Source organism: Monodelphis domestica, chromosome 5 (genome assembly GCF_027887165.1).
Source record: "Monodelphis domestica isolate mMonDom1 chromosome 5, mMonDom1.pri, whole genome shotgun sequence".
Lineage (NCBI taxonomy): Eukaryota > Metazoa > Chordata > Mammalia > Didelphimorphia > Didelphidae > Monodelphis > Monodelphis domestica.
Window position 1 is genome coordinate 38677838 of NC_077231.1, and position 124993 is coordinate 38802830.

Below are 124993 nucleotides of genomic sequence, written 5' to 3' on the forward strand. Positions count from 1 at the left end.
AAATAATCTATGTTCTCAGATTTAATAAACAGTTGGTTATTGAGTTCAGTTGTGTCTGATTCTTCCTAATCTAGTTTATTCTACTGACTTTTCGCGTCACTACCAAATAAAAAATAAGTTCTATTGATGTCTTTTTTTTTGTATCATCACAGTTTTTCCCAGTATCCCTTCTTTTCCTCCTTCCAGAGAGCCATCCCACATAACACTAAAGACACAAAATAAAAAAAATGGGACAATTGATTAACACATTGAAAAAAGCCTAAAAAACAAGTATAAGAAGACGCCCTATGGACCTCCTATCTCCCAAAATGGGTGCGTTAGGAGCATCCTCTCCCGTATTTTCTTTTAAGCCATGCTTAATATTCACTTTTGATGGTTAGATCATTATTTCCTTAGAGATTCTAGGCCTTTTGTTTCTCCAAATGAATTGTTATTTTATCCATGTCTAGAAATTACCCCCTTCTTAGTCTGATTGGTAGAGTACCAAATCTGTAAATAATTTCACATAGCATTATCATGCTTATTATTCTTTTAAAACTCACCTTCTGTCTTTTAAACAAAACATTGTGTATTGGTTCCAAGGCAGAAGTGTGGTAAGGACTAGGCAATGGGGCTAAGTGACTTGCCCAGGGTCACACAGCTAGGAAGTGTCTGAGGCCATATTTGAACCCAGGACCTCCCTCTGATCTCAAGGTCAGGCTCTCAATCCACTGAGCATCCTAGTTGCCCCCATCTTTATTCTTTTGGCATGGCTCAATCATGATTATCTCCCAAATATTTACCATTCTTTATTTAAAGAATATTTTGTAATTATATTATCATGAGTGTACATTTGTAGATAAACCCCCTGATGTTTTATGCATTTTGTAGCAATTTGAAACAACGTTTTCTGTCTCATTTCCTCCTGGATTCTGCCATTTGCAATGCAGAAATGCTATTAATTTTTTTTGTAGACATATATCCAGCTACTTTACTAAAGCTTTTAATTTTCTCAATTGCTTCAATTGTATCTTTTTTTCTGGAGCTTTCTAATTATAACCTCTTGTTACTCTAAGATTTAAATTAATATCCAATGCTCCAAGTATTATATTTTACTTGAAGTAAAGGAATAAAAAGGTAATTATCTAACAAAACATAAAACCATGTGAGTAGATTCTCCTGCCACTCACCTCATACTACCTCTACCAAATGGGTCCACAGTAAGAGAGCAAGAGGCAGGGTTACACAAAATTTATATCCTCCCTACATCAGCACGTAATGTGAGAGGAAAGTGGGGTGCTAGGAATTGTAGTTCTAGGGTTCAAATTGTAATTACACAATTCCCCTGTGATTCCCATGGGAAATGAGCATGTAGAAATCTCCCAGGTTCACATGCCTACTTTCCTGATGGAATCAGTACACATAACCAACTTAATTCTCTAAAGATCTTTAACTAGAGGTACATACAATATTGCACTTACTAAGGGAAAATTACAATAATTTGGGGATAAGAGGGAAATAAAAGAGAAAGAGAACAAAACTAATGATTGCTAGGGGGCAGTCCTCTTGGTCATGAGTATACATTCAAAATAAATGTGTTCAACTCCCCACGGTTCAATTTCACTACATCTCAAAGTTCATTCGGGATCTCTTGGTGCAGTGTGAGGTTTCTGCAGGCATTTCCATGGCGCCTTCTCCAAACAGTGCATTTTCTTGATTAGGGGAGGTAGCAAGTTTCTTATCCTAAAATTACTCTCAAATAAGAAAAATTTTATAAATGTAGAATTATATTCCAATTGTACAATCCCCCCCCCCCCACCTCAAGGAGGGTGTTGACAAACACACAGATCTCCAGGGATACGTGGTTGAGTTATGAGGTATGTGAGTCAATTGTAAAAAGGAAGTAAAAAAAAAAAAACAAATAAAAGAAAAGAAAAAAATCAAAATTAAATAGTATATAAAAATACTAAGTAAGCAAGAGAGAGTAAGCCCATAAGAGGTTCTGGAATCAGGTCCCAATAAAGTGATTTATGTCCCACAAGCTTGTAGGACCTTTGCAAGTCCTCTATATGTACTTACCCAATCAACAGCCAGGACTACAGAAAATTGCCACATTTATGAAAGACAGAAAAGAGACTAGATTTTTTTGAAGCAAATGGGAAATATTCTCTGATCTGATTTTACCTTCACTCTAAGGGATAGGGGAGTGAGAGTTACAGCCAAACTGAGGTACTTTGTCTGAGCCAGGCACAGGAAAATCCTATGTCTGACATTGTCAAACAGCCACTTCCTCAAATCCCAAAACAAGTCCTCTGTCTTGATGTAGATTCTCATCAATCCCATTGGGATTGGTTGGTCTCCTTGGCCTTGTTCTTCTTGGCACTGTATAATGGCTCTTTTGTGATACCTTCTCCTGGAATCAGACACAATCATAAATCAAAGTCCCATAATATTTAACAATCAATGGTAGGTTTCCATAGTCTAAAGCTTTTGGATATGCATTGATATTAGGGCTAATGGATATTGTAAACTTATATTAGTACAAAATAAAAAAAAAACATTAATACTGTTAATGTGTTTCAAGTACAAAAAAATGAAAGAAAAAAGAAAACTCAAATACTCTATTACACATACAAAGAAAAACAATATTAAAAATTTTTTAAATCAAAAATATATAGTTCACAATCAGTGGCACACTATGTTTGTCAAGGAGAGGTGCAATACAAAGACTTCTCACCCAAAAATGAGATCCATTTCCCTTTTAACTTGGCCATAATCCACAGTGTGAGTGCAAGTGATTTTTACCAAGTAACAGTTTAATAAAACAGTACTATAACAGGTAATGCACATTCAAAGAAATACCAAAATCCCCCAAATCACAAGAGCCCATTTAATGACAATAGAAAATTAACCCTCTATTATTAGGATTCACATGAGTTGTTGTGTGTCATTAAAAATAAATTTAAAAAAAAACCTTTGAAGCTCATGGATACTTGTCACAAATTCTCCAGATCAAGTCAATCTTTCAACTTTGGCTGAGATATTTTTAACAAAGCCTATTATTGCCATCATTCCAAAATTTGGCAGAGGAGCTCAGAAAACCACAAACCTCTGTACTGCTGATGAAAACTTTTTGGGTCTAAATTGTCACCAAGAATCTAGATTATTCTGGTAGAAGGGTAGAGTAAGCTGAAGAGTTACAAATATATGAACCATTTAGAAGCCACTAAGCTAACTGGGTAATGCTCCCTCTCAAGAGCCAACCAGAGGTACCATGCCCCCTAGGAAAACCTTCATACCTCCCAGATGAGACTATATCATTCATAAAATGCATGTCTTTATACGTTTCATCCATTGTCTTTATACGTTTCATTCATTATTTTTTTTAAATAAATGTGGAGGTGGGTAATATAACAGTGCTATAGCACTTCACTTCAACTACTAAATGGACCCTTTACCTCTTGTTACAAATAACTCAAAGGTAGGCAAATGATCAATTAGAGGTACTGGTGCTCATAGATATCTAAAAAATCACTTCTGAAGACCCCTTAAAATTAATTTAAAATTTTAAGTCATTAAATCCTCCAAGGGTTATAGGTTGTAACCAGTTTGTGTCCTTCACTCATACTTTTTTCTTCTTTTCATTTTGCTTTTCCAAATTAATTTTGTAGTTTTGTTTAGTTCTAAAATTTATCTTCTTGCTAATTTAAAAACTTTTTAAAGCATTTAGAAAATATTTCCCACAAAATTACTTGATTTCTTGTAATGAACTTTATCTTCATTCAATAATTTTGTGGGGTTTGCCATTTGGAGTCATATACATGGAACTTTTGAAAGTTATTAGAGTAATTTGGAAGAATAAAATGGAAAGAAGAAGAAAAAGTATGAGTGAAGGAAGCAAATTGTATTGTAAAGCATAAATCATCAAAGTTATTTGGGTAAAAAAACAGAACAATAAACAAGTGAGAGAGTCTGGATAAACAAGAACTAGAAATAACAACAAAAAAGGTAGTTCAATATCCAATAAACTAATACCATAAGTTACAGAAAGGACTCCTATTTTGACAGAAATTGCTGGGAAACTTAAAAATAATTTGGTGAAACATCTTACACCATATGCCACTATAAACCCCAAATGTAACCTGAATATAAAAGGTCACACCATTTTAAAAAATGAGAAGAAAATCAAATCAGATGCCTTTTGAAACTATGGCTAAGTTAAACTAAGCCAAATGAGACATAGAAGAGGCCATAAAAATAAAACAAATAGTTTAGACTGCAATTTTTTAAAGCTTCTGTACAAATAAAAGCAGCAAAAATGAAATTAGAAGAGAAATGGTAGAAGAAAAATGTATTTGATCAAATATCACCTAAAAAGTCTAATATCCAAAATATAAAAGGAACTGATATGAATATATAATAACAAGAGCTGTTCCCTGATAGATAAGTGATCAAAAGATATGAACCGATGGTTTTCAAGAGATATAAGAACTTTAAAGGACCACATGAAAACACTCTCCAACTCACTAATAGTAGGAGAAATGCAAATTAAAACAACTCTGAGGTTTTTGTCTGAGTTCTTGCAAATGGATGAATATAAAAAAAGAGAAAACAGTCAATGTTGGAGGGATTTGGGGAAGAAAGGTACATTGATGAACTGTGGTGGAACTATGAATAAGTTCAATTGTTCTGTATTTCAATACGGAGTTATGCAAGAAAAATGACTAAACTTTTCCACCCAATAATCCCAATACAGAGCATATACCTCAAGGAAGGAAGTAAAAAACAAAGACAAAGACAAAGGTGTACTATGTGCCACAATATTCATAGTATCACTTTTTGTGACAGCTAAGATCTGGGAGCCCATTAGTTGGGGATGGCTAAAAAACTATGTTAGATGATATCATAAAATTATGAATATCAGAAAATCAGAGAAATTATGGAAAATTTGTATGAATTGAGACAGAGCAAAATAAGTAGAGCCAAGACAACAATGTTAATGAGTAAAGTGATGTAGAATTTTAAATTATCATAAAAATTCTAATGGAAAAAATTAATGAAGTTTCCAAAGGAAAGAAAATAAAACCTGCCTTTCCTCATGATGGGAGCTGGGGCAGGGGAGAGGACTAGGTTGTGGTCTCTGTATCATATATATACTTATTTATTTGGGGGTGGGAGGAGTTTTACAAGGAAGGGTGTACGATCTGGTCAGAGGTAGGAGGGAAATGATTATAATGTAAAGACAAATGGAATCAATGCACTTTTTTAAAGGCAATTTTCAACACATATTCATGTGACTTCAGGGGAAACACCCTTTATGTGCATACAAGGCTTTAGATACAATAAAACATAAGGCTAGTCATGCCACCTTGATTTCTTCATCTGTAAAATAGGGATAATAATAACTTCCATCTCTTGCTTTTAAGAGATAAGGTAGAAAATGGGTTGGGACATTTTTGAATTAGGAGTAAAGCACAAATAGAGTACAAAGTACTATTATTCTAACTAACTGCCTCCTTCTCATCCGGAAACTTGGTTGCTCTTCCTTGGGTGGCCCAGGTACAAACAATACTTGTCTTTGGGTTTACTTCTCATGCCAGGGAACATTGGAGGCTAGACTTTTGAAGAGTAGCTTTCTGGGCTGGTGGAGGTTGAGAAGCATATCTACATCATACGCCTCATTAACTAGGCAGTTCTGCTTACTTTGTCTTTTTCCAGGAATAATAACAAAGTAGATTTGTCTCATTCTCCTTATTTCTCACTTTTTTAGAAAGTAACTCTCCAATAGCTGCCCATCACTCAGACAGAAAATAGCAAAGTCAAGATCCAATAAAAATGCTGGAACTTCAGCCTGTTGGTTAGTTTCAGCCAAAAAAATCTTGTTACCGCATCCAGAGTTCCCAGGCATTAGCAGAAAAAAAATCGGGCAGAGGGAAGAAGAAATAAAATCTTGGCCCTAAAATAGCACCTATATCTAAAAGAGATAGTGGGAACAATAGGATATGTTAAAAAAAAAAAAGTAAGATTTTGTGCACTGATGTCAACTTTTGTTGATTGAGTGATTTTTTTTCAAATTAATGAAAAGATGTTTTTAACATATTTATAAAGACTGAGTAAGATGACTTTGAGAAGCTAAAAACAATCTAAATCATTCCTTTGGATTTGTTTAGTTATTTTCAGTTGTATCTGACTCTTTTCAGGTTTTCTTGGCAAAGATGCTAGAATGCCATTTCCTTTTCCAACTCATGAGGAAATTGAGGCAAACAGGGTAAAATGATGTGCCAAGGGTCACACCCCTAGTAAGAGTCTGAGGCTGGATTTGAACTTCCTTACTCTATCCATTGTGTCATCTAGCTGCCCATTCTTCTTGTTCTGTTTACCACAAAACAAAAATCAAATTCCTGATTTGATATCCCCAATATCTATCTATGAGTTGCTAGATGATTTGGAAAATAGGTAGGTGGTATCTGTCTTTCTACCATTTCCATTCTTCTTTATGTATTCTTCAGAAGAGAGCAAGTAATGGTCCTCTACTGGCAAGAATGTAGTGCCATTCCAGATTCCTGCAAGTATTTAGATCTAGAACTTGGCTGCTTTGAAATGGAAACAATCAAGGTCTAGATCCTAGGCTAAAAGCAAATTCTCTGTATATTGTTCTAGATCCCAGAAAGTAGCTATTACTAGTGGGAAACCTGCTAAGAAGAATAGAATGTAATGTAACCAACTCTTCTCCTCTTTCCCAAGATCTTTCCTCCTTTTATCCTGGTAAAAGAAGGAAGATGTTATATAGTGTAATGAAAAGAACATCGGATTGTGAGTCAAAGGATCTAGATTCTAGTCTTGACTTTGTGACAAATTGGTTGTGTAATTTTGTCGAGTCTCAAACTCTCAAGTCTTCAATTTGGACATTTCTAAATGGAGAGTTGGATAATCTGGCTAGTAAAGTCCCTTCCAATTCTACCACCATTTCCTTTGCCCTTTAGGGCCGAAAGAGTAAAAAATGCACTCTGGATGACATCTACGAATATTCTTATAAAAGCAACAGCTTCATCTAGGATTATGTGTTACTTTACTTTTTTGCTGGGCAACCCATCACTACTATAATTTGGTCAAGCATAAAACCTGATGACAGGAACTGGACACCGGAAACAGCAGTTTTAATAACAGCAGTTATTAAATTTTGATTGTGAAGACTGATGAGATAAATATAAACAAAAAGGAATAACCATGCTTTGTAGTATGTTTATCCTGGGAAAGAGGGCGAAGGTGAGGGAGATGTTAACAGCACCATATTTCTAGAGATGGGGAAAGTGCATTCTGGGGCTGCTTCTGGAATATCCTCCCTGTTCTTCTAAAGATGTACCCTGGATAAGACCCCCTCACTTGTACAAATTAAAGAAGCAAACAGCACAATTACCTCTGTGGCAAGGGGGTCCTTGTGAGAAACAGAAGACCAACCCTTCTTTCCTCAACCTCTACATGTCACAAACTAGACTCTCACCTACCCCAAATCACAGAAGCCATTCCATCTATTCCTCATCATCACAAAGTTCCCAATCATGGAATCAGATGTCTGCTGCTCTTTATTTTCCAGAGAAACTCAGTGAGGGGTCTCTAGAGGAATTCAAGACCAGGTATTGTCTTAGAGTCATAATAATCAGAGCAACGAATAACTTAGATGGTACTAGATGGTAAAGAACCCCCCACGCTCTGTACTTTGTAATGCTGGCCTCAACAGGATTGGAGATTGGGGAAGAGTCATCACTGTCTGCTAGGATTTGGATTGTGGCCCAGCAAATACCTAGAAGGCTGGGAGTGCTCTGGAGGTGTCTCAGCTTGGAGATAGAGGTGGAAGTCTGCCCCTACCTTTGTCTTGCCCCTTACTTCTAACTGTTTCCAGTGCCAGCAGATGCTGTGTGTGGCCAGCAGCCAGCCTGAGGCTGGGGGTTGTGGGAGAGAACAGAACAGAAGTGCCAAAAATCCTGAGGATGGAGACATGAGCTGGGCTACTGGGAATGGAGCCCTGGAGCCAAACGCATTTGGAATTGAAAAAGAGTCAGAATATTGCTGCTTCTAGAGAGTCAGCACCAGATACTCCACTGCACTGAGCCAGGCACAGCTGCCCCTCGTGAGGCTTGCTGTAGCAACAGCAGGACATCTAGGATGCTTCAAAGGGAACAAACACCCAACGGTGAAGCTTCATTGGAAGAGTTAAGCAAAGACCACAAAGTTACTGAGGATCTGGATCCCCAAAGTATTGAACAATGGGGCTCTAAGGGGGGATTCCATGTTTGATTCTTTAAAATTTTCCGTTCTAAATTCTCTCTCTCCCTCACCTATTAAAAAGGCAGGAAATGCAATAACCAATCTACATATGACATCATGCAGAACATATTTCCACATCAGCCAAAGGAGTTCCAAGGAAGCATTATAGATATCTGTACTTTCCTTGTGCCTAGACTTTTGCAATAGCCTGCTGTTTGGGCAGCCTGCCACAAGTCTTTTCTCCCTGCAGTCCATCCACTGTTCAACCACCAAAAAGGGTTCTTTAAGCACAGATCTGGCCATGTTACCCCCCCACCCCCACCCCCACCCCACTCTTTACTCAATAAATTCCAGTGGCTCCCCATCACCTCCAGGAACAAACACAAAATCCTCTGGCATTTGTAGCCTACCTTTCTAGCCTTACACCTTACACTGCTCACCAACCTCACCTGCCCACACCCTCTGTGTTCCAGCAATACTGGTCTCCTTGCAAGATTTCAAGCCTAGGTGACTGGGAAGATGGTTTGGTGGCATTAAGAGCAATGGGAAAGGAAGGGGCAGCTAGGTGGCTCAGTGGCCTGGAGACAGAATGTCCTGGGTTCAAATCTGGCCTCAGGCACTTCCTAACTGTGTGACATTGGCCAATTCCTTTTATCTCAGCTGGCTAACCCTTACCACTTTGGAAATAATACTTTAGGAGGGGATTTTTAAAAATTAAATTAACAAAAGAATTACAGAGAGTAGCAAGGGAGGCAGATTTGGGGGGAAGGTTGATGAATTCCATTTTGAATATATTGAGTTTGATGTGTTAGAATGGAGTTACCTAGATGACATATCTCACAAGTTGCAAGTGTGGAGTTCAGGATAGAAGGGAGGACTGGATATCTATATTTGGGAGACGTCTACATAGAGACTAATTACATACATGGCAACAGAAAAATGTGGATAGAGAATTGAAATGGACAAGACAGTCCCTCATCCCGATCTTCCTCTAAGATTCAGTTCAGATCCCACTTCCCCTATGAAGCCTTCTCAGATTTCCTTCCACCCCAACTTGAAAGTCTTTCCTACATTCTCCAATTTTCCCCAAACCAGTGAAAGAGACCAATAAAGTCCAGCAGGTCATAGAAGCAAGGGAGCAGAGTGTTCAGAACTAGAGGGCGATAAGCAGTCTTCAAAGCTGCAGCAAAACTGAGGAGGGCTCTGAATACCTTGTGCCCCATCCTTATAAATTACAACCTCCAAAGGTAACCTATAAAAGAAAGTGGTTGGAATAGATCGGTGATCTCTGAGATCTTTCCAAAATCCTATGATTTTACCTAGGAATCTATTTTCTATCTCAGAATTGATGAATGTGGTCTTTGGAGAAGACAGTCCAGGATACCAGTGGAGCTAGAAATGTATTTCCGAATCGCCACTGAAATTGAGAGGCGTTCACTCCCCCCAGCTCCATTCATAGCCATAAAATATTTAAAGGAAAAAGAAGAGCCCTAAAAAGGGGAAAAACAAACAGTCACAGTGGAGTGCTCCAGGGAGAGCTCAAAGGACATCTCTTTACCTGGAGTAGTCTCTGAACCATCTAAATATTTTGGTCCATTAAAAGCTCCTTTCAAGAGCCCCTGAAGGGACAGTTGCTTGATTTACCTCCGGTACTTTGACGTTTAGAGACTGCCAGGCAGCTTTGGTGACAGTGTCCCAGACCCCAGGAGGGAGGAGGTTCACATGCCTGGAACAGATGGTCCTGCTGTGGCCCCACTGCAGCCTGAGCTAAACTGGCCACAGGAAGCTGGCACGGATTGTTGAAAGGCTGAGTTGGCCACCCCTCTTCCGTTCCCTGACTTCTATGAAATGCAGCATTCAAGGGTGGTCTTTTTCCAGCAGAGTGGATATTATGCCCTCGCAGAGCTTCTCCTTTCCAACTGGTTCCCCTAAAAAGAAAATATGTGGGCATTCCTTTTGCTTCTTTGCAAAAAGATGGCAAGATAATATTTTACCTTCAAATAACAGAATCTCTCTCTGAATAGTTGATGTTTTTATATACACCCATTTATATACAAGCATTGAATATGATTACACACACATATACTTATGACATATTACCGTGTATATCCCATATAATGATAGCTGGTGACGTTTATGTTGTTGTTCAATCACAGAGGTCTTTCTGACGCTGTGGACCACATCACACCAATACAGTCCATGGGGTTTTCTTAGCAAAGATATTGGAGTGGTCCCTCGTTTCCTCCTCTAGTGCCAACAGAGATTAAGTGACTTGTCCAAAGTCACACAGCTAGAAAATGTCCAAGGGCAGATTTCAACTCAGGTCTTCCTGATTTGAGACACTGTGATGGCTCCTAACATTGAAATAGTGCTTACTTTGTGCCAAGTACTGTGCTGAGTGCTAATAATCATCCCCAAGATCGCATTGGTTCTCTTCTCTTCGGCTGTAGGTTTATTTTAGATATAAGTTCTGAATCTAGTCAAAATTAATTGGAGCCTCCATGTTCCTAACAATTTAGATAATAAAACAACAAACATTTATTTAGTACCTTTTACATGCCAGGCGCTGCTTTCAAGAAATTCATACTCTAATGGTAACAATTATTAGCAAATTACCAATTATTATTTCATTTGATCCTTACAACAACCCTGGGAGAGAGGTGAAAATATTGTTCCCATTTTACAGATGAGGAAACTGAGAGAGGCAGGCAGAGGTAAAATGACTTGCCCAGGATTATATAGCTAAAGTATCTGAGACTGAATTTGAATTCAGATCTTCCTGACTCCAGGTCTGGCACTCTATCTACCTCACCACCTAGCTCTGGCACACAGACACACAAAAACACATATGTATTTGCTACTATCTGTGTTCTCTGCATGATAAATACTTAAGAAGCTCAGAAATTCAGTTGCTTAATAGAAAGAATACTAGTTTAGGAACCACAAGGTCTAGGATCTAATCCTACTTCTGCCACTTATTAGCCATTGAATTTACCCAAGTCTTAGTTGCTTCATCTGTAAAATGGCAGTAGCAGTATCTACCTTGCTTAAGTCACCGGGTTTATGCCAGATGGAAATAATATCATATATGTGGAAGCATGTTGAAAAAACCTAAAGTGAGGGAATTCTGACCAGAGCCAAGTACTTTGGGATGACTGGAAACAGAATGAGTAGACAATCAAGTGTTAAAATCTGTATTAGAAACAATAAATACCCCAGAAAGTTGATCATTATGGCCAAGAATAGTTGAAGAAAGCTTAGTTGAACTGATGGGACTTGACTTGGACCTTGAAAAATCGACAGGATCTGGAGAGGCAGAGAAAAATGAGAGTGTTTGTGGTGGGGCGAGGGGAGGGGGCAGAGAGTAACAGAAGCAAAGGCATGGGAGTGGAACTGAGCAGGACAGTGAAAATACCTCCCTAGCTGGCTCCTTCCTAGCTGTGTGACCTTGGGCAAGTCACTTAACCCCAAGTGTCTAGCCCTTACCACTTTTCTGCCTTGGAACTGATACTCAGTATTGATTCTAGGACAGAGGGTAAGGGTTTTTAGAAAAAGATACCCACAATGCCTATGATGCTGGTTCCTGTGGGCTACGATTAGACAACTTAAATCAAAGGATGATCCATTAGAGTTTAGCGTGTGCTTTTACTGCCTTTTTATTGCTACAACCAGGAACTTCAAAACAGTTTGAAAAATAGGTATATACTGGCAATTGCACTAGACCTTTGTTGGCTTTATGGCACTTCTTGCAAAGATGTGATATGCAAAATTTCCAATAGGCTAGTTCTCTCCAAATGGCAGCATAACTGAAAGATACCAGTGAGAGAGATATTAACCTCCTCAGAATACCCAAGGCTAGAAGTTTCTTCTTTTACATTTCTTCCCAGGGGATAGTTCCCCCTGATTTGTTGAATTTGACCAAATGATGTTTTACATGTATTATGCACTGTTTCATTGGTTCATGGACAATAGTACTGATCATAGACTCATCGATTTCATAGATTTAGAACTGGAAGTGCCCTTACAATCTATCTAGTTCACTTAACCCACTCCCCCATGTTATAGATGGGGAAACTGAGGCCCAGAGAAATTAGCTGACATGACATGTCCAAGGATTATAAGTAGCAGAGCTTAGATTCAAGCCTGCTACTCGGATTCAAAATCCAGTCTTGCATCCCAAACTGAATGATTCTCTTAGAAGGTAAGTACAACACAGGACACCTTGTTGCAGAATCCTTGAGTACTCCTTAGCTCAAGGGCCTCTACTTAAGTGACTCAGAGCTCACATGTCTCCAGGTTCATCCTTTGGGGACTTTACCTCCAAAAGGCTTAGCTTATATCTATTGCCTTTGCATGAGCTGCTGTCCCTCCTGGCTCCCTAGACAGATAAAATCCAGCCTTGTATAGGAAGCCTTGCTCCACACCCTATACTACTAGTCCCTTCCCTCTGCCGATTATTTTCAATTTATCTTATATATAACTTGTTTTCATTTTGTCTTTCTCATTAGAATTATGAGCTCCATACGAGTAAGAACTATTTTTGCCTTTCTTTTTTTCCCCTCGGTGTTTAGTACAGTGCCTGAATACAGTGGGTGCTTAATAATGGTTTAGTAGGAGCAGTTGGGGGGCTCAGTGGATAGAGAGCCTGACATGGAGACGGGAGGTCCTGGATTCAAAACTAGCCTCAGGTATTTCCTAACTGTGACTCTGTGCAAGTCACTTAACTCCAGTTACTCAGCCCTTACTGCCTTGCTGTCTTGGAATGGGTACTCAATATTGATTCTAAGACAGGTGCTAAGATCTTTTGTAATGGTTTATTGACTGGTTCTGCTGCCACACCATAGCAAAGCTTGACAAGGGTTCACATCAATGTCTCCTGAAAAGTAGGTAACAGGTTTTCAGCCTACAGAGGTCCCCAAAGTCCAGAGTGGATACTGGCTATGGACAGTTTTTATTTCCTTCTCCACAGAAACTTTGTAAGTGACAAAGGACTCATAGGGATGCGTGGGCAAATGCAAAGGACGTAAAATGCTTTGAAAGCCCATTCCCTTCGTTATGTCTGCCCTGGAAGATTTTTTTTTCCTGTTTAAATATGTAAGATTCCTGAATAGATATTTTGCATTCACCTTGGACTTATACAGTCCACGTAATTCATCATAATTATCATGGAGGGCTGGCAAGGTCCAGATCTCCAGGCCAGACTTTATGGCTTCTGGTTTTCAGCTATAGGATTTTCTTCCTATTGATGGTCCCCTTCTCATCCAAAAACCACATTAAGGGACCAACCCTCTGTTTGGCTGATACCAGAATCCTGACTCGGGAATTCCCTACCCATGAGGTAATGCCCAGTGCTAGAAACATTCATTTCTGAGCATTGATAGTCACTGACATGCTTATTTTTTCAAAATCAGAAACGTGAAATGCAATAAGAAACAAAGGTTTGTCTGTAAAGTGGCATATTACAACAATTCACTCATCTAAGCTTGGGGGAAAATATAATCATTCCGAGGTCCACTTGACTCTCTTCTTTCAACTTTAGGAAGATTTATTTTAGATGCAAGTTCCAAGTTTAGTCACAATCAATTATAGCCTCTACTTGGGAAAAATTCCTAACTGGGCATTAAATAATTATTGAACAACTATCACAGGTTACAAAGAAAGACAAAAGCAATTCCTGCTTTCAGGAAGTTCACAGTTTAATGAAGAACATGAAATGTTTTTGTACAAAAAAGATATGTACAAGATAAACTGGAGATCAGCTTAGAGGGAAAGCACTGGCATCAAGGGGCTTTGATTCATCTTACATTCATATCTATCTAGACTTAACCCAACCTTTGTGGTTGGGGCAAAAGTCAGTTTACTGGAAATCTTTGGGTAATGAAACAGCAGATTACTGCTGAAATGTCTAAATACAGAGAGAGGTATCAGGAGGGGAAGTTAGGGAAAGGGCTTGTCTCCTCTTGGGATTTCCCTCCATTTGGGTCCCACTCTCTAAAATAAAATAAAATTAAAATTCTCTAAAATAAAGGCAGTGATTATCTTTCTTCTCTGTCATAGCTCAGGCTTTCCTTGCTCCATGCGTATGCCAGTGTCTCAAATCTATACACTAAGATGCTCAGAATCATTTCTTCCCCTTTCTGGGATTGCTTCTCCCTTTTATAAAAATTGCTTAGGCTATGACCTAGTCTCTAACACATTGGCTTTGATTCAGAGAGGTGTACAGGCCCTATTCATATTCAGTTCTGATTGAGTCAATCAGAAAGTTTTCTAGTCAAATACCAGAACCAAAGGAGGATGTCCCAGCCCCATCCTTATATAAACTTGCCTGGATAAGCATATATCTTTTACTGCCATGTGCCTCTGTAAATTGTCTTCATCATAGAGAGTTGGGAGCTATCTTATAGAGAGGAAGAAAGGCTTCAAAAGAAAGTAGAGTCATTTCCATAAAAACAGAAAGAAGAGGTTTCTCTAATTAGAGTTTCTCCTTCCTTTTCTCTATCGATCATTATCTAACCAGTTCTAATCACTGAGGACCAAGCTGCTAAGTTGGACTTGCTCCACAGGGTTTACCCTTTCTAACAAAGATCTCCATATGGTAAACTCTTTGAATCTCTTTGAATAGATTTCTGGGTGAAGGAGGAAAGACTCATGAGATTGAGGAATTCTTCTGATCATATCTGCTACATTTGAATCTTGAGAAAATTAGAGCACTTCATAAGATCATTTGCTCTCTTGCCTTTTGCAGTCCCTTTCACAGACTAAATGATCTATCCTATACAAATTCATGCTTCAGATTAAGCTAGATGAGACTGATTCCAATGCTGAGAATCTATGATTTTCTGGAATGAATGTTTCTCCTATTTTTAAAATCAGTCCACCAAGGAAGATCCAATATAGCTCCCATAATAAACTGTTCTAATATCTTCATAACATTCACCAAAAGCCCTGCCTTATATTTATGCTCAGGCCCTGTTGCTGAAGTTTTGGTCCATTTCTTCTTGATCCCACCTCAAAGAAGTTGGAGCAGAGCTAACTGGAGAGAACAGCTACCCCAACTTCTATATAATTAGCATAGTTGCTAACCACTCCCTCAATTCCCACAGTAAGCCTACTGAGAAAAGACCAAGACACGAAAACACTTGGCTTTGATTTGACATTCTTTAGTTTCCATATTTTTTCAGCTTCTCTGCCAGATCCACAATTTGATTTATCAATCAACAAACATTTATTAAATATCTAATATATGCTTCACGCTATGCCAGACACCTTTACAAAAATTAAACATGTGGCAGGACATAAAACTTCATAAACAAATGCAAAATAGTAGAGATATTGAATATATCCTTTTTGACCACATACAACAAAATTATAATCAATAAAGGTCTTTTGAAGGAAAAATTCAGACTCAAATGAATGCTAATAAAATTAAGCTAAAAGAATTGGTCACTCAAAGAACAAATATTAAAAATGGATAATTTCATCAAAGAAAATTACAACAATGATACAAAATATCAATACTTTTCATAGGCTGCTAAATCACTCTTAAGGAAATTTGTTTTTTCTAAACTTTTTCTTCAACAATAAAAAGAAAAAATAAATGAATCGATGAATTGATGATGAAATGAAATGAAATAAATGAATCCAACGAAAAGAAAAATTATCTCTGACTAAACACAAAGATAAAAATTCTTAAAGTCAAAGAAGAAGAAAAATTGAGGGCCCAAATTCCCATAAATTCCATCAAATTGATAATATATGAGAAAATCAGTTTTTAAAAAGAATAATAAAATAAAGCAAAGTGGACCAAATATCAAAAATCAAAAAGGAAGAAATCATGACAAATGAATAAAGGAAATTATTAGAAAGTATTTTCCCCAATAGTAACTGAATCGGTGGGCAGTTGGTTGGCTCAGTGGATAGAATGGCAGGCCTGGATTCAGAAAGACTCATTTTCCTGAGTTCAATTCTAGTCTCAGACACTTATTAGCTGTGTGAACTTGGTGGTAGTCATTTAATTCTGTTTGCCTCAGTTCCCTGTCTGTAAAATGAGCTGAAAAAGGAAATGTCAGACTACTCCAAGAAACCCCAAATGAAGAGTTGGTCACAACTGAAAGCCAAGTGACAGAAACTGAGTCAGTATTAACTGTAATGGGAAAATGCTAAAGGCTTTTCCAATAAAATCAGAGTTAAGGTAAAAATGTACATTATTACCACTGTCATTTGACTCAGAACTAGAAACAAGAAAAGAAAATTGAAAGAATGAACATAGAAAAAGAGCCAGCACAATAATCACATTTCCCCCCTCATTTTTCACCAGGCTACTCTCCAGACTTCTCTGTCATACCATTGCACCAGTTCCCTTTTCCTTCCTCAAACTCCCTTTTCAGATTTCTTTTATGTGTTGTCTTTTATCATGAGAATGTAAGCTACTTGGAAGCAGGGGCGGCTTCTCTTCTTGGTTTTATTTGTATTCTCTACATTTAGCACAGTCCCTGGCACATGGTAAATGCTTAATCGATGTTTGTTGGCTCTTGAATGAATGGCTGCCCATGCTATGTTAGTTTACTTAGAGAACCTTAAAAATTCAACTAATAATTAATTGAAATAACTTCAGAAAAGCAGGAAATAAAATAAACACAAATTATTGGCATATATATGAATAAAACTCAGAAAAAAGAGAAATTTAATTCATTATACCTATGCATAAGATATCTAGAAGTCTACATATCAATTATACTCATTTATATGAATATAACCACAAAATTCTCTACAGAGAATTCCACGCAGAAATAAAGACAAACTAAAAATCTGAAGTTAGTTGAACAATGCCAATGTAACAAAAATTACAATATTACCGAAATTCATTTACTCATTTAATGTAATACTAATCAAAACTTTTTGTCGATACTTCATGGCCCCATTTGGGGATTTCTTGGCAAAGATACTGAAGTGACTTGCTTCCTCCAGTTCATTTTACAGACAAGAAACTCAGGCAAACTGGGTTAAGTGGCTTCGCCCAGGATCACACAACTAATAAATATCTGAGGACCAGATTTGAACTCAGGAAGGTGAGTCTTCCAGTACTCCAGACATGGCACTCTATCCATCAAGCTACCTTAGAGGCCCCACTAATCAAATTATTGAAAGGTTGCTTAATAGAAGTAGAAAAATTCATCAGGAGGATTGAAAGACAAAGAACCTCAAGGGAAACAAAGAAAAAAGTCAGAAGGAAGGGAGAGTAGCAAAACCAGATCTTAAATAATACTAAAAAGAAATAATTATCAAAACTATTTGTTACTGGTTTGAAAAACAGAAAAGTTGATCCGTCAAACAAGACTGATCACAAAATCTAAAAGCAAACAGAATAGCAGAGTGTTTAAAAACACCAACTACTAGGTTAAGTACTGACTAAGTGACAAAAACTACTGGGAAAACTATAGAGCTATCTGGCAAAAATTAAATGTAGACCAAGTCTCAAAGTGGGCAGCTATGTGATAAATCAAGCACTTCCCTAGTTCAAATCTGATCTCAGACACTTACTACCTATGTTACTCTGGATAAGTCACTTAACCCTATTTAATTGAGTTCCTCATCTGTAAAATGAGCTGAAGAAGGAAATGGCAGGCCACTCTAAATATCTTTGCCTAAAAAATGGGATTGCAAAGAGTCAGAAATGACTGAGCAACAAATATCTCAAATCATATACCACAATTAACTGCAAATGGACACATGATCAAGCATAAAAGTAGCAAATAATTGGAGCAAGGAAAGAGAAGGCTTTTGCCATTATAGATAAGGTAAGAGTTTTTGGATAAATAAAGAATAGAGAAATCACAAAATGAATCATTTTTATCATATAACATTGAAAAGCTTCTACAAAACAATCCATGCCATTAAAATTAGAAAGGAAATAGTTAATGGTTAAAAAAATCTTCACAGAAAATTTCCCTGACAAAGATCTGACATCAAAGGTATATAAGGAGCTGATTCAAATTGAGAAGAAAAAGAACTATTCAACAATAGATAAAGATATAAACAGGCAATTCTCAAAAGCAGCAAATAACCAGAACAAATATTTGATATCTCTTTTCACAGAAAATATAATGGTATATGTGGGAAATCCTTGAGATTCAACTAAAAATTTAGTTGAAATTATCAATAATTTTAATAAAATAGCAAGATATAAAATAAACACATAAATCATCATTATTTTAATATATTATGAACAAAGTCATATAAAAAGAGATGGAGAGAGATAATCCATTTCAAATAACCACAGATAGGATGAAATACCTGGGAGTATAGCTGCCAAAACAAAATCAGGAACTGCATGAACATAATTTTAAAACACTTTTTGCACAAATACTCAGATCTAAGTAATTGGATAAATAATAATTGTTCATGGATAGGCAGAGCCAATATGTCCTACCTAAACTAATGTACTTATTGAATGCCATCTCAATCAAATTACCAAAAAGTTATCTTACTGAGCTAGAAAACATAATAACAAAATTCATTTGGAAGAACAAAAGATCAAGAATATCAAAAGAATTGAGGAAAAATGTAAAGGGAAGAGGTCTAGTAGTACTGGGTTTTAGACTGCATTATAAAGTAATAATTATCCAAACTATCTGGTAATGGCTAAGAAACAGAAAAATAGATGAATGCAACAGAACAGACACACACACACACACACACACACACACACACACACACACACACACACAAAGTGGTAAAAGATTATAGTAATCTTGTATTTGACAAAAGCAAAATCCAGGCTATGGGGATAAGAAATCACTATATGGTAAAAAAAAAATGCTGAACAACTGGAAAGTAGTTTGACAAAAACTAGATATAGACCAATATCTTACACCATTCAAAAAGATAAGATCAAAATGGATACATGATCTAGACATAAAAAGAGACATAATAAGCAAACTGGAAGAACAGGGAAGATATTACCTTTATGGATGCCAAAGGAATTTATGAGTAAAGGAGATAAAGAGCATTGAGAGATGTAAAATGTATAATTTTAAGTACATTAAATTAAAAGGCTTTTGTACAAATACAACAAATAGTTGCCATGACTAGAAGGAAAGAAGAAAATTGGGAGAATTGTTCATAGACAGTCTCTTGGTTAGAGGTCTCATATCTATAATATATAGAGAACTTTGCCAAATTTATATGAATAAGAGCCATCCCCCAATTGATAAATGGGTAAAAGATATGAGATATGAACAGATAGTATTGAGATGAGGAAATCAAAGCCATATATAGGTATACTCTAAAACACTACTGATTAGGGAAATACAAATCAAAACAATTCTAAGGAATCTATCTCACACCCATCAGATTGGCTAAAATAACAAAAAGGCAAAATGACAAATATTGGAGGGGGTGTGGAAAAGTAAAGGCATTAATATGCTGTTGGTAGAATTATGAACTGATGCAACCATTTTGTGGAACAATTTGTAATTATACTCAGAGAGTTATAAAACTATATACTCTTTGACTTCTGTCTATATCCCAAGGAGATGAGGGGAAAAGGAAAAGAACCTGTATGTTTCAAAATGTTTATAGCAGCTCTCTTTATGGTAGCAAAGAACTAGAAATTGAGGGAATATCCATCAATTAGGGAATGGCAGAACAAATCATGGTATATAATTGTGAGGGAATCCTACTGTGCTGTAAAAATGATAAGCAGATTATTATTTTTTTAATTTGGAAAGAGCTACATGAGATGATGGAGTGAAACAAGTAGAACCAAGAGAACATTCTATACAGGTATAGATTTAATATTTGAAAAATAACTTGTGAATGTTCACCTGCAGAGGATAAACTGAGAAGTGAAAACATGAAAGATATAAACTACAAATACATAACTATTTGACAGATGATTCCTTCAACGGTGTGGGCCTAGGAAGTAGGAAGGAAAGGCTGAGATATCTAGAAATAATAAATAAAATTTGAGCAATTAAAAATCTAATAAAACAAAAAATTGATATCACAAATAAAAGAAATATAAATTAAAACAATTCCAGTATTCTACCTTATCATATCCAACAGATTCACGAAGATGGCAAAAATGGAAAATGACAATTTTTGGAGGGGATGTGAAAAGACAGAATCACTAATGCACTATTGGTGGAGCTGTGAATAGACCTAACCATTCTAGAAAGAATTTTGAAACCATGCTCCACACCTCCCCCCTCCCCTCAAAATCGCTAAGATATTTATGCCCTCCGAATACTGGAAATTAAGGGTATAGCCATCAATTTGGGGTAGACGGAAAAAATTAGGAGGGCCAATTAGGTATTTTACATTTGACACTGTCCAAACAACTTCCAAAATATGTCTTTTAGAAATAGAGCCAGGATCAGCCCAACCCATTCTGTAAGTGACGGTCTTCTGCAGCTGCCAGGCAGCTCTAACTGCATGGGACCCAAGGCCTTCAGACCTCTCGAATTTTCAGGGTGATGGATTAGAGGCGCCAAACGGAACGTACAGTTTCATACATTGCTAATGGATTTGTTTTTGACTGGACCGTGCTTGTTACAAGGGAGCGCTTTGGGGAGGGAGAAGAGGAAGAAGATTAGTGATAGAGGGGCCAAAAAAGAAGGTAAGAAAAAGTATGAATAACGTATTTTTAAAAGCACAGAAGAGAACAGAAGGACGTTCTGAGGAGACCTAGATAAATAGACAGCTTTGGAACTAAGGATGAATTTGTTACGTACTTTAAAAAAAGCTATATACATAACAGAGAGTCTTGGCTTCTTGTACAACCCCGCCCCACTCTCCCCTACCCTCTTTCTTTGCGGTTCCGTAGCTGTTTGAAGAGTTCAGAATAACAACAAATTAAATTAAAATCTTTTAGCAAGAGAAACAGCGTGCTTGCGTTAGGACTTGGGCCGAAATCCATAAGACGGTTTATATCATCTCTTGCTTTCCTCTCCAAAGCCAGTGGAAAGAAAAGATTTAACTCCCAGAGTGGGCAGGATAGGCACTAACCACTTTTAGAACCAACCCAGGTGTGGGCGACGCACCTGGAAAATGCGATGGGCTGTACCACTGGGAGGTGTGGGTGTGGAACTTGTCCACAAGCTCAACCATTAAGACCAGAAGGTAAAATCTCCAGTCACAGTGACAGAGATGACATAGATATAGAGGCTAGGGATCCTCCCTGTTCCCCAAACCTCAGGGGCGCGTGGAATAGCTTCGCCCCCCCTCTACAGGCGAGTGGTTGATTCAAACCTCAAGATGGTGTCGGCGCAGATTGCGTTCTGGGGAGGACTGGGACCAAGGAGCGAGAGGGGCCAAAATGATGGGGCGGGTCTGTAGGCAGGGTCAGAGTCAGTGGGCGGGGCCAGGTACGGGGCTGTCTCTTCTTGTCAAAAGGCAACCTCCGAGCTGGAGGCGCTTGGATCTCAGAGCAGGCTGGCGTGTGCGGAGACCAGGTGCCGAGCGCAGAGCAGGGATCAGCACCCCAACCGGGACCAGGTGCGGAGTAGAGGGTAGCCCGGGAGGAGATTGTGTGTGCCTGCGAGTAGTGCGCCCCTGGACCACTCTATAAGACTGAGAGAGTTGAGGACACGGTCTGAGTGCCAGGATGTGGTGCCACGAGTCAGGCTGGACACTGAGCTAGGGGAAAGAATGGATCCTGGGAGTTTGTGTCAAGAGAGGAAGTGGACTGTAGGCTGTGGTCCTAGCCCCTAGTTCAAAAGCGATCCCTTTGAAAGTGAGAAGGGCGGCCCGGCGGCCAGGGTGCCTCTCAGGAGAGGAGTTGAGGAGGCTGGTAACCACGAATAGTTAGAGAGTCCGCCAAGGCTCTGTTTAGCTTTGTCCATTTCTTACCATCACCCCACCCGCCCCGGGGAAGCGTAAGACCCCCCAGAAGGGTCTCTAAGACTTCCTCTACAGTACCGGTCCCGTAGAGTTTCCTAGAGTAGAATTGTCTATAACTCTCATTATTAGAACCGTGTCACTTAATTAAGGAAGTACCTCTGATCTAGAGTGTGTGCGTGTGGCCGCCGGGATGAGAGGCCAGGGGCACGGTTGTAAAGAGGCTCTTTTATGACTGGATGAAAGTACCGTGCCTCCGGGACGATTTCCGAGTGAGGAACAGACTCGGGGGTTGCTTCAGAGTAGGTGAAATGGGTTGGAGAGAGGCATTTCTGTGGGCAAATGAGGGAAAGCCATTTGGGGAGTTTCTGTGAAGGAACAGCATGTGGGGCTTGGGGGAGCCGTGAGAGAGGCTAGCCCTCTAGCTAACTAGAAGGTCAAGGCTGAGGCCCTTGCAAGGTGGGGAATGAGGGGCATGGGGCCGTCGGGGGGGGGCCCAGTCAGGCTGTGTCTGGGCCCTTCCTGAGCCTCCTCCTCCTCCTCCTCCTCTTTTCTCCTCCTCCGTGTGGTGAGTGAGTCAGCCTCCTGTCTGGGCTCAGACACTGCCAGGGGGGCTAGAGCCTGGGTATGTCGAGCTTCTCTGAGCTTTGCAGAAGCACTCCTGGGCAGAGTTCAGTTCTGCCCCCAATTCATTGTTAGATGGCTGTCTTCCATGGGGTGGTTAGTATGGGCTAGTTAGGGCAAAGAAACAGGCATTTCCAAGGAAGCCATAGCCCCATGGGTTCCTTCCTGGGATGTTTCTGAAGGGAGTTGTGAATGACCACCCTACCTGTGACTCCATGCTTTTCCTATTCCTTTCTTAGGATTTGGAGGTGGGTTTTAGCCTTCCAGAGTTGTCACTGAAATGGTCCAGCTTACCACCTCGCCCCTGAGTGATCTCTTCAGCCGATGACCTCTGCTGGTGAGTTCAAGGTGCAAAGAATGATTATGACTTTCACCAAATGAGTTTGGGGAAGGGCAAAAGAGGAGTCATACCTTGAGCTGGAAAAAGGGATCTGATTGGCCAGGCTCCTTCACCCTTCTCAGATTTATCCATGAGAGGAGTAGACCGGTAACCTCTTGCTCAGGTATGAGAAAAGACTGCTTCCTTCTGGAGGAAAAGTTTACCCTAGAGAGAATAGCTAGCCTTCATTCTAGAGAGTAGTGACTTCTAAGGGGATAATAGAGGCATCAGAGTTTCTTCTCTGCCCCCAGACTCTGCTGCTTCCTTCTTTCAGTTCATCTGAGGAGAGGCTTTGACGCCTCATTGGGCTGTGGGGATGACTCAGACTGTAGAAAGTTAGGGAATTTACAATCCATGCTCCAACCAGATCAGACTATGGGTTTGGTGAGTCTTTGGGTCATCAGTGATATTGGTTTGGAGGGAGGAGGGAGAATATTTTGAGCCCTTCCTAGTCTCATATCTGGGAAGAGATTAAAGGTGAGGACAGAGAGGGCTCAGTGAGAAACTAACCTCTTGCCCACTTTACTTGGGATTGGACAGTATTGGTCTTTATTTGTATAGTGTGAAGAGGTCAGGGAATTTATTTCCTAGAATCTTCACTTTATTTTGCCTTAGGATTGATCTCTTCTTGGTACCAAGTTCTAGATAAAATAAATGAGTGAAGTGAAACCCTTGGATTTTCTTGAAGCACACATCCAACACTTCTCTAGGGCTGGCATGTGTCATTTGGAGCATGGTATTGGGCCAGAATGAGATATTTCCTTCCCCCTTCAAGTTAGGCTAGAGGAGTGTCCAGTTCTTTACCTCACTTCATCCTGTCCCATATGGATCCCTGAAGCCAACTACACTGGCCCAGGAAAGCTCTTCTTCCTGGACCACTTCCAACAACCTTCTAGTTTGAGCAGGCTGTTAACTTGGGTCCTGAGCAGAAGGTCAGGTGTTCGGAGGATAGAAGTCTGAGCTGCGACAATAATCTAGCTAAGAACATTTCATCATTTCGTATTTATGTAGTATTCTACATCTGCTATCCCCTTTCTTCCTGTGAGGTAGATAGGGTGCTTACTCCACTTTACAGAAGAGGAGAAGGCTGAGGGGTTCAGTGACATATCAAATTCAGTACTTTTTCCTCATATCTTACATATTTTTGTTCTCCTGACTGCCACAATAGGGGAGAATGATGAGCCTTTATTGGGCCAGAATGAAATTGATTTCTAGAGGCAGCTTAGAGTAGAGGAAAAAAGCCTTGTACTAAGAAACCCAAGTTCAGAATTTGGACATTTAACAGAGGACCTCAGACAAGGCATTTCATCTCTCTGAACCTCAGTTAGAATTTTCATCTATAAATGGGGTTTAAATTATACCAACTATCCTACTGGAAAGATTATCAGGAAGAAAAGGCTTTGAATACATCAATTTATAAATATAAACTGTTATTATTTGTCCTCAGATTTCTTTTCTAGGGAGTCTTCTCATTCATTTCATTGGCCCACTTTCATCCTATTTCCCTCCCTTCACTGACAGAATGTGCTTTTCTCTTTTTAAATGTTCAGGGCTCCCCCCCCCCCCTTTTTAAAATCATTATCACTTCTCAATGCCTTGTAACAAAGTACTATCCCTCTCTTTCCTTCTTTTTTCATGAGATCTGACCCTTTTGTTCACCCAAATAAATATTATATTGTAACTTGTTCTACAAAGTAGCCATTTTGTGGTTTGGGCATGGTATCAAATATATAAATTGATTCAGATAACATCACCATTTTTATTGTATTGGAGTGCCCCAACCTTGAATATTAAGTATCTAATTATTTGTCTCCCTTATTGTCCGAGGTGTAATCCTATAGATACTAAATCTGTTCCAAATTTGTTTTATTTACTTTATGGTTATTTTTGAAGCCAATTGGGGTTTTGACTAGGAACCACAAATGATCAGTCAAACAAATATGCCAACCTCCAACTCTCATTCCAAATGGCTTATTCCTCATTAAATCTGCTAGTCTCTTTCTCTCTCTGTTTGAAAAAACAACCTAGATTATGCTCTGAAATATTACTAAGAGTATCGAAAAACCTTCTCCGTAATCACCTCATTCCCACTCCAGCCTGGCCTGGGGCTTAGATGCCCTTCTCTAGATTTCAAACTGTGAAATTGTATGCTTTAATAGCAGTATCAAAGAGCAGAGAAATGCAGGTATTAAAACAGTTTATAAAGCAGGCTAGAATATTACTTGTAGCTGGAGAATGGAGCTATCTTCTTCTTCCCAAAATTGGAAGGGGGTAAGCAGGAAGAAAAGTATTCAGGCACATTAAAGGAACAGGGTCTCCTAACAGAAGAAGGGAAAACGAAGGAAATGTGGACTGGACTTAAATTTTTCTCATCAACTAAATACATTTGATGCTTTGGTCCTCTGCACGTACATCCACTCCTGGTCCTGAAGCTCTGGTCTGATTGTCATCTCCTTTCCATCCCTGGCCTGCTCTTTTCTGTTACTCCCTACCCTTATCATCAGGGAGGTGATACTCTCCTCCTAATCTTTCCCCTGGGACTGTCAGGAGAAGCATGGAACCAGATTTGGTCACTATCCTTATCTCCATTTCTCTGCATCATTTTTTTACTTGACTTCTCTGTCTCCTCTCTTAGAAGGAAGGTCCTTTAAGATTGAAAGCCATGGAAACATGGAATTCTGTCTGGGCAATGTGTGAGCTAGACATTTCTACACCCACCAAGCCTCCATGGTAATGTTTCTATGGAAGGAACAATTGATCTGTGCTGAGGAATGGAATTTTATTTATCTCTCTCTCCTTGCAGGAAGTTTACTCGTGGTTTCACTTAATTTTTTTTCTTTGATTCTTTAAAGTTTTCAAAACAAATTATCGCATAATTTGCAATATGGCAAAAGTCTGTGTTTATCTCTTCAATTTCATTTTCTTGTCATATCTCTGTAGAAGTTTCTAGAAGTATATAAAATACAGAGGATATCCTTGCTTTACCCTGATTTTATTGGAAAGAATTCTAGAATTTGTTCCCATGCTAGTATTTGGTTTTAGACAGATATTATAATTGGTATATTTTATCAATGGCTTTTTTATGTATTTGCTGATAACAATGTCATGATTTTCATTGTTTTGTTATTAATATAGTCTATTATGCTTGTTCTTATAATTAGCCATCCCTTGCATTCTTGGTATAAGTTCAACTTGGTCACATTAAATAATCTTTGGGATCCCGTGTTCAAATTCTCCCATTGCCACTCATATTTTGTCAAACCTCAATTCTGATTTATTCCCACAATTTGATTCTATTTCTTTTCATGTGCTGCTGAATAGAGCTAAAGAAAGTCATATAAGCATAGACCTTCTACAAATCTATGTGACCTAATTTAACCTGGGCCCTCAAGGCACTCTCTCATGTTTTATTCAGTATTTATAATGCTGTGTTTCCCAACTTCAACGTTCCTCCTGCACTAGGATTCACCAGAATTATGGCTATATATACTAGAGTCACTTTAAACACTTCCTCTCCTCTGGCCTGTGGTTAGAGTGACTATGATTGAGTTCTAAAACATGGTTCTAGGGGCAGAGTGACCACCTCTTCTAGTTTATTTTTTCCCCTCCCAGTTTTACTCCCCCTATGACACACATTATTGCCTGTGATCACTTTCAGACTTTCACCTTCAGATTATTTTCTTCTGCTAGAGAGGTCAGCCCCTGTCCCTTAAGCTGATATGACAGGAAACTGGAACTGACAAGGGTTTTCTCTCCTAACAGAAGGCTCTATGGTTTTAACTACCATCCTGTGATCTAAAGCAAGTTAATGAGGAAAGATGAAGAAGCTAGGTCCTGAGCAAACAAGGGAAAAGGCAAAAAGGATCGCAGGTCTTCTAGTACGTAGTGTACAAGTACCAGGGGAAATGTTGGCAAGGGACAAACAGCTCTCAGGTTGTCAGAGATATTGAGGGACAAAGTGATGAAGAAGTAGAGCAGTTTCCTTGGACACAGAGGTGTGATTGCAGTTGTAGCAGGCTCCTGTGGGAAAAAACCAAAACAAAACTCTTTCTGTCCCAAGGCTGTGGGGCCCCTCGAATAGAGAGACAAAAGTAAGACAGTCCCTACCCTCAGGAAGCTGACATTCTAGAGGGGTTCACAATATACGTGGTACAAAGTGAATACAAGATAGTTGGGGGGAAAGTATGCTAGCAGCTGGAAGGATCAGGAAGGATCTACACAAAGGTGATTCTTGAAGCAAACCAGGGACTCCCAAAGATGGAGATAAGGAGGTGTCACAGAGATGGGATATAAGGTCTGGAGTGAGAGGAACAGCAAGGAGTTCAGTATGGCTGGACCTCAGAGGTCAAAGAGGAGAAGAATGGAGGAGAAGACTAAAAAGGCAGAGAAAGTCCAGGTTGTGAAGGAATTTTACTATCAAATGTGAAAATTTGTATTAAATCCTAGTGCTGCTTCTTTATGAATATTCAGTCAATATTTATTGAGTGGCTTCTGGGTGAACAAAAGCAGTAGACTGGGAGCCATTTGAGTTTAATGAGTAGCAGAGTGACCTGATGAGACTTTAGGAAAATCACTTTGTCAGTTATGTGGAGGATGGATTGAAATGGGGAGAGGCATGAGAATGAGAGGCTCAGATGAGATATGAGAAAAGCTTGAACAAGGGTGGGGTGTCAGCACCAAAGAGGGGATGTAAAGGCAGAATCCATAGGATCTGACTGAGCTGACTTTTGTATAGCACTTTAAGGGTTTCATATGTTAAGTCACTCAGGCTGGATTAAGTTAAGTGACTTGGCCATGGTCATACAGCCAGTAAGTATTTGAGGCAGGATTTTATCTCAAGCCTTCCTGACTCCTAGCCCAGTATTCTTATCCACTAGCCCATGAAGCTTAATGTCATAAGAAAATCAATTCCAGAAGGCTCAGAAGATTGTCTTTGCTCCTCACCTTGAGGATCCAGTTGAAATTAGATAACAGAAATTTGTAGTCAGTTTAGTCAGTATGCTTGTATGAGTAGCACAGGGGAAGGGGGAGAGCAAATAGTGGAAATAATTCAGGGTTGACAAAGAATGAGTGGCAATGGGCAAATGAATTTGGGGTTCAAGAGTAGAATGTAGAGTGGAACTGGTTCACCAAGGGGTCAAGATTGGGAAGTAAAGAGAATGAAGCCAAAGCAGAAGTCTGGCAAAAATGCCTAGGGTAGAGAGACTGCAGGTCACCGTAAGGATGAAGAAGAATTGAGGCATGGGAATTCATGGAGTTTGGGTGTCAGGAGACATGATTTCAATCTCTGAGTCTCCCATTTGTGAAGTGTGTGACCTTAGGCAAGACTCTGAGAGTCAGTTTCCTTTTCTTTCCCAAAAGGCATTGAGGGCTACCCTTGAAGTCCAGTCAGACCTGGTTTAAGTGCTACCTTTGATCCTTTTGTGACCATAAACATCATTTAACCTCTCTGAGCCTTCATTTCCTTATCAGTGATGGTAACGAGGCTCATGTGAGATCATCTATGTAAAGCAGTCTTCAAACTTTGGGAAGTTATAGAAAAGTCAGACAGGGGAAGTAGAGGCTGTGGGAGTTTGCGTACATGCCACACTTAGAGACTCTCACTTGCCATCTGGGGATCTTGCCAGGGAACAAATGAAGCAGTGTTCTTAGAACCAAAGTCATCATTCTGCTTGGGGAAGAGTCCTGGTCACAAGGAAGATGGGGTCAGTTGTGCCAGCAGGAAAATACACAGCCTAGACAGAGTGACGCAGGCCAAGAAAGCTAAGGACGCTTGGCTGACACTTCGATTTCATGCAACTGGTTTACACTCTGAGATATTGTATAAGGTGGGGAATCTCAGTCACTTTGGCTCATTCAGAGCAGCTGGTGACCCATTTGGTATGTGTCGTCTGCTAGCACTTGAGATGTAGGGACAGCTCTATAGTCAAGATGAAAGTGCTGGCTGACTTCACACCTGGTAATTGATTTGATTTGAGTTAGGTTTTAATTAGATTTGAATTGAGTTAGATGTGGCCCTTTGGGGCAGAAAACTTCAAGCAGCCTGGGTCTCTGGTTCAGGACGAAAACATCAAGCTAGGAAAGCAGTCGTTGAGATGGAAATGAATTAAATAAATAAGATGAAGAAAAAGAGAGAGAATTCATGATAATTGGGTTGATTTGAATTTTGAAAGATCTGTTAAGGCAAGTAGTAAGTTTTCCCCTTTTGATTAATCAATAAAGATTAATTATAGTTTCTCCTGAGCTCTGCAAGGCTCTCATAGAATGTGTCTTTGAATCCATGATTACTTTTCGACTGACCAAAAAAATGAAAAGCCCAAAGAGGAATGGGACAAGAGAAGTATTGATTAGAATAAATAACGAATCTCATATATGGAGCAATGGAAAACGACATAGGGAATAGCTTACAACATATGGGCAATGAGGAACTTCCATAAAAGAAAAAAAAGCAGAAGATATCCTCCAGGAGATGTGATAGGAAGAAAAGATGGGTTGGCCATGTGGCAAGGCATGTGATGACAAGTTAATAGACGTTCAGAGTGCCCTTGTTGTGCCCTTTGCAATGTCAACAGAAATTGAGGCAGGCCTTCAATGTGCTGGATGAACCCCATCTTTTGAACTTACAGGAGGACGTAGCCAAAAGTCAAACAGGATGAGCAGTCTTTGCCACTGGAGGGAAGTCCCAAATTGATATGATAACAGATCACTCATGTAAGACTATGTACTTGGCATTGTGGGCGATTCTATGGAAAACAAAAGAATTTTAAGTATAAATGTTATCCCTGCCCACTATAAAATTACAGTCTAGATGTTTATTTTTCTAGCTAGCCTGTGGATTTTTTTCAATAACTCCTTTATCTTTTATATCCTCATAATTCCCTCTCTCCCTAATCCTCCTTTTTCCTATCCTCTAACCAATTATTTCACATCTTATTGAAAGACACAACCAAAAAAAGAGAAATACTCCATCAATCCAGTTGGCAATTTTGGACTCCTGAGAGATTCAAGGAAAGCTTGTTGCCTAAAATAAGGCTTTAGATCATTGGTGGCATAATTTTCCCATCCTTCATGGAGTCATGGAGCCATGATATTGTGTACTTTACACTAATCATTGGTTCAGGTCAAGAAAATAAATTTGATAGATGTACTTTCAAATAACAGTGCAATAAGGCCATTGGCTAAACTACTTCCTTGTGTGTACCTAGAAGTCTCCTCCCCACCCTCTCTCCTTGACTCCTTACCATCTTTTTCCTCATTTCAAACTCTAAAGAATTTTGGACTATATAGAGAAAGAAAGGCAGGAGGCAATCTAAATCCTTCTGGATGACCTTACAGCATAGTTATTAAAATTGCCCTGGGCTTATTATGGTAGCACAAGTAGGGCTGAATTTTCCTCTTTCCTTTGCACCCTTTTCCAAAGGCTATCCTCTTTTTCATATCCACTGTCCTTTTCCAGAATCCTTTGGCCTGAATCAGGAACTGCTAGGTAAGTATCATGAGAAACCTGAGTAGCCCTAGAAAACCCCACTAGAATATAGGAGTTTGTCTGGAAATAGTACCCCAGGATTTTGTGTAAGGAAACCTGCAACTTATTCTAGACATAGTACTGTAGAGAGAAAATTGAATTTGGAGTCAGAGGATCTGGGTTCAAATTCTGATTTTGCATTAGCTCTGTGAATTTGGAAAAGTAAAAGTCTCTATGCTTCAGTTTACTCATCTGCCAAATGAGGATATTGGTCTTTAAGATCATCCTAAAGGTCCCTTCTTGCTCCACATATCATGATATAGGTTTTGCCAAAGAGGAGCTCTATAACTTCACCTTTGCAGACTTCTCCTTTTCTTCATCTCTAAAAAGAATATTGGACTAGAAAACTTGTTTTATTTTTTTAATGACTAACATTAATCTTATTCTTGAAAACTTTTTTTTTTTGGTAACCCCTCTGTGGTGTTTTCTGCACAGCAGTTCGCCATAAATGTTAAGTGCCTGGGAATTGTCTGCAATGGGCACTAAAACCCCTAGAGTCTCCTGTTGTCTCACCCAGGTCAGCTTGATCTTTCTGCCCTAGACTTCAGGTTTAAGCCAAGAGTCCATAAGTCGTGCTAAGTACAAATCTGCCTCTGTCATTCTCCTCTTCCCTACATTCCTGCTCTCCTCTGTCTCCTTCAAGATGAAATGTAAAATCTTCTCTTTGGCATTCAAACCCCTTCCCAAGCTTGCCAGTGTTTTTACACCTTGCTTTCCACTCCCTTCTCATTTCTGGTGATCCAGTGACACTGTTCTCCTTTGCCGTTCCTCCATCTCCTGCTCTGGGCCATTTTCACTGACTGTCCCCATGCCTGGAATGCTCTCGCTCTTCATCGCTTCCTCTTGGCTTCTCCAGCTTTTTTTCCATTCCCAGATAAAATGCTGTCTTTTTTGAGAAGCCTTTTCCTGATCCCCTTTAATGTTAGTACCTGCCCTCTATTGATCATTTCTAATTTATTGATTATTTTCCAATCTATGTAAATTTCCAATTTATTCCTTGTTTATATTAGTTCCATAGTTGTATTCATCGATCATTAGTCTTGAGAGCAGAGGCGGCATTTTACATCTTTTGGTATCCTCTTTGTTATCCCCCTAATAAATGCTCATTGACTGACTAAGCACAAATGCTGGCTCAGTTAACTCTTAGAGAATTGAGTGGGATTTCTTCCAGTATGACCGAGACTAAACTCTTTCTGAGAGATTGACTGAGAGAACCTTAGCTTTGAGAGAAAGATTGCAGGTGTATTCCAGAGAGAATGGTGTGTGGGGAGGTGGGGTAATAAAGAAGGGAAGCTGAGGGCAGAGGTGAGTGGCAGGGAAGGGGAGGACCATTGAGTGCCCTCTGAGCTCCTTAACTACTTCAGGGTTCTGGACAAAATGAGTTGAAGTTTAATAGAATCTAGTGACCAATTACTCAGAAGCTGACATGTGCTCTGGCCTCTGACTCCTGTCTATCCTTAGAACACATGGGGGTGGGGCAGAACTGAGCTTGGAGGGTGGGCAGGAAGAATCAGAGGGCAGGATGTGAATGGGGCAAAATGCCAACAAAGAACAACTTAATCCATTTCTAAGCCATGCAGAGTTGTGCACTGTGCACCTAGGGGTTCTCTGAAAATTGTAGGAAAAGGTATACTGGCTCTCACTGACTTTCCAGTGGCCACACTGTACTTGCCAAAGGCTAGTTAGTCTAGGTTAGGAACTAGAATAGGAATAATTCCAATTGACTTCCACTCCTCAAAATTATTCCCAGTAATGAACAATTCCGTAATTACCAAATAACTCTAGTGTGTATTTCATGGGATCCTATGTTTTGTGCTGGAAAGAAATCTTAATGACTATTTAGTCTAAACCTTTGGTTTTATAAATGAAGAAGAAACTGGAGTGACCCAAGATAGGACCTGGGTTCAAATCTGGCCTCAGACACTTCCTAGCTATATGATCCTGGGCAAGTTACTTAATCCTGTTTGCCTAGATCTTGCCCTTCTGGCTTAGAGTTGTTATTAGGACAGAAAGTAAGGGTTTAAAATACACACACACACACACACACACACACACACACACACACAAATGAAGAAACTGAGACTCAGAGAGGTGAGGAAACTTGCACAAAGTCACCTGGGCAGTAAGTAGCAAAGTTATCACTTGAACCCAGGTCTAGCTCCAGCTCTCTTTCCAGTGGACCACCCTGCTTTCATATCTCCCATGGGTGAGACGTATATATCAGTCATCAGTGGACATGAGCAACAACCTCTACTCTATTCTTTCAGGCTGATCCTTCTCTCTAGACTCCAATTTGAATCCTGTGAATCTTCTCATAAAGTAAACTAGTTATTAAGTCCAGCTAATTTCCCTTCATGGATTTCATGCTTAGGAAATCTCAGGAAGAGGCAGTCCACATTGGTAGAAGTGGGTGGTGCCTGGAGAGAGAGAATGGGGCAGTAGAGATTGGCCAAAGCAATTCAGGAAAACACCTGCAGGGCAGAGTTCTTTATTCCAAATGCTCCTGCCAAGGTTGGGAAGTTATCTTTGCCCTTCCCACCTGGCACATCAACCTCTTAGTTGCCTCAACTTTAAGGGAGAGAATGGGGGACTTTTCTGGATGCCTCGGGCAAAATTCCATTATGATGAACTCTACAAGACTCCAAATTGTTTTGTTGTGATGGGATCTTGTTTAAATGTATACAGTGGAAGAAATCCCATCCCTAGCATGCAGGACTTAGGAATGAATTTGAGCTGCAGCCCAACCTCCCTATAGTAAATCAGCAAGGAAAAAGCAATACTCTGAACTTAGGGCAGTGAGGAAGAAGAGGTTCCATGCACTGCCACCCCCCATTTTCCCTCTGGGATTTTTTTCTGTGGTGTAGTTTGATTGTTTTGTGTAGATGACTAGAATGCCTGAACTGGTGAAGGAGGTAGACCAGAACTTCCCACTGGGAACAAAATAGCTTTAAAGAACTTAACCACAACTGGATCTCTTCATCCATATTCCATATGATAGTTGGAAGGGATGTCATTTTATCCCATTCATCCCTTATTTTAGGAGTAAGGAAATTGAGACTAGAGAAGTCAGCTGGCCAAAATTGGGTCAAGCCTTAAATCTAGTTCTCCTGACCTCTGATATAGCTGTTTCTACTATACCAAGGTACAGATGACTTACTTGTAGGTCATCGAGACTAGCCCCTTCATGGTACAAATGAGGAAAATGAGGTCCACAGACTCTAGGTTGCCTGATCAAATTCACAGAGGCAATAAGCCAGGATTCAGACCCCAATTCTCTGACTCTAAAGCCACAAGACTGTGACAGTACTGTGCCCTGAGAAACCAGACAAGGAACAAAATAACTTGGGATGAAGCTCCATCCATTTGGTAATAACTGGGTAAAGGGAAAAGGATAGTTGGATGGTGCTCTCATTGTGAATAACTTTTGAAAAACCAGGATTTTTCAAAGACTCAATTGGGATGAGTTGTAGTCATCTAGACAATACATTATGGTTTAATAATGGCACATACCTCAATGACTCATCATAGGCATCTTGCTATCAGCCTTTTTGCTGATCAGATGTCCCTGCCAGGTCTCCTACCCATCAGCAAGTTGATCCAATAAGCTCTGCACCTTTCCCTTGATGCAGAGCTGTCCTGAATAGTGAGTGTGCCTAAGATGACATGCTGTATTTTCCCAGCCAACCAGCCATCAGGACAGTGGGGATCTACCAAAGACAGATATAGCTTGCCATCTACTCATCCACCCCTTTCTACATCTTGTCCTTACCCTGGAAATAATTAAATGAATATGACCATTGTTACTGGAAAAGGAGGACATGACAATCTGCTGCCCTGAGGCTCTTCCTGGTCTATAGAGGATGCTGGTGGCATAGTGGATCAGAGCACTGAGCTGGAGTCAGGAAGACCCAATATCAAATCCATCCTCAGATACTTACTAGATGTGTGACCCTGGACAAGTCACTTAACCTCTCTTTGTCTTAGTTTACTCAATGGTAAAATGGGGATTTACATCACAGAGTTATTGTGAAGATTAAATTATTTATTTTAAAATGCTTAGCACAATGTCTGGTACATAGAGGTGTTTATTAACTCTTTCCCTTGCCCTTCCCCTCTAAATGAACTAGTCAAGACACATGTATGCCATTTTTATCTCACCCTCTTGAGATTAAAGGTAGTATCCTAAAAGCTGAGTAACCTTAGTCCCCAGCTTTCTGGAATAGCTCAACTTGGGATGGGAAAGCACTGAATTTGGCCAATGGTACTAGGTCAGCCTCCTGAACTGTCATCCAGATCTGCTATTTTGAAAACTGAGCAAAAAATAGCTCACTATAAGGAATTATTTTTGTTCTTGTTAAATTTCAACCCAGGCTGTTTGAGAGGTTTACCCACGAAGTTGTTTTTTAGTTCTAGGGCATGTCTGAGAAGTACAGGAATTGGATGATTCTTCCCACCCTGTGGCATTGAGGCCATGGAGTGGAGGATGAATCTTTTGGCACCCAACCCAAGTGTTACCTGCCATCCTTTAATCATGCCACATTTATTCTGGGCTCAAACCAGCTTTCTACTTTTCTAAAAGGGGGCCCCTGCCTCAGCTAAGTCTGGCAGTTAAACATTTATTAAGTATCCATTCTGTTCCTGGCACTGTGCTATGCACTAGGGGTACAAAGAAAAACAAAAGACAGTCCCTGACCTCAGAAAGCTGCCAGTCTGATGGACGGACAACATGCCGACAACTCTAGAAAAGTGAGAATTGTACGAGATCAATGGGAGACAGCCAACAGCCAACAGAGGGAAGGATGGCACTTTGGTCTTAAGAGCAAAGGCTTTCTGCAGAACTTAGGAGCAAAGCTTTCACTTGAAGGGAGCCAGGGAAGGCTGAGGGGAGGTAGGGAAGACTTCCATGCATGGGCGACCCACAGAGAAAATGCCCAGAGTCAGGAAATTGTGTGAGGAACAACAAGGAGACCAGTGTCACCGGATGCTAGAATATGTATGTATGTTGGGGAGGGGAAAAGGGAGAGGGGAATAAGAATATATCTATCTATGCACACACGTGTGTATGCCTAGATATGTTTGTGTGTATGTGTAGATTGTATATAGAGTATATATAATCTATTTTCATATATATACAGGAATAAGGTATATATATGTACAAGGTATATGCATCCCGTATACTAAATGTGTACATGTATGTGTATATAACATGTGTTCACATGCACACACATGTAAGATGTAGAGGTATGTATATACCTGTTAAGTCTAAGGCATCTGTGTAGGCATATGTATACACACACACACATGCTCATATCTACAGCTGTAAGGGGTCGGGATATACTACGTGTGCTTCATACCCGCGAGAAGACTGAAAGGGTTGGACAATAACTGAATCCAAGGATAACTGATGAAACAGAAGCTACGGGAGGAGGACAAAGTCCTGGCAGGCATCTGTGATCTTACCTGGATTCTGAAAGCCCCAGGCAGAGGGAGGAGTGTGGTTTCACTCAATTCCTCCGGTTTGGGGCTTTGGATCTGAGGGGTCTACTTGAATGGATGTCGTTCCTTTCCTAGGGCCATGGAGGTTAGCAGAGCAGAGGGAGACACTCTTTAGGGCTTCAGCTCTGAAGTTAGAGGACCTGAGTTAGAATCCTGCCTTTGCTACTTACCACTTGGTATGACTTTGGATGTGTCATAAGATCTCTTTGGTCCTCGGTTTCTTCATCTGTAAAATGGAAGTGTTGGAGCAGACAGTCTCTCCCAGCTCTAAATCTCTCATCCTTTGACTTTAGGCTGGTAAGTAAGGGCAGTGGAGTGGAAGGGAAGGATGCCTTGTTTTGCTCTCCCTGAGCCCCCTAGCACAGGAAGAAGGTGGTTCCTGCATTCCCTCAGATCCCTGTCGGTCTCTGGGTGTAAAGAGAGGCATCTTTGTATGGAGTACCATAGGAAAATGAGGAAAAGGGGAAAAAGGATTCCATGCCAACTTCTTTACTCTACCCCTCCTTTTATACACTCTCTCTCTCTCTCTCTCTCTCTCTCTCTCTCTCTCTCTCTCTCTCTCTCTCTCTCTCTCTCTGTCTCTGTCTCTCTCTGTCTCTTTATCTCTCTGTGTCTCACTCTCTCTCTCTCTCTCTCTCTCTCCCCCTCTCTCTCTTTCTCTGTCTGTCTGTCTGTCTCTGTCTCTGTCTCTGTCTCTGTCTCTCTGTCTCTGTCTCTGTCTCATTCTCTCTCTGTCTCTCTCTGTCTCTTTATCTCTCTGTGTCTCACTCTCTCTCTCTCTCTCTCTCTCTCTCTCTCTCTCTCTCTCTCTCTCTCTCTGTCTCATTCTCTCTTTCTTGAGAAAGTTAATGAACAAGGGCACAGATATCTAGAGAAAATTCCCAGACAAAAGCACTATAAGTGTGAGATGTGTCAGTGGGCACTCTGGATGCCAAATCAGCCAAACATGAGAGCTAAGGAAAACATCCCCATTGCATTTGGGGATGAGTCCAGCCTCTAAAAGGGTCTTTTAGGTTTGAGGACACAGAAAGGTTTGTTGCACTGTTGGCACAAATTGTAGACATGCTATTTCTGGGCATGTATCTGTGTATACATATAGATATCATATTAAAGAGGGAGGGTGCTGCCCACTTGTAAGGAACGTGAGGGAACTGTTTTGTCTCCTCATGTTCCACAGGCAACAGATTTCCTTTCACCCTAAATCTTTTCTGCTCCCGCTGCTTCTGTCTTCTGTCACTGATACTTGACAGTCTCCTAATGACCCAGCCTCTCTGGTCACTCTTCCTAGTACTAGCTATCCCTTTCCTCATTCCCCTCAGCTCATTGCTTAAGGCAGGGGAGTAGGAAGACTCTGGCTCCCCATTGCCACTGCTAGATCTTTCCTCCTCTCCATCACTCCTCTCCTCTTTTGAGGGTCTATCCAATTCATCTCTACTCCCCAGTCAGAATCCTGGTAGCTGTTGTCTTAAGACTTCTAGGTCACTCTTCTTCCTTCCCTTCTTATTGAGTTTGGTACATGGCTTATCATTTTTTTCTCCTCCTCAATTCCTGCCCTTATACTTAAATATACACGTTGACTTTCTTTCAAACACCCGAACCACTCAGTTCCTCATTCAAGCCCACCTTAATCCCATGCAAAGCTGGTAGTATCCTTGATCTTGCCATCCCCCACAAATATACCACCTTTATGTTCAAGAATTCCAAAACCCCATCCAACCATAATCTTTTGACTTTCCACCTCTCCTCTGCCTTCCCTTACTGAACCCACACCATAACCTCTAATCTCTTGACCCTTTGATTCTCTCCCAAGTCATTTCCCCTGTACTAGCCATTCTCTCCACATCTTGACCCCTTGAGGAAGCAGTTCAACTGTGCACCATCCTCTTCTTGAATCTGTAGCTCCCTTATAATTTTCCCAAGGCCTGCCAAGCTTCAGTCTTCACTCCTACATATGGGTTGCTGAACAAAAGTGGAGAAAATCACGTAACTATTCTGTCTAGGTTCACTACAAATTTATGTTATACAACATCAACTGGACCTCACCGCTACTAGGCAATCCTACTATACCTCCCTTATCAACTCACTGTTCCACTCTTCACAGAGGCTCTTCCAAACCTTTTCATTCCTCTTCAAACCTCCCAAGGCTCCTCTTGCCCCCACCTTCTCAGCTGAAAACGTTGCCTCATATTTTACAGAAAAAATTAAAGTCATTCACTGGGAGTTCTCTCTTCTCCCCTCTTCATCTCCTGTCACTCAGGTGCCTTCTGCCACTCTCTTTTACCCTCATCTTACATGAAGAAGTGGCCATAATTATTCTTTATCAAGCTGATCCCACTCTATCTTTTCTTCTCCAACAAGTTACCCCCCTTCAGTCATCTACACCCTCACTTATTTTTAATCTCTTTAACCTCTTTGTCTACTGCCTATAGCCTCTATTCCCTAACTGCCTACAAATATGTCCATGTCTCACCAGTCCTGAAAAAAAGCAACCTCACTACATCCTTCCACTCCCACTATTGTCTTATATCTCTTCTTTACTCTGTGGCTAAACTCCTTGCAATTCTAGTTCACCACCCCACAACCCTACATTCAATCTTCTACCAAACTTGCCCTGTTCATTTCATTTCTGTAACTTATTTTGAATCTGCCCCCTTCTCTCCTCTGACACTGCCACCACTCTAGTGCAGGCCTTTTTCACTTCATACCTTGAATTTTGCAATAGCCTGATGATGAGTCTGCTTCCTTCCTTCAAGTCTCTTGCCACTCCAGTCCATTCTCCATTCCATCTCCACTAAAGTGATTTTCCTAAGATGGAAGTCTGGTCTTTTCACTTCCCTACTTGATACCTTTCCAGTGGCTTTCTGTGGCCTTCAAGAGCAAATACAAAATCCTCCTTTTGGCATTCAAAGTCCTTTATAACCTAAGCACTTCCCTTCCCTTTCTGATCTTCTTATACCTTACATATTCTATTCCACTACATTGGCATCTGATGCCTGCCAAAGACTTTCCCTAGTTTCTTTTAAGTAAACTAAAATTCTACCTTCTAAACAGGAAACTTTCCCCAATCTCTCTTAATTTTAGTGCCCCCCCTCTTATTTATCCTGTATATAACTTGTTTGTCCATTTAGATTATTTGCAAATTGCCAATCCCATTATGAGCTCTTTGAGGGCATGGATTATCTTTGTCTCTTTTTGTATCTCTAGCACTTAGCATAGTGCTTGCCTGGTACACAAAAGGAACTTAATAAATATGTATTGAAACCTATCCATACGTCCCTAAGTTTTTTTTTAAACCCTTGCTCCATAGAGATCCTAATCTCTCTCCAGTATCTACTGGAGCCAGTATTAATAATATCCCATATGAATCTGGTGGCTATTGGATTTTCTCTTGTATAAAAGGGATAAAATGATAGCAATGAAAGGACAATAAATAATAGAGAGGGGATGGAATAATCTGTTGGATAGGGAAAAACTTTTGTCTCATTCTCCTCAATATAGAGGCAAAATGGGCTTCTACTTACTTTCACCTCTCCCTTTTGTGTGAAGAAAAGAGAGATAGAATTTGAATAAACTAGACCATTGATGGAGAGTTACTTTCTCATCTGAAACAGATTTGGGGTTGGATGAGGTAGATAAGGAGATGTTCCAGTGAAGTATGCCATGGTTTCACCAACTGTCATTCTTAGCTTTTGTCAGTTTTCTGGGCTCTACCCAACTCTAATTGCTCCATCCCATAATAGCTGGATTCTCACCAAATTCTCACAAAGAAGGGCCAGAGACTGAACTCACCACTCAAACTTTGACATGGCACCAAAGGGAGAATGAACTCTTCCCTTCCAGCTTCTGGCTCCCCAAATTCTCTAACACACAATCCCAGAGAGCCAGATTAAGTAGACTTCCCAAGCAGGTGAGCTCTGGCATAGTGTCTTAAGTTTCTTGTATCCTAGCAGCATTATTCAGTCTGGAAGCCTGGGAAACCAGGGCTGCACATTTGCTTGGTACTCAGCTTATTTCTAGTTGGCCAGTGTGGACTTTTATGTCCCATTTCCACTGTCACCCCTGGCCACAAGGAAGTGACCTTGTTAAATGGCAGGTAAGAAAGGGTAAAACAGAGGGTATTGTAGAAGAGATTTGGGGAGAGGTGTACTGTAGGTTGATTCTAAACACTTCACTATGTCTCACTCTCAGAAATTATGTTTGAAAGAAGGTAAATCTGGGTTGTGGAGGTTCAGCCTTTCACCGTCTCTCCTTTTTGCCTTATCTTCCACCACATGCAATTTTTAAAATTTTATTTTATTGATTAATTAAGAAATTTTTTACATGGATTCATGTTCTTTCTCTTCCCTCCTTCCTCTCCTCTCCAGTAGCCAACTCACAATTCTAATGGGTTTAACATGTGTCATTGATCAAGACCTATTTCCATATTATTAATATTTGCACTAGGGTGATCTTTTAGAGTCTACATCCCCAGTCATATTCCCTTCAACCCATGTGATCAAGCAATTGTTTTTCTTCTGTGTTTCTTTTCCCACAGTTCTTCCTCTGAGTGTGAATAGTGTTCTTTCTTATAAGTCCCTCCAAATAGTTCTGGATCATTGCATTGCTACTAGTAGAGAAGTCCATTACATTCAATCTTACCACAGTGTATCAGTTTTTGTACAATGTTCTCCTGGTTCTTCTCCTTTCACTCTGCATCAATTCCTGAAAGTCGTTCAAGTTCCCATGGAATTCCTCCACTTTATTATTCCGTTGAGCACAGTAGTATTCCATCACCAACATATACCACAATTTGTTCAGCCATTCCCCAAATGGAGGGCATTCCTTCATTTTCCAATTTTTTGCCACCACAAAGAGCACAGCTATGAATATTCTTGTATATGTCTTTTTCCTTATTATCTCTTTGGGGTATAAACCCAGCAGTGCTATGGCTGGATCAAAGGGAAGACAGTCTTTTAGTGCCCTTTGGGCATAGTTCCAAATTGCCCTCTAGAATGGTTGGATCAATTCATAACTCCACCAGCAATGAATTAATGTCCCAACTTTGCCATATCCCCTCCAGCATTCATTACTTTCCTTTGCTGTCATGTTAGCCAATCTGTTAGGTATGAGGTGATACCTCAGAGTTGTTTTAATTTGCATCTCTCTGATTATAAGAGCTTTAGAATACTTTTTCATGTGCTTATTAATAGTTTTGATTTTTTATCTGAAAATTGCCTATTCATGTCCCTTGCCCATTTATCAATTGGAGAATGGAGATATTTTGTAAAATTGATTTAGCTCTTTATAAATTTAAGTAATTAGACCTTTGTCAGAGGTTTTTGTTATGAAGATCTTTTCCCAATTTGTTGCTTCCCTTCTAATTTTGGTTACATTGGTTTTGTTGTACAAAAACTTTTTAGTTTAATTTAATCAAAATTGTTTATTTTACATTTTGTGATTTTTTCTAACTCTTGCTTGGTCTTAAAATCTTTCCTTTCCCAAAGATCTGACATGTATACTGTAGCTTACTACATTACTATTCTGTGTTCACCTAATTTATTTATAGTTTCCTTCTTTATATTCAAGTCATTCATCCATTCTGAGTTTATCTTGGTGTAGGGTGTGAGATGTTGATCCAAACCCAATCTCTCCCATAATGTCTTCCAGTTTTCCCAACAATTTTTATCAAATAGTGGATTTTTGTCCCCAAAGCTGGGATCTTTGGACTTATCATAGATCGTCTTGCTAAGGTCACTTACCCCTAGTCTATTTCACTGATCCTCCCTTTTGTCTCTTAGCCAGTACCATTTCATTTTGATGACCACTGCTTTACAGTACAGTTTGAGGTCTGGTACTGCTAGGCCACCTTCCTTCGCTTTTTTTCATTATTTCCCTTGATATTCTTGTTCTTTTGTTCTTCCAAATAAACTTTGTTATTGTTTTTTCTAATACAGTAAAAAAGTTTTTTGGTAGTTTGATGGCTTTGGCACTAAATAAGGAAATTAGTTTGGGTAGGATTGTCATTTTTATTATGTTAGCTCATCCTACCCATGAGCAATTAATGTTTTTCCAATTATTTAGATCTAGTTTTAATTGTGTGGAGAATGTTTTATACTTGTGTTCATATAGTTCCTGTGTTTGTCTTGGCAGATAGATTCCTAAGTATTTCATATTGTCTATGGTGATTTTAAAAGGAATTTCTCTTTCTAACTCTTGCTACTGAAATGTGTTGGAAATATATAGAAATGCTGATGACTTATGTGGGTTTATTTTGTATCCTGCAACTTTGCTAAAGTTGTTGATTATTTTGACTAGCTTTTTAGTTGATTCTATAGGATTCTTTAAGTAGACTATCATATCATCTGCAAAGAGTGATAGCTTGGTCTCCTTATTGCCTATTTTAATACCTTCAATTTCTTTTTCTTCTCTAATTGCTACTGCTAGTGTTTCTAGTACAATGCTAAATAATAGAGGTGATAATGGGCATCCTTGTTTCACTTCTAATCTTATTGGGAAGGCTTCTAATTTATCCCCATAGCAGATGATACTTGCTGATGGTTTTAGATATGTATTGTTTATTATTCTTAGGAAAGGCCCTTCTATTCCTATACTTTCTAGTGTTTTCAATAGGAATGAGTGTTGTATTTTGTCAAAGGCATTTTCTGCATATATTGAGATAATCATATGATTTTTGTTGGTTTGCTTGTTGATATAATCAATTATGTGGATGGTTTTCCTAATATTGAACCATCCCTTGCATTCCTGGTATAAATCCTACCTGATCATAATGAATAGCCCTTGTGATCACTTGTTGGAGTCTTTTTGCTAGTATTCTATTTAAGATTTTTGCATCTATGTTCATTAAGGAGATTAGTCTGTAGTTTTCTTTCTCTGTTTTTGATCTACCTGGCTTTGGAATCAGTACCATATTTGTGTCATAAAAGGAATTTAGTACAACTCCTTTGCTTATTATGTCAAATAGTTTGTATAGTTTTTCTTTGAATGTTTGATAGAATTTACTTGTGAATACATCAGGCCTTGGGGATTTTTTTCTTAGGGAGTTCTTTGTTGGCTTATTCAATTTCTTTTTCTGATATGAGGTTATTTAAGTATTCTATTTCTTCTTCTGTTAATCTAGGCAACTAATATTTTTGTAAATATTCATCCATGTCACCTAGATTGCCATATTTATTGCCATTTGATTGAGCATAATAATTTTTAATGGTTGCCTTAATTTCCTCTTCATTAGAGGTGAGGTCTCCCTTTTCATCTTGGATACTGTTAATTTGGTTTTCTTCTTTCCTTTTTTTGTTAGGTTGACCATTACTTTGTTTTATTTGTTTTTTCAAAGTACCAGCTTCTAGTCTTCTTTATTAATTCAATAGTTCTTTCACTTTTGATTTTATTAATTTTTCCTTTAATTTTTAGGATCTCTAATTTAGTTTTCATCTGGGAATTTTTATTTGTTCACTTTCTAGCTTTTTAATTTGCGTGCCAAATTCTTTGACTTCTGCCCTCCCAATTCTTTGACTTTTGCCCTCCCTAATTTGTTAATATATGAACTCAAGGATATGAATTTCCCCCTTAGTACTGCTTTAGCTGTATCCCATAGATTTTGAAAGAATGTTTCATCATTGTCATTTTCTTCAGTAAAATTATTAATTGTTTCTATGATTTGTTCTCTAACTAACTGATTTTGGAGAATCATATTTAATTTCCAATTAATTTTTTATTTGTCTCTCCATGTAACCTTACTAATATTTTATTGCATTATGATCTGAAAAGGTTGTATTAATTATTTCTTCTCTTTTGCACTTATTTGCCATGTTTTTATACCCTGCATTAGGGGGATCATTTAGAGTCTGAATCCTCAATCATATCCCCATCAAACCTTGCACCACATGCATTTTTTAAAAATTTAATTTAATTTTCACCCTAAAGCCCTTACCTTCTGTCTTAGTATCAGTTCTTTTTTTAAATCTCTTACTTTCTATTTTCATATCAATCCTTTAAAAAAAAACAACTTTTCCTTTCTGCCTTGAAATCAATATGAAGTATTGGTTCCAAGGCAGGAGAGCAATAAGGTCTAGGCAATTGGGGCTAGTTACTTGACTTACCCAGAGTCAAACAACTGGGAAGTATCAGATGTAAGATATGAACCCAAGACCTCCTGAATTCAGGCCTGGTGCTCTATCTACTGTGCTACCTAGTCACCCCTACCTTATGTATTTGACTTTCTCCAACAAAATGATTTAATTTGGCCTGCTTGTCTGAATTGTGTTTCTTTTTCTCTTTTTGAATCTCACCCTCTCCTGTCCAGGACATGGGATACTATTCCCATTAGGTCTCTGGAGCTCTTCATGAATTACACAAAGGTTAAATAAACCCTAATGTGAAGCTCTTTGTAAAAAAACCCAGATTTCTCAGGGAGAAATCTAAAGACAGTTCTTACCTGCAACTGAGTTAGGATTCCAACTATTCAAGATTTTTTGTGTTTGGTTTGTGTGTGTGTGTGTGTGTGTGTGCCTGTGTGTGCATTTTAACCACTGGTCTCTCTTAAGAATCAGTAAATAGAAAAGCTTCCATGTTTTTCCTAACACTTATGGTTAATTGAAGTTGAAGGAGATAATTGGGCAATGACTATCTTTTTTTTAAAATCCTTACCTTTTGTCTTGGTAACAACTCTAAGACATAGAGGCAAGGGGTAGGCAAATGGGGTTAAGTGACTCAACCAGGGTCACATAAGAGATGTCTGAGTTCAGATATGAACCCAGGTCTTCCTGACCCCAGTTTGGCACTCTATCCACTGTGTCCACTAGATGCCTAATGACCATGAGGTTTAAAATGAACTGACAATTTTCAAGAGATCATTCATGCACTTTAGATGATGATCTAGTCTAATGATGATGGTTTTTAAACCCCCAGATAGTATTATGTGGATTTCCTTCCTTCAGTTCACTCAGCATATATAACTTAAAGTTTCTAATGTTGGTGAGATTGGCTTACCAAAGGAATAGACTTTCCTTCAAGTATTTAAGTACTTGAAATTAATTGTTGTTCCAAATTAAATACTGTTCCAGATGGTTTCAGTGAAGATCTTATTGGAGATAGAAGAAAGAGAAGATGACCTTTGAAGGGGTCTCTTTCAGCTTTATAGAGCTTTATAGAGCTATGTGCCATATTGTCTTTTCTCATTAGGAAGCATCCAGAGGAGACAATACAATCCCTACTTTCAAAGATAAAGCAGTAGACTAAGATCACTGTTGCAATAGGAGAGAAGTAGAGTCATCGGCAGTTTCCTCCATTGACACTGATTTCACAGGACAGTAGCCCAGAACAGCTCTTGAGGAATTCTTCAAATGTATTAGAGTTTGTAATTTTTGTGACTGATCTTCCCACTATTTAGTCTTTTTGTGGACATATCAGTCCAGGGGATTTTTGGCAGTTTACAAAGAAGCTATCTATTGGGTGTATCAACCGAGTAAGCCCCCCTCCAATCAGTTTAGATCCCATCAATCTCAGACCTCCAGAGTAGGTTTTTTAATTGTTAATTTTTTTTTTTCCTGCATCACAAACTTATTTGAAAATCTAGTAAAGCCTCCATACCCCTTTGGTAATCTGGTGAAGTCTTATAGATCTTCTCTCAAAATAATATATTTTTTTTAAAAAACCCTTACCTTCCATCTTGGAGTCAATACTGTGTATTGGCTCCAAGGCAGAAGAGTGGTAAGGGCTAGGCAATGGGGGTCAAGTGACTTGCCCACGGTCACATACCTGGGAAGTGTCTAAGGCCAGATTTGAACCTTGGATCTCCCATCTCTAGGCCTGGCTCTCCATCCATTGAGCTACCCAGCTGCCCCCTCAGAATAATATTTTTAAAAAATTTTAAGCCTTTACCTCCTGTCTTAGAATTTTAATACTGTGTATTGGTTCCAAGGCAGAAGAGCTGTAAGGGCTAGGCAATGGGAGTTAAACACAGGGTCATATACCTTAGGAGAGTCTGAGACCATATTTCAACCCAGGACCTCCCATTTCTAGGCCTGACTGTCTACCCACTGAGCCATCTAGCTGCCTCCCTCAGAATAACATTTTTTTTAAAACATCTGATAACACCTATTAGACCCTGAGAGGATTGTCCTCCTTGGATAGTCCTTTATTTTTTATTTTTAATACCTTCCATCTTGGATTGACTCCAAGGCAGAAGAGCAGTAAGGGCTAGGCACTAGGGGTTAAGTGACTTGCCCAGGGTCACATAGCTGGGAAGTATCTGAGGCCATATTTGAACCCAGGACCTCCTGTCTCTAGGCCTGGCTCTCAATCCACTGAGCCATCCAGCTGCTCCCAGAATAACATTTTTAAACAATTGAAGGGAAATTAAGTTTAAGGTAGAAGTTAGTGAAAATAAAGATTTTTTCCCCCTACCCAAATTCACAGACCCTCCTGAAACCTCTTCAGGGATCCTTGTTCTAGAGCATGCCATCATTTAATCACAGACGTCATTAGCAGGTTAGGATTGTAGTCCAGAATGGGTTAAGGGGACAGGACATGGTCCTTTTAAAATAGCTTTTGCTATTTTACAAAAAAAGTTTCCCAACTTTCACATCCTTAGATCCAATTAGAATGCAAAGTGGGCTCTCTGGGCGGGCTCTAAGAGAGCCTGTAGTGGGACCTCGCTGACCAGGATTGCTCAAGACTGGTTCTTCAGTGCCAGCTGAGCTCGGAAGGAGATTCTGTAAGCTTGGTGTGGGCAGAAGCCTCAGCGGCATCACCTCCGAGGTCCTCAGGGGTCTCATACAGTTGTCCCTGGCAAATGACAGCGCTGTCAAGCCTTGGAGGCAATCTCCAGGAGTCTTTTCTCACAGCCGGCTAAATGAATGAAAGGGGGCGGGATGGGATGAAACTACAAGTGGAGAGAAACTATTTTGCACCGGATGCATCCTAGGGCGGATAGTGAGGGAGCCCGGGATGCTCCGTCCGTCCGGACTATCTGCCTTGTGGTAAGAAAGTCCAGTTCTTTACCTTTGGCTTTCTGCCAAATAGAGGAGAAGTTAGGAGAGGCTTAGACCTTCCTCCCCCCAAAAAAGCATCCAGATTCCTGGAAGCTGGAGCTTGTGGGCGGAGTGGTCACAGCCTTTTCCCAGTTCAGCAGAACTGCGGCTTTCTGAGCAATGTTTGTTTTGGGTGGGGCAGTTGGGATGGCTCAGGAGGGAGACTTCCTGCCCTCCCCAGCTCGTCTCCAGGACCCAAGGTCCGTTCGCTTTTTTAGGTGCTAAATTCTTCTGCGAGGGGCTTTCCGTGTCGCCGGAGAATGATAGGAAGAGAGAAAAAGGGGGAGGCAAAGGAGAGAGAAGGGGGAAGCAAGTCCTTGAGCTGAGGTTGTGAGGAACCTTGGTCCGACTTCCCACCCAATGTAAGAATCCCTTTTAACGGTGATCACAGAATGAAAAGGCAGCCGAGCAGGTCTGGCATGTGTAGGCTGAGCCGGAAGATCTGAAGTGTTAAAGCAGCCTCCCAGCGTTACCCATCCTGGCACTGGTTAAAGGCAGCATCGAGCAATTGAGATGTTTGATAGGAGGGCCACAGCTCAAGGACCCTTAGCTAGAAAATAGAGAATCCATCGATCATTTATTAAGCGCCTACTGTTTGCCAGACTTTGGGTATACAAAGTGAAATCGTTCATGGCCTCAAGGAGTTTATAAGAGAAGAAAGTGAACTTTCTTACCTTTCACAGCACGAATAAGAGAGCCAAAATCAGGAGGCAGAAGAGACCAAATGGCAGATGTGGCTTGTCGGGACAGGTTATAGGAAAGGAGGCTGGACCCTCTCTTTAACCATATTTACCATATCCTCTCCCCTCAGTGGTCTTACCTTCTTCCCATTGCGGAAGCCACTACTTGTCCCCTCGCTTGGGTCTGCCAACCTTTGGCAGGTAGTCTAGGCAGCAGTAAAATAGAGAGCACTGGATTTGAAGTTGGGAAAAACTTGGTTAAATCTGTCCTAACACATTGGGCAAGGTTGTCTTAAGCCACTTAGCCTTTATTTGCTTCAATTTCCTCATCTTTAAAATGGGGGTGATACTAATATTGCAGGGTTATTAAAAGAATAGAAAGATGTAGTTCTAAAACACTTGGGACAAATTAAAGCACCATCCAGCTATTGTATGTGTTATCCAAAGTCCAAGGAAATCCTAGCCCAGAGAGTACAAGAAGTTTCTTTTTAGTCTCCTGCTGCAGTCAGGTTAAAAAAATGAGCCATGGGGGCAGCTGGGTAGCTCAGTGGATTGAGAGCTAGCCCTAGAGATGGGAGGTCCTAGGTTCAAATCTGGCCTCAGACACTTCCCAGCTGTGTGACCCTGGGCAAGTCACTTGACCCCCATTGCCTAGCCATTACCACTCTTCTGCCTTGGAGCCAATACACAGTATTGACTCCAAGACAGAAGGTAAGGGTTTAAAAAAAATGAGCCAACAATAAAGCCAACAGTGAAGTACAATGAGCTAGTGGTGGACCTTTGGGACATCTCCCAAACTGCTAGACAGAAACTGAAGACTTTGAAGGAATCTTTCTTTTTTTTTCTTTAAACAAACAAACAAACAAAAAAAGCCTTCCCCTTTCACCATAGAATCAATACTATATATTAGTTCCAAGGCAGAAGAGTTATAAGGATTAGGCAATGGAGGTGAAGTGACTAGCCCAAGTTCACACAGCTGGGAAGTGTCTGAGACTATGAAGGAATCTTTCAAGATTATCTAGCCCAACCTTCTCATTTGACAGATGGAGAGGAGCAAATGGCTTATCCAAAGTCATCTATGTAGTCAGTAGTAGAGCTGAGAGCTAAACTTAGTCTTCTAACTCCAAAAAAGTTTCTTTTTTCTCCGTTGTCACACTTCAGCAATCCCTAAATAGAATGGCTAATTCCACCTGCCATTTTCCATCATGTCTTTATTTGTCCCTGTTTATTTGTCTTTGTCTCCCGGGGAGTGAGGTCCCCCTCATACCCTACGTCTATAGGGGAGGATCCCACCTGCTAAGCTCAGCTGATGTCACCTATAATGAAATTCTAATGAGTAAACAAGATGGATGTTCACTCTTTATGAAGAAAACATCTCTCTGGGTCAAGAAGAAATAACTTGATTGGCTGAGCAAACAAATTAGCTCCTGCTGTGGGGACTTTCAATAGTCTGGGCAAACGGCAGAGTTCTGAGCTTTTGCAAGGCAGGAGCTATCTTGTGAAAGAGATTGCCTTCATGGAAAGAAAACAGAATTTCTTTCTCTTTTCCCTACCCAGCATTAGTTGTGTAGCTTTAAAGGGGAGCTACTGAACCAGAAGGGAGAATTGGACACCCATCAGCCACAGATCCATAGAAACAGTCACCCGAGGAAAGAAGCAGCTTTGGGAAGTGATACCCCTTTGGAGAGAAACAGACCTTGGGAGTGCACGTGGAGTGACTAGGGTTAACCCTTAGAACACAAGGTGGTGGGTGAGCCAACCCATACCTATGGGCTGCCATATCACACACATATAATATATTGTGACCTCCTGGAGGTCACTTTGGGACTTGAGCCTCCTGAACTGGAATTGACCAGAGCAGAGCTGGAAATAGGACAGTTGGGCATTTCAACCAGCTCCCTGTCTGTCTGTCTGTCTGTCTCTCTTAAACCTTTACTTTCTGTCTTAGAATCAATACTGTGTTCCAAGGCAGATGAGTGGTGAGGGTTACGCAATGGAGGTGAAATGACTTGCCCTGTCACTAAGTTAGGAAGTGTCTGAGGTCAAATTTGAACCCAGGACCTCCCATTTCTAGGCCTGACTCTCAATCTGTGAGTTACCTAGCTGCTCCACATACACACACACACACACACACACACACACACACACACACACACCCCAACTGTGTTCTCTAGATCTCCATTTCCCCATCTATAAGGTAAAGATTGACTTAAATTATTTTTATTCTTACCTGTCTATGAATGAGTGACTGTGTCCCATGCCTCACTGCTTTTTGTTGCCATCTATTCTTCTAGAAAGTGATGTGGGCAGCAACCTAGACTGTTCCCTAGAGTAAGGTAATCAGCCCAGAAATCTTGTTGTGTAAGCTGAAAGCAGAGTTTCCACTGGAAAAAGCAGCTTTCAGGAACAATCATTGTAGATAAGAAATGTGTGTATGCACACTCCTCCTCCCCCTTCTCACCCATCGCCTGGGAGCTCTTTAATTCTTGCTTCTGGGGCTTACCTAGAGGGCTGGGAGACAACTTGGTCCTCTTAATGATGCCAGAACAGTCAGACAGTGAAAGGTCAGTGGCTTTCTTCAGTGATGTTGCAACACACACAAGAACTACAAGATTAGGGTCCACACTGATTCTTCCCTTATGATTTGTGTGATTTGGGGCAATTTCTGGCTTCCAGTTCTTCAACTATAACATAAGGAGCTGGACTAAATGATCCCTGATGTTCCTTCTATCTTGGAATTCTACGACGTTTTGCCTGTTTGAGGGGTAACTGTTTTGCTGCAGCTGCTCAGCTGACTGACAGCATCCTCCTTCTCTCTTAGGGCCAGTGAGGCTCATCCAAGTCCAGTTTCCTTCTCCTCAAAAGCACCCAGGTTGATGCAGGAGAGGCTCCAGGAACTTCTTGTCTCCCCCTCCTCATCAGGCCCTCTTGGGTAAAATTGATTTGTAACTCGCGTTGTCCTCTGAGTTGGTAAGAATTGAATCCATTGGCTGACTTGAGTGACCTGCCTATAGAACCCATGTACCCTTAGAACACAAGTTAGTATGTGATCCAACCCATTGTATGGGTTGGGATAGTACATATATACACCTGTGTGGGTGATATACATATGATATATATTGATAACATCTGTATAGAATATATCAGTGTTATTCGATATATTATATATTACTCTCCCAATATTATTTTCATGATCAATTAATTAGTTCATGCCTCCTTGATTCATTAATAAGACATTTATGTCAGTTTTTGAGGGAATATTTACTATGGAAGTAGAGAAAAAACAAAATCACAAATATTGGGATAGGAGATTATTGAATTTAGAATCAGAGGACTTGGGTTTGAAGTTCAGCTCTGTTATTTGGCACTTCCTCAATCTTAAGCAAATCATTTAACTAGTCCTGAATTGTCTTTATTTGTAGAATGATGGATTTGAACTTGATCTCCGAGGTCCTTTTTGTGCTGTAAATCTTATAGACTCTGGAAGATCAAAATCCTCAGAGCTCAGCCATGTAACCCTAAAGAGTATAAAAATTAAAATTCATATACAATAACTTCAAATATATTTTATATTTATTAATAATCACTAGAAGTAACAAAATAAAACCACATGTCCACGGCTAATCTACCTGCTCAAGCAGCCAGCTCCACCAAAGCTGTGACCCAGGAAGGAAAGAGTGAAACCAGGAACCCCACCCAATTTATCTCCTGTCTATGTCAGCATGTAATGACAGGAAGTCAGTGGATTCCTGGGAATCGTAGTTTTTAGGGTAACAGATTTCCAATTAGATAAGAGTTGGGGAATCTTCTTATGCTATTGGCTTGAGCCCCTATTCCAGTGTACCACCCTCTCCATAATAATCACCAATGATTCCTGCCCCAATATTACTTGCTGGGTAATTTAAATGATTTATATCCCCTTGTTATCATTAATAAGAAATTAGTATCAATTCATTTTTATGAAGAAATATTTACTACAGATACAGTAAGAACAGGATTATAAAAAGATCCCTCCCTGAAGTGAGACACACTCTTCCCTCTAATATCTGGAGAAAATGAACTCCTCAGACTTAAAGTGATTGCTACAAACATTCCTCTACCAAGTCCATTTCTGAATGTGGCACAGCTAATGGGACAGTTGCTCCCTTGATTGAAAGGCATGGGCTCTCTGCAACCTGATTGATTCATTGCTGAGCTAGGTCATGCTGGTTTCTCTTTGAGTGGGTCTATGCTGGCTTCTCACCTGGCTCAGCTATGGTGACTACAACAGTTTCTACCATGTTATCCCATCACTGGACCTTTCAAAGTTCCTAAGGCTATGACTCGATCCACTCTATCTCAAGACTTCTTCACTCAAAGTCCAGTGATGGGAATCCATGGCTAAGCCATGGTGGGGAAAAAATAAAACCCAAGACCCTTCTTCCATCTGAGTAGTTTTTTCTTGGGTGATAGCTATCAAGAAAAGAAAGTGATATTTTATCTGTTTATGTCCCTTTGGGGAGGGATATGGAGGAGAGAAGGATTGGGACAAATAACTTCTAGTGAAGAAATCCTCTCTATTAAGTCAATGCTTCTTCTGCAATTTCTAGTCTAGTACCTAGAGCATTCAGAGGCTGAGTGACTTGCCCAGGGTCACCCAACCAGAAGGTACCAGAGGCAGGACTTTAAACCTAGGTCCTACTGGCTTCAAGGCTGATTGTATATCCATTACACCACACTGACTTTCTGGTTTGTGCTTTTGGTATGCGCACTCGGTAGTCAATTAACAAATCAACAGGAAAGAGTTACAGCATATTTGCACATGCTTCCATTTCAAATCCCCAGAATCAGGCTCACCACATGGGTGGTAAGCCCCAAAAGTACACTGGACACACATGAAGGATTCAGTCCCTCCTTATATGACCCCAAATGGTTCATTCCTATAATAAAATGGCACCAATCAGAATAGGATGGCTTGGTAAAATGAAGCCCATCACAGCAAACACTGAACCCTGAAGGCTTGAACTTTTGTCCTAGTGATCTTGACCAGCAGAGAAACTTTGAGAGTTTTAGTAGCCAGAGAATTTGCTAGAAGGGATCTACAGGTGTTGAGACTACAGGTGTTCCACACAGCTGTCCCTCAATCCATGATTGTTACTGTGATGGGGTGGAGGACCAATAAGCTTGGGCCTTTCTTTGAGGTTTTATTTTTTCCTTCTTACTCTTTTTTTATCTTTCTGATCCTTTCTGATGGTTTCTCTGCCTGGAGAAGATAACCTGTAAGATGTTCTTTTGATTTCTCCCAGGACATTAGAAACTCAGAAATCGCCCCAAACCTTTCCCATCCAATTGCTGAAATCAAAAGAAAAAAGAAAGCAAGCTAACTGATTTGGGTAGACACAATTAATAGTGTCTGCTTCCTCCTCTCTGGAGTGAGGTTTAAACTGCTCCTGGAAAAGAATTCTGGGAGCATAGAAAGTGAGGGGAGAAAGGGGAAAGAGCAGCAACAACTAAACATGTCAAAATGTTTGGATGAAAAAATTTTAAAACTTCATCATTCAACCAAGGATCCATCCATGCTCAAGTGACATCAACATATTACTTGTTCTGTCTGTCAATTTAAGGCAAGGAGTAAATCTTTCTCCACTTCTTAAAAGAAAGTGCCCTGCTTTCTTTTTATTTATATGAAGAAATCTGCTATTTGTTCATGATTTTCAAGGGATTCTTTTCCTTCGCTCTTCAACTCACCTCACTTTGCCATTTTTCCTACTCTGTTTTTAAATTCTTCATTGAGAGTTCTCAATTTCAACCAAATTTCTCTCCTAAAATTTTCTTCTAACTTGAATTTCTCTTTTCAGCCATTCTGGAGTTTCTTGCTATTGCTCTCTGAATTTGGAGGAGTCAGCAAGATTCTCCCTTTTCAATCAGGTAATTTGGGTTCAATTTTCTTCATAGCAGAATACATATTCAAGAAGCTTGGGCCTCTCTTTGAGGCTTTATTTTTTCTTCTTACTCTTTTTCTATCTTTCTGGTCCTTTCATTGATTTCTCTTCCTGGAGAAGATAACCTAAATGGGAATTCCTCTCTTGAATTTGTGCTCTTTCTCTTGTATTCCCGGTAGTCACTTGCCTCTGGTTTCCTTTCTCCTTCTTTGGTTTCTCTCTCTTCCATTGCTGTGAAGGGCTTCCTCTTCACCCTCCCCTCCTGGTTGGATGGTGCTTATTATTGTAAACCTCCTTGTCTTGGGTGATATAGAGGTGCCCTATTTCCAGGCTAACATAAACATGGTTGGGGAGGACTGACCACAGCTGGGTTTCCCAGTCCCATTTCCCATGGTTGCAAATAAATGTTCTTTACTCCTGTGACTGTGCTGCCTCCATTTTCCTTCCTGCCCTCTCACCTTGCCTTTCCACTGCTCTCATTTTTTCCTTTTTGGGGGCTGGGAAGAATGGCAGTGCCTCCTGCCTCTAGGGAGGTGTGGAGAAGTTCAGTCTGGGTTACTGTAGTGAGAGAGGGATTCCTAGAGGCAGATCCTGAATGATACGCCTGGGAGTTTGAGCTCACTCAGTCCAGGAGGAACTGGGGAATGGGATCATTGGATGGAAACACTCAGTATTCAAGTTCTTCAATATTCTTTCATGAGGTGTTTTTTTTACCTATTGTTTTATTTGTTTTTATTATTGTTTTGTTGTTTTATATCTTATACATAATTTTTTTTCTGAGATTTTTGGGTGGCAAAGAGTTCCCAAAAACAATTCTGGGGGAAGCTAGATGGCCCTGTGGATTGAGAGCCAGGTCTAGAGATGGGAGGTCCTGAGTTCAAATTTAGCCTCAAATACTTTTTAGTCATGTAACCCTGGGCAAATCACAACTCAGCAATTGCCTAGCCCTTCTACAAAATTGATTCTAAGATAGAAGGTAAGAGTTAAAAAAAAAAACCAACCACTCCGCCATTTTGCCTATCAATTTCAATTGATCATTTTTTAAAGCACATCCATATACATTATTTAAACTCAATAAACACTATGTGAAAGACTATGATTTGAGAGGAAGCACATTAGAGATCATCAAGGCCCATTGCTTCATGTTATACAGGAAGAAACTCGAGGTCCAAAGAGGCTGATCTCTGTCAGATAAAAGACCGATATTAGTGAGTCCTTAAGACACATGACATAGGGCCAAAGAGGAGAACCTAGCTCTTCCCAGCTTCTCCTGCAGTTTTTCTACACTACCTTACTACCTAAGATAGAGCTGTCATTTTAGCTGTAGGGAGGCCCAATGGGTTGACCTCAGGCCTACTCTCAGACTGGGGGATTCCAGTGAGTCAACAAGTACCTCATTTGAATTCTCTTTGTCAAGAGCTGACACTTCTGTGACCCAGAGAAGGGAGGAGGAAGTACTCTCCATTCACTAGTCATCTCCTTTGTCTCCCCCATCCCTTTCGGGTCTTTAGCTTGAGTTCTTTCTGCCCTTTCAGCAGGACCATCATTTCCTTGGCCTTATCCACTGCATCATGGATACTTGCACTGCAGTATCTGGATAGGGTTGCTTTGGGGACAGCCCCAGAATTCAGTGGGATGTCTTGTGTACTCAGAATGATAAACGCTGGGGGAAAGGGATTCTGAGGGGTTGGGTGAGGAAATGAGGTAAATGGAGTTTTTTTTTCCACCCATCCTCTTTCTCACCCCACAACTTTGCCCTACTTTCTACTACAAAAATACCCTGATCTACCCACCAAATTTAATCTCCTACTAAATGGGCTATCTGGTCTCCCTTTTCCTCTTAAAACAAAGAGGAAACATCTAAAAAGGCCTCTCTCTCTTTTCTGGTTCCCTTCCCTTTCTTTCTGTTTCTCTTTGTCATAGACCCTTCATAACTTCCATCCTCAACCTGCACCCTATGTGGTGTCCCTTTGCCTTGCCCCTGACCCCATCCATTTCCTCTAGATAACATCTCATGTCCCTTCCAGATTTTAAGTCTTCGAGCAATGGCCACATGCAGATGAACTCCTATGCTTTTTAGGCAGTCTGAGACAGTAGAAGGAGAACTAGAGAAGCCTAGATTTGAATTCTGGCAATTCTATTTACTACCTAGGTGATCTTGGGCAAGTCACTGCACTTTAGGCTTCAATTTCTTCATGTGGGAAAAGAAAGGCTTGGACTGGATGGCCTGTGAGGTCTCTTCTGGTTCTCTGGACAACCCCTAGTTCAAATGAAATCCAGAGATACTCATGGAGACTCTGTGCTTCCATAGGAGCTTAGGTTGTTTCAGGAGGTCTCCCAGAGTTTTTGTCATGTCTCATTCTTCTTGATAGGAACGCATTCTATAAATGGGTGAGGAGCTATTGGAAATAGAATGGACCTTGGGAATTATTCTGCCCTCCATTTGCTGTCTGACCCAGTGAAAGCATGCCAGAAGCAGAATTGAGGGACCAGTTTTGAAGATGGCGCACCCTGGGCTGATTGCCTTGGTCCAGCTGCTCTCTGGAGAGCCGGGGGCACCCAGGGAGCCATCCGAAGGCTGGGCTCTGTGGTCTCTGTGGAGGATGTTACGTTCCAGAGGTGGTAGTATAGCCTGTGGTACTGGGTGTACTAGGGGAAAGGGCTCAGGGGTGGGAATGGGAGAAATAAATCTTTGCTTACAGCTTTGGCTCCCTTGGCTAGGGTTGACCCCAGACTCTGGTCAGCCGAATTGGCCTGGCTGACCCACTTATGGCTCAGTCACAACTCTGGAATGTACTTATCTATTCAGCAGGAGACCAGAGAGAAAGTGTTTATCATTCAGTCTCAGTTTACACACATATAATTATTTCCTTCTATATGAGAGAGAGAGGACCAGCTGCAAAATAGGAGTTGGCAGCACAAAGTGAGGAAAGAAAACGGTTTCGTGTTAGGGGTGGCAAGGAAAGTAGGCATCTTGAGACTTTTGTTCTGGAGGATATAAGTAGTTATGGTTGACTGGAAAGAAAATGGAACTCTTGAGCCAAGGATGCCACGCTTGGGGCTGCCAAGCCCCTGCGTGGGGAGCGCTCTGGGATGGAGCAGTGATGCCTCAGAGGTCCTAGACTAATGTCCCATGGCACTCAGCCTCAAGTGGAGAGCTGCTGCTATCAGCTCTAGAGAACAGCTATGCTTCCTCCCATATTTGGTTCAAGAGGCAGCCAAGCTGACACTGGGGCTGGTTTTGAGTAGTCCATGGACTAGCTGCTACTACGAGGACCTTCTATGTTCCCTCATTCCCCCTCGCCATCCTCAGCCTTATGACAAACACTAGCTGCTGCCCCTGGTCACTAATCCTATAGGGATGGGAGGAACAGCAAGTCCCTGGTCTGCAAGCTCTTCTCAGTCTCCCAGCACTTAAGGCTTTCTCTCTCATGCTATATTCCACATACTTTGTTCCTTTGTTTATGAACCTATTGATACGCAAGTGGTTTTCCTCTTTGGAATGAAAGCTCCTTGAGATCAGGAACTGGTTTTCCCTTTCTTGGTATCCTTATCATGTAGGAGAATTTAAGTGCTTAGTAAATGGTTATTGATTAATTGGTTGCTCCAGAACATCTTGCATAATAGGCATCATGGCATAAGGGGCAGCTAGGTGGATTGAGAGCCAGGCTTAGAGATGGGAAGTCTTGGGTTCAGATCTGCCCTCAAACATTTCCTAGCCATGACAAGTCTCTTAGCCCCCCAACCCTATTCTCCCCAACTGCCTAGCCTTTACCTGTCTTCTGCCTTGGAATCAATACACAGCACTGATTTTAAGAGAAGATAAGGGGTGTGTGTGTGTGTGTGTGTGTGTGTGTGTTTAAGGGATCATGGCATAGTGAAAAGCATGCTTTAATTGGAATCTGGACAGCCCTGGGTTCAATGTCTATTAGCCTCTCTGAGCCTCAGTTCCTTATCTGTTAAATGAGGTCATGATTCTTGTAGAACTGACTTTATGGGATTGTGGGGGAGGTGATTGGAAAAGATAATGTCTAGATGGCATTTCACAAACCTTGAAAACTCTATGTAAATATGAGCCATTACTGTTACTAGAGGGACCTTCAACTACCTAGAAGAACTCCATAAAGATTGGCGTTGTGGGCTGAGGGTGACCCAACTCCAAATGATGGTTTTCTCTTCTCGATTTCAGAATCTTCCCTACTCAAGACATTCCAGAAGAGAGTTCTTGTCCCTCCTCTCTCTACTTCTGCTACCCTGCTCCTCCAGGTAGGTATTTCTCTCTTTCTTCTCACTGGACCCAAGAGGACATATAGCTAGATCAGTGTAGGAGAAAACTTTGACCTAGCATTATGATTCATGCTGCTTCTCACTCATTTCTTGGTTTCTGCTCCTTTTTCTAGTCCAAGGATCTACTCTCCCCAGAGTCATTCATTCAACTCAACAAATAATCATCAAGTAAATCTCTAATTATATCTGCATGAAATATTGGTGATGCATTAAGTATTGTTGACTTGGAGAGAGGGAAGAGATGCTGTTTTCCTGGAACAGGGATTCTTAAACCTGATGTGTTTTTATTTCTTCTTCCCACCCCCACCCCCACCAACTTTCCTAGTTTCTCCACATCCTACCACCAAGGCCAGCAGGTAGACCTAACCAGTGATAGAAGAGACTAGAGATATGACCTGCCATCAGGAATGGACCTGGATATAGCTTTTTATGGCTGTTTAGGTTGAGCCATTTCAACATGTGCTCAGTAGGAAAAAGCTCCTAAGGCATCTTGGCACCTATTTTTTAGGAGAAAACAGAGGCTGAGCCAGTAAGCAGGACATATTGACTTGGGCTAGGGCTAAGGATGTGGCCAGGGATGTCCTGGGATTCATCAAGCAGAGAAAATGGCTGGCCCTCCTTCCCTGACCCAAACCCATAAACCCTGCAAGAGATTATGCGCAGAATTATAAATAGGATGGTCTGCTTAGAGGCATTAAAATTTAGTGAGAAAAATTAAAAGTTATGATTTTACAGAATAGTATTTTATAGGATAGATGCTGATATTGGAGTCAGAAAGACAAGTTCAAATTCTGTCTTGGATATTTTATAAATTTTGGAACCCTGGGCAAGTCATTTAACTTTTCTCTGCCTTAGTTTCAATATCTATAAAAAAGAGAGGATTGGACCAGATGGCCTCTAAGGTCCCTTCCAGCATTATCTCTGTGACCCCATACAGAAGCAGTTTCATCCACAAAAGCACAGTAACCTAGCTAGCAAGATAACTAAATGAGACTAACACTCATAATCTTAAATGTAAATGGACTGAATTCAATACAGTGAAAGAATGAAAGAAAAATGGACAAGAAAATAAAACTTCACAATATTTTATACACAAAAAAATCACACAGCTAGAAAAGTAAAAACACGCACAAAAATAAAATGAGGCTAAAATAAAACCAATTATGCATGAAATGAATTGAAAAAAGCAAGAGTTGTAATTATGCTATTCAGCAAACCAAAAATAGAAATCCACAGCCTCAATAGAAATAAACAAGGAATTGTATTATGATTAAAGGAATTGTAGATGATGAACAATATCAATACTAAAAGTACATGTACAATATGTCATAACATCTAAGTTCATAAAGGAAAAGTTAATTGCATTTCAAACAGCTATAAATAGAACTGCAGTAATAATAGGAGACTTCAATGTTCCTCCCTCAAAGCTAGGCAAATCTAACAAAGAAGAATAAAAGTGAAAAAATATAGAATGAGACAAACTATTAGAAAAGTTAGATACAAAAGGCTTATTGTATATCCTGAATGAGCATTAAATAAGATACACATTTCTTGGCAGTACATGGTACCTTTACAAAAATAGGCCACATGGGTTAAAGTTGTATGGTTTTTTTTTTTTAAGTAGAAATTTTATATACAGCCATTATAGACTATCAAACAAAAATAGCAATTAACATAAGGAGCACAAGCAAAAGATACAAACCTAAAAAGAACCTAATACCAATTTTCTGAATAGGGAGTGGGTCAAAGGACAAAGTATAGAAATAATTATTATGTGGGAAAAATTATGATAATGATGGACTGATATACCAAAATTTCTGTTATCCTGCTAAAGCATTCCTGGGAAGAAAAATTATATTCATTAAAACATGATAACAGACTATGAAAAGAGAAAGGATTAATGAGTTGAATATGCAACTTAAAAAATCAGTAAATCAAGAAATAAGAGGATAGGATGCTGGAGTCAGGAAGACAATTTCAAATTCTGCCCTGGGTGCTTCACTAGCTTTGTGATCCTAGGCAAATTACTTAACTTCTCTCTATCTCAGTTTCTTCATCTATAAAATTAAGTAGTTGGACCATATGACCTTTAATATCCCTTCTGGATCTACATATATGATCTTATAAAGCAGCACAAAAGAAAAAAATTTTAATTAGATGAGAGATATTTGGAAAATTTTATTTAATTAATTTAGAATATTTTTCTATGGTTATAAGATTCATGTTCTTTCCCTCCTCTCCCCTTTCCCCCCTCCCAGAGCATGCAGTTCCACTGGGTTTTACATAGTTAATATTTACACTAGGATGATCATTTAGAGTCTGTATCCCCAATCATATCCCCATCAACCCATGTGATCAAGCAGTTGTTTTTCTTCTGTATTTCTACTCCTACAGTTCTTTCTCTGAATGTGGATAGCATTCTTTCTCATAAGTTCCTCAGAATTGTCCTGGATCATTGCATTACTGCTAGTAGAGAATTCCATTACATTTGATTGTGCCACAGTGTATCAGCCTCTGTGTACAATGTTCTCCTAGTTCTGCTCCTCTCACTCTGCATCACTTCCTGGAGGTCGTTCCAGATCGCATGGAATTCCTCCAGTTCATTATTCCTTTGAGCACAATTAGATGAGAAATAAATATAATTTTAAAAAATACTAAGGAACTGATAGATAAAACTAAAAATTGGTTCCTCAGAAAGACTAAGAATTGATTAATAAGAAGAGAAAGGAAAATAAAAAGAACAAAATGAAAAAGTGAAATCCCAACTAATTGAGAAAGATAAAAAAAAATTATCAGAACCTACCATTAAGTTATATGCCAGCAAAAATGAGAATTCAAAATAGAGAATTACCTACCAAAAAATGAAAAAAATCTCCCCAAAATCTGAATGTCAGATAGAGATCTTAAATAACTCATTTTCAGAAAAGGAAATTGATCTAGCTAAAAAGAAATTTCCAAAGGGGGAAAAGGGATAAAACTCAGCCAAGGTAGATTTATAAGAGGATTCTATCAAACTCTTAAAGAATAATTAATGCTTCTACTACACAAATTATTCTCAACAACTGAGGGGAAAAAACCACTCTACAAAAAACAATTCTTTTTGTAAGGTAAAAGAGAAAACAAATAAAGAAAACTAGAGACCAATATATTAGTAAATAGTAATTAAAATTTTAAAAATAAAATCCTCATTAAAAGACTACATCAATGTATCCTCAAAATTATTCTCTATAATCAAGTTGGCTTTATGTCAGGAATGCAAGAATTGTTCAATATTATGGAAATAATTTACATTATTAATCCTTTTAAAAATGGAAATATCCAAGGATAATTAAACAAGAAAACTATCAGATGACATCCTTCTTCCTGCTCCCTATGTGCCAGTATATTCTCTTCCTTTGGGATGGTATCTTGAGGTCATTCCCTCTTTTCCCTCTCTTGTCCTTTATATATAACCAGTTAATTTGAGACTCTATTTTGAATTTTTTGGATGTGTGTGATTAATCATAGCTAGATCTGGAAGGGAATGCATGACTTTGGCCTCCTTTCTCCTGACTCAAGTTGAAAAGTAACAAGGCTTTGTCTACCGAATATATGAATTAAAATACTGGAGATTCTCCTCCTCTTTAGGACCATTGAACAAGATGGATAAATCTTGAGTAACCCGAGGACTCTACTACTTCCTAGGGATCGTGTGCCTCTACAAAGTTGTGTCAGAAGGAGAAGGACCATAGCAAGGGTATTAGCAATCAAGGCACCAAGAATCTATTCAGAGGGTTCAAGGAACTTGGGTTTGGGGTAAGGGACAAGATGGGCTAGAAACAATCAAGGGAGGAGGGCAGGGAGGAGATGGCATTTCTCTCTTGTTTTACTCTACATCCTGCCTGTAGGTTTAAGAAAGAGAATGGGAAGACCATAGTTAGTTTTGTGTTCGACTCTAGATTGGGCTCTAAACTATGTGTTAATTTTGCAGAAACAGTGAGAATGGCCGCTAGTACTTCCTTTCCTGATCCCAGCTGTGGTGATTTTGACCGAAATGTGCCTCGGATCTGTGGGGTGTGTGGGGACCGAGCTACTGGATTTCACTTCAATGCCATGACCTGTGAAGGCTGCAAGGGCTTCTTCAGGTAAACTACTCCCACAAGCTTCTCTTTAGACAGGGAAAGAAGTAACGAGCTCTTCCTGGTGGCAATCCTCTCTCCAAGCAGGACCCTCCTGACAACTTGGAAACTTGGTGTTCAAGTTCATTTTCCCACATAGCCCACCTTATGGCGGTCCAACAACCCCTTTGAATAGGGGGAAAGTGACAAGCTTTTTGTGTCTCTTGCTGTTGAAGAGTCTTCTCTGACTATGGGCAATTCATGTACCTTCTCTTAAGATGTTTCCTCATCTGTAAAATGAGATGCTGATCTCTAAGACTTCTTCCAACATAACTAGAAAACAATAGGATGCTCTGCTATCAATTGGCAATTATTAATCACTCACTCTATGCCAGACACTCTGCTAGGTACCATGGAAAATAATACTTGTCCTACCCTCCTCCCAGGATTGCTGTGTCAAACTTCAAGCATTTTATAAATGTGAGTTATTATTGCCAGGAGTCCCAGAACCCCCTTCTGCACTCATATCCCTCTTTGCTTCTCTTCCTCCCTATGCCCTAGGAATGTTCAGATAATTAGAGGTAGGTTATCAGTCAAATGAGGGCACTAGACTCATGAGACCCCCTGCCCATACAAGCTCTTGAGTTTCTTCTAAAATTCTATATGTCACTAAATTCTACATGCCTACATCTCTAAAATCCTATAATTTTCTGTCTGCAGAAGCATTGGATCAGGGCCAGCATCTTTAGAAGCTCTCCCCCCCATACTCTTAGGCTTCATGAAGGAGGAGGGAAAGAAGGGTGGTGAGATCCAGTGGAGCCAAGAGAAGGAAGTTGAAAGACAGTAGCTGAGAAGAGAAGGGAGGGAAATTATGGAAGAGTGGTGGTGATGGTGGTGATGGTGGTGATGGCAAAACAGGAAACTAGATAGCAATAGAATTAGAAGCATATTTGTTAGGGGAAAGGCAGGAAGAATCATAGAAACACAAAATTTGAGAGTTAGTATGCATTTTAGGGATAGTATAATCCAAGGCATTCACAAAGAGAATCCCTGCCTTAACGTACCCAATGAGTGTTCAGTAAACTTCTAACTGGAGACCTCCAAAGAAGGGCAGCTCACCACTTCCCCAGGCAGCCCCATTCTACTCTGGGACAGTCTTGTTGGGAATGTCTAATCCTTCCTCCACATGACAGTGTTTTCAGATACTTGAAGACCGTTCTCATGCCCTAGCTCAAGGCTTCTTTCTATTCTTTGGGCTAAACCTTCACAGTTCCTTTAATCGATCCTCCAGTAACATGGGTTTATGGCCTTCCATTATTCTGGCTGCCCTTGACTGGATTTCTCCAGCTTATCAATGAATTGTGGTGCCCCAAACTGAACACAATACTTCAGATAAAGTCTTACAAGAGCAGACTACAGTAGCACTATCACTTCTCTATTCCTGGAAGCTATGTCTCTCTTAATACAGCTTAAGATCAAATTAGCTTTTTTGGCTGCCACATCCTACTGCTGACTCATACCGTACTTCCAGTACACTAACATTTCTAAGCCTTTTTTTTTAACCCTTACTTTCTGGCTTAGAATTGGTTCTAAGTATCTCATGAATCCTGCTGAGCCTATGAACACATGAGATAAAATTGATTCTAAGGGAGAAGAATATTAAGGGATAGGTCATTGGAGTGAAGGTACTTCACAAATCTCTGAAGTCAAATTTGAATCCAGGTACTCCAGACCTGATGTTCTATCTACTAGGCTATCTAACTGCCCCTCTAAGTCTTTTTTTTACCTTCTGTCTTAGAATCAGTACTAAGTATTGGAGTTAAGTGACTTTGCCCCCAAAACTGATTTTTTTTTTGTCCCAAAGCATAAGACTTGTCATTTATCCCCGTTGTGCTTCATCATCTTGTTAGATTCAACCCAATGCATGTCTGTCAAGATTTTTTTGCATCCTGACCTTTTTCCATCCAGTGAGTTAATGGCACATCCCAAATTTTTGTTATTTGCAAAATTGAAGACCATACTAATGAGGTTTTCATCCAACTAAATGGTTAAAAAAAAAAGACTAACCAGTTTAAGATAAAATTCTCTAAAGTACTTTATTGTAAATCTCTTGCCACATTGACATTGAACCAATAATGATAACTCTTTCAGTGTTGGATCCATTTAGTTATATTGTCATCCCCATCCACTTCCCTCCTTCTCCACTAAATATGAGATACTTTATCAAAAGCATTGCTGAAGTCAAGAAAATTATAGCTACAGCATTCTCCCCATTTACTAATTTAGTAATCCTATCCCAAGAAAGGAAGTAAGGTTAGTCTGGCATGACATACTCTTGATAAAAGTCAATATTAACTATTGGTTCTAAAGTCAAAGAATGGCAAAGGCTAGGCAATTGGGGGTAAATGACTTGCCCAGGATCACACATCTAGGAAGTGTCTGAGGCCACATTTGAACCCTAGACCTCTCATTTCTAAGTATGGCTCTCAATCTGCTGAGCCACCTAGCTGCCCCCATGCTGATTTTTTTAATCACCAATTCCCTTTCTACATATTTGCCAACTAGTGATTGAAGTCAAGTGAACTGACTGTTCTGTTTTCTTCTTCTATTTAAAATAGAAGCAGGATGATACTTTCTCTGTAGTTTTGTGATGCCTCTTTTCATTTTCTGTGATCTCTCAGGTATCAATGATAGTAGCTTAGCAAGTCATACAGGCTAGTTCTTTTTGTGTGTCTCTCAGGAGCAATTAAGTACCACAGAAGAAGAGCACTAGACTTAGACCTGAATTCATATCCTGCCCCAATACTTCCTGACTGAGTAAATTACTTAAATCCCTCTCAGTGTCAGTTTTCTCATCTGTAAAATGGGGGCTAGGGATGTGAAAATAAAATGAAAGAACATATGTGAAGCTCCCTGAAAACCTTAGAGCACTATATAACTTAGTTTTCCTCTTCCTCTTCCTCATTATCATCTAAATATGTCATTCCTTTGGGCCAAATGACTGAAATTCATCAAAGTCAATTAACTGTTTTCTTGTTGGTCATTTTTTTGTTCTGACATTACTAGTACAAAGGTCATTCTCCTTGGAAGAGAAAATAGAAGCAAAGTGAACATCAGGCACCTCTGTCTCATCTCTGCTGTCAATTTTCAACACACACACACACACACCCACTCCTGGCAAAGGTCCTGTCCCTACTTTGATAGTAATTTGTCTTCCTCTCTTTGCTATTTTAGCCATTATTATTCACTTTATCTCTCTCTTTATATATATATATATATATATATATATATGTATATATGTACACATATGTGTGTATTTATGATTATTTATTGTTATATGTGATATATTTATGCATATATGTATATTATTTTTTTACATATTTTGCTTCCTTTGCCAGCCTCAACTCATTAATGCCCTGACATTATTTTTCAGAATCATCACATCATCTGTTAACTGGTCTTGATTCCATCTTTTGGTTCAATCTTTGGTAAAGATTCCATCTTTAAAAATCTAAGTTGGTTATTGAGTTTCTTGTGCATCCGCATCCCTTCAAACAAATCTTATTTATTTCTCCTCATTAGAATTGTTTCTGTCTGTGTCTTCAGAATTTTATTTTGAGGGTACAGCTGGGTGGCTCAGTGGATTGAGAACCAGTCCTAGAGATGGGAGGTCCTGGGTTCAAATGTGGTCTCAGACAGTTCCTAGCTATGTGACCCTGGGCAAGTCACTTGACCCCCATTGCCTAGCCCTTACCACTCTTCTGCCTTGGAACCAATACACAATATTAATTCCAAGATAGAAGGTAAAGGTTTAAAAAAAATTATTTTTTTCTTTTGAAGCATCTCCCATCCCTCCTAGACTGACTTCCCCTTAAATATTTTAATGCATCTTAACTATCTTTCTTCTTTGAAATCTACTTTCCTCAAATCTAGGTTACATGTCACACAGTACCTGGGTTTCCTCTTTTCTATCTAAGTCGGGAAAGGAAAGGGTGTAATCATTTCTCCCAGGGGTTCCATTTTTTTTCTGTCCCAACTAAGGGGGTTTCCTCCTTTTAGTAAGAATCAGATCCAGAATAGAATTACCTAGCATGCCTCGGAGATGGACTTGAAATGTTTCTTTCTTTCTTTTTTAAACCCTTAGCTTCTTCCATCTTAGAATTAATACTATGTTTTGATTCCAAGGCAGAAGAGTGATAAAAGCTAGACAATGGAAGTTAAGTGACTTGCCTAGGGTCACACAGCTAGGAAATGTGTGAGATCACATTTGAACCCAAGACTTCCTTCTTCCAGGAGTTCTTATTGGGCTTGGGTCCAATTAGCATTTTTATTTGAGGATTTGTTTATAGCTATTTCCACATTGTTGTCTTCTTCTGAGTTATGTCATAGTTTCCTCTGCCATCATAGTAGTTTTATATCATCAAATTCCTTTTGTTGTTTGCTCATTTTTCCAGCCTATTTCTTGACTTTGAATTTTATGTTAAAGTTAGGAGGCTCTGCTCATCCGGGACTGGAGAGGCACTGTGTCAAGCTTTGAGCTTTTCTATGTTTTCAGAACTAATTCAAGGGGTCTGTGAGTTTTTGGTGCTTCCAAAGTGGTGTGATCCTGGGAGAGGCATGGCTCTGACTTCCCCTCTGATCTTTTCCCAAGTAGGGACCCTGCTCTCCTGTAGCCATCAGCGCTAGTTCTCTCTTTGCCTTGTGAATGACCTTCATCCCTGCTTTTCACCCTGGAGCTGTGACCCAGAATTGCATATGGGAAATGCCAGCAAAGGGCCCCCTATAATCTCTTTCTGACCAGTTTTCCAATTCCCTTCCGATCTCTGGGCTGGAAGCTCCTGAAGCTGCTGCTGCAGACTCTGGACAAGCTTCCACCTCAGTGTTCCAAACTTCTCCTGCTGACCTCCTGAGTTTTCTTCGACCAGAAAAACGCTTTGCACTGACCTTCTGTTGGCCCCCCCACTCCCAAATTTGATTTCAGGTGTTATTTTAAAGTTGTTTGGAAGGGAATATTGAGAGAGTCCAGCTGGGTTACCTCTTATCCAGCATCTTCTTCTATATGCATTAGGAAAGCTTCTTTGTCCCCAACAACGTGGAATGAGAAAACTTTACATGAATTCCTTCTATTTTTCTCCTAGGAGGGAGATAAACTTATACTTTGAAGCAGTCAATAGTCACTTGGTTGTGGAAGAAAAAGAAACACCATATACTCCATTCCAGTCACTGTATAATTTTCCATACTCTCCCTAATGGTACAGTGGATAGAGTGCTTGGCCTAGACTCAGGAAGAATCACCTGTCTGCCTTCAAATTTGACCTGAGACACTAGCTGTGTGGTCCTGAGCAAGTTACTTAACCCTGTTTGACTCAGTTTCCTCATTTGTAAAATGAGCTGGTGATGGAAATAGCGAACTACTCTAGTATCTTTGCCAAGAAACCCCTACTGGGGTCATGAAGAATCAGAAACAACTGAATAAAAACACTTTCCCTAATAATTGAGATTTTTCAAAAACAACTACTTGTGAGTATTTATACCTAAACCCTAAACACCTGGCGAAAACATTCCCCTCATAATCCTACTCAACTTCCTTTCCTTTGTCTCAGCTAAGTCATCACAGCCACTCCCTTTCAGTCTTGCACCAATCTCCTACTGCTTCAACAATTTGCCCCTCCTACCCATTTGCCTTACCCTCCAGTTGGTTCACTTGCCTTTTCTTCCTTATCTTGTGTAAGAATTAAAATTTAGGGAAACTGAGGCAGGTAGAAATTAGTTTCTCTCTGCAAGGAGTATTATATTTTTATAAGGTTTATTAAAGGTTAAGGATTAAAGAAAATACAGAATAAGAAAGCACATGTGCTAGGTGGGCCGAGAGGCCCAATTCAATTTTCACTCACATCATGAGACGTGTCTCCTTGCCAGTGGAGACAGGAAGAGAAGCGACCCCGCCGTAGGCGGAGACCCTTTAAATAAAAAATTTGCTCTCGGCCCAGGTGAGAATTCAGTGAGATTACAAAGCATTTTGGGAAGTGAGCAAGGACTTCTGGGGACTGGAGTCCTGGATTCAAGTGTCCATTTTTACACTTGCCTTGGTCTTGCCAGCTACCTTTTCCTTTTCTTTCTTGAACTATCCTAGGTAGCTTCTACTCTATAATCCTTCTTAATCCTTTTATGTCCTTATTTATCCTTAATCCTACTTTTCTTTCAACCAAGAAGTAGAATCTAGTTTAATATCATGACTTGAAGATTGTTCTTGTTGAAATTTTGCTCAGTTTCCCTAAATTTCTCCTCCCCACATTCCTTCTCTGATAGACTTCACTAGACCAAATCCCTTCAAATCACCTAGACAATTTCTTTCTCCTTATTTGAGTGAAGTAATTTCCTTTTCCTGCCCTCCTCCCACAACCTTCTCCCCTAGAAACAGCAAGTAGAGGCCCCCAAAGAGCTAATAAAATAATCAGAACTTGTGATAGGCAAAACCAGCCCCAGGAATTTTTATATCAAGAAAAGAAGTAAAGTCTAGAAATGAGATGCTCGTGTCCTATGGGTACCACTCTCAATCCAATGGTTTCCTCTGGTCTTTTTTGGTCTTGGCAATGGAATTTGTACTCATGTTGGGCTTTAGGTGAGACTTCCACCCATCCTTGGGATTCTCCTTAGTTCTCTAGAAATGTGGGAGTCTGACTCACTCCAGTCTCTGCTGCAGAAACCAGTAAGGCCAGAGTTTCATTCCCTTGAGCGATTGCCAGGCAGTAGGGTTTCTGTGGGAGTTAATTGTCTGTTTGGCCTGGCGCAGATCTCCTTCTTTTCCCATTAGGGTGCTCTCCAGCTTGGAGAACCAGACCAGCCACACCAGCAGCTCCAGATTGCTGCATCTATCATTCCTCCCACCTGGGAGCCTTTACTTCCTGGAGCGTAGGCTCTGCTGAGGCCTGGGTCAGGTTTCCTGGGCGGTACCAAGGTCTTTTCCTGCCAGGGCATGGTGGTAGAGTGGTTGCCTCTTGAACTCTGACATGATAGGATTCTGACTGTAGAAGAGAGACCAGGGTTCTAGTACCAACTCTGCTAGGAAACAGACGTGCACATTACTTAGTCTCTCTCAGCCTCAGTTTCCTCTTTTAGGAAATGGAGAGGATGATGCCCACTCCCAAGGTTATTGTGAAGATTCCCTGAGATCATAGACCTGAAAGTGTTCTGTAAAGCTCTAAAGCAAGATCCAGATGTGAAGTGTTATACAACAGCTGGCTCTGGGGAAGCCAACGGGGAAGCCCTAAGCTAAGAATTCTACCTCAAAGTACAAGACAGACTAAGGAACATTTCCATCTACTTCCCAGGCTGTCAGGTCCCTGAAGCCCATTTCCAAACTGGCTTAACTGGTCAAGTCACTCCCCCAGAACAGCGTTTGTTTTCCTTGTCAGCATAGTTTGATGCTGGGAAGTGGAAATCAAGCTAAGGGGAAGAGGACCCTCAGGGAAACTGCCGACTGGATCTTGGGGATATTGGGAGACCCAAATGGCCCTCTAGATCCTGGGACCTTAGGATCATTTGGTCTACTAACATGCATTTATTAAGCATTTTCTAAGTGTCCAGCACCATGCTAAATGCTGGGGATACGAATATGCCAAAAGGTCCCCCCTGCCCTTCTCTTATAGAGACAGCATGCAAATAATCATGTGCCTGTAAGACGCAGAAGTGTAAATGGGAGGCAATTGGAGAGGGAAGGCACTACCAGTGGCAGCAGCCAGTATCTTGCAGAAGGTACCATTGGAGCGGAGTCTTTAAGGAAGCCAAGAAAACTCAGAGTCAGGGACGAGGTGGGAAAAAAATTCCAGGCATGGGAGACAGCCAAGGAAAAAGGATAGTGTTGGGAGAGGAGTGTTATCCCCCATGGCTGGGATCTCTGAAGCCCACCTCCAAGCCAGCTCAACTGGTCATATCCCTCCCCTCAAACAACAGCAAGGAGGTTAGGGTCCAAAGGAAAGCTAGGAAGGAACCAACTGGTGAAGGGCCTGAAATGCCAAGCAAAACCTTTTATATTTGATCCTGCAGGCAACATGGAGCCACAGGAGTTTATTGAGGGGGAGGATGGGTTGGACCGAAGGGAAGTGGGGGTGTAACATGGTGAGACTTGCCCATTAGCAAGATCCCTTTGGCAGTTGAAAGGAGAATACATTAATGTGGGGAAAGATTTGAGAAAGGGAGACCAACCATCAGGCTGTTACAATAAGGTCCTACAGCAATGTGGGGTCTTTGAGAATTGAGAGAAGGGTATATTGGGTGAGAAAGGCTGCTGCCCAGACCCTGGTAGATGATAATTCTATTTGACTATGTAAGTTGACTTAAATGAAATAAGTGCCTTAAATGAAAATGAGCCAAAAACATTTGTTATATTCATAGCAGACCCAGTTAATTCACAGTGATTTTCCATCAGTCTGCTCTAGAGCTTGATGCCATAATGCCAAGAAATTTACATTTCCAATAGACCAAAGAATATAAAAATAATATCTTGGTAAATGTGTGTGTGTGTGTCTATTAAATCAAGTTCCACAATTGGCCTTGGCCAATTTTTCCCCGCTCCCCTACCCAAAACCCTTACCTTCTGTCTTAAAATCTTAAAACTATGTATTTGTTCCAAGGCAGAAGATTGGTAAGGTCAATCTAGGCAATCGGGAATAAGCAACTTGCCCAGGGTCATACCCAGGAAGTGATTTGAATCTGTGATTTGAAATCAGATTTGAATCCAGAGCCTCCTGTCTCTTGACCTGGCCCTTCATTGAGCTACCCTTTTGCTCCCTTCTTTCATGGGCTCAGTGGAAAATTAAGTTAACCACCCATAACAGACAGTTCAAGAAATTATGGAATTACGTGAATCACATAGCCATGGAAAATATTTAAAAATAAATTAATTAAAATAAAAAAAATAAATCATGGAATTGCTTACCAATTATCCCAATAAACAACTTTAGCACAATCAAAGCTCCAGGAAGGACAATAAGCAGAACAATATCTCCGGTTCATTTTCCTTGACGTCCAAGACCAAAATATCATGTAGTCAGTGAATTTATATGGAATTGAACTGAGGGCTCTAAAAAAATAGATTCATGGGTCATCTTCCTAGTGGATGACACATGAATCTATGGATGTTGGGTGGCATTGCCCAGGGACCTAAAGAAGAAAGTAAATGGTTGAAGATGGAGACTTGTACTAAATAGGAAGTCCTCATGAGACACGGTCTTTTATCCCCAAGTCCTAGAAGGAAAAATGGAAATGGTATTGAAGAGTAGGTAGTGACCCAGAATACTGAAAGCTATGCAAACGTTACAAGCAATCAGATAGAGAAACGTCTTGGCCTTGCCAGGGAAGAAGTCTCCAGTGACCTTAGTAATTATGAGTTTTACAGAGTAGGGGATGGGCGGGAAGGGGAAGATTGAAGAGAGGAGCCAGGGACATCCTGACTCTTGACCAGAGTTGGAGGAGATGAAGTGGGAGTGGCAGAAGTCAGCTTGGTGGTCGGTCTTCCTCTATAATTATTCAGCAATTATGAGTGCCAGAGCAGAGAAGTCATTTTCTATGGATGAACCATGAGCGAAGATTGGGAGCTTCATGGTAAAGGGGAGTAAGGAAGTCTCGACAAGAGTCAAAATGGGAGAATGTTGAGAGTATAAACAGTGAAGCCTGCAAAAATAAATGTAAGAGGGAAAGCAAAGAACCCATATGAACCAGGAATGATTTTCATAACTACAATTAGCATGACCTTGAAAAATGCAAATACACAAAAATAAATTTCCACTCTATCTTTGGTGCTTATTCCATGTTGTTTATCTCGCTGGACTTCGGTTTCTCTATCTATAAAATGAAGGCAATGAACTAGATTCCCTCTGAGGTTCATTCTAGCTCTGGCTCTAAGAGTCTATGCCCTATCATACTATACCCTTCCTAATTAGCAGGAAATGTCAGCAATTTCACCATACTTCCAATGGATCCAAGCTCCATAGCTTGCTGCTTACTAGTTGTGCCCTCGGCTCCTGTTGGCCATTTCCAAATAACGTTTGGTTCGTGCAGCTGCTTTTCATTTGGGTCTCTTTTTCATGGGCTTCTCTCACTCTGCTGGATATGGCACAATATTACTGCGAGCACCTCTGAGGTTCTTAAAGAACATATGGAAGTAGCTAGGATAGATATCAATAAGTTAGTTATTGATGAATGACTAAGCTGTTGCTGAATTGTCCTCAGCAGTAGATCTCTGAATTTCAACTCGGTGTGAGTAGAGACTGTCCTTCTGGAGATGTGACTTTGGATTTGGACATCCGCATGCCCATTGGACTGGACAATATCAGCCCTCTCCTTAGGAAACATAAAGTCTATTTGGAGAGACTCTATTTCTCCTGGCAGCCCATGGCCCCTCCCCAGAGAAGCCTGTTTAACTTCCAATATCAATTCGTCTTTCAGATGAGGCTATCAGTTCATAGGATAAGCTGTGAGATGCTCCAAATTCAGAACTGGACTTTCTCTAGAATCCAAAACTGCATTGTAGACAAAGCCTACTGGATGAATATTCGATCCTGCATCTAGACCACATGGGGCGTGTTTATGCCGCCAGCCATTACTCCTACAGAGGGGCAGATGGAGAGATGTTACGGTTCTGAAGGCTAGCAACGTATTCTCTTCAGTCCTGGCCCCGGAACCAATGGGAGTTTCCTGTCTCAGTTTCATGTTTTGGTCAGTAGGTCTCTGGCAGGAGAAGCAGGCAATGTCCTCCCTAACCCCTGGCTTTCTAGAAACTGCATGTATATTTAGGGAAGGACTGCCCTCCGCCCCCATCCAGCTACTTCCCAGCACAGTTCATAATTGCAGACCATTCAGAGGATTACAGGGTCCAAGCTCTAGACAACAGTTTCCTATGGAAACTGTCAGCTCTGCTTTCTTTGAACCAGACTGACTCTCAGGCAATTAAATTCTATGGTGGAAAATTGGGTGGAGGTGGAATGGGTATAGGCAGGGCATGGAAGATGGGCAGGCTGGTAGCCTTGGCTCTGAGGGGCTGGTAGCCATACTTTGGGAAATCATCTGGGGTTTGTTTTTTTTTTTTACTTTTTAAACATTATTTTATTTGGTTATTTACAAACATTATTCATTGGAAGCAATGATCATTATCCTTCCCCCGCCCCCTCCCACCACTTCTCCCACAGCCGGCGCACAATTCCACTGGGTTTCACATGTGTTGTTGGTTCGAATCCATTTCCATGTTGTTGGTATTTGCATTAGAGTGTTCATTTAGAGTCTCTCTTCAGTCATATCCCCTCCACCCCTGTAGTCAAGCAGTTGCTTTTCATCAGTGTTTTTACTCCCACAGTTTATCCTCTGCTTGTGGATAGTGTTTTTTAGATCCCTGCAAATTCTTCAGGGACATTGCATTGCCACTAATGGAGAAGTCCATCACCTTCGATTGTACCACAATGTATCAGTCTCTGTGTATAATGATTTCCTGGTTCTGCTCCTTTCGATCTGCATCACTTCCTGGAGGTTGTTCCAGCCTCCGTGGAATTCCTCCACTTTATTATTCCATCACCAATATTTACCACAATTTGTTCAGCCATCCCCCAATTGAAGGCATCCCCTCGTTTTCCAATTTTTGGCCACCACAAAGAGCGCAGCTATGAATATTCTTGTACAAGTCTTTTTCCTTATTATCTCTTTGGGGTACAAACCCAGCAGTGCTATGGCTGGATCAAAGGGCAGACAGTCTTTTATCACCCTTTGGGCATAGTTCCAAATTGCCCTCCAGAATGGTTGGATCAGTTCACAACTCCACCAGCAATGAATTAATGTCCCTACTTTGCCGCATCCCCTCCAGCATTCATTACTTTCCATAGCTGTCATCTTAGCCAATCTGCTAGGTGTGAGGTTGTTTTGATTTGCATCTCTCTGATTATAAGAGATATAGAGCACTTTTTCATGTGCTTATTAATAGTTTTGATTTCTTTGGCTGAGAACTGTCTATTCATGTCCCTTGCCCATTTATCAATTGGAGAATGGCTTGATTTTTTGTACAATTGATTTAGCTCTTTGTAAATTTGAGTAATTAAACCTTTGTCAGAAGTTTTTATGAAGATTGCTTCCCAATTTGTTGCTTTCCTTCTGATTTTAGTTACATTGGTTTTGTTTGTACAAAAGCTTTTTAATTTGATGTAGTCGAAATTATTTATTTTACATTTGGTGACTCTTTCTATGTCTTGCTTGGTTTTAAAGTCTTTCCCTTCCCAAAGGTCTGACATGTATACTATTCTGTGTTTACCTAAGTTACTTATAGTTTCCTTCTTTATGTTCATGTCAGTCACCCATTTTGAATTTATCTTGGTGTAGGGTGTGAGGTGTTGATCTAATCCTAATCTCTCCCACACTGTCTTCCAGTTTTCCCAGCAGTTTTTATCAAATAGTGGATTTTTGACCCAAAAGCTGGGATCTTTGGGCTTATCATATATTGTCTTGCTGAGGTCATTTGCCCCAAGTCTATTACACTGATCCTCCTTTCTGTCTCTTAGCCAGTACCAAATTGTTTTGATGACTGCTGCTTTGTAATATAGTTTGAGATCTGGGACTGCAAGGTCCTCTTCCTTTGTATTTTTTTCATTATTTCCCTGGATATCCTTGATCCTTTGTTATTCCAAATGAGCTTTGTTATGGTTTTTTCTAAATCAGTAAAGAAAATTTTTGGAAGTTCCATGGGTATGGCACTAAATAGATAGATAAGTTTGGGTAAGATAGTCATTTTTACTATGTTGGCTCGTCCTACCCATGAGCAGTTAATGTTTTTCCAATTGCTCAAGTCTAGTTTTAGTTGTGTGGAGAGTGTTTTGTAGTTGTGTTCATATAGTTCCTGTGTTTGTCTCTGGAGATAGATTCCTAGGTATTTTATTTTGTCTAAGGTGATTTTGAATGGGATTTCTCTTTCTAGATTTTGCTGCTGAACTATGTTGGAGATGTATAGAAATGCTGATGACTTATGTGGGTTTATTTTGTATCCTGCAACTTTGCTAAAGTTGTTGACTATTTCAATTAGCTTTTTGGTTGAATCTCTAGAATTCTTTAAGTAGACCATCATGTCATCTGCAAAGAGTGATAGCTTAGTCTCCTCCTTGCCTATTTTGATGCCTTCAATTTCTTTTTCTTCTCTAATTGCTACTGCTAGTGTTTCTAGTACAATGTCAAATAGTAGAGGTGATAATGGGCATCCTTATTTCACTCCTGATCTTATTGGGAATGCATCTAGTTTATCCCCATTGCAGATGATATTGGCTGATGGTTTTAGATATATACTGTTTATTATTTTTAGGAACGACCCTCCTATTCCTATGCTTTCTAGTGTTTTCAATAGGAATGGATGTTATATTTTATCAAAGGCTTTTTCTGCGTCTATTGAAATAATCGTGTGATTTCTGTTGATTTGTTTGTTGATGTGGTCAATTATGTGGATGGTTTTCCTAATATTGAACCAGCCCTGCATCCCTGGTATAAATCTTACTTGATCATGGTGGATGACCCTTCTGATCACTTGCTGGAGTCTTTTTGCTAGTATCCTATTTAATATTTTTGCATCTATATTCATTAGGGAGATTGGTCTATAATTTTCTTTCTCTGTTTTTGATCTGCCTGGTTTTGGAATCAGTACCGTGTTTGTGTCATAAAAGGAGTTTGGTAGAATTCCCTCTTTGCTTATTATGTCAAATAGTTTGTATAGTATTGGGATTAAATGTTCTCTAAATGTTTGATAGAATTCACTTGTGAATCCATCGGGCCCTGGGGATTTTTTCTTAGGGAGTTCTTTGATGGCCTATTGGATTTCATTTTCTGATATGGGATTATTTAAGAATTCTATTTCTTCTTCTGTTAGTCTAGGCAGTTTGTATTTTTGTATATATTCATCCATATCGCCTAGATTGCTGTATTTATTGCCATATAATTGGGCAAAGTAATTTTTAATAATTGCCTTGATTTCCTCTTCATTGGAGGTGATGTCCCCCTTTTCATCTTTGATGCTGTTAGTTTGCTTTTCTTCTTTCCTTTTTTTAATTAGATTGACCAGTACTTTGTCTATTTTCTTTGTTTTTTCAAAGTACCAGATTCTAGTCTTATTTATTAAATCAATAGTTCTATCACTTTCTATTTTATTAATTTCTCCCTTAATTTTTAGGATTTCTAGTTTGGTTTTCTGCTGGAGGTTTTTAATTTGATCACTTTCGAGTTTTTTTATTTGCATTTCCAATTGATTGATTTCTGCTCTCCCTAGTTTGTTAATATATGCACTCAGGGATGTGAATTTACCTCTGATTACTGCTTTGGCTGCATCCCAAAAGGTTTGAAAGGATGTCTCGCCATTGTCATTTTCCTTGATGAAATTATTAATTGTTTCTGTGATTTCTTCTCTAACTAAATGATTTTGGAGTATCATATTGTTTAATTTCCAATTAATTTTTGATTTGGTTTTCCACGTACCGTTACTGATCATTATTTTTATTGTCTTGTGATCTGAAAAGGCTGCATTTATTATTTCTGCTTTTCTGCATTTGTATGCCATGTTTCTGTGACCTAGTGTATGGTCAATCTTTGTGAATGTGCCATGTGGTGCTGAGAAGAAGGTGTATTCCTTTTTGTCCCTATTTATTTTTCTCCATATGTCTATTAACTCTAATTTTTCTAAGATTTCATTCACTTCTTTTACCTCTTTCTTATTTCTTTTTTTATTTGATTTATCTAAATTTGATAATGGTTGGTTGAAATCTCCCACTAATATTATCTTACTGTCTATTTCTCTCTCTGTTTCCCTGCTGTCTGGGTTGCCCCCATGACTGACTCAGGTTGTTTTCAGGGTGTGGCCTTCAGAATAGCCGGCTCCCGAGGCCCTTTTGCCTGCCCTGAGGTTCCTGCTGCTGCCTCGGATTCAGCGCTCTGGGTTGGGGGGGATGGGTCCTGGGACCTTCCTTTTGACTACTCCTTGGATCCGAGTGATCTCAGGTTCTGACTTTTGGGGGGCCGTACCTTTTGATCCAGGTCCAGGAGGAGTGTTCCTGGGGTCTATTCTGTTGTTTGTTTTGAATTTTGGTGCCCTAGGAGCATTCAGTTTGAGATTGGTAAGGAAGAGTTTCTGGAGCTCTGAACTTTAGCTTTCTCTAAGCTGCCATCTTGACCGGAAGTCGACAAGCTTGGGAAATCATCTGAAGGATCATAAGGATAAGTAGTTACTGAACTGGATCAGATGTGGTAGAAAGGAAGGAAGAATCTGAGTTCAGGACTGGTTTCTGGGCTCAGGCTGCTAAGGGGAGTTCCCCTGCTCCCTGGCATTGGCTGAGCCCTAAATACAGTTGTTATTGTGTTATTTGTTTTGTTTGCTCTTGGCATTTAGAAGTCCTGCTCTGTGGGCAGAGGAAGATTTTTTTCAGAGCTACCTCTCCATCCTGTCCCATTCTCTTCTCCCTTAGTCAAGTAGACAAGGATACTGCCCAGACTATGATGTGCTTTCCTCCCCCACTCATCCACCCATCAAATTGCTGTATCTTCTATTCTCCCTCTCCTCCTTCTTAGCAAAACAGAGCTATTATCACTGTACATAAAAGCCAGTCAGATAGATGAGAAACACCCTGGACTCATCATTGCAAAATTAACTATCAGGGTCTAATTCAAGCATACATTGGAGGTATTAGTTAGATCTCTCTATCACTTTTTTTATTTAAAATTTCATTTTATCCCCCCACCCCCAATTACATGTAAAAACAGTTTCTAAACTTTTTCAAAGAATATTGTCTTGAATTCTCCTTCCATCCCCATCCTCACTTTCACTGTCCCATTGAGATGGTAAGAGATCTCATTTTACATGGACAAAAATGTAAAGCATTTTTCCACATCAATCCTTTTATAGAAGGAAATTACACACACACACACACACACACACACACACACACACACACACACACACACACACTTTTTTTTTAAATCCTTACCTTCCATCTTGGAATCACTACTGTGTATTGGCTCCAAGGCAGAAGAGTGGTAAGGGCTAGGCAATGAGAGTCAAGTGACTTGCCCAGGGTCACACAGCTAGGAAATGTCTGAGGCCAGATTTGAACCTAGGACCTCCCATCTCTAGGCCTGGCTCTCAATCCACTGAGCTACCCAGCTGCCCCCCACACTTTTTTTTTTAAGAAAGTGAAAAAAGTTTTCTTTGGTCTGAATTCAGACTCCATCAATTTCTTCTCTGGAAGAAGATGTAATTTTCAAAAATCGTAAGTCCTTTGGGATTGTTTTAGATCATAGTATTGCTGGGACTACCTAACTCATTCACTATTGTTCATTGTACAGTAATCCTGTCACTGTGTACAAAGTTCTTCTAGTTCTGCTCATTTCATTCTGCTTCAATTCATATAAGTCTTTCCAGGTTTTTCTAAGCTCCTCCTGCTAGTCATTTCTTACAGCACAATAATATTCCATTACAATCATGTGCTATAACATACTCAGCCATTCCCCATTTGATGAATATCTCCTCCCTTTCCAATTCTTTGATGCCACAAAAAGAACTGTTTTAAATATTTTTGGGTATACATATATCCTTCCCCCTTTTTGTTTTTGTTTATCTCTTTGGGATACAAGCCTAGTAATGGTATTTCTGGGTCAAATGGTATGGTATTATTTTATAGCCCTTTGGGCATAGTCTAAATTGCTCTTCAGGATGGACAAATCAGTTCACAACTCCCCAACAGTAGCTTAGTGCCGTCAGTTTTCCCACATCCCCTCCAAGTTTTGTCATTTTCTTTTTCCTTCATAATAAACAATCTGATGGGTATGGGGTGGTGATTTAGAGTTGGTTTTTTATTTGAAATTTTTTATTTAATTAATTAATTTAGAATATTTTTCAATGGTTACATAACTCATTTTCTTTCCCTCTCCTCCTCCCACCCCCCTCCTACATGTAGCCAACAAGCAATTCAAGTGGGTTTTACATGTCATTGATCAAGACCTATTTCCATATTATTAATATTCGCATTAGGGTGATCGGTTAGAGTCTAAATCTCCAGTCATATCCCCATCAACCCATGTGATCCAGCAGTTGTTTTTCTTCTGTGATTCTACTTCCATAGTTCTTTCTCAGAGTTGTTTTAATTTGTATTTCTCTAATTAATAGTGACTTAAAGCATTTTTTGCATGAGTACAGAGAGCTTTAATTACTTTGAGAATGGCCTATTCATATCCTTTGACCATTTATCAATTGGGGAATGACTTGTATTCTTATACATTCAACTCATTTCTCTATGTATTAAGAAATGAGGTCTTTACTAGAGAGAATTGTAAAACATTGTTTGCACCTTTTTGATTACTTTGTATTGTTCTCCATCCTATTTTCCCTATTCAGTTTCTGACCTCCACCTCCCCCAATGTGCCCTCTTTTCTCTTAGCCCCATTTTCCTCTTATCTGTTTTCCCTCCTACTTTCCTGTAGGGTAATATAGATTTCTATACTCAATTGATTACATATGTTCTTTCCTCATTGAGCCAATTCCAAGGACAGTAATGTTCACATGCTCCCCTTCCCACCTCCTCCATTTCCCCTTCTATTGTAAAAGTTAATTCATGCCTTTTTTCATGTGAGATAATTTAGCCCATTCTATTTTTCTCTTCCCCCTCTTCCCAATGCATTCTCTTTCTCATGACTTGAGGATAAGAGAAAAAAGAATAAAACCAATAATTGTTGAACACATTGACAAAAAGCCAGTTAGGGGGCAGTCCCCTTTGGCATAAAAGTATACATACAAATAAATGTTCAATCAACCACACCCAAAGTTCAATTTTGTGCAACTTGTGGTCTGGAGGCTTCTTCATGGTGGCTTCTCCAACAGTTCAGTTCTGGATTCAGAGAGGTAGCATCTTCTTTACCTAAACTTCTTCTCAAAAGGAATTTAAACTTTGCAATTTAAATAATGATTTTTTTTTTACAATATCTTTTTCCTGTTGACCAATACTGCTTTTAAAAAATTCTGCTCTTCATTGGACTTTTGTGCTTCTTTTACCAATTGTTCTATTCTGTTTTTAAGTTATTAATTCTTACATATTTTTTGTATCTACCAAGCTATTGACTCTTTTTCCATGGTTTTCCTGAATCATTCTCATTTCTTTTCCCAGTCTCATTTGACTTTTAAAATCTTTTTTGAGCTCCTCCATTAATTCTTTTTGGGGCTTGAGACCATATTTTTCTTAGAGACTTTGGGTGCAGCAGTACTACTTTTGTTGTCTTCTTCTGAGTTTATACTTTGGTCTTCCCTGTCACAAAATAACTTTCTATGTTGTTTCTTTTTGTTGTTGTTGTTTGCTCATTTTCCAGCCTTTTTCTTTTAGTAAAAAAATAATAATGATAATGTTGAGCTCTATACCTACAGTGAAGGGAGAACTGCTCCAAGCTTCAAGTTCTTTGTGCAATTGCCTTCAGAGCTAGCTCTAGGGATCTATAAGTTATCAGTTCTTCCAAGATGGTATGATCTAAGAATGTGTGTATTTAATACTGTCCCAGCCTATGCTCTGTTCTGTGAGCAACCACAAGTACTCTTCTGCCTTGGAATTGTGACCAGGGTCCCCTGTTTACCTGTGGCCACAGGTACTACTGTGCACTATTTTTCCTCCTTCCCCTGAGAGAGAACCCCTAGATTGTGACCTCATTCTGCATATGGGCAATGCAACAAGAGTCTTGTGTCCAGAGCTGAGAAGGGGATCCCTGAAATCTTCTTCTGAAAAAGTTGTTCAACACCCCTCTTCCCTTTACTATCCACAGCTGAGAGCTCTAAAAGACTTTGATACTGATTTGGTGCCCCCAAGGCCTGTTGGGTGCTGCTTTGCATTTCATTTTACCCCAGTAGATTAGTTATTTCCTGCCAACCTTCTCAGTTGTTTTGGACTGAAAAATTATTTCACTCTGTCTTCTTATGGATTATGCTGCTCCAGAATTTGTTCTGAGGCATTATATCATAGTTTTTTGGAGGGCAATTTGGTAGAGTTTAGGTGGATCTGTGTACCTTCTCTGCCATTTTGGCTCCTGTCACTTTCTATGCCTTCAAGGGGAAAAAAAAACCAACCTTTCCCTCAGCCTAGATAGATATGGATCTCATCTGACCTCCAGGGAAGAGGTCATTGAATTGTTAGAAATGGAAAGGATCTTAGATACCATCTCATCCAAACCTCTCATTTTACAGATGAGGAAACTACAGTGTAAGTGACTTGTCCAAGGTCATATAGCTGCTTAGTAACAGAGGCACTATTAGAACCCAGGTTTCATTGCTTTTAGACCAGCATTCTTGATATCACATAGAAAGTTCATTTGAGTTTCTTATGCCCCCAAGAGTTAACATTCTTCCTATCATCTAAGTTCAATTTCTAGCTTGAATTTCAGTCTGTTTCCTCTAGTTCTGTCTTCATGGGATACAATCAGTCACTATTTTATTTATAAAATTAAAAATAAAACTTCAGAAATAATCAGGAAGTTTTTTTTTAATATCACTGAGCCTTTTAAATGAGAAGGAAATTACAACAGAAAAAAAATTAAGACTGGAGATTTGGTCTTTGCTGTCCCAGCTTTCACCCTTCTGCTGCCTTTTCCCATTAGAGATCCTTTTGCTATAGTTTAATTGGTAATTGGAAATTACCTATTATCCATCTTCACTGAGTGCAGAGCAAGAAGAAGTTTAAGCTGTGGCAAAGGAGATTTAAATTAAACACAGAAAACAAAGAACTTCCTGGTGGTAAGGAGAATGAGGAAGGTCACCGAATTTCCTTTTCCTAGAAATCTTGCATAATAAGATTATAAGACAGTTTGTTCATCCTAGAGATAGGGAGGAACATAACAAGCTCTCTCATCAGAAGATTTTGGGGTATGTGATCTCCTATCTAGGGTCCCTGGTGATTAAAGAAAGATCAGTCCCTACTTTGAGGGACCCTGGAAGTTTTGCTTGGAAAGCATTTCTGTGATGATAATAATAACCAGCATTTGTAGAGCACTTTAAAGTTTGTATAGCACTTTACAAATTTTATCTCATTATATCTTCACACTGCCTAGGAGGCAGATGCCATTTTTACTGATGAAGAAACTTAAGCAGATTAAGTAATGGGTCTAGTAAATGTCTATGGAATTGCCACTTAAGTTCCAGAAAATAATAGCCTCTTTGGTGTTCTTATTTTCCGTGGCTCTGGAGGAATAAAAGAAACATGCTCTGGAGCTGGGTTTCTTGACCTTGTGTCCATCAGCTTGTTTCTTTTTTTGGAAAAAAAATTATTATGTGTTTTGAGCATTTGGAAATATGATTTTTTTAAGCTTTACCTTCTGTGTTAGAATTGATAATTTGTTTTGGTTCTGAAGCAGAGGAATGGCAAGGGGTAGGCAATTGGAGTTACATGACTTGCCTAAAGTCACACAGCTAGGAAATGTATGAGGTAAGATTTGAACCCAAATACTCTTAACTCTAAGCCTGGCTCTCTGAGCTACCTAGTTGCCCCTAGAAACATGATTCTAAAAAGAATCTATAGACTTCATTAGACTGTGCCAAAAGGGTCCATGATATACCCCCAAATAGTTCTAGAACTCTAGAGTCTAGTTGGTAAACCTATGGCCCATGTGCTGGATGGGGTTGCTCCCTTCCCCCTCTCCACCACACCTAAAGACATTTTTCACATCACCCACTCCTCTGCCCAGCAACCCAATAAGAGTGCTTCCTCCCTCCCTTGTGTGGTGTAAGAAAGTGGCTCACATGTGGTGTGAGGGTGCAGTTTGAGCACTCAGTCTCTAAAAGGTTTGCCATCGCTGGTCTAGACCATACCAAAGAGTTTATGGAAGTAGGTAAGAAAAGAAATGAACCTTCCAAAACTTTGGTCAATATGTTTGTGTGTGTATGTGTGTGTGTGTGTGTGTGTGTGTGTGTGTGTGTGTGTGTGTGTGTGTGTGTGTGTGTGTTGGGGGAGGGGTGGTGGTGTTTTCAAACTAGACTCTGTTTTGAATAGGTGAGATAAAATGGATGATTTCAGGGTGGAACCTGTACTTTTGGAGTGATCCACTGAAATGTCAAGAACCTCTAAGTGGGAGAGAGAAACTAGAAATCAATTCTTGTTCCTTTGCCCAGAAGTGCCTACAACAATAAACCAGCTTCACAAATTTTGAGATGGGGAACCCACTACCTCCATTTGTAAGGTTATCCCAGTTTTGAATGTCCAGTGTAGGGAATGGAGTTTTTCTGAAATCCAAAACTGCCTTGTAGACAAAGTCTTCAATGAATATCAGGTCTTGACTCAAGAACATACAAGCTGTTTAAGCTGCTAAGAATCACTCCTAGAGGCGTTCAAAGCCCTGAAGACTAACAACTTTGCCTCTATCTAGTGAATTATAGTAAAGATACTTGAATCCTAAGGTAGAAAGGTTTAATATATCCTTTCAGATAAGCAGAGTACCTGACCTACAATGTTTTCCAGACGGGTTTAGGGTAGGTTGGATCTAAACAAGCTGTGATATAATGAAGTATGGATGTAAACCAGAATACTGACCTGTCAAACTGGCTCTTGCCACAACTCTGGATCTATTATTGTTCCCCCTAGGTAATTTGAGATGGACCCTAAGGAGTCCTGAGATCAAAGCATATCAAAACCAGTAGCATCTCCTTCCTATAGTAATGAGCTACCTTTCTTATTACATTCTATCATTTAACCAACTCAATGGCAGACTTCCTATGGCTCTTTATGCAGGTCCTTGGTCCTCTCACCCAGCTCCCTGATACAATGGCTTTATATTTATGTGTGTGTTTATGTATGTATATATATATATATATATATATATATATATATATACACACACATATATATGTGTATGTGTGTGTGTAAACACATATATGTGCATATTCATATATATACACAAGAATATGAGAAAGTTCTCTATATATGAGGAACTTCTACATAGAAGTTCTTCCTATTCTTATAAATGAGTAAATCCTATAAAAAGACAGATAGAGCTACTACACAAGTCTCAGTCTTGGAGGCTTAATCTGTTCTTCATTTGGCCCTTATAACAGATGAACAACATCTCTATGTCTCAGTCCGAGAAGGCTGCCACAGAAATGAGGGCTGAAAGCCTACTTTGTCATGTTTGTGATCTTTTATGTACTACCCCATGGTCTGGCCATCCATTTGAGATACTTAGTATGTCCAATGGATTATGTTCTCCTGAATCCTCTCCTATGTGTGTGTCTTGTGTACTGTGACAGGGGAAGGATGTTTTGCAAACAAACTGTGTAATGCATATGTCAGAGTGACTGACAGGAGCATTAAATTCCTATTATAACAGTACCCAGACATGTGTGTAACCATGTAGGTATGTATGAATCCCTATCTGTGTAGACATCTCTGTAACTATCCCTGCATGTACAGCTTTGTATATAGCCATGTGTGCATGTGCTCCCAGAACCACTTTTCTGAAACCTCCCCACCCCCATTAAAAAGATAAGACCAGAAAGTTCTCCCAGGGCTGTTCTGCCTTCTCAAGAGTAAAATAAAGTAGCAAGGAGAACACACTGAGAGAGCAGAAAGGAAGAGTCAATTGAAATGTGGAAAGCACATGAAGTGAGGCAAATGATAAGGGTTCAAACCAGTACCACTTCCATGAGGCAACCAATAAGCATTTATTGTGTCAATTGTGTGTGTGTAATTAGAATTTTCTCCCCATAACTCTCCCAGCTTCCCATTTTCTTTCTCCTGTTAAGTCATTAAGTCGGGAGTGTAGCTCCTCCCTCTCTCTCTGCTCCTGGGAAGGCGATTGTGGAGGCTGGGTGAGAGCCAGGCAGGAGAATTTTACGCTCATGGTTTTACTTAGGTTGTATACTTTAGTTCTTTTATTTCTTCTACTTCAAGTGATTACTTATAAATTTTACAAAATATAATACTTTATTGATGTTAATTTAAATCTTACATGTGCCAGAGGTGTGATAGATATAGGGAATTCAAAGACAATAGAAATAAAACTTACTCTCAAGGAGCTTACACTCTACTGGAAAAGACAATAATCATATATGTAAATGTGCATGCTTTTTCTGTGTACACATACACACATACATGTACACACATGTATGCACACACATATACCACCTTCTACACATAGCCTTCCCTAAGCCTCCAAACTCTATTTATTCTGTAATATGTTCAGATACATTAATGTATTAAATATAAACATATAACATAAACATATTTATTGAATAATAAAACATTAATATATAATATGAATGTTATATAAGTGTTTTGATAAAACCTATTTACATGTAATATGACCATATTATAAGAAAATATAATCACATACAATATCAATAACATATTTATAGTAAAAATATGTAACTGTATTACAGAATAAACAAAGATAGTTGGGGGTTCAAAGAAAATTGGATATCTGTAGGTGGTCATACTTAAACTGTGACTTAAATGAAGTGAAGGAATCTGGAGGAAGGGAAGGGCAAGAGGGAGGGAAAGGGGAAGACTATATTCCAGGAATAGGGAATAGCCAATGCAAAGGAGAGGAGACAGTAGATTGGTATCATAAATCAGGAACAGAGAGACAGCCAGTTTTGTTGGATCATGGAGTGTGGGAGGGGGAATAATGTATAATGAGATTTGAATTATAGATTGGGGCAAGATTGTGAAAGGCTTTCAATGCTAAACAGAGGAGTTCATATGTGATCCGAGAGGCAATAGGAAGCCACTGGAGGGATTGAGCAGCAGTCATGGGGTCAGATCTGTGATTGGCAACTAAGTGGAAGAAAGAGAACAGATTTGAATTAACGAGGACAATTAGGAGACCCTTTTACAATCATCTAAGTGCAAAGTGGTGAGGGCCGGAAATAAGGCAGTAATTAGTTGAATAGAAAGAAATTCAAGGTCAAATTCAAGAAATACTTATTGTAGAGGCAGAAACATCAAGATTCAGCAGTTTATTGGTATGTGGAATGAGGGAGAGTGAACAGTGGAGGGTAGTTCTAGATTATAAATGTAAACGATGGAAAGAATGGTGGTGCCTTTGGCAGAAATTGAGAAGTTTGGAAGAGGAGTAAATTTTGGTGGAAAGATAACAAATACTAAAGGTTTATAGCAGGAGGCTTTGAGATAAAGGGAAGGAGAGAAAAGGGAATTCACGATGGTGAATGGCCTCCATTTTTATAGTAAGGTAAGAGTCAGGGTCCTCAATTGAGAGGGCATGAAGTGAAGGAGAGAAGAGAAGATTTAGAATGACTTCTGTGAGAAGCGAGATGAGGAATCAATGAGTTAAGAATAAGAGGAATGCCTTGCTGCAGGGAGGGTCCGGTTGAAACTGATTAACATGAATTTATAATATACCCTGTCAGCATGGCTGTGTGACTTTCTCCAGCTCTGATTATGAGTAGGAGTGGAGGAAGAAGATAATGAGAGTAATCCAGTACTGAAGTTTGGCAATGAGGAATTGGAGAGCAGTGACCAGTGTAAAGCTGAATTGGTTAACTAGAAGGTTGGGATTGAAAAGGTAAGAAAGTGAAGTCAGGGAGAAGGTTGAAGGTTAAGATGGGGATAAAGAACTGGTTTAGGAAAGCTGGGGCACAGAGAGAGCTGGAATGCGAAATGATGAATGGCAGGATTTGTTTTTATTAAGGAAGTTGAAAACTTAGTGTTTTCTCACTGGTGACATTCAGAGTGTGATTGATCATCCCTGTGGTTGGCTAAGGTAGGATTTAAGGAGGCAGAAATTGGGAAGTTAGAGAGCTTGAGGGAGCATCAGCATGAATGTTGGAGCTTGTTTGTTTGATTTTTAAACCTTGACTTTCTGTCTTAGAATCCATACAAGTATTGGTTTCAAGACTGAAGAGTGGGAGAGACTTGCCTAGCTAGGGGAGTGTCTGAGGCCAGTTGAACCCAGGGCCTCCCATCTCCAGGCTTGGCTCTCTATCCACTGAGCCACCTAGCTGCCATTGAATGTTAACATTTTCCAAGAAAGACGGGAGTTAGGGAGGAGAGGAAGCACCTGGAAAAAAAAGATGAGAGGTTCAGGGGCTCGTACATAACAAGTCTCCTTGAATCGTATTGGATGAAAAATCTTAACAGAGTGAAATTCAGAGCAGTACAGATGCTGAGAGAGGAGGGCCAGAAGAGGAAGAAGCAAACAAGGTTTATTCCAAAATCCCCTTTCCAGGACCAGTTTGTGTGTGTTGGTGGTGGGGAGAGCAAGGATGAAGAGTGGGGAAAGGTGACTGAAGCCACAGTCTTTTGGTAGAGGGAACAACCTTGGCTCCAGTGTCTGGTGGAGACAAGTCTCAGTGCGAGCAAGTAGATGGTGGAGTATGAGAGGGAGAAATTCAGAATGAAGGGAAGTTTGTTCCTTATGACATGGGAATGCCAGAGGGGGCGATGGAATGGAGTGGAGGATTGAGGAAGAGAAAGATGAGAGAACAAGAAGGGATAGTTTGTGCCAGGATAGGAATTGGGAAAAAGTAATGGGTGCTAAGAATCTGTTGACCAGAGGGGCAGTAGGGAATGGCAAATAAATTATAATCCCCCCAATATTAAAGGAGTATTATTGCTGGGCAAAGGGCATGGATTCAGGGCCTGGGGGAGGGCAGGGTATGCCAGCTGGTCCAGTCTGGGCTAGGCAAGGAAACGAATATCTATCAGTGTAGAAGGGGAACCCTAATTGTATGATCATGGCCATTTAACTCTTCTGAGTCTCAGACACTTGCTAGCTGTATGACCATGACGGTTCAGTGAACAAATTAGGGCCTTGGTTTCCTTATTTGTAAAATAAGGGGGTTGGACTTTTGAGGTCTCTGGGCTCTAAATCTCTGGTTCTTTGAATTACAGGGAATTGAGGCAGTCATCACTCTCTCCAGCACCTGGACTGTGGGAACATTCAAATTACTCTAAATAGCATGGTTTCTGCTTGGACAAGCTTACTGATAGGAAAAGGAAACAAAGGAAAAATGAAAGCCAAGGCAATGGATGAGATGGAGTTCCTCTCTTGAGGGAAATAGAGGCTAATTAGGATGTAAGCTTATAGATTCGGAGCTGGTCATGCAGTGCAAAGGATAATACTAGGAGGCCCCATCTCACAGAACTGTCATGAGGAAAGTGACTTAGAAATCCTTAAAGGAATATGAGAGGCAGAATGGTTAGCCAACCTGGTTAACCAAGAGGACCCGGGTCCAATTCTCACCTAGGACACATGCTGTGTAATTCTGAGCAAGTCTAGGAAACTCTTTAAGACTCTAAGCTGCAAAGAAGGTGGCAACCTGCATTGATGGAGGGCATTTCCTCCCCTGGGAGATCCCCATATCAAGGAAATCTCAGGGCTAGCCTTTTCCCATCCCATCCCATGTAAGCTACTCATTTCCAAAGGATCCAATGGACCTCAGAGGATATCTAGTCCAACACTCTTATTTTACTGGTGGGAAACCAGAGTCCAGAGAGATTAAGTGACTTTTCTAAAGTCAGATGGATAGCGTGTCAAAGATGAGATTTGGACTTGGGTTTGTGACCCCAAAACCCTGGGTACTGGGGATAGCAGTGATTGCCCTATGTTCCTGTAGTTCAAAGAATCAGGTTTAAGAGCAGAAAAGAACCTCAAAAGCCACCTAGTCCAACCCCCTCATTTTACAGATAAGGAAGGTTTTTCTACTTGATAATAGCTTCATTCACTTTACAGATGAGGACGTCAAAATCCAAAGCGGGTTCCTTACTGGAGGCCAGTTAGAGGCAGGACCAAAACTCAAATCCACATCCTCTGACTCAAAATCCAGGAACTTTTCCATGCCGTGTTATTTCCTTTTTCTTTATTCTCTACACTACCAGTAATAGATGCAAAACCAGCCATACAAGCGTCCAACCCAAAGTTGCTTTTGGAAGAGACATTTCTTTCACAACTCCCCTCCCCCATCTTCTCTCTAGACACGGGCCTCCAACTTCTTCCTTTTGATCCTAGAATGTGCTAGAATTAATAATAATACTAATAACTCATTTACATATAGGCATATAAATATATGTATTTCTTTCCTCACAATAATTCTGTAAGGTAGCTAGTATATTTCTGTTCAATGGATGAGGAGATAGGAATTTGGAAGGGTCAATTGATTTATAAATATTGGAGTTAAAACTTGAACTCAAGGGGGCAGCTGGGTAGCACAGTGGATTGAGAACCAGTCCTAGAGATGGGAGGTCCTAGGTTCAAATCTGGCTTCAGCCACTTCCCAGCTGTGTGACCCTGGACAAGTCACTTGACCCCCATTGCCTACCCTTACCACTCTTCTGCCTTGGAGCCAATACACAGTATTGACTCCAAGACGGAAGGTAAGGGTTTAAAAAAAAAAAAAAACCTTGAACCCATATGCCATGACTACACACTGTTTGCCCCCCTCTGCTAGGCTGTCATGGCACCAGTGTGGGTGTAGCCTAGAAGAAAGAAGGCAGAACGCCTGAGTTCTAGTCTTAGATATAAAAGTTCACTTCTCTGCTTCCTTGGCTATAAAATAAGGAAAATAATACTTGTATAATCATAATCATAGTCATTATTATTAGCATTTATATAGAGCTGTAAGACTTTGCAAAGCACTTTAAAATGTATTATCCCCAATGTACATTTTAAAAATTAATATTCAATATGCCAGCTATTATATTTAATAATATTTATTCATATTTAACTTGAAGCAAAAGGAAACTAAAAAGCTAGAGAAACAGGGAGAGCTCACCCATGAAAAAGAGAACGAGGGAGGCGTTACCCCAAAACTTATAAACAAACCTAACAAACGCAAACATGAATGAAGGATTCTCGGGACAATTCTGGGAGATGGAGTCCAAAGGCTACACAATTTCCACTTATACACCTTTCTATAGACGAGGAAACTGAGGTAGACCGGAGATCACACAGCCATTGAGCATCTGAAATAAGAGGACAGTGATTCCTTCACAGCGTCTATGCAGGTCTCCAATGAGGCGAGCTTGATTCTCCTTTGGTCATTCTGGAGGTCTTGTCAATGATCGCGTCTGCTTTTTGACAGGAGGAGCATGAAACGGAAGGCCCTCTTCACTTGTCCCTTCAATGGTGACTGCCGCATCACCAAGGACAATCGACGCCACTGCCAAGCCTGCCGCCTGAAGCGCTGTGTGGACATTGGCATGATGAAAGAATGTGAGTTTCTTGAGGGGTAGAAATTAACAAAAGGCTAAGCTGAGGATGGAGAGCCCGGGAGCTCAGGGAGTTCTTTTAGCCACCTCCAGACTGAGATATGTCTAGCTTGAACGCTGGGATGAGGAGGGGAGAGCCAGGTTGCTGTTGTCCCTCACTTGAAGGGTTCAGTCTGTGTCCAAGTTTCCACCTGCAAATTGGTTGCTGCTACTCTGAACATTTCCTAGATCCTTCATGTAAGAAACTGAGCTCTCAGAACCTGACTACTCTCTGGGTCTAGGTCTTGAGGTAAAAGGCCAACAACAAAGGATTGAAAGAAGGCCAGAGACTAGGCATCACCCTCTGGGATTGGAAGGCTTGAAAAATCCATGAGAAGGCATCTTTGGGTCTACCAAATATCAACCTTTGCAATGACTGGTCCATTCAAAGCTTACCTGAATCCCTAAGTGTGAGCTCCTTGAAGTAGCTATGGAAGGGGGGCAGCTAGGTGGCTCAGTGGATAGAGAACCAGGAGGTCCTGGGTTCAAATGTGGCCTCAGACACTTGTTAGCTGTGTGACCCTGGACAAGTCATTTAATCCTAATTTCCTAGCCTTTACTGTTCTTCTGCCTTGGAACCAATACCCAGTATTGACTCTAAGATGGAAGGTAAGAGTTTGCTGTTTGTTTGTTTGTTTGTTTGTTTTTAAGGAGAAAAAAGAAACTATGAAAGGGAAGAAAGAGGAGAATTTTAGGAGCAAAGTTAAGGAAAATCTTGGAGAGTAACTAAACTTGGGAAAGGGAGCAGACATAACTCCACAAAGGTCTACATCCTTGAGAGTGAGGATGAAGATGAAAGATGTATAGAGATGATGGAGTCTGATTCAGAGTTAAAAATAACTCCCTGGACTTTGCCTTCAAGGTGTAGGCCTGGTTATTTTTTAACCAAACTAGGAAATTAAACTAAATCTTGTAGCCACATTTGTAACCATTACTATATTATAACCTTCTCCCAGAAGCCTTAAATTTCCCCATTACAACATAGACCTTGAAGGAGTCCCAATTCCGCTCCTCCTAGCCTAGGGTACAGTGAGTGACTCTGCCCCAGCTGTCTTTATTTACCACCCTAGGATTAGTGCTGCCCATTCTGCCCTTGCTACCTCCTCCCCTTGGTCCAAGCTTCTCTTGTTCCCTAAAGATAGAGTTCCTCCTCTGCCTCAAAGAGAAGCTTGGGTGGGGGGCAGCTGGTAAGCTCAGTGGATTGAGAGCCAGGCCTAGAGACGGGAGGTCCTAGGTTCAAATCTGGCCTCAGACACTTCTCAGCTGTGTGACCCTGGGCAAGTCACTTAATCCCCATTGCCTAACCCTTTCCACTCTTCTACCTTGGAGCCAATACACAGTAGTGATTCCAAGATGGAAGGTGAGGGTTTATAAAAGAGTGAGACAGACAGACAGACAGACAGACAGACAGAGACAGAGAGACAGAGAGAGACAGAGGGAGAGACAGAGAGACACAGAGAGAGAAATATATAGGGGGGGAGAGAGAGAGAGAGAGAGAGAGAGAGAGAGAGAGAGAGAGAGAGAGAGAGAGAGAGAGAGAGAGACAGAGAGAGACAGAGAGACAGAGAGACAGAGAGACAGAGAGACAGAGAGAGACAGAGAGACAGAGAGACACAGAGAGACACAGAGAGAGAAATATATAGGGGGGGAGAGAGAGAGAGAGAGAGAGAGAGAGAGAGAGAGAGAGAGAGAGAGAGAGAGAGAGAGAGAGACAAAGGGACCTCAGAGGCCATAGTCTCTGAGATGTAGCCATGGAGAGCTTCCTGGCTACAGCAGAAATTTGAGCAATGAGCTAGGGAGGTGTGAACTTGGGCTTTGGGAATTTCCTTCAGTGAAGGAAAAGAATATCCCTATCTCTATGGGGTCAAAGAAAAGAGCTGAAGTCTTCATCTGTGACCCCAGTCTCATGATCTGGTATATCAACCACAGACCCTCACTCCTAGCCCCTAGTCCCTGGTCTCCAGCCAACACTTTAAATTCCTTCAAGAAATTTCCAGGAAGTGGTTCATTTTCGCCTCCGCAGAGAACACTTCAGGTCTGGACCAGCCAATTTTTAGGCCAGTCCCTTGCCCCACCCAGGATAAGTATTTATCCTTAAGAAATTGGGGGCAAGGAAGTATGACAGGTCTTATAGGCTTGTCTATTTCCATTCAAGTGACAACTATTCCATAAGCAGATGTTGCATCTAGGGTACCATATTGGGTAGCATGCTACATGTGAAGACCATATTTTGAAGAAAGTGGCATATTAGAACATGTAAAGAGCACTGAGTCTGAAGACCTGAGTTCTTAGGTTCAAAGGGCTATAAGGCTAAAGGATCTCGGAGGCCATCCCGTCTAACCCTGTTATTTTACAGACGATAGGAAGCTAAGTGATTTATCCAAAAGTCATTCAAGGAGTACACATCAAAGGTGGAATTCGAACCCAGATCCTTGGTCTCCAGGTCCCATTCTCTTTGCATTATACTAGTCACCACTATATCCTGTGTTCCTAACGAGATTTTAAGAAATGTATTTAGCTTCAGTTTTCTTAGCAATAAAATGGAGATGATCATAATCTCTGCCGTGCCTGCATCATCTGGTTATTATGAGGCTCAAGTAGGATGATGGGTATGAAAGTGCTTTATAAACCATAGCACAGACTACAAGGGTAAGGCAATATTGCTGATAATGAGCTGTGCCAATGCGAGAGAGATCATTATTATAATATTTGTTCTTTGATAGAATCTGTGGCCTCACTGACATAGGTAATCCCCTTGCCAGTGCAGATTTCAACTCATATGTGCCTTCTTACTCTGAGCAGTTCCCATCCTTCCTCTCCTGTAAAGGAGGAAAGGGAGACTGAACATTTATGTAGCATTTAATATGTCCCAGGCATTGTGCTTTACAAATATTATCTTATTTGATCTTTCACATCACCCTTGTAAGGTAGGTTTATTATTGCCATCTTATAGTTGGAGAAACTGAGGCACAGAGAATTAAATTATTTGCTCAAGGTCACACAGCTACTAAGTATTCAGGTGGGATTTGAACTCAGGTCTTCCTAACTCCAACCTAGCACTCTATCTACTATATCACTTAGAAACCTCCTTCTAAGAATATCTATCTTTGAGGGATGCCAGCATAGGATTTAAATTATCCACCTATCATCTCTCACTTTCATTACAAGTCTTAATCCCCTTTTCTAAATATAAAATTCCTTTATGAAAATTTTACTTCCTTTGGAGGCAATTGATGGCACAGTGGATAAGTGCTAGGATTGGAATCAGGAAGAAGACATGAGTTGAAACCCATACTCAGACATTACTAGCTGTGTGACCCTGGGCAAGTCACTTAACCTCTGCCTGGCTTTCCTCGACTATAAAATGGGGAAAATAGCACCCATCTCCCAGGGTTCTTGTAGGGATCAAATGAAATTGTATTTATAAGACATTTAGTACAATTTCTGGTGCCGATTAGGAACTTATTCCTTCCCTCCAACATCCCTCACTTTTTTTTTTAATCATGTCTTATATACTGCATCTCAATATAAGTCATCATTTGGTGATGTGCTGGGATTGTATCCTCTTACTCCAGTGATGGTAAACCTTTTAGAAACTGAATGCCCAAACTGTATGTGAGCTTCCCCCTCTCCCACCTTACCACAGACAAGGGAGGGAGGAAGCACCTCCATTGGGCTGCTGGGCAGAGCAGTGAGTGATGTGAAAAATGTCCTCAGGAGCCTGTAGAGAGAGGGAAGGGAGCAGCCCCCTCCAGCACACGTGCCATAGGTTCGCCAACATGGTCTTACTCCATCTCCTCATCACACCAAAGTCTAAACTTTTTCCTGGCTAGAGCAGGGTCATAAACTAGAGACATTTTGCAGCCATCCCAGGAAAGAAGTGTACTGAGGTTAGGGAAAGTTTGAATGTCACCACCTTGTCTGTTTGGATAAAGCTCTCTTTGCCTCTATTCAGCAGGGACTGTCAGATAGGATGACCCCTAGACACCTCTGCCAGACATTTGTCCTCCATCTCCAGGCACCTCTGGGTCTGTGGATCCAAGCTAAAGACTTCCACCACTCCCCACCCCAGCTGTCCCTCTTTTCTCCTGCACCCAGTCTGGTCTGTCCTTATCTGTTACTATAATCTAGATTTTGTGGCTAAGATATCCCTACTACCCCAGGCTACAGTCCCACCAAGATTACTTGGTTTCCCATTTCCCAACAAAGTAAATGTTTGAAAAGAGTTTGAAAGAGTTAAAGGGGTACCACAAGCAGAAGTAGGCAGAATGCTAATAGAAAAGCATGACAGTCTAACAATAGGGGAGACATTAGAAAACAATTTTTCAAAACAGGTGAAAGAACAAAAAGTATCGCGGTCTAGAGCCACTTTATGAGAAAAAGCTCCATTCCCTAAACAGCTTGATCAGTGGGATGCCACAGTGCCTTAGGGACCAAGTAAGTGGCCAATAATTAATCTTTTATATACATAATTATATATATATATGTAACAGAACATAACAGAGCTGACACAAGATAACTCTGGATAGGAAGGCACTCACTCCTCCAGGTGTGTTTGAGCTGAATTTTCCTGGAATCCAAGGTGACATTGGAGAACATTCTATATAGGGGTGACAGCCCCTATATAGGGACTTATATTGAGATGCAGTATATAAAACAAGGGCTTAATTTAGCTTATCTGCCTTCAAAGAGCAAATACTCTAGTTGGGATGTATATATAAAAGATAAATATTTCTCTACATAATAAATAATTCTTTATTATTATTAATGGTGCTAAGGACTATTTTTAGTACTTTATAAAATGTAGTTCTTTATTATTATTCACAGGACTAATAGCACCTAGAATTTCTCTAGCATCTCAAAGAGTTCTTAGCACCATACTATTCTTTGTGCTCTACTATATAAGAATAATAACATTATTCCTATTTGTAAACACCAGATGGCATTGTTAGTCACTAATGTGATCCTACTTCATAAGCCTTAGACTCCAGGCAGGTCCTACTTTGAGCCTGGTGGCCAGGAGGAATTCTGGAGTAGTAGCAAGTTCTCTGTGGTTCTCAGAGAGTGTGGATAGCTTTCTAAACCCCAGCTTTGACTCTTTCTGGTTGACTATATCTTCTGATTATTCTAGGGCGTACGGTTGTTTTCTAAATGAGGGCAACACTGAAACCTTTACTGGTTTTTACTTTACCTTTTTCTTGCATATTTGATTTTTCTTTTGTAATACACTGACTCCCCTGGATCAACTACCTGAAGGCCAGGTAGGTTACATTTTACCCCCAGGCATTCTCCAGTACCAGGAGATTGGGGGTCTAGGCCAGTGATGGTGAACCTTTTAGAGATGAAGTGCCAGCTCCCCGCCCCTCCCCAGACCAAGTGCCTTGCCCCTCTCCCTTCCCCCACACAGGAAATGGAGGAAGAGCTCCCATTAGGCTTCTGGGCTGAGGAGCAGATGAAGTGAGGAATGTCCTCATCAAGTATAGAGAGAGGGAAGGGAATGGCTCAAGTGCTCCACTCCCCTCTAGCTCTGCCACCTGTGAGCCACCCACCTTATCCCCTGCTCTAGTTGCACCATACTTAAAAAGGAATCCCTACCATGACATACACAACAAGAGGCAAAACTTACAATCTCTCAAGGGAGCTCAGTTGACTTTTGGGAAGCTCTCATTCTTAGGAGATTCTTCCTATCATCAAGCCTAAATTTACTTCTTTGTAACTTCTGTCCATTGTTTCTGCTCCTGTGCTCTGGAGTCAAATAGATCAAATAGGCATGTTGATGACAAGTGGGCATAAGGTTGAATAATTAGTATATGAGCTCTGGAAGTTTTTAACATCAAATAGGAGAGATTAGATTTATTGTCTAGAAATAATATACATAATAATATAACAAATATAAAGTAATAATAATAATTAATAACAAAATAGAGGATCACATAATGAGCATGGTAGCAAAGTGCTTTTTAGAAATCCTTCATAACCCCAAAACTTCAGAAAAGAGAATTAAATGCCAAATATGATATAACTAAAGCTATATATATAAGATAAAACAGAAATCCCCCCATTGTGCTAAAAACCTCATGAAATAACATTGGAGAACTGAAATATTTAGAGCTTTCATGCAGTGTCTCAACTTCATTCCCTCAAACCCAAGCAAACTCACAAGCTTAAGATTCAGGGTCTGGCTATAGAAGGATCTCTGTGCCCAAGGCAGTGACTCAACCAGCAGCCAACTTCACCCTTCTAGAGACAACAAACTGCCAAGCAAAGGAAAGGAAAGAAGATGGAGGAAATGAAGTATAGAGCCACAGCTTCTGCCATCTATGAGAATAGCTCACATTTAAATAGCCCTTTTAGTTTTGCAAAGTGCTTTTTACAAGTCTTATCTCATTTTATCCTCCCAGTGATCTTAGGAATTGGTTGCTGTTATTGTTATCATCTCCATTTCACAGATGAGGAAACTGAGGAAGATAATTCTTAAGTGATCTGCCCAGGGTTACATAGTTAATAAATATCTAGGCCATATTTGAACTCTGGTCTTCTTGACTCCAAGTCCAGTGCTCTCTTCACTGTGGAAAGGTGAGTGGATGCCAAGTTCGGGCCACATCTCTCTACCCAAGTTTACTTTAGGCAAGGTTCTGGTTCAGGGAGACCCCATATTTCCTAACCCAAGGAAGCTGAAGAAAACATGCACACCCAGGCTTGGAATCTGGATAGCAGGGGAAGGGGGAGGAGAAAGGAAGGATATCAGAAACAACCTTCAAGGGATCCAAGAGAAATGTGAAAAGATCAAAGTTCAAGAGAGAGATTCTGAATAAAAACCTAGCTTATAAATAGATAAAGCAATAGAAAGGATCTTAAAGACAGAAGGAAGAATGAATAAACCTCAAAGAGGGGCTAGAGCACAATGAAGACACATTCTGAAGGAAAATGAGTCAAAATTACCCAAAGGAAAGGAAGATTCTGCAGACTTACCAAAGATCAAACAGTAGGGAGTGGGAGGAATCCATAATGGTTCAAAAGAGAAAAAAAAATTAGAAGAAAGAAAGAAGAATTTTAAAAACACAAATCACACAGTAGGAAAAAATAAAAATATAGTGAGGAACTCCCCAAAGAAGTAGAAACTCAGAGAAAATGAGTAACAAAATTGAAACTCAAAAAAATGCTAAAATGGAAGAAAATTTGGGAGAGAAAAAGCTAAAGGGAACATAAAAGCATATATAAATCCTATATGAGCAAAGCAACTGACCTTGAAAAAAGGATGTATAAAGACATCTTAAAATATCCTAAGTTTCACAAAAGAACATGGCAAATTGAAAGACCTGAATACAATATTGCAGGAAAAATACAAAAATATTGTCCAGAATATTGTAATATAAACAGGAAAGCTTTAGTCAATCAAATATACATATTATCACCAGAAAAAGAAGAGAAGAGAAGAGAAGAGAAGAGAAGAGAAGAGAAGAGAAGAGAAGAGAAGAGAAGAGAAGAGAAGAGAAGAGAAGAGAAGAGAAGAGAAGAGAAGAGAAGAGAAGAGAAGAGAAAAAAACCTCAGAAGTGAGCAAATTATTTGAGTTGCAATCACCTCTTAACAACAGAAACACAAGAAAGGATTACTGAAGTGGTAGATTGGGTAAAGCTCCATCCATGGTATCCCAAAATTGCAGCAAGGCATATGGATAGAATCCCTTATGACATTCTTGTATGTGAGAAGGCAAAATGTATAATGAATGATAGAATAGGTGGATTCAGACTGAACAAGTAGAAATGGATAGTATTAATTAATGGATTGATACCTCCTCTAAAAGGAGTCAATAAGGAAATTCTGGAGGATTCTGTCTTTGGCCCAATTCTCTTCAATATTTTTAGCAGTAAGTTCAAAGGATGATAAATATAGAGCTGAAATGACCTCAGAAGTCAATTAGTCAGACATTGACACCTTGAAAGACTTACTTAAAGAAAACCAATGCCAGAGGTAATATCTGAACCCCAGTTCCTATGGCCCCCCAAACTGTACAACATTATGTCCCAGTCACTTAGAATTCATAAATGTAACTTCAAAAAACACAAAATATGAAAAGATATCTACTTATGGATAACATAAATGATATCTATATCTATCCTAATTAAAGCTTCCTCAGAGGGGAGAGAAGCTTTAAGGTAGGAAGATAGTGACAGGATAGAAGTTTTAAATACCATGAGGGGGATGATGGAGTCAAATTAGAGATATGAGGTGGCAGGAATGAGTCTTTATTAATTTTCCATAAGCCACAGCCAAGCTTTGATCAAAGGACCCTTCTGAAGGCTTTTACCAGTCCAGAGATCCACATTTAATACCACACAGGTGGGAGAGATGAAAGAGAGATAGAGAAGATTTAAAGATGGAGCTTGTCCAGAGGCCAAGCTCCTGCCAGGCCAGCCATCAGCTCCTGAAAGAGAGAGAGAGAGAGAGGCGGAGATTGCTGGGCTAAATATAGTCTTTGATATGCAAATATACACAGTACATAGAGATGATCATCATTGGTTAATGACAAGGTATAGGTGTGGTTTCTCTTAACCAGGTGAGCACAAAGAAACCTGTGTTCCCGCCTAACCTGGGGGAAGCTGGGGTCAAGGGTCAGAGGCTTCCCCAGCCATGTGCAATACTGAGCATGCTCAAGACTGAGCATGCTCTCTTCTAAGACGATCTGTACATACCAACTGTTCCCCTTGCCCATAGCTAAGGGTGGACTGCTACACTAATCATTTGGAATAATGGTATGAATATATATGAATATAATGACAGAATCTAATACTAATAAATCAAGGTTTAGGGATGAAGTTACTCTGTTTAGCCAAGTAATCACCCCTCTCTTTACCTGCTATTAGCTCATTTCCTTATTGATTTCCATCACAAGGTCTAAGGAAACCAAAGGGTATATTGCAATATCTCCTCCTAAATTGAAATACCCAATTCTCATTCATTCTATCTGGACTCCTATCCCAGTTTATAAGATAAAGTGGAAAAACCTCTTTTCCCATAAAACGTTCTCACTTCTTCCTCAAAACCCTTCATCTCATAGGCTTAAATAAACACTATTACTGTCCATTTCTCACAGAGTAAATATACAAACATATACTTAGGTATTTCAACAACAATGCTTTGCAGTTTGAAAGATCCCATCATAATGTCAACTCTGGAATCATAGTCCTGCCACTCAGTTTCCGTAACATGTTAATAGTCTCTAAAATAAAAACTCTCCCTGAGATTCTATTCCTTCTTTTTTTTTTTTAAACCCTTTCCTTCTGACTTGGAGTCAAAATTGTGTATTGGCTCCAAGGCAGAAGAGTGGTAAGAGCTAGGCAATGGGAGTCAAGTGACTTGCCCAGGGTCACACAGCTGGGAAGTGTCTGAGGCCAGATTTGAACCTAGGACCTCCCATCTCTAGGTCTGGCTCTCCATCCACTGAGGCACCCAGCTGTCCCCTCTATTCCTTCTTAAATATATTGTTAACACCAACCATAAGTCTTTATGTGTGAACCAGTGGAATTGCTATGGAGGGGGGGGATAAGGGGAGGGAAAGAACATGAATCATGTGTGACCATGGAAAAATAGTCTAAATTAATTAAATAAAATTTTTCAATAAAAAAAGTCTTTATGGGTGAAGCAGTCGAAGTATTGTTACAGTAATAAATATAAGATCCTGCACTTGGGTTAAAGCCATCAATTTACAGAATAATCACAGAATGGGTAAGAAATGGCCAGAAAATAATTTATGTAAAAAACCTTTAGATGAATCCTCTAAGTTCAATATGACTCAACAGTGTAATATGGCAGCCAATGATAATGAGAATAGCTGGTATTTATGTAGCTCTTAAAGTTTTAAAAAGCTTTACATATAAATAGATTGTTTTATATCGACTCTCTTGCATATAACCTCGATGATCGCTCCTCCCTCTGCTTCTACCTACTGGTCCATTTTCCTTGTTTCATTCTCTTTTCATGGTTCTAAAGTCATTTAGGGTTGTGTTCTGATAGTTCTACATTAGATACTAAAAATAAAATCCCTCTCATTGATTAATCACTTAACCCTAAGCCAGTTAACTAAATAAATGATATGTAAGTGATGATGCTTATTTAATAAATTTGAGGGACCTCTTTTCCCACAAGCACTTATTCATATTTCTGTTTATAAGTCCCTTAATCTCCTAGGCTTACTGGTTGTATATACAACTTATTACCAGTGCAATAAACAATAAAGGAAAAACAAAAAGAATTGTTTTCAGTGTATCAGCTGTGAGAAAGAGCAGAGCCTGTCACTACCAGGACTACAAATCCTGACATCTCGATTTTGAAACACAGTCCCATCATTCCACTTTCTTAGGGCAGCCACTAGAGTATGAGGAGAATTTTCTTTAAGGTGTTTTCTTTTTTAAGTTGAGTTCAAACAATTCTCTTGGGGAAAAAGGTCTCTATTCTCTTCATCCTCTGCTTTTGTGCCTTAGTATCTACCTTGTTGCTAGTCTCTGCAGAATGACAATAAACTACTAGTCTCTAAAGATGACATTGCCTCTTGAAGATACAGGGATGATAGCTATGACTTGAGTTCTAGAACTTTATCTAGGCTGGATTTTCCCTTGAAGCTCATTTGCTGGACCAAAAAACAAAAAGCGAATGTAATCTACAAACATTAATCAAAGGATGGTGCAGGGAATCGTGGCTTTCCTAAACTGTGCCTACATTTTATGTGCAGTTCCAGGAGTTCTTTTTTGAGGTGTTCTCAGAACAGAGAGAGAACACAGAAATAGAGCGAATATAGAGAAAACAAGTGAGTGTCACTCGTTTTGCAGAAATATATTTGGATCAGATTGAACAAAAGATTTAATTTATCACTGAACCCTGTTGTGGACTATGTGCAGTCATCCGGTAAGTGCTTCTCTGGGGGAGGCTTGAGTCCATTGTTTGAGCGTGGCTTCTATTCTGACATGGATGGGTTGTGTGTGAAAAAGCTCTCTTTTCCCATGTGTAATTCTCCTTCTCTCTATCCACTGAGCCACCCAACTACCCCCTTACTTTTGAGGGAAATAGAGGATTCCTTTTTTTTTTAACCCCTTCCCTTCCGTCTTAGAATCAGTGTTGTGTATTGGTTCCAAGGCAGAAGAGAGGTAAGAGTTAGTCAAGTGACTTGCCCAGGGTCACACACACACACTGTCTGAGGCTAGATTTGAACTGGGGGACTTCCCATCTCAAGGTCTGGCTCTCTCCCCACTGAGCCACCCAACTGCCCCTGAAATGTGGAATTCTAAGGGAAGTAAGAATTCTAGGGCTGAGAGAGCAGCTAGCACAAAGGCACGAAGATAGGAGAGCAATTCTAATATGTGAACAGTAATAAATTCCACCTAGTATTAGAGGAGAAACGAAGGGCTACTGAATTTTAGAGCTGCGGCCCCTTAAAGGTCATCTTGTTCAAGGCGCTCCGTTTATGATGAGGAAACTTCGTCCTAGAAAGGTGTAAGTGACTTTGTCAATGTCACACAGGAGGATGAAAGCAGTTCACTTCCATTAAAACAAAAACCCTTTATTTTCTGTCTTAGAATCCATACTAAGTATCAGCTCCAAGACAGAAGATGAGCAAGGACTAGGTAACCAGGGTTAAGTGATTGTTTGCTCAGGGTCATAGCTAGGAAGCATCTGGCTTAAGATCCAGATTTGAACCCAGGTCCTCCTGACTCCGGTCTTGGCTCTCTAACCACTGTACCACCTAGCTGTCCCTAACAAGCATTTTATTAAGCATTTTCAATATGCTAAACACTATGTTTATCCCCAGGATAACAAAGACAAAATGAAAAACCATCTGTGCCCTCAAGGAATTAATGTAAAAGTAATCTGACAGTGTTGGATGAGAGACAGACAGACAGACAGAGGGAGGCTGGGTGGGAGGGAGAGAGAGAGAGAGAAACAGAGACAGAGACTGTGACAGAGAAAGAGATGCACACACAGAGAGAGGGAGAGAGAAACAGAAAGGAATTAATTTAAAAGTAATCTGACAGTGTTGGATGAGAGGCAGAGAGAGAGAGAGGGAGGCTGGGTGGGAGGGAGAGAGAAAGAGAAACAGAGTCAGAGACTGTGACAGAGAAAGGGAGGGAGAAAGAGAAGACATAGACTAGAAATAAGGAGACCACTGTTAACATGAGACGGGATTCTTAGTTGTGGAAATAGAACGCTTACCTGGGGGGAGAGGGAGGGAAGAGAGAAAAATCGTGGCCCCAGGTCAGGCAAAGATTGAATATATCAGAATAGTAGAGATTTTAGGGATCCTCATTTTACAGGTGAGAAAACAGACTCAGAAGTATGGTATGACTTCCCCAAAGTCACAGATAATTGTGGTATTTCTGCTGTTCCACCCACCCTTGCCCAAGGCTCCAGCCCAAATCAAGACAACATGAGCTTCTCAATCTGGGGTCATATTGGTGGCATCTGTCCAGGGTACTTCTCTCACTTTTTCTGCCTTAATTTCCTACTTGGGCTATAGTCAGTCATCCTCACTGTGCCTCTTTTTGGAAGGCTTGGCACCTTTTGGGGCTAGGTGAGTCAATTATCTGAGCATGGCTTCTTGGGTATGAAAAGAACACTATTTTTTTACTACCAATTTCTCATTTGTACCTATAACTCTGGTCCCATCCCCTTCCACTTCCAAAGTCCAAGATTCTCCCCAATTAGTCACCCCGTCCTCTCCCAGTCTTTGCTGGGTCTTTTGTTCTAGGTGTTTCCAGAAGCCTGCCAAGTGCCCTGTGCTCTTTGAAACTTGGAATTCCTTTCTCTCCTCTTGGACAACTCCCAAGTTCCCTAGGCAGATATCCTGGCAGCACAAACACAGAGCAAGTACCTACAGGCTGTGGGCTCCAATGCCCAGTCCTGCTGTCAGTGTTCTGCATGCCTCTGCCAGGCAGCATCCTTATTTGGTTCCTGTGCTGGGCTCTCCTGCTCCCAACTCTACCTTCCCAATCAATAGCATTAGCAAGGAACAGCACCACCATGGAGAGTACCCCTTTAGGGCGCTGAAGACCAGGACATCCAAGTGGAGGATTTCCTGGAGAGCTAGTGATCTGATTGCCTTTTTCTACCCACAATACCTCAGATAATGAGTCCACAAGTGAAGTCATTCAGTACTTGGAGAGTCAAACAGTCATGTATTTGTGTGTGTGTGTGTGTGTGTGTGTGTGTGTGTGTGTGTGTGTGTGTGTAGCTGAGGGAATGGGGTGGGGTGTGTGTAGCAAATTGCAAGAAGGGTAGTGGTGGATGAGCAGCAGTTTCCTGTGTCCTCAGAAAATTAGGCAGAAGGTAAGAATTTCTGAACTCAGGGTTATGAGACAATAGAATCAAGGTGTGAAATGTTTTCTAGAGATGTCAGGACTATCTGGCATGGCTGTGTTGTAGGAGGGTAAGTCACTGTATTGGGGGTGGGTGATGGTTGGTAGGCAGGGCAGTGACTTGAGCCCAAGACCGCAGTAACCTGTAGTCTGAATAACTAAAAGATTAACAGTAGTACTTCCATTCTTAGCCCTCTTGTCTCCTGTTTTCCACTCCCTTCTTCTTCTACTATGTACTCATTTTGACCATCTTTTTCTAGAAAAAAAAAGTTCGGTTTTTCAGATAGAAAGTTCAGCTCCCATTTCATTTGTGGGTTTGAAGCCCTCAAAGCAAGAGGGACTTACTCTGGCAAAAAGTATCAAGGATAGGTGAGACCTGAAGTAAAAGCATTCTTCCCCCCTCGGTGGGCCCAAGGGTAGATTGGAGAGTAGGGGATGCAGGTGCCAACTCATCCTTGCCTGGGTTCCACAGTCATCCTGACCGATGAAGAGGTCCAGCGGAAACGGGAGATGATCTTAAAGAGGAAGGAGGAGGAGGCGCTGAGGGACAGTCTGAGGCCCAAGCTTTCTGAAGAGCAGCAGCATATCATCACCACCCTGCTGGACGCTCATCATAAGACCTTTGACCCTACCTATTCAGACTTCGGCCAGTTCCGGGTAGGACTGACATACAACAACTAGCCTAAGACAGACTAACCCGACCACCTGAAGACTGTTGAAGTACAGACATTGTTTGGGCAAGCAGGGAAGGGACAGTTATCAAAGAGCCACTTGGGAAATTTAGTCATTCATGACAAAGGGCAGAGAGTCCCTCACTGGGTAGATCCAATCTCCTATGAGAGAGAAAAGAAACAAAGGAGCTTCTCTTCCTATAGCAGTGATGGTGAACCTTTTAGAGATGGAATGCCAGGTCCTACCCCCGCCCAACCCCCAAACCCCCTTACCCCAGACATTGGAGACAGGAAGCACTCCCTCTGGGCTGCAGGGTAGAGAGGCAGGTGATGAGAGACATGTGTGGAGAAGGGTAGGGAAGTGGCCCCAGCACTCTGCTCCCCTCCAGCTATGTGCCATGCTGTGAATTATGCTCTCTTCAAACTTAGCTTCTCTCTAACCCCACCACAGCAATCATCTTCACCACAGACTCAACAGGCTGCTGTCTGTGCTTCACCCTCACGGTAAATGGAGGCATCCCTCTTCCCAACCAGCACCTTACCCCAGACAAGAGAGGAAGGAAGCACTCCCATTGGGCTACTGGGTAGAGGAGTAGGTGATGAGAGGCAAGCATGGAGAGGAGGAGGGGAACAGCTCAGCCTGAGTCCCTCTAGCTTTCTAGTAATGAACTCTGGTGGACAACTGCAGGTGTGCCCACAAAGAGAGTTCTGTGTGCCCTTTTGGGTACATGTGCCAGTGCCATAGGTTTGCCATCACTTTCCTATAGTCATTGCAGTTATATCTGTCCAGAGACACAGACACAAATATAGGCCTAGAAAACTAAAATTGACATCTTTTTCATTTTTTTCCCATTCCAGCCTCCAGTACGAGGGAATTCTGAAGGTGAAGGGAGCCATCTCTCTAGGTCATCCTCAGAGCATACATCCAGTTTTTCAGAGGACTCCTTGACTTCGGATCACTACATAACTTCTCCAGGTATTGTGGGACTCACTGCTCTCAAGGCTTAAGGGAGAGAGAGATCAGAAAGTTTAGATGCTTTCAAATAAAAAAAAGAAAGAAAGAAAGTTTAGATGCTCCTTCTTACATTTGGAGCTCTTTCTTCCTGAGCACTTGGTTCAGCAAATGTGGTAACGGTCAGAATAAATGTGAAGGTGACTCTTTGTACCCAGAACTTAACCACAGAGCTAGAATGTGACCAGGATATAGATCCCTAAGGATAACCCTAACCCTTTGAGCAGTGCTTTGAGTCTGAGTCCATTGGGAACTAAAGTCTAACATGGATACCCATAGTCATCTAGTCCATTCTCTCACCTCCCACCTTTGGTCTGATCCTATATCAGCCTAGCACCAGAATTGAGGTTTAGATCAACTCCCTCCAGGAGAATGAATATATTGTTATCTTCTCTGTTCTTCATTGTTTTCCACTTATCTTCATCCTCCCTCTGGTCTTATTTTCCATAACTTGCTGCTGCCTACTCTCTAGAAAGAGTTCATGAGAAGGCAGATGAAGTTTCCTTCATCTGGAGACCTCATCTGGAGACCAAAAACAGTCTGAAGTAACTCTACAGATATTCTTTCTTATCCTTCAGGCTTATATGATGATCACAATTTTTTTAGTTATCCCTAGACGAGATAAAATCCAGTTTGGACAGAAATGAAGCCCCCTTGACAATGCCTCCTACTCTCTTTTCCATCTTTCTCTGACAAAGAAATGATCCTTGTCCCTGCCAAAGCCAGCCCATTTATATGCAAACTTGATCCCTTCTCCTCTAGTCTCCTTCTGTAGATTGCATCCTGTCACTCCTTCTTTTAATATCTTTAACTTCACCCTGCCTACTAGTTCCTCCCCTATAACCTTCAAATGTGTCTACATCTCCCTCTTCCTCTCTCCTCCCTTTCTAAGCCAATCCTTTAAAAAAGGATCCTACACTGACTGCTTCTACACCTTTCCTCTCCCTCCTCAACATTTTGTAATCTTCCTTCTGTCCTCATCATTCAGTGGAAGTTACTATCTACAAAGTGATCTCTTAATGGCATATTTGATGGTCTTTTCTCACTCCTCATATTTCTAGATCTCTCTGCTCCACTGTTGACTGCCTGCTCCTCCTGGATACTCGTTCTTCTCTCTGTTTTCATGGCACTCCTTTCTCCTGGTTAGCTTCCTACCTGTCGTAACCATTCCTTCTCACTATTCCTTGCCCATTCATCATCCACTTCATTCTCCCCAACTGTGGTGCTGTTCTGGACCATCTTCTGTATATAGTCTTTCTCTCTTGGTAACCTCATAAGATCTTATGATTTTAACTATTATCTCCATGCAGATAATTCACAGATAAATGTGTTTGTGTCTATGTGTAACTACATACATACATATATACTCTATATGTGTGTTTGTGTATATATATATATATATACATATATATATATATACATACATATTTTTTCTATATGTCTAAGCCCAGGTTTCAGTCCCAAATTGTGTATTGGAAATTTCCAAACTCCCCACTCTCCCTTACTTGCATATCCAATAAATTGCCCGACCTTAATGTTTCTTCCTACACAACATCTCTCAAACAGACCATTTCTCTATTTGCACAGCTATCACCTTTGTTTAGGTCCTCATCACCTCTCACTTAGATTATTGAAACAGCCTCCTAATTGGTCTCCCACCTCCAGCCCCCAAGCCTCTCACCACTCTAATTCATGCTTACACACCACAGTGTAGATTTGACCATGTGATTCTCTTGCTCAATTAACTCCAGTGGCTCCCTATTGCCTTTAGAATAATATATGAACTCTTCCATTTCACTTTGATAGCCCATCACACCCTGCCCCCAATATTTGAACTTGTCTTTTCACCCTCGCTGGACCCCAACAAAAGTATCCTCTCTTTCTTAAATATAACATTTTATCTCCTGTCCCAGTGCCTTTGTAATGGCTGTCCAATATGCCTGGAATTTACTCTCTCATTTGGATTAGATCACTTTATGCTTTTGAATGTTTACAATGTATTTGTTGCCTTCCCAATAGAAAGCAATCTCCTTGTGAGTAAGGATTGTTTCATTCTTTGGATTTGTATACCTACCCAGAGCAGTGTCTGATGCATAATAGGGGCTTACTGGATGTTTGTTGATTGATTGATGGTAAAATAAAATGTACAGCTACAGGCTGAGGACCCAGCCATCTTCTTTCCTCACCTCAGACACTAGGGAGCCCTTTTCCAACCTGGTGCTAAATGAGGATTCTGAGGATCCTTCGGTGACCCTGGACCTGTCCCAGCTCTCCATGCTGCCCCATCTGGCTGACCTGGTCAGTTACAGCATCCAGAAGGTTATTGGCTTTGCCAAGATGATTCCAGGATTCCGGTAAGAAATGGTTTCTATCTAAGCTTCATATTCTTTTAATGCAAAACTTAACACAGAAGGACCCTCTGTTTCTACCCCAGCCTGATGGATAGGTTTGTTAATCAGACATTTTTAAACAAGGTAATCTCCCTAGGGAGAGATGGGTTACTAGCTTAAATGGTATAGATTGAATGAAACTTGAATATATAATGTCTAACTACATACAAGAAACATGCTTTTGTGTCACTGTAGAAGCCAATACTGACTTTCCTTTTCTTCTATGGATATGAGAGTCAACTAAAGGAAAAACAACAGCAAATTTGAGTTTAAAAAGACCATATTGATTATCTAACCCAACTCTTTCATTTTAAAAATGAGGAAGATAAGGCCCAAAGAGTTGAAGTAATTTGCCCAAAGTCACCCAAAAAGCTCACAAGGAAGCCTGGCTCCTACCTTCCTGTTCTTTCCAGTACACAATCACTCTTCAACTCCCTTAAAAACTTATCAGATTCATTCACAAGTTCATTTCACAAAGGTATAAAAGACAGTATATCTTGCCATACTTTTCCCTGAGACCCTATACAGTTGAAATAAGTCTTAAATTGAAGATGTTTTCAAAATGTTGTGAGGGTTGGAGTTTTATGAGTAACTTGGTTGTAGTTGATTAGTTTTGTAGAGAGCTTCTTGCCATCTGTTGTTCAGGCTAGTAGGGCTCTAGTTAGCTTCCAGTAGGAACAAATTCGGACCTACATTGGCTTCCCTATGGCATCTACCAGGGTTTTTTTAGATTAATACCTTCTTGACATCAGAAGTGACTGATAAACTGCTGTCTCACCAACATAGTCACAGTCATTGGCCAATCAGTGCAGAGTTTTCCCCATTATTCTCCAGCCTGTCTTGGTCAGCATCATTTTATTTTACATCCTCACCAGCTGAAAACTAATAGCTCTCTAACTCTATTAAAAAAAAAAAAAAGCAAACTCCAAATCATTGTCACCATGACATATTTGACAAAAACTGATGAAATGTTATTAAGATCTTATGTATCAAAATATGAGCTGAAGATATGAGAAATTCCCCCCTTCTAGTACTGAGCAGAAGTGGGAATAGAATTGCATATATTGTTAGGGGTTTTCAATATATTGATCAGTTTTACTGATTTTTTTCTTCTTCCTCTTCATTTTTATTTTTTTTAATTCTTTATTATATAGAATGTTTTTCTGGGATAGGAAGGAGGTAAAAGGGGAAACAGGCTATATAAAACAAAAGAGCAATAAAAAATGTATTTAGTTTTTTTTAAAGAATATCTTATTTTAATACTTTTTTTAAAGTGTGGATTAATCAGTGTGGTCATGTAAATCACTATCCCCTCCATGACTTAATAGGTGGTTTTATATAAATAACTGTGGCCAACTCAGATGGTGAACCTCCCAGAACCTGAAGCTAAACTGGTCCTCATACAATAGATATACTGCCCATCATGAGATTTATGGGACCTTTCCATCTTGAATGGACCTTTCAGAGATTACACTCCACTGGCACATCCTTTGAGAGCCCAGAATCACCTCCATGCCACAGCAGAATATCACAATGAAAAGTTATTTTTTTATACCCTTACCTTCCATCTTAGAGTCAATGCTGTGCATTAGTTCCAAGGCAGAAGAGCAGTAAGGGCTAGGCAATGGAGGTTAAGTGACTTACCCAGGGAAGTGTCTGAGGTCAGATTTGAACCCAGGATTTTCCAACTCTAGGCCTGGCTCTCCATCCACTGAGCCATCCAGATGCCCCAGTAAAATATTATTTGTTAATTGGCACAGTGACTAGACCACTAGACGTGGAATCAGGAAGACTCGAAGTTCAAATCTGGCCTCAAACACTATGTATATGCACCTGGGTAAATCTTTCTGTACCTCAGTTTTCTCACCTGTAAAATGGAGGTTAATAATAACACCCAGAGGATAAAATGAGTGAATACTTGTAAAGTGCTTTACAAACTTTAAAGCCTATATAAATGCTAACTATTATTATAAGGGATTGGGATTGTGTCTCTGCCCCATACCCAGAAAGTGTCCCCTTGGAATTGGCTAAGAGCTTTTTGTTCTGTAAGGCCCTCCCTGCTCTCCCAGACAGCTTACAAGTGTGGCTTAGCATAGCACTAACGTTTGTTTTGTGTAAACAAATGAAAAAAATCATAAACAGTACCCTGTGGCTCTTCTCGACTCTATTAGAACCGAATTCCATTTTAATGCAACTTAATTATAAGGAGGATAGTTCTAATTAAAATGAAGTGCAGAAGTGACTGAGACTAGCACTACTAAGGAATCCTTGCAGTGAAATTCTCCCATTCGGACTCCCCGTTCCCTGCAGGGGTTCTCAGTGGCCTCAGTCTCTTTTTCTAGATCCCAGAAAAGCAAAACCCTCTTGTTTGGTTTTTCAGTCTTCTCTGATCCTGGAAGGCACCGTCAAAATGGCCATGTGTTGACCAATTTAATCTGTGTTTAAATGATAACATGGCACTAGTCAATCAATTTCAGGCCTCTATGGTAGACGTTATCACATTTTTTTAAATTTAATTTAATTTTAGCTGCTAAATGGTTTGTTTGTGGCAGGGGTTGTTTCTGTTGTTTTTAAGTTTAGAAGTTTGTCCTTGCCAAAAAAAAAAAAAGCACGTCTTAACTGCTGCTTGTCAGTATTTTTAGATCTTCATGAAAAAGATGTTGTTCTAAAAGGGAAAGAGCCCAAAGGTTTGCCTCACTCCGTTTCCCAGTGAGTAAGCCCAAGGCAGTGGTTGGAGGGGAACCCCATAAGGCAGGCAGATGGCCCACACCATTGAGATACTTCTATGCCCTCATCTACATCTAACCAAAGGGTTCAGGAGTCCTTGGCCAGCTGGAAACAGATAAGGAAGAAGTTAACGTTAGATTTGCCATCAAATCCTGCCCCCTTTCTGGGCTTCCTTTGACTCCTTAGTAACCGGGAGAGTTGGACCAAGTTAGGAGCTCTAACTGGAAAGTCCCTCACAGGCCTCCGGATAGATGTCAGAGGAGAAGACTGTGAAATGTACCATTTCCTTCAATTGCGAAGAAGCACCCAACCTGATTTGGAAGAGCCCCCACGCTTCACCGGGCTGCCAGAGGGGTCCATGAGACCCAGGAATGCAGGCTCTGTATGGGCCTGGGCCCTGAAAGATCTTGGAAACTGTCTTCCTCTGAGCCAGTGCCAAGGTTTTGTTTTGTTCTGTAGTTTTCTCACTGCAGACCAAGTCTGCCTAGGCAAGTGCCTTCTGGAAGGACAATGGCATAACTTGTGCCAAGGTCCAAGGTGGTGAAGATCAGGGTGAAGACCTCAGGGCCCAGGTGGGACCCACGTGGGGTTGGGCAGGGCAGGCAGTTTCCCAGCCACCTGGTTCTTCTGGTTTAGGAGCTTGGGGGTTCTGTTATTCCAAGAACTGAGGGAACAGTAGCTTGATCCCTTGCAGCTTTGATCTGGGTGCCCAGCAGTGGGGGTGGAAAGTGGAAGGTTTAGCAAAGGGAGGATGAGATTGTTTTATTGACTAGGAGAGGGGCGGGAGAATACAGTAGGAAACTCCTACATTAGCACGTGACCGATTTAGAGTGGGAGCTAAGTATGGCTGGCCTGGGCCCTGTTCCAGTCCTTAGAACAGTGTCTGGCTCATAGTAGGTGTTTGTTGACTGACTGTTCCTCCCCAGCCTCTAGGTTACGCACTAAAAGGCGTAATACAAGTTGAGAAGGATGGAGACACCATAAGGGAATCATTGCTGGGCTACCAAAACAGAGCCCAAGTATTAAGGAGCATCCTTTGGGCTGAAAGCTCAAGAGACGACAGAGCCCTCTGCTGTCTGGTCTTGATAACCTTCTTTGTCAAAGAAATGGTGACTCAGTTGAAGTCCAGAGGGTCCAGCAGCTCCAGGGTTCTTGGAGGATCAGGCTGGATAGAAGCCAGGAGCTGCTTGTGGAAAGGGAAGACAGGGAAATGTGAAGGGAAAGGCTGAGTTCTAAAAGGGTGGGGAAAGTCCATTCCAATAAACTCTTCAGAATATGACCCACACCCTGGCACCACCAGGTGTCCCAACTGGAAGATGCCATTGCCAAACACTTCAAATGGAAGGGGTGTGAGCTGTGTAGAGCTGGAAGGACCGATAGCTCTCAGCTCATTGATTCATAAAATGTTAGAGCTGAAAGTCCTGATTTCAGTGACATCTTGAGATTGTATTTGCCTTTTCAGCAAGGAGGGATTTTTAATAACACATTGATGAAGCCACTTGTCTTTAGGTCACAAAAAGTACTTACTCTTGGTGTGATGATTGGTAAAAGCCCAAACTGATGAAAAGAAGACAAGTAGATGCTATGAAGTAGGTTGCTCATCAGAATCCTTCCAGTCTAGTTGCTCCTGACCCAAGGCCAACCTATTCCCTACCATGGTCATTCTCTACCTTATTATAATACAAGTCATTCCCATCTCCCCCTTTTTCTTTTTTGTATCTTGCTTTCCCCCCACCATATAAGCTTTTCCCAAGTTCTTGAAGGAATGAGGAATAGGTCACGCTAAACTGAACCATCATTTACCTTTGTGGTTTTCAAAGGTCTTTTGATTCCTCAGACTTCAGACAGGCGAGGAGAACCCGGTTTCCCTCTTCTCTTGAAATGTCTTTCTTGCCCTTTTTCTCTCCTTTCCTTTTTGGCTACTCCCTTATTTCCTACCAGGGGGTTTTTGGATTCACCTCCTCTTTTTTTCTGAAATTGTCTTCATAGGAAAATGGTGTTCAAATCAGAGGAAACAGTAGCTTCCCTACCCTAGTACTGGTCAAGTCATTCCCAGATCACATTTTGAAGGACACTGACCCACTGAATTTATCTTCTGAGGAGAAACAGAATGATAATCATGTACTGGGGCATAGGAAATAAATTAGCCTCCTAGAGAAGATCAGATTTGGAAGGGAGTGGCATTTGGGAATATGTCATCAAGTACTTTAAGGTTTATAAGGTGAGTAAGAACTGAGAGAGAAGCAATAACTCTTGGAGACGGTGAACATTGTTATTCATAGCCCTAGAATTAACACTCTCCTTCCACTTATTTGTCTTCCCATCCTCACACTAATCAATCACCAATGCCTAGGAACATGGTATCTCTATTTCTCACCTCCTTTTCTTTTTTGCTATCCTCTTCCATCCTATCCCACCTTCCACTGCACTCTCTGGAATTCCCATTCAAAAGTGAACAAACTCCTTCAGTTTGAACCATCTTCTCAACATTCCTTCCATCTTCTTGTCCTCACCAGGACTTGACATCTGGATGATGATATTGAGTGATGTCATCTCATCATCAGCCGCAGCACCTTTGTTTGCACACCTCCTCCCCCCCTTCTCCACTAACCTCCTCCCACCACACACACACACACACTGTTCCTGGGGGTGGAGTGGGATGGAGCAGGGGAGTGGAATTAGAATACTTCTCACTCTCCACTGCCCTTTCCAGATTCCCCTTTTAACACAATCACTCAACAACTCCTTTGAAGTTCACTAGTAACAGTTTTCATCCAGTCCTGATCTTAGCAACTTAGCTTCAGATCATTCTTCCTCCTTTCCTAAGGAGTTCTGCACCTTGTTAACTTCTTTCTCTCCTCCTCCACTTCTACCCTTACACTAGGAAATTTGAGCATACACACTGATATTCCCTCAAACTCTCCAACCTCCCATTTCTTCAGTCTCTTTGAATCCCATCCATGACCTATTCCTTTACTCCACCTCATTCACATATGAGGATAGATGGTTACACCCTCAATCTTACCATTACTCATGGGTTAGTAGTTTACTTCCTTAATTAAAAACTCTTGACATTCCTCTAGAGTCTAAATGACTAAATACCTGTCATCTAATCTCTCCCTATGCTTCAACCCTCCTAAACCTTTTCTCCATCCTCCAACCCCTCCACCCCTTGGCTTCTCCTCAGTTCATTTGCTCTTTAATCTCAACCCTATAGTTAGCTGATTCAATATCCTGTCCTCTACTCGAAAATTCCTTGTCTTATTGTCCTTTTCTGATCATTCCTTAACAAATCTCAAACTTGTAGTGTTCCTACCATCTGCCTCTTCCACTCTTACTCAGATGCTGCCAATCAGGGCTGGAGAAGGCCAGATATCCATTTTGACTAGTTATATTTATGATAACTAGCTTCAGCTGGGCCTTCACACTAACTACAAGGCAAGTTGTTTATTCTTCTCTTGCCATATATATCTCACTCTCCATAGAAGCTGTTTCAAACTTTTTTCTCCCCTCAAAGCTTCCCACACCTTTTTCCCTACCCCGTTCTCCCTTTCAGTTGAGGGTCTTCCCTTTTACTTTACAGATAAAATTAAGACCATTCAACATGAGATCCCTTCTTTTCTACCCTCTTTGTATCAAAACCCCTTGACACCATCCCATACTTTCCTCATTTCCCCTAGTCTGAGATAAGGAGGTGACTCTTCCTTGGCCAAGTTAACTAATGTACACATACCATTAATATCATGTCCTTTCATCTTTTCTAGTACCTGACATCTTCAATTATGTCCCTTTTCTCTAAACTTTAGCCTCTCCTAGTATAATGGTTCCTTTCCTACTGCTTTCAAACATACCCAAGTCTTTCTCATCCTTAAAAAACTTTCACCTAAGTCCTTCCATTCCCTTAAAAGATCATTCTCTGTCTGTCTTTTCTCAGCCCAAGACCATGAAAAAGCTGCCTACATTCATTAATTTATTTTCCTCTCTTCTTACTCTTCAACCATTAGCAATTTAACTCCATGCCTGATCACTCATCTGAAGCTTCTCTCTCCAAAGTTATGAAGGATCTATTAAACACCAAATTTTGTCACCTTTCTCAGCTTCTCATCCTTGTTGCCATATCTTCTCATTTGACACTGTCGACTACCTGGATAGTCTTTGTTTTTTGGATACTCCTATTTGTTGGCTCTCCTCTTGCTTGGCTGATGGTTCCTTCTGACTCCTTTGCTGGCTCGCCATCTATACCATGTCCCTAACTATGGGTGCTTCCTGTCCTGGACCCTTCTCTTCTCTTTTTGTATTCAATTTCTTGTTGATTTAATTAACATGGGTTTGACCATCATCTTTTTGGAAATTACATATATGTGTATCTATATGTACCTATATGTGTTTGTAAATATGTGTATGTATATACATGTGTATGTGTGTTCTAGTCCCAGTCCTGAACTTCATTTCCAGTTCACCAGTTGCCTATCAGACATTCAAAACTAAATATTGGAGACATGTTCAACTCAATATGTCTAAAAGTAATTATCTTTTCCACAAAGCTTTCCTGTTTCTATCAAAGGTATTACCATTCCTCCAGGTTGTAACCACTGTCTTATCAGCTGTTAAGTCTTGCTATTTCTGCCACCTCCTCCTTGTGTCTTATATTTATGCCTCCTCTCAGCTATCCCCTTAGTTTAGTTCTTTGTCATCTCTCATCTAAACGATTGAAACAACCTCTAAAAACTACTCTTCCTTTATTAATACATTCCACACATCAGTCCATTCTACATGCTGCTATCAAAGCAATTTCCCCACTATTTAGTGGCTCCATATTACTTCTAGAGTAATAATAAAAATAGAGCATATAGGTAGCATGGTAGATAAGAGTACTGGTCCTGGTGTTAGGAAGTCTCATCTTTCTGAGTTCAAATCTGGTCTCAGACTCTTACTAACTGTGTGACCCTGGGCAAGTCACTTGACTCTGTTGGCCCCATAGGCAAAATGAATTGGAGGAGAAAATGGCAAACTATTCCAATATCTTTGCCAAGAAAACCCCAAAATAGAGTCACAAGAATATATATAATGAATATAACTGGAATGAAACAACAATAATTAAAATAAACCCCTTTTTAGCTTTTGAATCCCTTTACAACCTGGCCAGAGTCTTCCTGGGCATTATTATCCCTGCTAATATCTGTGATGTAAGCAAAGTGACCTCCTCTCTGTTCCTAACCCATGACACTCTCCCATCTCACCTTTGCACTGGCTATCTCTCATGTCTGGAATTCACTCCTCCATCCCCAGAGCTTCATAGAATCCCTCTCTTCCTTCAGAACTCAGGCTTTGCCATGAAACCTTTTTTGACCACCCCCTCCCAATGACTGTGCCTTCCTTCCAAACCACATTTAATTATTTTGTCTTTATGTGTCATTCTTCTCAGCAGATGTAATTTGCATGCAGTGTACAGTATATACATTTGATATGTCCCATGGTGAAAGCAGAGATTTGTTCGTTCTTTGTCTTTTTGTTCCCAGCACCTAGCCCTGGACCTGACATATAATCAGTACTTAATGCATAGATGAACTGGCTGAAAATTGGGAATATACGTTCTTTGTGGCTCTAGGTATAAGAATTTTGCAGCTGTGACAGGTAACATGGAGCATAGATAATATGCTAGATCTGAGTCAGGAATACACGGGTTCAGAGCCCAGCTCTGATCCTTCCCATAGCTATGTGATGATGGACAAATCACTTAACCTCTCTGAGATTTCATTTCTTCTTCTGTAAAATGGGGGCAATAATTCCTATCCAAGAGCATTGGTATGAGGCTCAGGGAAGATTATACATGTGTGTATGTAATATACAAAATAATAGAATATATAGAATATATAAAAATAACATAATATATAAAAATATTAGATAGATCACCTAAACCAAATCTAATTCTGTTGCCAGGTTGGAGCAGCTAGGTAATTCCTAGATAGAATGCTGGAGTTAGGAAGACTCAACTTCTTGAATTCAAATCTGGCCTTAAATGCTTACTAATTATGTTTCTCTGGGCAAGTAACTTAGCCCTGTTTGCCTCAGTTTCCTCAAATGTAAAATGACCTATAAAAGGAAATGGCAAAGCACTGCAAGTGTCTTTGCCAAGAAAACCCCAAATGGGGATCCCAAAGAGATGGACACAACTGAAATGACTGACCAACAACAACTAAAAATGCCAGGGTATCTAATGTAATCCATGGTCCTAAAAGCCAGCTTACTTGATCCAAAGATTTGGCCTGCCTGATATTTTTGTTTTAGAAAATGTTTTACCTAATTATCTAACACACCTGATCTGGTTGTGATGGTATGGGTCCTGAATGATGGGTAGGATTTCTGCCAGTTGATTTGAGGGAATGGAAGGTATTACAGTCAGAGAGAATCACATGAAATGAGGGGATTGTACTAGATGACCCCCAAAATACAGCTTGCTTGAAAAATCTAAAATAAGAACAGAGATAGGAAAGAAGGAAACTAGGGGAGGCTTTCCCTCCTCCTCACCTTGGGGGAGGGGGGGGAGAGGGAAAAAGGAGGAGAAAACAAAAATCTACATACCCTGACTATTCCAGGCTGACTATTTTCCTGCCAGGTCAAGGTAGACTCAGAGCAAAGGGGTTAAGAACTTACTATATTATTTAACATGCTATTAAATCAATGTCTGCCTGCATGGAAATCCATCCCCCCAGCCTCTGACTGCCTGTTGCTTCAGATTCTGCTGACAGGTTTAGCTGGCTCAGACACTATAAGAGTTGGAGAAATTTTGAGAAATCATCTATTCTGACTTCCTGACCCTCTGAATGAATCCCTGGGCTACATTTTCTGCCTCCACTTTAATGCCACCATGTCACTACTACTTGCTTACACACTTAATTATAGATTATCTTGGTTCTGTTGGTTTTTTGTATTTTATCACCTAATAGTTGCACCTATATTAGTCTCGCTTTATGTGAGGTAGTATATTATAGAAAGAACAATGGATTGGGAAATATGTTTTTGCCCCCCCAAAACCCAAAGAGATATGAGAAGATATTTTTTCTACCAGAACTTTTGGGAAGTTAGAGGTCCACAGATATGGAACATTGCATAGAATGTCAAAGATCTTTAATGCATTGATTGGTTTTGCTGAATTTGTCTTCCTCTTTTAAAAAAGTTCTTTGTTATAAGGGGTGACTCTCTGGAAAAGGAGAGATGTGCAGGGGGAAATCTAGGCTGTCAAAACAAAAGATAATAATAAAAGTTAACATCAACATAGTGTTTATTATGTGCCAAACATCGTGATGTCAAAAAGATGACAACAACCACTTAGGTTCCAGTTCTGGTGCTGTCAATTACAATCTGTGTGATCTTGGGAAGATCATTCCTCCTTCAAAGCTCCTCATCTGCTAAAACAGTGAATTCATTATTGACCTCGTAGGATTATGGGGAGACAAGATCAGATACATCATACAATAAGACTCTTAGTAACGGCTCCTTCTCTGCTTTTCCTTCCCTCCCTACCCCCAGAGACCTCACCTCTGAGGACCAGATAGTGCTGCTCAAATCAAGCGCCATAGAAGTGATCATGCTTCGCTCCAACCAGTCCTTCGTCATGGATGACATGTCTTGGACTTGTGGGAGTCAAGACTACAAATACCGGATCAGCGATGTTGCCAAAGGTGGGTCCCTCCATCCTTCCTTGACCCAGCAAGATTAGTGGAGGCTTGGGAGGGGCGTGGGGGAGGGACCCAGCTAGTTTCGTATGGAGGTCATGGGTTCTGCATCCTGCCCACCCACGGTGGCCTTTCTCCTCCGCAGCTGGACACAGCCTGGAACTGATTGAACCACTCATCAAGTTCCAGATTGGGTTGAAGAAGCTAAACTTGCATGAAGAAGAACATGTCTTACTCATGGCCATCTGTATTTTGTCCCCAGGTAGGACCAGAGGGGTCGGGAGGGCTGAGGAGGGCCGGAATCTGGGCGGGTCGAGGAGAGGTCTGCTGGGGAGGTAGAGAGAGCCCTGTCTGATGGAATCCAAGCCAGCTGAGACAGTGAAGAAAGGACGGACTTGGCTTTATTCTCAATCCCGAATAGAATAGTCGGGGAGTGTCTGTCCTGAACTCCTCAAGAGAGTAGTTCCAAGAAAGACGTAGTGGGGAGCCTGAGCCCCACCCCCACCCCCTTGCCGGCCCGCATTGAGAGACCTTCTTCTGCCCCCCCCCCCCCCTCTCCCCCAGACCGGCCTGGAGTACAGGATGCAGCGCTCATCGAGGCCATCCAGGACCGGCTGTCCAACACGTTGCAGACCTACATCCGTTGCCGCCATCCCCCACCCGGCAGTCACTTGCTCTATGCCAAGATGATCCAGAAGCTGGCAGACCTGCGCAGTCTCAACGAGGAACACTCCAAGCAGTACCGCTGCCTGTCCTTCCAGCCAGAGCACAGCATGAAGCTCACCCCACTCGTGCTCGAGGTGTTCGGCAATGAAATCTCGTGACTGGGCCACGCAGTACTGGTGTCTGGGTGGGAGGCTCACAACCCCCAGCTCCAGAGCCCCGGGGTTACTTGCTGCTGAGCAGCACCCCCACCCCTCTGGGGCTCAGCTGCCTCCCCCCTTCCCTCCCTCCCTCCCTCCCTCCCCACCCCTCGGCGTAGCCTTTCTCCTGTCCGGCCTGTGTGCCAGGGGTCCCCGGGCCTCTCCTTCCCAGCCCCTTCGGACTCTGACGCAGAAGAAACTCCCAAAGGGGTCGGGGAGCAGAGGGCAGGAACCCCAGTGTTGAGGTCTGGCCCGGATCTTCCCTAACTCAGCAGCCAGCCAAGTGAGAGAAACACGTCCACTCCTCACGGATCTTCAAGGACGCCCGAGTCCTGGAAGGATCCTTAAGCTCTGCCTCGTCGCCCAGATGAATCCTCTGCTGCCACACAGGCATCTCCTCCCCTGGCCAGCCTGCGCCACTCGGGACCCAGAGCAGGGCTGGATTTGGGGAGTCCAGACAGACTGGGAGAGCCCCGGCTTGCTAGGGACATGCTGGCTCCCTTCCCCACCTTGCCACACTCCCCGTCTGTCTCTCGCCAGCGCCTCCTAAGACGGCCCTTGTAATAAGCAGGCCCCTTGCCCTGAGCTTGGAGACCCGTCAGTTTCATCCTCATTCCTAGAATTGGGGCCACCGCAGGAAAGACACAAAGCGAGAATGAGGGAAGCAATAGAAGGGGGAAATCACGCCCTCGTCCCACGTGCTCCCTCTCGGGAATGCTGCTGGTAGAAGGGGAGGCAGATGGCTGGCTCTGCTGGCCTCCTAAGCTTTCACTGTCTCCCTGGATTCCGAGGTGAAGCTGCAGAGGAGCCATAGACAGGGTGTCAGAAAGCCCCTTCACACATTTGCCCTGCTCTGCCTACCAAGGTTCTTTCTCATCCGTTTCCCCATTCCTCCCCCCTTCCCAGGCCCAACCAACCCAGCATCTCCTCCGAGGGTCCCCCCAGCTGGGAAATTGGGAAGCCTTCCTTAGTACAGAAGGACAGTGGGAGAAAGCTCCACAAAGTGGCGGGCCTTCTCCAAGTCAGCTGCCCTCATAGCCTAAAGACCTTGTCCTCTAAGGAAGAGCCCCAGAGCCAAAGGCATCCTGTCCTTCCCCTTCAACCCGACTCCTTCTGCTTCAGGTCCTCACTCAGGAAGTGCTAAAAAATATTCAGAGGGCAGCTGCTGCCTACCCAGGGGAAGGAAGATGAGCCTGGAGGACAGGAGGCCTGGTTCCCTTCTTCCCTAAAGTGGCTGAGTTCTCCTCCGCTTGGGACAGAACCTCCAAGGACTTTGGTGAATGTGTGCCAAGGCACCAAGCGGGATCCTCAGGAAGGAATGGGCTCCTTCTAGAGAGGTGCCGTTGGGGAGGGTGCAAATGACGTGAAGGACATTTGGGGCAAAGGATATTCTGCAGCATGACAATGTTTTGTGTCATGGACCTCTTGGGTAGTGTGGTGAAGCCTTCTCAGAATAATATTTTTCAATACCTAAAATAAAGTCCATCAGATGGCAAAGGATGCCAATTATATGAAAATATAAGTCTCAAAATAGATATTTCTTAAAATTTCCCAGGCCCCCTTCTATCTGGATCCTTCAATATAAGGAGTTATTGGGTCATTGGACAAATGTAAATATGTGATTTATGTCCATGGAAACATTTCTAAAGAATGGCCAGAACTCCTCTGAGACCACCAGGCAAGACCCCTTTCTCCTCCGTTTGATTTCTTTGGTCTTTCCAATATCCCTGCCCAGAATCAGAGAATATGAAGAGACTTCAGAGGGAATCTAGTCCAACCTCAATGCCCTCATTTAAAAGAGGAAGAAAATGAAGCCCATCTGGTGGCTTCCACAGGCTCACACAAACTACTGGTGGAAGAACTGGGGCTAGAAACCAGGGGTTCTCTCTCTGGTGGAAGGTTGAGAAGCCTTGTTCCCCAAAGAAAAGGGACCTTTCCTCAAGCCAACTTTCAGTCTTGTGCTTTTTTGCTTTACCATTGTGACAAACCAAAGTCTAACTATAATCTTTCTTCAGTTTGTTCAGTCCCTCTGAGTAGGTCCTGCACTTTAGCAAGAAATCTTGTCCAGGTCATCCTTCCTTGGCTCTTTCCCTGTGTAATATATTGGGAGAAGTGATGGAGTAGCTTTGTCAATGTCAATGTCAACTGGACTCTGCTCTGACGCTGGCCTCCTGGGGCCTCTCTTGCCTGTATGATGCTATTGCCTTATCAATAAAGTGCATTTGGCTTGGTTATGTCTCCACCTTCCCAGTTCTAGCTCTAGCATTGGTCTCCATAGTGAACTGGAAGAGCTGACCGTGGCCCAGAAGGCCCCTCGCTTCCTAATCCACTCCAGTAACATGACATCAACCTACACCAGACACCCTGTTAGTTTTCAAAGGGAAAGAATCAGCTAGCACCCATTGTACGGGGACTTAATTTTAGAAAAAGTAATAATGAGAAAATGCAGGTACTCGTCTAACCCGTTTATCTAGAGGGATATCCAGATACCCCATGATGGAGAGAGGGGTAGACATTTTAAAAGTAATTCCCAAAAGCTGTCTTGAATATTCTGCTTATCAAAGGTAGTCATATCTACCTCTGGAGGACAGATCTATTAATGATGGGGTAAAGTTTCATGAGGAAATGTTTTAACTCAATTTAAGAAAAAAATCAATCAATAAATAAAACTGTATCAAAATGGAATAAGCTTCCTGGAGGAAATAGAGTTTGCTGTGACTGAAGGTCTTCAAAGCAAGTTGAACATTTACTTATTCATAGAGATGGAGATTCCCACTTTAAATCAGGATTAGAAAAGATATCCTCTGCTGTCCCAACTCTACAGTTCTGTAGATCTCAGAAGCTTAATATCGATATGCAAAGGGTGAAAAAAAGACTCCAGAGCTAAAATAAATATATCCATTGATAGTTACCTGGGAGTCTGATTTCTTATAGTAAGAAAGGTATCTTTTGAAAAAAGGAAAGATAGCTCAAGTTAGAGAGATTAAATCAAAGAGTAGTGAAGATTCAGGATGCTGAAAGTCAAACTGGTGCAATTAATAGACAGATAGAGCAAATCAATCACCAGGACTGGGTTAACTGACAGTTCTAAAGGAACAAAAGAATGAAATTGGAGAATTATTGATTCCAATAAATAACTTTTCATAAAAAACTCTCTGTGCTGGAAGATTCGTAGGTTCTAAATGTGACTCTCTTATACATCAGAGAGATGACAAAGAGAACCTAGGGAACTTCACATCAATGAGACAGCTTGGTCAGCTAGTCCAAACTATAATCCAACAGTTATTCCTTCTATAATATCCATTGTCCAGATGAAGATCTCCAATTCTTGGGAATCCACTACCTCCTAAAATAACACATTGTACTTTGGAACATCTCCAATTGCTTGGAAGTCAAAATCTAGCTCTGGTACTTCCATCCCCTGTTCCTTGTTCTCGATACAAGTAGAATTAGTTAACAACTGCTATCATGCTCTCCACCATGGTATTTTTCTAGCCTAACAATTCCTATTTCTTTTAAATCTTTGTATCATATGGCTTCTGCTCTCATCACCATCCCGGTAAGGAGGTTCAAGCTTATGAATGTTCTTACCTAAAATGCAGAGTTTAGAACAGGACTAGGCATGATCTACCCAAGAAAAGTGAACAGTTGATTTAAAAAATAGTGTTTGAGAATGGGGCTTGGTTTTCTAGATCATGGCTTAAAAATAGAAATGACCAAAGATATAACGGTAAGAATGTATTTCCCTAAATTCTTGCAAATCTTATTAGAGCTTTAAAATAAAAGGGGGATGTAGGAAAAAAATGACAAAAGAGCAGAAAGAACAGCCAAGTTCTATCCTACAATTTCTCCACACAGATCTAGAAAATGTACCAGATTGAAGAAATTAAGAAATCCAAGAAAAAAGAATCACATTGAGTCTTTTTTTTTCCAACCCAGAGAAGTACAGGGAAATAGATCTATAGACATTGGGGACTGGCTCTATCCCAAAAAGGCCACCAAGAGTGTTCCAATATAGGAAGAAGCTATGTACCAGAGCAAAAAGGGCTTTCATATCCAGCATAAAAGGGTCTACTCTCAGATAGAGTGCAGGAACAGGTGTCAACAGCAGCTCAGGCAATAATTATCCTGTTCTAAGATCCATGATTGATTGAGGAGGGCTTGTGTATAAAAGTGGCATGGTAAGGAGGGGTTGCAGATTGTAGACTCTAATGAGGTAAGAGCAAGTTCAAAAGAAAGAAACAATTATATTTGTGACCTCTGGAATAGGATGGGGTCCTAGTTAACTAAGGCTCATACCATCTCATACCAAAAGAGAGCCTGCAGTTTGATCGCTCTGAACACAGAGAGTTTCCCAGATGGCTGATAGTGGCGGAGTCCAGCTGTTGTTTAGGCACATTGATCAGACCCAAACCTAGGTCAAGTACTTACAGAACTCAGACAAAGAAAGCAGTGATCAGACTTTGTACTGCATGATACCATTTTGGAAGCACTCTAAGCTAATGGGTCCCCAGCCTGAACTATACCTGATATCCCAAAATAACAAAACACTCAATTACCCAAGAAGAAATGAGCAGGATCTGCCCAGACATCCCTTCTAGAACTAAGAGCCCCCTATAACACAGTCTGAAGTCAAGAAGCAAATGAAGAGTGAGCAATGAAGAGGAAGAATAAGTAAATTTTTAAAATCCTAACATTAATAAAGAGCAGTTAGAGTGACAGGGTTGCTCAAGGCACAGACCTAGAAGAAGAAAATGTCTCAAAAATATCTATAACCAAAGCCTCAAAGGAAAACACAAGTTGAATACAAGCTCAACTAGGATTCCTGGAAGAAATGAAGCAAAAAGTTTTTAAATATTTTTAGTAAGTTAAATGAGAGGATTCGAGGGAAAAAATGGAAAAGAAATGAGACCAGTGGAATAAAGAATTGGAAACAGAATTATCAGCTTAGCATAAAAGGCACTAAACCTGATCCAAGAGAAGAATCTCCTTGAAAATTTGAGTGGACCAAATAAGAAGTTAATGACTTCATGAGACAATAAGAAATAGTAAAACAAAGGGGAAATACTCAAAAAAGATGAAAAACACAATTTTTTTAGCAAAAACAATTGATTAAGGAGACATAATTCAAGAATCACTGTGCTACCTGGAGGTCATCACCAAAAATAAAAAAAACCTAAACATCACATTTTAAGAAATTATAGGACAAAACTGCCTAGATCTCTTAGAACCAGAAAACAAAGTAAAAATAAAAAGAATTTATCAGTTACTTCCTGAAACTACAAAAAAAAAATTTCAGCTACAGCATTGCCAAAATTCTGAGCTTCTAGGTCAAAGAAAAAAAATACCATAAAGAGCATAAAAAGAATTCAAGTACTGAGGTACCACAGTCATAGTTCAGTAGCTTCCACTATAAAAGAGAGCTTGGAATATTACATTCCAGAAAACAAAGGACATAGGCTTACAACCAAGAATAATTTATCTAAGAAAACTGACTATAATCCTACAAAATGGATGTTTAATGAAGTAGAGGACTTCTAAGCATTCCAGATAAAAAAGACAATAAAGAAACTTTGATGATTATAAACACAGGAGTCAAGGGAAACATAAAAAGGTAAACATAAGCAATCAATCATAAGGGACTAAACCAAGATAAACTGTTTATGTTCTACCATGGGGAGATAAGATGTGTCCCCTCAAAACCTTATCATCATCAAGGGTAATAGAGAGAGTCTAATTAGATAGAGGGCCTAGGAGTGGTTCAGTTATATTTCAATCATCTTTTTTTCTTTAACTCTTACCTTCTGTCTTAGAATCACTACTGTGTATTGGTTCTAAGGCAGAAGAGCGATAAGGGCTAGGTAATGGGGGTTAAGTGACTTGCCCAGGGTCACACAGCTAGGAAATATCTGAGGCTAGATTTGAACCCACGACCATCTCTAGGCCTAGATCTCAA

At 40.6% G+C, this 124993-nt stretch overlaps 1 protein-coding gene across 1 annotated transcript; it reads left to right on the forward strand.

The window, feature by feature from the left end:
• The first annotated feature begins 21483 nt into the window (after window positions 1-21483).
• VDR (vitamin D receptor) lies at window positions 21484-121269 on the forward strand. Its single transcript, XM_056798377.1, has 11 exons — window positions 21484-21741; window positions 22947-23044; window positions 57925-58001; window positions 61993-62146; window positions 90186-90316; window positions 104171-104355; window positions 105228-105345; window positions 107573-107735; window positions 118029-118180; window positions 118320-118436; window positions 118739-121269. Exons 4-11 carry the CDS (start codon window positions 62004-62006, stop codon window positions 118996-118998), a joined length of 1269 nt encoding a protein of 422 aa, XP_056654355.1. The 5' UTR covers window positions 21484-21741; window positions 22947-23044; window positions 57925-58001; window positions 61993-62003; the 3' UTR covers window positions 118999-121269.
• The last annotated feature ends 3724 nt before the right edge of the window (window positions 121270-124993 follow it).

What these genes read in the sequence shown, in the direction of transcription:
- VDR (XM_056798377.1), top strand. Translation starts at nt 62,004, where the DNA reads ATGGCCGCTAGTACTTCCTTTCCTGATCCCAGCTGTGGTGATTTTGAC. An exon ending in TCACTACATAACTTCTCCAG is followed by an intron (nt 105,346 to 107,572) that starts GTATTGTGGGAC and finishes TCCTCACCTCAG; the next exon opens with ACACTAGGGAGCCCTTTTCC. An exon ending in AAGATGATTCCAGGATTCCG is followed by an intron (nt 107,736 to 118,028) that starts GTAAGAAATGGT and finishes CCCTACCCCCAG; the next exon opens with AGACCTCACCTCTGAGGACC.